The sequence below is a fragment of the Cucumis melo genome, chromosome 3 (genome assembly GCF_025177605.1).
Source record: "Cucumis melo cultivar AY chromosome 3, USDA_Cmelo_AY_1.0, whole genome shotgun sequence".
NCBI classification, from domain to species: Eukaryota; Viridiplantae; Streptophyta; class Magnoliopsida; order Cucurbitales; family Cucurbitaceae; genus Cucumis; species Cucumis melo.
The window spans coordinates 17,236,636-17,380,814 of record NC_066859.1 but is presented as its reverse complement, the minus strand read 5'-3'; the positions used below and the strand labels follow the sequence as shown (position 1 = coordinate 17,380,814).

General features: G+C 33.2%; 3 protein-coding genes and 1 long non-coding RNA gene across 10 annotated transcripts; 2 read left to right on the top strand and 2 right to left on the bottom strand.

Moving 5' to 3' along the window:
* Window positions 1-29,534: 29,534 nt before the first annotated feature.
* On the top strand, window positions 29,535-30,998 carry LOC127148528 (uncharacterized). Its single transcript, XR_007819559.1, has 2 exons — window positions 29,535-29,571; window positions 30,743-30,998. It is a non-coding gene; the product is annotated as an uncharacterized LOC127148528 (long non-coding RNA).
* An 11,739-nt stretch (window positions 30,999-42,737) lies between these two features.
* On the top strand, window positions 42,738-45,806 carry LOC103502253 (uncharacterized). Its single transcript, XM_008466123.3, has 2 exons — window positions 42,738-43,199; window positions 44,931-45,806. The coding sequence occupies exons 1-2, from the start codon at window positions 42,848-42,850 to the stop codon at window positions 45,584-45,586; spliced, it is 1,008 nt and encodes a 335-aa protein (XP_008464345.2). The 5' UTR covers window positions 42,738-42,847; the 3' UTR covers window positions 45,587-45,806.
* Window positions 45,807-59,449: 13,643 nt separating this feature from the next.
* Window positions 59,450-99,687, bottom strand: LOC103502263 (uncharacterized). Its single transcript, XM_051082873.1, has 4 exons — window positions 99,332-99,687; window positions 99,071-99,220; window positions 98,904-98,974; window positions 59,450-59,668 (listed from the first exon to the last, which is right to left on the bottom strand). The coding sequence occupies exons 1-4, from the start codon at window positions 99,654-99,656 to the stop codon at window positions 59,450-59,452; spliced, it is 765 nt and encodes a 254-aa protein (XP_050938830.1). The 5' UTR covers window positions 99,657-99,687.
* A 14,079-nt stretch (window positions 99,688-113,766) lies between these two features.
* Window positions 113,767-117,144, bottom strand: LOC103502252 (ADP-ribosylation factor-like). Of its 7 annotated transcripts, none has more exons than XR_540499.3 (5): window positions 116,651-117,144; window positions 116,499-116,552; window positions 116,366-116,410; window positions 114,654-114,765; window positions 113,767-114,056 (listed from the first exon to the last, which is right to left on the bottom strand). XR_540499.3 is itself a non-coding variant. In XM_017047700.2 (5 exons), the coding sequence occupies exons 1-4, from the start codon at window positions 116,720-116,722 to the stop codon at window positions 114,706-114,708; spliced, it is 231 nt and encodes a 76-aa protein (XP_016903189.2). In that variant the 5' UTR covers window positions 116,723-117,114; the 3' UTR covers window positions 113,767-114,056; window positions 114,674-114,705. The 7 variants fall into 7 exon arrangements, 2 of the variants coding, with proteins under 2 accessions (XP_016903189.2, XP_050938541.1); XR_007819556.1 differs by having other exon boundaries at window positions 114,674-114,765; window positions 116,492-116,552; window positions 116,651-117,084; XR_540502.3 differs by having other exon boundaries at window positions 116,492-116,552; window positions 116,651-117,083.
* Between the last annotated feature and the right edge of the window lie 27,035 nt (window positions 117,145-144,179).

The following is a 144,179-nucleotide window of genomic DNA, read 5'->3' as shown; positions in this document are numbered from 1 at the left end:
TGAATTAAAAGAATTTTGTATGAAATATATTATTTTACTTTTTTCCTAAAATGATAAGTCAAATATGATATTAATAAAATAAAATACTTTGTTTTTTTCCTAAAATGATAAAGATGAATTAAAAGAATTTTGTATGAAATATATTATTTTACTTTTTCCTAAAATGATAAGTCAAATATTATATTAATAAAATAAAATACTTTGTTTTTTTTTCCTAAAATGATAAAGGTAACAAGAATTTGGTATGAAATGAATTATTTTACTTTTTTCATAAATCAAATATGATATTAATAAAATATTTTCTCTTTTCTAAAATGATAAACGTGATAAATTAATTTTTTTTAAAGATAGATACTTTCATTAATAAAATATTTTTTTAATTATTATAAGCTTTTATATTATTATAAAAATTTTACTTTTTTTTTAACGAAATAAATGAATAAGATATCTTAACCATTGCTACAAATAATATTTTAAAGAATAAAAAAATTGTAGGATAAAATTAGGTGGCTACAATAAGGAAGAAGATTTAATTAATTGCAAAAACGCCATTAAGGCATATTTAAGGTCATTTAAGAAATTGTAATAATTACCAAAATTATTAATAAATTGTTTAAAATATAACAAACCCCAAAATCTTGTAGACATATTTGGATTATTTTAGGGATAATATATAAAATTTTAATTCAAAATAACAATAACGTATTTGGGGATGAAAATGTTGTAAATGAAATTTGTTATTTTAGCATTATTTTAGGGATGATAATCTAACTCAAATTTAAGTTTAGTATGTTTAGTATAGTTTTAGGGATTCAAACTAACTATTTAAAATTAAAGTGTTAAAATTGGATTTAAGAATAAGGTTAAAAATTGAGATTAAAACTAACTATTTTTGGGTGAGATATATATTTCTAAACTCAAAAAGTTAATAAATATCAAATATGTATTATGTATTATTTATGTCTATTTTTTGACAAATAGTTTGAAGAATAAAAAATGCGAAATAGTTGAATTTATCTTTGTGTTATTTTAGGGATATTAGATAAAATTTGAATTCAAATTGACGATTTTAGGGGACGATATAAATTGTAGATTCAAATTGTAATTAAAATTATTTAATAAAATTTTGATAGATAATATGAAATATAAAAAATTGTGAATTAATTGATTTAAATCCTAATAATTAGGTGATGTTGAAACTAAAGTCATATCTTTAGGGATGGTGACAAGATAATATTTTTTGATTTAGTTAAAATTTACCAAAAGTGAATGTGTTTACAAATATATTGTCTTCGTACTCTGTGATATTTTGTTTAATTTTTTGACCTCTACAAACAAACTGTATTTGTATGCAGGGAATTGCCCTTTGTAAAGGGTATACTCGAGAAAAAAAATTGAAAAAAAAAATATCAAGGCGGTTTTGCCATAAATCAAAATATTTTTGTAATTTGCTATTTTTCTATTTGCAATCCAATATTTTGCTATTTTGATGGTTAATTTTGATGGAAATAGCAAATTGAAACTAATGACATATCTTTAGGGATTGTTGGAACAATATAATATTTTTTTGATTTAGTTAAAAATTATCATAAGTGAGTGTATTTACAAATACAATGTATTCATGATATGTGATATTTTATTTGATTTTTGATCTCAACAAATACACTGTATTTGTATATGGACAATTGTCATCCGTGGAGGGGTAAATTTAAGCCAAAAAAATGAAAAAGTTATTCTAACAGTTAGTTTTGTCATAAATCAAAATAATTTAACAGTTTGCTATTTTTTTTTTTCTATCCACAAATTTGCTATTTTCATGGTTTTCCCTTAATTTTTGTTGTGAACGCAGTCGTTATAGCCACATGAAAAGCCCATGAATCCATGTACCTTAACGATAAAATCGTCAAAATAGCAAAATATTGGATAGCAAATAAAGAAATAGAAAATCCTAAAAATAATTTGTTTTATAGCAAAATCGCATGCTGGATATTTTTTTGAAATTTTTTTGCCCGAGTATACCCCTTTACAAAAGACAATTCCTAGTATACATACATTGTATTTTTATATGTAAACAAACCAAACAAAATACCACGGAGCACGAATACAGTGTACTTGTAAACATATTCACTTTTGGTAAATCTTAAGTAAATAAAAAAATATTCTCTTATTGCAGAAGATTGCACCAACATCCCCTAAAGATATGACTTTAGTTTCAACGAGATTTCCAAATTATTAGGATTTAAATCAATTAATTCACAATTTTTTATATTTTATATTATTTATCAAAACTTTATTACATAATACATATTACATGTTTTTAATAACAATTTGACTCTACATTTTATAGCATCCCCTCAAATCCTCAATTTGAATTCAAACTTTACCTCGTATCCCTAAAATAATGCCAAAGATAAATTCAACTATTTTGTACTTTTTATTCTTCAAAATATTTATAAAAAATAGACATAAATAATACATAATACATATTTGATATTTATTAACATTTTGAGTTTAGAAATATATATCTCACCCTATAAAAATCGTTAGTTTTAATTCAAATTTTACATTTTAATTTTAAATCCAAATTTTACACCTTAATTTTAAATCGTTAATTTAAATCTCTAAAATTATGCTAAAGATACCAAACTTAAATTTGAGTTAGATTATCATCCTTAAAATAATGCTAAAGATAACAAACTTCATTTATAACATATTTATCCCTCAAATTCTAATGATATAACAATAATTTCATAAATAATACATAATATATAATTGTTTAGAATTCAAATTTTATACAATATCTTTAAAATGATACTACAAATAACGATTTGATTGGATGATTCAAATGCTAAAAATAACAATTTGAATTTATTAGTTTTAATTTGTTTTGATAATCTCCAAATTTATTTATTTATTAACAAAAATTAATAAATTCGATTTAATTTAAAATATTTCATTGAGCTCTTTAAAAATATTTTTATGGTTAGTAAATAAATATATTTCATTAACCTAGTTGAAAATATTTGTTTGGAAAATATAAGGGAATTATAAATTTGAATATATTTAATTTGTTCAATTTTTTTATTGCTTATTTCTTTTTTTCTTAATTTAACAACATAGATTTATTGGTTAAATCAACCAAGTTTGATTGCGTTGATTTTCTATAGAGTTACAATGTATTTATGCATGCTACATGACGATATTATTCTTTCCATATTAGATCTACAAAATTTTTGGCAGAATGTATAACATATGTAGCTGACACAATTATATTGTAATTTATACTTTTAAATAATGTGATAAACTATTGGTTCTATATCATGATCACATATTCAAATATTAATATTTATTTACTCATATAATCATATGCTTTTCAAATCCAAAAAACATAACATTAAGATGAATTTGTTACAAAACCAAGAATAAGAACGATTTTCTAAATAGTCATTGAATCATAATAACGGTTGTTTAACTAAACGAACTTTATAATAACCAATAGAATTAAGATTTCTCAAACATGGTATATGTTGAGTATGAATGATGTTATAAATAATAGATTTGAGACACAAGCAAAAAGATAAAAAATTTGGTCATCAAGATATAGTATCGTTCCCCTGAGTATAGGATAATTGATATATTCTAATACAATGTATTGAATAGCTAAAAAAATGAGACATAATATTAGAAATAGCATGAAGACAGTGTATTTTGCAAATAAAATTCAAATTTTGTAAATCTTAACTAAATCTGTCATTTTATTGGTTGACAAATATATAAACAAGATTTTCAATTTTTTTATACTTTAAACAATTTATTAAATAATACCAATAAATATTTTTAATAACAATTTGAATGTAAATTTTAGATCCTCCCCTAAAATAATGCCAAATATAAATACAAGATTTTCAGTTTTTTTATATTATAAATAATTTATTAAATAATAAATATTATATATTTTTATAACAATTTGAATTTAAATTTTAGAATTGTAATTATGCCTCAATGGAATTTTTGAAATTATTTGAATCTTCTTCTTTTAGGTTTTATTTGAGAAAAGAAAAGAAGAAGATTGAGAGAGAGGGGGTAGCCGACGCAAGAGACAAATTTTTGAGGGAGAAAGTTTTTCTTGCAAACAAGAGTGGAGAAAAGTGTAGTTGACTGAGAGGAAGATGTCGGAGTCTCAACGTAAGCGACGATGAACTTTTTCAAGTAGCATTTGATGGCGACCAACGTTGGTTGTGGGTTTGCAGCGGGTTTTACGGTGAATTTCGTCGTGGATGTTCTATTTTTAGTCATGGTTCTTTTTAAACAAATGTATATATAAATAAATTAAAAATAAATAAAATCCTAACTCGGGTCCTACCTAGTTTTAAAGGAAAAATAAAAAATATAAAAAATATAAAAAGTGCATCTGATTAAATGACATAAGGCGGAAGCAAAAATGATTCATATGGCTCGCTGCGATCACTTCTTGTCAATCGCCAGCTTCCCTTTGCCCTTACTTCTACCTCTACCTATAAAAATTAAACAAGAAAGAGTGAGTATAAAAATATACTCATTAAGGGACCCACTACTAGTCCTGCTAGGTGCCTTTTAACTTTCTATTAGAATTCTGTAAAGTGGTACCCCTAAGCTGGCATGTTCCCGAACACGTGTGATTTGTGATCCCGTAGGAACATCTCTGGTCTTCGGTGAACCTAAAGGAACATCTAGGACAAACTGGTCTTTAGTATACCCGGGGGAAATACTAAGACATTTGGGCTGTGAGTGATCAGGTCGAATCACTCATAATCATGTTTATGTCATACTGGACTGGTGATTCTGTCGGATTACATAGTCATAAAAAGGTGGTGATCCCGAGGGACATCGATATAGGTACGACTTTATAGATAAAGATAAAAGTATACCCTATCCATAGCATGAACACATCATTACATCATCATAAACATGACATAAGTATCAATCATAGCATTCGTATTCAAATATTATAATCATAAACATATCCCAATTGGATTAATCAGTCATCATAATCATGGAATAATCCTGACTACCAATCACCATACACATGATCACATTATGAATACCAACTACATCAAAGCATAATGGAAGAATTTCATGCAAGCTCTCACTTCAATACGAAGGTATAGTAAGAGAATCTCTTACCTAGAGATTAGTTAAAACTGAAATTATCCTAACTGTCACGGTCAAGCTTTCCAACAGTCAAGTCCTATTCAACAAGGGAACCCAATAACTAAAATTAATACGTTAATTAACAGTCGCTTAAGGATAGAAATCCAATTGATTCAACTTACCCAAAGTTGAGGTTGAATTTAATTTACCTTACTGGAAAAGTTCCACAGTTCAACTTCCAATTGATCTAACCAGCCCTTTAAGAAAATAATTCAATTTAATCCAAAATGAAATTATTTAAGTTCCAAAATTAATCTTTGATGGAAACTAACCAAAGCCCATCAAACTTACCAAAAATAGGTGAAAAGGACCAAAAATAGGCTAGGTGGCTCAAATAGCTTGGTCAAAGGGGGCTTAGCTCGGTTGGAGGCAGAAAACGGCTTACGAATGCAGAGACGGCTCGGGTAAGGATCGACTCGGCGACTGGGGAAGTGGCTTGCACACGCACGCACGACTGAGAGATGGTTCGATGCAAAGACACAGGTGGCTTGCGGCTGACGGATCGATGGCGTGCGTGACACGTGACTCGCAGCTCCACATGCGCGACTTGCAGAAATGGTCGGCTAACAACGGCTGCTGACGAATGACTGATGGACGAAGCTCAGTGGCACTTGGGTGTTCGACTTGGCCAACGATCGACGACTAAAGGAATGGCGCGACGGTCGACAGACAACTGAAGAGATGCGGCACACACACTCCCTCGACGCGGATGGCTCAGCTTGGATTACTTCGAACGAGCGGCTGACAGACAAAAAAAGTACGACAGCGGCAGCAAGGTGAGTGGCGACTAGGGTTTTGAAGGTGAAAACTTTAGGGTTTTCTTTATAGAAGAAGATGAATAGTTCCACACATCCCAATGCCCTATTTAAGAAAAATAATAATAACTTATTTTATTTTTATTTTTCCTTTTTCTCTTCTCCAAAAAAATCTTCACACACTCTCTCTTCATTTAAAACCCACCAAATCTTCTTTTTAATTCAAACCTTTCTCTCTCTCCAATCAAATCACCTTTAAGTAACCAAATAAAATATTTATCCTTACAAAATTATATCATTTACACAATATCATTATTCCAACTTCAAAATCAATTAATTATATAATCATATATATAATTAACCAAATTTCTCCCAAATACCAAATCACTTAACACAACCAACTCAATCATAAATTCCAAACATTAAAACAATTAGATATTTTTCAAAATATCTAATAAATTCCAATCTCCATAAATCAAATAATTCAACCATTGAACCAAATAACACCCAAATATTACAAAATTTTCAAAATTAAACTTAGAATACTTAAACTTAAAATTACTTACTTTGGGGCGTTACAATATGAAACGATTGAAGAAATTATGTAGAGCTTTGATGGTGATAGGTGTTAATTGTGTGTTGGGAGTTTTATTTAATTATAGGGTATTTGGGGTTTATTGGACAATTATATTTAGGATTCAAGTTTGTCACTTAGGTAGGGGCATTTAAAACATTGCTTCTGCAATTTTCTTTTCAATTTTTTTTTATTTTGCTATTTTATCAATTTAAAAATAAATTTGCCATTTATCCAAAGTGAACCTCCTATTTTTCCATTTCTCTTCTCATTTGTACTTTCATTTGCTATCTATAGCCCAAGTTATTCATAAATAATACGTGAGCAGATTAAATTATTCTTGAGAGCCCTAATATGGTATAAAATTAAAACTACCCTCTTAAGAGTTACGATCCTCTAAGCACCACTGTAACACCTCCAAAACTAAGATAATTTTGGAGTTAATTATCTTAGTTTTGTTTAATAAGATTTAATTTATTGGGTGCTATTTTGAATTCATTTAATGAGAATTTTTTGATTTTGTAGAAATTGAAATTAATTAAATATTTATTGGATGAATATTTAATTAATTGGAGGTTTTGGCTTATGGTGTTTGTTGAACGTTTGATTAAATTGTATGTTAAGAGGTTTAAGTAAAGTTGTGGATTTTTAGTGTTGTCGAAATTGAATTAAATTAAAGCAAAATTGTAATGAGTAGCACTATGAGAATAAATTTTAGCAATTATGGCACATACTTTTCAAATTTTGCAAATATGACAAATTTTAATCTCTAAAATATTTTGAAGATATTTTCTATTTTAAATTTTTGATTATTTCCAAACTGTCCCATATATTCTTCTCTCCATTGATCATCTCCTTTGATGCTTCATCTTCCACTTTCTCTTTTTCTTTTTTGTAAATCTCTATATCATATTTGTATTCATAATGAAAAATTAATCTAATAATAAAAAATGTTTGTTTTTCTCAAACACTGTATTCTAGTTGGTTTTCTATAGGTTCTCTAAAAAAAAAAAAAACTATCATTCGCCCAATCTCCGTTTTCGTCATCTTCATCTCCTTTTTTTTGTTTTACCATTTTTTTATCCAAATTTTCAATCATCATTTTTTTGTTAAATCTAATTTCTTTCTTCAAATTTCTTTCAATTTGTTGCTTTCAAATATGACAACAATCTCACTTTTTAAAATACATTTCATCTTAAATATTTTATTATTCTCAAACTACCATTCAGTAACTTATTTCTTCTCCCCTTTTTAATGTCCTAATCATCTCATATTTCTTCTCCCACTTTTTTAAGGCCACAATCATTATTTTTTCTCCCACTTTGTATTAGTTTTGTATATTAGTGTTGTGATGTATTTATATTGTACGTATTTATTGGTTGATATACTTACTACATGATTTCCATTTTTTTTTCAAATTTTATGCAATTCAATGTAGTATTATTAAGTATATCAATGATGTAACTAGTGTAGCAAACATATAGTATGTATCAAATTGTGCTAGTGAAGTATATTAAGTGTATCATCAGAACCTCGAGTGTAACAAGTGTATTTTAATCAATTGAGTGTATCAGTAGATATAGAAAATGTACCAACAACACATTAAGGGTATCAAACATATGAACTGCAACAAGTGTAATAAATCTATCAAGTGTATCGATGAAAGTATAAAATGTTTATCAGTAGTGTATTAAGTGTATCAAACTTATTAAGTGTATTAAACCTAATCAAGTGTATCGACAATGTAATGTATCGTGTTTTGCGTCCAGTGTCTTTGATTGATTAAGTGTATTTGCAAAGTTTAACAAATGTATCAACAACATATCAAGTGTATCAAATCAATGATGTGTATCAAGTGTTATTTAGTTCATCGAGTGTATTAGCAAAGCATAACAAGTGTATCAACAACACATGGAGTGTGTCAACAACACATCGAGTGTATAACAACACATCAAGTGATGCATGAAAATGTTGATAATTTTAGTGGGTAGTTTTGTAATTTTTCATTTTTCAAATGTGGACTGGATTTGAATTTTGCCATTTTTGCAAATTTAAAAGTGGTGTGCTATGGACCTAATTTATCAAACTAATTTTGTTAAATTTGCAAGAGCCCCTAAATTAAATAATTATGGATGTTATAAATTAAATAATTATGGATGTTATTTAATTAAATTGTAGAGTGGAAATTTTGTTGGAGATTTGATAATTATCTGTCTATGTGGATATATATACATAATTATTATGAGAAAGTAAAAGATAATTATATTTTTTGAAATATAATTATTTAAGGAAAAGATAATTGTATTTTGGAGAAAAGATATTTGTTAAGGGAGAAAAAGGAAAATAATTATATTTTGGAAAAATATAATTATTTGTAAAAGAACAATTATTTTGAAAAAATAATAAAGATTAATTATTGTAGAAGATATTTAATTATATTGGAAAAAGATAAATATTGATTGTGGAGAGAATTTGTTATGATTGGGTAAATAAGGAAAGAGAAGGAATTTTATTTATTTAAAAGAAAAATTGATAATTATATATTGAAATATAATTATTGGAAAAAAGGAATGTAGCATCCTAAATCTTTAAGGAGTTTTTATTAATTATATTAAATTATTTGGGTGTTATATTAAGGATTGGAGCTAAAATTTAATTGTTGGGTTAAGATAATTCATGTTGGAATTTATAACAGATTTATTGGAGAAGATTTGGTTGATTTAAAGAATTGAAGATTTATTGGAGAAGAGTCTCTATTTTAGTGGTCTTTCTTGAGAGGTTTCAATGTATAAATGAGTTCCATTCTCTACTTTGTTGTAGGCAATGAGTAGAGCTCGCAGAATTGGAGAACAGGAAGTAGTTAATATCTACAAATTTGTTACAAGCAATAGTGTTGAGGAAGATATCTTGGAGCGAACAAAGAAAAATATGGTACTAAACTACTAATAAAAAATTTATTTATTAAGAATGATTTCGACGTTTATATTTGCATTCAATCTACGTGTGTATCTATTGTGTGTGTGACTTCTTTATTCCCCTAACTTTTCAATTTACGTGTATATCTATTGTACGTGTACATCTATTGGGTCTTGTAGAAAGGTTCCTCATGTGTATTGCGATTCAAGGGTATAAATTGTTTGTGCTGATGTTATGAACCTTCCTAAAAACAAATTAAGGTTCCTCATGTAGGGTATAAAGATGCCACATTTTTTTCAAAGTTGTCTTGTTAAAATTCTAAAGATTAAATGGTTTATTTGGATATTATTTGTAGAATAATTGAAGTTATATCGGGTTGAAAGCTAAGTGATTGTGTAGATGGCTAGGAGATCGTTGAAGGTTGAAGATTGAGAAGGCGTTTGGGATTTCTAATTATTTAGGTCTTGTATTAGGATCTTTTTTCATGAACTATTGTAGAATGTATATATAAACATAATATTAAGATTTCATTTTGTGTATACAAATGTAAAAGAAAAATATTATAATTTCTAAAATAATATTAATTTCATTGGTTTGTTGGGGTGAGAAAAAAATATTTATCTACACGGACCCAATGTCGATCTATAAAAAATGGACAATAATGCAACGATTAAATAAAAATAAATTTGTAAAAATAGACCAAAAAACTAGGCTTTATTGTCGATTTTAAATTGACATTATTCGGGATCTATAATGTCAGTTATAAACCGACATTGTTGCCCTCTTTAATGTCGGGTTTAAATCAACATCAAAGCCCAACCGTCATTAAAAGGCTTCAATAACACTATTGAAGATGTCAGTTTTAAACTGACATTAAAGTGGCATTTATTGTTGTTTTATAACCGACATTAAAGCCCAACCAACATTAAAGGCATTTAATAACACTAGCAAAGATGTCGGTTGTCAATCGACATTAAAGGCCTTTAATGTCGATTTTAAACTGATATTAAAGGTTAGATTTCTTCTAGTGTTAGGGGTACTTCCTTACGGGACCTTAATGGGAAGTTAACAGACACCTAGCGGGACTAGTAGTAGATCCCTTACTGAGTATATGTTTATACTCACCCTTTCCAATGTTTAATATTTTAGGTAGAGGTAAAGGTAGAGAAAAGTCGGCAAGCGACAAAAAAGGCCCGAGATATGTCATATGGGGATTCAGTTTTGTTTCTGTGTCTATGTATCAGTGTTTCAGTATTATGTATTTATTGAAAATTTAGTCTTCATCTTTTCAAGAAAGTGTCTTTTGTTATTGATCTTTTAAGTAATGACCTCAACTTAGTATAAAGAGTTGGGTCATTACAACCACCCCCATGGCAGAACGTATAAATTCCTCTTCATCCACAGCGAATTGGTCCACAATCGAGTAATATTCCAACCTCTATTTCCTACACCACTAAGACAACACAAGCATCATTTTTGTATCCAATCTTCTCAACCTACCAATTATACCTCTTGGAGCCAAGTTAAGAAAATTGGTTTAACCGCGAAGAACAAACTTGGCCTCATTAACGACAACATCACTGATCCCATTGATAAATCTCTCTAGTCATGGGTCGTCTGCAATAGTGTAGTCACGACTTGGATATTGAATTCATTGTCGAAGGAGATTTTTACTAGCATCAATTTCTCTAATTTAACATGCAAAATTGGATTGATCTTCAAGAAAAATATTAATACAGGAACAAACCTCGAGTTTATCAGATTCGTATGGAACCATCAACCCTAACCCAACAACAAGACATAGTCACAATCTACTATGCCAAACTAAAGACACTATGGAATGAACTAACCTCCTATCGACCTTTTTGCTCATATGGACTCTACATCTGTGGAAGTAGGTAAAGACCTCAACACCTACTTTCAAATTGAATTCATGATGAAATTTCTTATGAGGCTGAATGAAACTTTCAATCTAATTCGCACCCATCTACTCCTTATAGATCCAGAACCAGAAATCTTTACGACATTTTCCTATGTAGTCCAAGACATTGAAAAAAAAAATGATTCTTATATTCTAAAGCTTAAATGATAACTCTTTACAAGCAACTGCACTTTTGACCAAAAACCCAGTAAAATCCTCTGCTAATCCAAAAAAGATGGACAAACCAATTTGTAGCCGTTGAAATATTCTCGATAACACCATGGACTATTGCTACAAGATCCACGACTATCCCCCAGACCATCATTCTCACCAGAAAAATCCACAAAAGAGTGAACCTTCCATCTCAACCAATAACTCATCTGAAAATCTCCTTGGCAGTTTCTCAAACTAATAGTCTCAAAACCTCCTCTCAATGTTGCAGTCTCATCTTAGTAAGGCAAAAACTGATGCATAGTCATCCTCCAACTCATAGGTAGCAGGTATATGTTTCAAAACCAAACTTATACCTCCCTTGTACTCTCAAGATATCTCCAACATTATTTCTGAAAAATGTAATGTTTTTACATGAATTTTGCTTTAACTTGCTATCAATCAGTGCTCTAACTTCATCTTTACCTACATTGGTTAAGTTTTGAGATAATTGTTGCATTATTCATACTAAGTACTCTTTGAAGACAGTTGACAAGGCTAATTTGTGGTTGTAGGGCAGTGGATGAATGAATGTGTCATCCTCTTTATGTCGCTCTGATTCTATTCTATATTCTATATGAGATTCATGAGAAGAAGTGGAAGCATTCCAAACTAACTAATTGGAAAGTCAAGACTGAGGAACTCTCCCATGAGGCCCTCGACCCAACCCAAGACGTGCGGAGGCAGAAGTCAATAAAGAGGATGAAAGTACAAGAAGGTACACCCAACAACATATTGGATGATGAAGGAGAAGGGAAGACTCGCACTTGACCCCGCCCTTTATGCATACAATGAACGTAAACAAGCCGTACAAAATAGAGACACGAGTTGTGGCTGATGATCCACTCGCCAAGGGAAAACAAACTATTCTCAGTGTAGTTGGCAAGACAAGCTTGTCTCTGCCTAAGGAACCAGCTTCAGAAGAGTCCTTGATACGAATCAAGAAATCATAATTGAACTAAATGAAGATGTTTGAAGAGTGCAATACTTGGAAGTTGAAAAGTTATTTGGACAACCCAAAAGTCATAAAATTACATATTTAACGAATTATGTGTTTATTTAATGTAACATGTTTTCATTTATTATAGTAGTTGAAAGGACATAAAATTAAATGTTGTGACCTTTCATTTGATATTTTAATTAGTATAAATAGAGTTGTAATTTTCATATTTAAAAGAAAAATTGCAATGAATGATATTTAAAAATTCTAAAATGTAGAATTTTGTTCTTGTGTGTACTTGTGATAGAATGCATGAATATTTGGAACATGCAAGTAAGAATTGATTTGTCTTGCTCGTGGAGTGCTTTGAAGATCGAGGATTGATGGGAGTTTCAAACTTTGTCCTATCCTTGGTTTCTAGCCTATCATAATGGTTGAAATCAAATCGATTTTGGGCTATAGGGGTCGAGTTCTTTGGGTCTTGTTGTGTAACATGGTTCTTAGATCCAATGCCTAGGGGTCTCATATCATTTGGTATCAGAGCTTTGACTCTAGATCAGGTATATCTTACCATTATTGTAATGCGTTCTCTTATTTTCCTGATTTCCATTTTTTTTAGTTATCATCTTGAAGGGATGAAAATCCTTTCCAGCGAAACAATTACAGAGACTTAATTTTAATTGGAACCTTAAAATTACCAATACATTGGCAAAAAAAAAAAAAAACTATTTTTATGGTTAAAAATGCTTTGAAGAAAAAAAGAAAACTTACACTCGTTGACGACTCTGAATCTACCAATCACCATTTTGGGCACCACCACTTAGAAACCTTCATATTCTCTGATTGAGATGGTTTTTGGGAACCAAAAATGGAATAAAGGAATTTTTCTTTATAGAGAAAATTTGTTCAATGAGAACGGGAGAGCAATTCAAACTTCGTAGAACTCACTGCCTCTGATTTTCATTACGCAAAAAATTCCCTCTTCTTTAGTCGGAAGAAGAGGGAATTTAGAGAGAATAAATGGGAACGTGGGAAAACCACCCACGTTCCTTATTAATTTAATAATTAAATATTAAATTAATTAATTAATTAATTAATTAAATCATATTTAATTGATATTTCATTTAAATCATGTTTAAATGAATATCTCTCACATAACCTATAGTTTTAATTTAATTAAATCAAATTTAATTCAACGAAATTAAACTAAACTATTAATTAATTCTCCAATTAATTAACTTCTAAATTAAATACCTTATATTTAATTTAATCCAAAATTTGAATCATATTCAAATATAAATTTCTCTCAAAACCTATAGTTTTAATATGTATCACATATACATTAAATTTTAACCTATAGTTTTAATATGAATCTAATTCACATTAAATTGATATTTGAACTCATTCAAATATTTTATTCTCTCTAATTTAATTTTGAACCATATCCAAAATTAAATTTATATAATAAAGTCTAATTAAAATATAAACTTTATATTATAATGTATCAATATATATTATATTAATTCCCAAAGTAAATTTGAACATTTCAAATTACAACCAATATAAATAGATCTCATTACTTTTTATGAGCTAGGAAGGGGACCTAATGGACCTACAGATCAGAAGCTACAACGATATGAGATTAATTAGCTAAACTCATTAACCACATTAATCAATATTCGTTAACTATGTGTACACTCCACTAAAGACTCACAGCTGAACTCTTCTCACTGTAAATATATTTCTGTGTCTATGGATATATACCAATACTAGTAAGTTAGTCATTCACAAGTGTTCGTAACACTAGCTGGGTCAAATTACCGTTGTACCCCGGGGTTACTTCTAGTCCTTAAATACCAGTGCTCCTTTAATGGACAACCTGTTTATGGTCCAACCACTAAACAGAAACCCCTCTCGTGCCATAGAGAGGGTAGGGCCCTTTGTTCAAGTCCCAGAGACACCATTTAAGGGAACACTTATCTACTTACCCTAAAGGTGAGAATGAGTGAATTCCATCTTGTGTGATTATGTTCCCTGCTCCCTACTCGGTCTTGTCCCCAAAATGATAAGCATATTGAGTCGGCAATTTGGTCACTCTCACCCGTACAAATCAAAGGATAATCCCTCGCAAACGGGAGTTCATAATACATTCAGGATTAAGACTAAGTCACCTAGGTCATCCTAATGAAATAGAAATCCAACTAGTTAACGAAGTTACATCTAGTGATTACTATTTCGTGGTACAGTCTTATGCAAACTCATTGCATAGGATACTCTCACTCGCATGTCGCATACATGGACACATTGGATCAATGTGTTTGTATCAAATATAAAGTGAGTCGTATCCATAGTGTTAACAGGATAAGGTACCCAACCTTAACCCTATATTATAGACCCTTTAAGCTGATCTTAAACATTAATCCCCCTATGTCTCTACATACTCTTCAAGACTCATCAAACAGCTTAGGATGTTAGTTTATTAGATTTAGGTTATTAAGACAAAACTAATAATATAATCAATAACACATATTGAAATTATGATAATAGAACACTTTATTAATGACGATCAATTGATTATATTTACTATCTACGAGTTTTAGGACATAAAACCCAAGAAACTCCCACTTGGACTAAAACTCTAGTCCTTATGGGATGTACATAATAAAGCAATCCTCAAACATTGGAAATGGTAAAATGTAAAAGTATATTAATGTAAAAGTATATTACATAAAACGTATATATACAAATACAATAAACTAGGGCATCATCATACCCATTACACATCTCCCATTTGCCCTAGGTTACCTAATGTACATATCTCGTAGACCTAGACTTTCTAGATGACCCTCGAACACTTTAGCCGTGAGATTCTTCGTAAATGGATCAACAATGTTGTGATCCGAAGTGATCTTGGTGTCACATCCCCTCGTTGCACAATCTCCCGTATCAGGTGGTACTTCCTCTCTATGTGTTTCACTCGTTTGTGGCTACGAGGTTCTTTAGAATTGGCTATTGCCTCATTGTTATCACAATATAGAGTGAAGGGCAAGTTCATGCTTGGAACAACTTCCAAATGATGTAGGAACTTCCTAAGTCAAACTGCTTCTTTTGCTGCTTCACAAGCAGCGACGTATTCAGCCTCCATTGTAGAGTCTGCAATGCATCCTTGCTTGATGCTACGCCATACTACAGCTCTCCCATTTAGGTGAACACTTATCGCGACGTAGATTTTCTAGAATCCTTATTGGTTTGGAAATCAGAGTCAGTGTATCCTTTAAGGATCAAATCCTTAGCTCCATATACAAGCATGTAGTCTCTCGTTCTCTTAAGATACTTGAGAATAATTTTAACCGCCGTCCAGTGGTCTAACACTGGGTTGGACTGATACCTACTGACTATTCCCACTGCATAACAAATGTCTGGCCTAGTGCAGAGCATAGCATACATTAAGCTGCCCACAGTTGAGGCATAGGAAATACGTCTCATATCCTCAACCTCTTGGGTGTCTTAGGACACTTTTCCTTAGACAAGTGAACCCCATGCCTGAAAGATAATAAATCCTTCTTAGTTCTGCATCAAATATCGAACCAACATTTTGTCAATATAGGTTGCTTAAGACAGTGCTAGCATTTTGTTCTTACGATCCCTTATGATTTGGACCCAAGAACATATTGTGCCTCTCCTAAATCTTTCATTTGGAATTGGGCTACTAGTCAAACTTTAACGTCAGTAAGATATCCCACATCATTCCCAATGAAGAGGATATCGTCCACATAAAGTACTAAGAAAGCTACTTTTCCTTTGTTGATTTTCTTATATACACAAGGTTCATCAACGTTTTGGTCAAAATCGTAGGATTTGATCGCAATATCAAACCTAATGTTCCAAAATCTAGATGCTTGTTTCAACCCATAAATGGATCGATTCAGCTTGCAAACTTTTTGCTATTGACCTTGGGTTATGAATCCCCCGGACTGAGACATAAAGATACTCTCTTCAAGATTTCCATTCAGAGAAGCAGTCTTGACATCTATTTGCCATATTCCATAATCATAAAATGTGGCGATGGACAAGAGAATCCTTATAGACTTTAACATAGCAACAGGGGAAAAAGTTTTCTCATCTCAACCCCTTCCCTTTGGGTATACCCTTTTGCTACAAGTCTAGCTTTTAAGGTCTGTACCTTCCCAACTGAATCTCTCTTTCTCTTATAGATCCATTTACACCCTGTAGGTTTTACCCCTTCAGGTAGATCTACAAGCTCCCACACTGAATTGAAGTACATAGACTCCATTTCAAGGTCCATGGCTTTGACCTATTGGTCCTTATCTACATCATTCATTGCCTGTTTATAGGACTATGGATCCTCAACACCATCATCTGGTATGACAACCTGATATTTAGTTAAACCCAAATAACAGTTAGGTTGTGATACAATCCTTCCACTGCGTCGAGGCATTCTCAACGATTGAGAAGGATGAGATTGACTTGATGTGGTGGTTTCATCAACTCTTGATGAGGGACCAACTTCATCAACAACCCTTGTTGATTCATCAATAGCTTCATTTAATACTAATTTGCTTCGTGGTTTATGATCTCTCATGTGGTCTTCTTCCAAGAAAGTAGCATTTGTCGATACAAACACTCTATTTTCTTGTGGATCGAAGAATAGACCACCTCTCGTCTCTTTAAGGTAACCAACAAATTGGCATAACCTTGAACGAGGTTCCAACTTCTTAGGATTTTTCACTAACACGTGTGCTGGACAAACCCAAATTCTGAAATGACTTAAACTAGGTTTACGTCCTCTCCATAACTTGAAAGGTGTTCAGAAACACTCTTCGAGAGAACAATGTTCAAGATATGAACTGCAGTCTCTACTGCATACCCTCAAAACAAGCTAGGCAATTGAGCATAACTCATCATTGAACGAACCATGTCTAACAAGGTTCTATTTCTCCTTTCTGATACACCATTTTGTTGAGGTGGACCAGGTGCTGAGAGTTGGAATTGGATTCCATGTTTTATCATATAGTCCTGGAATCTCAAATCCATGTACTCTCCACCTCGATCAGATCGAAGTATTTTAATCTTTTTACTTAATACATTTTCAACTTTAGCCTTATACTCTTTGAACTTTTTAAGAGATTCAGATTTATGCTCTATTAAGTATAAATAACCATACCTTGAATAATCATCTATAAAAGAGATAAAGTATTCAAAACCCCCTCTAGCTTTTACATTCATCGGACCACAGAGGTCTGAATGTATAAGTTCTAAAGACTATTTGGCTCTATAACCTTTTTCCAGTAAAAGGTCTCTTTGTCATTTTTCCTTCAAGACAAGATTCACATGGAGGTAATGAATCATCTTCTAACTCGTTTAGAAGTCCATTCTTTACCAATCTTCCGATCCGATCTAGATTTATGTGACCTAATCTTAAATACCAAAGATAGGTATTGTTATTTGGAGAAATTTTTTGCCTTTTATTTTGAGTATTAGCAGTTCTAAACATCTCATGATTTAAAACTGCTTTTGCTTCATTAGGTCTTAATACATAGAAGTTGTTTTCAAGCTTAGCCGAACAAATATGTACACCATTCTTAGAAATGAACGCTTCATTCATAGAAAAATTAATTGAGTACATATGTTCAATAAGACAAGAAACGAAAACTAAGTTCCTTTTAATTTTAGGAACTATGTACAAGTTTTCAAAAAACATGAATTTATTTCCGAAAAACAACTTAACATCTTCTACTGCACGAGCTGAAATGACATCTCCCGTTCCAACCTTGAGTGTCATCTCACTCTCCTCAAGCTGCTTGAAGGAACTAGTTTCTTGTAAAGAAGAACAAACATGGTTAGTAGCCCCTGAATCAAGTATCCAAGCATTTTGGTCATTTTTCACTAAACATGTTTCCAAGACAAGTAAATCATATTTACCTTCCTTTTCTTTTTTCTTAACAAGGTACTTTAGGCAATTTTTTTCCAATACTCATCAACATTGCAGTGGAAACATTTCCCCTTGATGGCTACCTTAGCCTTCCCTTTGCCCTCAGCAACAATAGTAGGACCTTTCCCCTTCCCTTCTTTCCTCTTCTGAATTTTCTTAGATCCAGAAGATGAAGGTGCAAACATCCTAGAATAGGCAACATTTACCTCGTGTTTGATCTGAATGGACGGTTGCCCAAATATCTCTCTAAGAGAGTCTATGATCTGACGTACAGTGACCATGATCTCATGTTTCTTGCTCAGTATGTCAGACATACTAGCCAAGATGTGGAGGCGAGCCTTGTCATTGGCCTTTGTCCAGAGGTCATATGCATCACTAACACTTTGAGATGCATATTTAGTTGTAATATGAGGACATTCATCCATTAAAACGAAGCGTAGATCAGTGATAACTAATCATATTCAGTTTTGATTTCCACGTCGCATAATTTTCATCGGTTAATTGATCTTTATTAAGCAATGCAATAATTGAAGAAGACATCTTGAAATAGTAAACAATTGACCGTATTAGTTATCTTAAAACAATCCAATCAATTTCAGGAAAAACAAACAATCAAAGAACCCTAATAAAACTAATGATTTAGTTTTTGCAACGATACTTCAGAAGTTTAGAGCAACAGTCACCGAAGTGTGATCAGTTACTCCTCTTCTGAATTGAGACAATCTCAACTAATTACTAATATCAGAATAACTCTTATTCCTATAGTTCTTAGCTATCGTTGTTCGGTCAAGGATTCATTAACTAACTTAATTCATCCCGTAAGTGTGACCTTACCATTTTCAGATCCCAGAGGTACGCTTCAACAGGCTACCATTAGGAAAGACAACTGTTGAAGATTAACCTAAGAAATCCTATCCATTTCTGGAGTTTGCGATGTTCTGACTTATATGATCAAGCCCTCCGAAGGGATGGTCGCTCCAGGACGACACGCAGGCGGATCATAGAAATCTCACGGTGCGACCTAATGGAGGAGACCGTAGGATATGTTGACACGCGTCCTTCTCTCACTTACTATGAACATTTTCCCTATTCACCTTGTTGTTGACCTATACAAATACTTTCCGAAGAGAGGCCGCACCCAGGGCAACATGAAGCCGAGTGTGGATCTCACGTGTGAACTCTTAGGGACGTGAGAGGAAAAATTGATATATCATATATACCATTTTTCTCCCACTAAAATGTTCTATAAATTTAGAGTTTAGTTGCACTTAGCTAAATTCCGGCTAAATGAATATAGCTAAGTCTATTCTTATTATAACACTTATAATAAAACTTTACACTAAAGTTTCTAGGTGTATTAAACCATTTAATTTACCTAGTGACATCTTATGCTAATAGAAATAAGGTTAATTCAACACCGATTCTGGGTCAGTTCCCAGGTAGGAGGTGTTCCATAAACCGTCAACTTAAGTACCCCCAACCTTAGACAAAACTTTACCGGTGGAGTTCTCTTATAACCTTAAATCTTATTTGTCCTATTTAGTTTCATTAAACTAAAAATAAGACTTAATTGTAATCCTATTAGAATTAATGTGATCTTAGGTCTATTTAATTTTAAATAATTTTAAATTAAACCAAATTAATCCTAAGATCCTATGTTTGCATGCAACTCTTTATTATAGGTTGATGGTTTCTAATAATCAAATTTTATAACTATTATAAAATTAGTTAATTAGCCCTATAATCATGCATACTATGGTTTAAATAATAAAGATCAAATTATAATTAAATAAAACCATATTACATGCATACATTATATTAATATAACAATTATATTAAACTATGGATGTAATATGCACAATGCAAATTAATTTTCATCTTTATTAATATAACAATTATATTAAATAAAATATGAAAATCAATCAAGCATACACAAGACATTAATTTAAATATAACAAATTATATTTAACTAAGTAATGTCATGCATCATGCTAATTCAATTTCATATATTTAAAATATCAACATATTCAATTTCATATGCATTAAAACCATACATTATAACATTCATAATATATAAAAATGCATGAACATGCTTAATCTAAGGTGGGATTTATCTAAATGACATCCATAAAACATTTCAATAACAATTGAATTTGTAAAATTGTCCCCTAGGATAAAATAAAGCAGAAATTACAATAATAAAGCCTTAAATTTATCCTAAAAGTGCTTCCAAGCTCCAAAATCGATCTCACCCCTTCAAAAAGTTACAAATCGGGCCCAAACACCTTGAACCAGTCAAAAACCGCTTCAAACCGGCTAAAAAATGCTTAAAACGACCCAAAATATGAAGAACCGACCCAAAACTAGCATGAACCGGCCCCAGATGAAGAACCAGAGCCGAACTGGAGCCTTCCGTACAGACCAAGCCGAGCCGTCCGTATAGATCCAAGCCGAGTCGTCCGTACAATGTCGAGCTGAGCCATCCGTACAAGCTGATGACGTCATGCTGACGTCATCCCTTCTTCAACCTCTAGCCGCGGAATTTTTTTTCCGCTTCGGTTTCCATACAGAATCGAAAAACTCTCTGTTGATGGCTTTCCGGTTGTCCGTTTTGGACAAATTTATTGTGGAAAAACTCAGAAAAACACCCCGAATCCAAAAATTGGACTCTTAATTACAGATTTACAAATTAAAATGTCCAAAAAACGCAGAGGCCATTGCATTTTGATCTTATCAAAACAGTAAATCTATGGCCAAAATTACAGAAACATTCAATTGTAAATCCCACATTCATAATGCAGAGATCCCACCTAACCAATTCAAATTTTTAAAATTTTCAATTAAAATTGAAATGGCTCTGATACCAATTAGGGATGAAAACCCTTTCCAGCAGAAGAATTACAGAGACTCAATTTTAATTGGAACCTTAAAAATACCAATACATTGGCAAAAAAAAAAAAAAAAAAACAAAACTATTTTTACGGTTAAACATACTTTGAAGGAAAAAAAGAAAACTTACGCTCGTTGACGACTCTGAATCTACCAATCACCAATTTGAGCACCACCACTTGGAAACCTTCTTATTCTCTGATTGAGATGGTTTGAGGGAACCAAAAAAAGGAATAAGGGAATTTTTCTTTAGAGAGAAAATTTGTTCAGAGAGAACGGGAGAGCAATTCACACTTCGCAGAACTCACCCCCTTTTTGTTACGCAAAAAATTCTCTCTTCTTCAGTCGGAAGAAGAGGGAAGTTAGAGAGAATAAATGGGAACGTGTGAAAACCACCCACGTTCCTTATTAATTTAATAAATAAATATTAAATTAATTAATTAATTAATTAAATCATATTTTATTAATATTTTATTTAAATAATATTTAAATGAATATCTCTCACATAACTAGTTTTAATTTAATTAAATCAAATTTAATTAAACGAAATTAAACTAAACTATTAATTAATTCTCCAATTAATTAATTTCTAAATTAAATATCTTATATTTAATTTAATCAAAAATTTGAATCATATTCAAATATAAATTTCTCTCATAACCTAGAGTTTTAATATGTATCACATATACATTAAATTTTAACCTATAGTTTTAATATGAATCTAATTCACATTAAACTAATATTTGAACTCATTCAAATATTTTATTCTCTGGTAATTTAATTTTGAATCATATCCAAAATTAAATTTATATAATAAAGTCTAATTAAAATATAAACTTTATATTATAATGTATCAATATACATTATATTAATGCTCAAAGTAAATTTGAACATTTCAAATTACAACCAATATAAATAAATCTCATTACTTTTTATGAGCTACGAATGGTACCTAATGGACCTACAGATCAGAAGCTACAATGATATGAGATTAATTAGCTAAACTCATTAATCACATTAATCAATATTCAATAACTGTGTGTACACTCCACTAAAGACTCACAACTGAACTCTTCTCACTGTAGATATATTTCTATGTCCACGGATATAGACCAATACTAGTAAGTTAGTCTTTCACAAGTGTTCGTAACACCAGTTGGGTCAAATTACCGTTTTACCTCTAGGTTACTTCTAATCCTTAAATACCAGTGCTCCTCTAGTGAACAACCTGTTTATGGTCCAACCATTAAACAAAAACCCCTCTCGTGCCATAAAGAGGGTAGGGCCTTTTGTTCAAGTTCCAGAGACACCATTTAAGGGAACACTTATGTACTTACCCTAAATGTTGGAAGGAGTGAATTTCATCTTGTGTGATTATGTTTTCAGCTCCCCTCTCGGTCTTGTCTCCAAAATGATAAGCATATTGAGTCGAAAATTTGGCCACTCTCACCTATACAAATCAAAGGACAATCTCTCACAAACAGAAGTCCATAATACACCCAGGATTAAGACTCAGTCACCTAGGTCATTCTAATGAAATAGAAATCCAACTAGTTAACGGAGTTACATCTAGTGATTACTATTTCGTGGTCCAGTCTTATGAAAACTCATTGCATAGGATACTCTCACTCGTATGTCGCATACATGGACGCATTGGATCAATGTGTTTATATCAAATACAAAGTGAGTCGTACCCATAGTGTTAAGAGGATAAGGTACCCAACCTTAACCCTATACTATAGACCCTTTAAGCTTATCTTAAACATTAATCCCCGTATGTCTCTACATACTGTTCAAGACTCATCAAACAGCTTAGGATGTTAGTTTATTGAATTTAGGTTATTAAGACAAAACTAATAATATAATGAATAACACTTATTGAAATTATAATAATAAAATACTTTATTAATGACCAACTCCCCCACATTCACTACATCTGAAAGACCTTCCTTCTCCCTCCTTTTTCTTCCTATAGTTTTCGTCCCTCTTGTTTGAGGCTTCATTATACCTTCTTGTAGTGTTCTCATCATCTTTTCTTCGATAGTGATTCTAATTCTAATAGTTGGATCCTGTAGTATTCACATTTTTGAATTTTCTAACCACCTTAGAGAATTGTTCCCTCAGAAGAGCTATTGACTCATTCATGTTAGCTTCGTTATCAGACTAATTTACTGTTGTCTCTTCTTCATATATAGATTTAAGAGTGACTCCTTTACCTTTCTTGTTCTGTCTGTCAGATATGGTCATCTCGAACGTAAGAAGAGACTCAATTAACTCATCTAGTTTTAATATAGTTATATCGTGTGCTTCCTCTATGGTAGTGACCTTCATGTCAAAATTTCTTGGTAGTGATCGTAGTACCTTGCGCACTATCTTAGAATCAGGAATTTTTTTACCATAACTAGTCACAAGAGCTCTCTATGCTCTCCCATCTAATATTTTAATAAAAAATATCATGTGAGGCTTCCAATAAGAGTAATTTTTACCATCCAGCACAAGAGAACGTAAAGCTGAAGGTCCCTCTCTGATTATCTCCATGATCTAATAACCCGCTCTAATACCAATTGAAAAAGCAATGTGAGATAATCAATTAAACCTTCAGTTAATACTAAAGCTATAGACTGTTGTAATAGCTAGAGGGACAGCAGAAGAGATAAACACAAGAAACTTTGTTAACCCAGTTCAGCCAAGGATGCCTACGTCTTGGGAGCTACGCACAACCTTGATGAGTAATTTTATTAAGATTCACACTTCGTCAAAATACATTGATACAGCAAAAGACTCTGTTCAACTATATGACTATTTGATATGACAAACAACTGCAGGCTCCAGGCTCTCCCTAATATGTGAGTAACCATTCTCAACGTTGTCTGACTTCAGGCTCCCTCTGTCTTCATCCATGAATCTCCTTAACGATTCCTTCATACTCTTCTGATGAATTCGGTGATCACGCAAATCACCATCTCGTCCTTATCATTACTCATCAATAATATCAGCCTAGATCAACATGTTGATCTTATAGACATAAGATCTACTGCCTTTTCGTTTCTGCAGCTTCTGCAATCAATTCTTCGTTAACCTTAACCGTGAATGATCTTTTTAATATTTTTCCGCACACGAACACTGTATTCGAAAACCCTATTTATACATATAAGATTTATATGTGTAAATCTTATTTCTTCAAAGATAATTAGCAAGATTCCTAAAATAAAGGAGAATCTTTTATCTTTTTGGAACTAAATAACTCATTAATAAAAGATAATCTTATAAAATAAGATAAAGGAGAATCTTTTATCTTTTTGGAATTAAATAAAAGATAATCTCATAAAATCTTTTTGACAAAATCCCAACAATATCTAAAAACAACATTGAATCTCAATTCAAGATCCACACATCCGTTGCTTAGCTCTAAATGAAAACTGAACAATATAAATGGATATTTCAAGCTACACAAAAAATGGAGTCAAGAACAAAGGTTCTTTAATCAAAGGACAGTTGGAACCTCATTAAGAAAACAAACCCAATTGTCTCAAACATCACATAACATGATTGTAAAACCTATTCGACATAGTAATGTTATCTAAACTAGGATGCTCAAAGACATTATGGTAGTAAATTTACTTACCTTGAAACTGAACCCAAAAAGCAAGCAAATTTATTCCCTTCTTGTCTAATGAAACATTGAATCAAGCCTTAAAGTATAAAGCAAGTTTAATTCTAACCATAAAGGAATAACTCAATCTCAATTCAACTCAAACACAACCAAGTCAATTACCCCCAACCTTTGCCATATCCAAAATTTCACCAAAATTACGAATGCAGAAACGAACCTAAGTATAAATTACATTTAAGGGTTCAACACCAAATTATAGCAATATAACTAAGTCCCAAAGATTTTTGAAACTTTACCATCTCACTAAAATATAGATGAGTCTTCCTATTTCAGATTGAGAAACCGAGTAGGTGGGTTACCGTTGACAAGAATCAAGTAGTTTGCTAGTCAGCTTCGTGTGTCATCGTCATATTAAGAAACATTAATTCAAGTAGGTGGTTGAACGAAACATCTTGGGTGATCGTCGTTAGCTCCATTGGTCACTATCAGATTGAGAAACATTTAAAGTAGGTGGTTGGCCGAAGGTCTTGGATTGCCGTCAATTAGAAACGTTCGAGTAGGTGGCCGAGACATGCTTTGTTTCGGGGCTCCGTGGTTCGCCATCGATGAGAAGTTTAGTTGATCGATGAAGGTGAAGATGGAGAGGATTTTCAGGTTGGGGGGTTTTTGGGACTTTGCGGAATGGTAGCGGAAAAGAGGAAATAAAAAAAAATATAATCAATAAATTATTGAATGAAAAAGTTGGAGGAAAATTAAAATAGGGGGAAAATTTTGGTAAAGTTTTAGCAATATTTATGTTTGTTGCTACATTTATTTAATTTTTAGTGACAATATTGTTGTGTTACTAATTCATTTAGTGATGCAGATTAAAAACGTGTTGCTAATAATAATCTTTTATAACACATTTTTTTACATCACTATAAACAAACTTTTACTAAAAAATTAGTTGTGTCATTAAAACTTTGTCACTGAATAATGAATTTCTTGTAGTGTCCAAGCAAGGGGAGAACCCCAGGTCCCATCAATGAGAAATAATTGCACGATGATGTGAATCAGTTAGAATCCTTTATGATGTGTATGGTTGTGTTTGATGTGATAGGAGCCTGTGATTGTGAATAGATGAGATCGTGTATACATGTATATATATATGTTTGCCCCTTGGCTTTGATATTACTTATATCTGATTTTTTATATTCCCCAAAAAGGTGCTTTCTAAACCCATCCCTCACTAAGTATCCAACTTACGTTTTAAGTTTTTCCCTGCCCAGGTTGTTAAGTGTTGAAGCCAAGTAAGGAATGAGAGTTAGGTGTAGAAGCCAAGTAAGTGAGCAGAAAGAGAGTGGTTGTGTAGAATTGTGCAGCGTGCAAGCCGTGTCATTCTATCTTGCGTTTAAGGAGCCGGTTGGTAAGTGCATCACTCATTAACAATTAGGGATCACTTAAGAAGGAAGGGAGTGCTACACCTAGGTTGGTAAGGCCAAAGCCAAAAATGATGAATGTAAAGCAGCTAAAGCTAAGAAAAGGAAGCCTTGAAACTTGTCCTTGAGTTGGATTGCTAGGTGAGACCAAGGTGAAGGATGAAAGGAGGTCCTTACACCTCTAAGTATCCCATCTCAAGAAGCAGCATTAGGTGGTGGACGAGAAAAGGTTGGAAGTCAGCTTTAATTTTATGTTTTGCGAGAAAATGAATGTACTTTGTAATGTGTGAACCTTGTAAAAGTGTTAAGTTAATTAAAAGAAATAGTTATGTTATTCTGTTATTTTATTGATATTTCTTTGAGCTTGTTGCCTAGGAGTTAAAGTTAAGTTGTGTTATGTACTAGGCGATAGGGCGAAGTCCAAAAGTTGTAAATTTTTGCTGCAATAAGAAAGTCTAAGTTGAGGCAAATGCTTCCTAAAAAGACAAGTTGCGTAAGATGTTCCAGTTACAAGGCGTTCAACATGTCATCTCGCAGAGAGGTGCGCGATGAGTGTCTAGGCGACACGACCCCATTTGGTTGCAAAGAGAGGCATTTGGGGCGGGGCGTGACAAAAATCCAGTTCGTGTGTGGATACCATCACAGAATTCTAATGATTTTGTAATGTTTTGGTGATACAAATTTAGAGGATCGTTCTCAGAGGCAATTCAACTGCACCCACATGTACAATTTATTATACTGTACTTTGACACGGTCTAAAATTTGTTTCTGTTAATAAATTTTGCCAATTTCTTCATGCTCCTACCTTTGACCATTGGAATGCTGTTAAGTAGATACTTCACTATTTAAAATCTATTCCCGCTTGTGGACTGCACTTTACTCCCTCTGCTCATACTTCGTTGACTTGTTATTCGGATGTAGATTAGGTTAATTGTCCTGATGACAAGCGGAGTACAAGTGGTTACTGTGTGTTTTTAGATAACAACCACTTATTTCTTAGTGTTATGCAAAATAAAAGCTAGTCTCTCGCTCTAGTATTGAGTCAAATACAGGAGTATGTCCAATGCCACTGCTGAATTAATATGGATACAGTTCATGCTGATTAAAATTAGTTCTCCACCTTCAACGAACCCTTTACTATTGTGTGACAACATTAGTGCCACCTACTTAGCCGCAAATCTGATTCATCGCTAACAAATAGAACATATTGAGATTCTTGATTTTATACGGGAGTGTGTCTTACAAAAGCAATTAATTGTCTGTTTTGTTTCTTTCGAAGACCAGCCTGCTGATATAATGACAAAGCCCTTGCCTTCTTGTTTTTCTTGTCTTCCTTCCAAGTTCACAGTGGCTTAGGGATGAAAGAATGTTACTTTTTCTGTATTTTCTTATGGGTTATTTTTCTAATTTTTCATTAGTGATTTTCTGTAATTTTTCCGTCCAATATAGGCTTTACACAGATATCTTTTTTAGGCTAAATATTTGAGACTCTTCTTCATCATTAGTATAGAAGAGAATATTTTTTCATCTTCTTCGTCTGCTTATTCCTTTATTTGTTGTTCAACACTTTAAAAAACAACTCATCTATTTATCAGGTGAGAAGGAAGGAATTCACAATCTTGTGTAGCCACGTTTTTCCAGCTTTCCACTCGATTTGATGACAATTCGAATCACTCTCATCCATACAAATCATTAGGCCAAAATACACCCTAACAAGTTTTATATTTTATAGTTATATATTTAGACTTTAAATTTAGGAAAATTGCATAAGATGACAAAAACATGTCCAAAGCACTTTATTTTTACCTATTATAAATATGACAAATATAACGATTAATTAGATATATCATAGAGTTATCAAAAGACTATCAAATTGTTATTATAGGACGACTACCAAAGAACTGTCTATTTTTAAATTTGTTACTTTTGCAATTGAGAAAATAGAGTGACATAGATCTATTATCATAAATTTTTTTTGTTATTTTTGGATATGCCCTAAAATTTTATTAATTCTGAATTTCCAAAAAATTTGTTAGGTAAATAACTGGGCTTATAATTTTATCATTGGTGGAGGAAATAATTTAAGCTTGAATAAATTTGAATAGACAACTAAAAAAAAGTAAATAAATAATTGAAAAGACAAGGGAGAGATGAGGGCCGTAGTGGAACTTGAGTGTACATTGAGTGGAGACAAAACATTAGAAAGACAGCCACGAATCCTCAAAATCAAATTATAATCATTCTAATACTTGAGTGCTACTCATCCTTCTTATATTACTTTTCAAGTAATCTAAATCTATATAAAGTTGTATGAATTAAAATATTATTAGATCAACTTCAAATTTGAACAACGTATTAATTAAAATACTCATCATTCTCTTAAGATTTAATTTGTCCAAAATGATCTAAAATTTATAAGTTTGAATTAGTTATAAGCTCTTAATTTATTAGACTATGCATCACGACTCTTGATTGAGTTGGAAAATCGTAATGAATTAATTCTAAGCTGCATGTAGACTTTGTTAAATGTTGATTTTACAAATAAACTATTAGAGTAACAATGCATGCACAATCGTAAAAAATAAAATACGTTAATTAATAAAACAAAAGATTTCACCCGATATGTTCTTCTAATAAAATATAATTGAGGAAATAAATTGATACACCTACAAAAGTTTATAATTTTTACTCCAACTTAAATTCTATTTTAAGTGAGAAACTATAGTTCAATTACTAATTACTAATGATTGAATTTTACAAAAATGAGGGGAGTCGGAGATATATCCCACTATTTTTCTATTTCCATAACTCGGATTTTAAAGAACTATTTGGTTCATAATCAATGGATTGAAGAGTCAAGAAGATTCCTTTTATTGTTGGTAGAGCGAAGGAGAATAGATCCAATATCTAAACCGAAAAAAGTGAAATAAAAAATTAAATATATATGGAGATTCAAGTGAAAAGAATAGGAAACGAGAGATGATTCCGAAGAGGGTTGCTTTGTATTTGCCTATCATCTTCAAGTCTCTCCTACAAATTCCGATGAGCATCTCAAGATTTTTGAGGTTTCAACTTTTTAGAGAGCAACCACATGTGTCTTCCTCCGCTTCCACCGTCGCACCGGACCCCAAAATTCCCATGGCGTCGAATATCCAAGCACCTCCTCAAACTTCAAGGGGTATCGTCACATTAGTATGTATCTCTTCCACTCTCTTCTGATTTTTATTTATTTTAAGTACAATAATCACTCTCTACGCTTTGGACCCAAAGAAAACATTTCAACATTGAATTACTCAATTTCAAATTCTAACTTTTCTTTTTTTGGACATTTATAGAGATACTTAATAACTCCCAATATAGAACACTTTCAAATTCCAACACATATATATTGAATCCACCATTCCAAAGTCAACAAAACACTCTCTTTTGTTTATATTTTAGGGGTAATTATAGGAATGACAATAAATATTTTAAGATTTTTTTAATTTAGCAAGATTTTTTTTTTTAATTTTCAAATATAGCAATTTAAGTTTGATTTTGTGTTTTTATTACGCTAAATTTACTCTATTTAGTGTATTAGTTTTATATTAATTATACATCCCATATACTTTTTAAGTTTGATTTTGTGTTTGGATTGCTTAGATAGATGCCAAATAAAACTTTTACATATGAAATATGTTTCTCTTTTTTTTTTCAACACAAAAATTTGAATTGGTTTTATTTTGATTTTACTATGCAACAAAAATACTGTAAGAGATGGGTCCATTTAAAAATTAAATAAAATTAATTAAGCTAAATTTGAAAGTTGAGATCATATGATTGATATACGGAATAAAAGAGTAAGGATGATTATCTAAAGTCATCCAATTGAATATTGAAAAAGTAGACACTAGTAGCTAAATCTCCTCGCATCTATATGATTCTATAGACTTAAATTAACTATTGAAAGTTATTATACATAGTTAATAGAACTATCTCTATCGACAATCAATTTTTTCTGATTCTGTTATACACGTTCATTTTGTCTGTCTTTCTGTCTCTCTTTCTCTGTTTTTTTTTTTTTTTTTTTTTAGACTTGGTAGGAAATTCAAATGAATTGGTTGGATAAGTTAGCAGATTTAATATAAGTTCAGATAGTTGGAGTTGTCTACAATTTGACGTTGTTTATATGATATATATATATAAAAAAGTTGAAATAATTACAAATAATTATAAGAGGAGGTAGTTTAGTCACATACCTGTCGTTCAATCTTCTTGGACTCAAGTTCAAGCCTCGGTATTTTCCTTTTTTTTTTTTTCGGATTAATTTTGATGAATTATAAAGTGCATTCGCCTCACTGATCCAATATGTGCTGTTTTGTAGAGGAAGGATAGAAGGAAAAGGAATTCGCACATAAAACCATGCAGGAGTAATGGAGGAGGTGGCCAAACCAACTCACTCAAATGCGACCGTATTGATCCTCCTCGCTTCCTCCTCTAAATGACCATCATAACAATGCTCCTCAAAATCCCACGTCACATAAGTTACTATTTCTGTTGTATGCATTTGGACATTTTCTCTCTCTCTTTTTTTATATGTTTTATAAATAACCTTTAAATTGAATGACTATTTTGAAGTACTGATTCTGTGCCGTGACGTGTATTAAGAAACTACTTGTGTTATATGTGTACATTTTGGTTATGTTAGGTTAGGCTATGATGTGATTTTGAGATAACTATAGCTCGAATAAAGATGGATTACGATGTCAATAATGTGTGGTCAGATAACCAAGGGCTACAACAATTTTGTCGGTGTAACTGAATATATACACTTAATTGGAGTTTTTCAATATATCCAAGGATGAAAATATTTGATTACTCAAATTTAGGGTTATATTGATCAATATTTTAAAAAATGGGGTCTTTTAAAAAATTAAAAAAAAGCGGCAAAATATTCATACTTTATAGAACAATTCAAAAAACGGAAAAAGTCCAGAGGCCCATGGTATAAAATACCAAAAATGTCCCGTCAACCACGTTGTCAATAACGCGCGTGTAATATATACACGATCGTTTAGATATGATTCAATATATACGCGATCGTTTAGATATGACTATAATTTATATGCGATCGTTTAGATATGGCTACAAGGCGATCGTTTAGTTATGGTTCAATACATACACGATCGTTTAGATATAGCTACAAGGCGATCGTTTAGATATGGTTCAATATATACATGATCGTTTAGATATGGCTACAAGGCGATCGTTTAGATATGGTTCAATATATACGCGATCGTTTAGATATGACTATAATTTATACGCGATCGTTTATATATGGCTATAATTTATAAGCGATCGTTTAGATATGACTACAATTTATACATAATCGTTTAGATATGGCTACAATTTATCTTTTCGATTCCATCGTTTAATTTTGTTGCACGATTATTTAGATTTGGGAACCCAAATCTAAATGATTTTTTTTTAAAAAAAAATTTGATACACGATCTTTTTAATTTTTTTTGTTATGCGATCATTTACTTTTTTTACATGATCGTTTACTTTTTTTTACACAATCGTTTACATTTGGCTACTACAATTTCAAATGAATTTTTTTCAAGTTTTTTTTCAAGATTTTTATACACACGATCGTTTACTTTTTATAAACGATTGTTTACATTTGGCTATTCCAATCTAAATGATTTTTTTTTTCAAGATTCTTTATACACAATTTTTTATTTTTTTTTACACAATCGTTTACCTTTTTTTTACATGATCGTTTACATTTGGCTTCTCCAATCTAAATGATTTTTTTTAAGATTTTTTATACACGATCTTTTAGATTTTGCTATTTTTTTTACACAGTCTTATACACATTAGATTTTGCTATTTCTTTTATACACAGACTTATACAAAGTTGTTTAGATTTAGTTGCCAAAATGTAAACGCGTAAAAAAGAAAAGAAAAAAGATGATGGAAAAAAATCGCAGCGAAAAAAGGAAAAGTAGAAAGACGATGGAAAGAAATCGAAGCGAAAAAAAAAAAAGGAAAAGATGAAAGACAATGGAAAGATTAAACAAAGTAAATAAAGAATTGAAAAATAAGAAACATGATGGAAAGAAATTGCAGAAAAGAAAAAGAGGAAAGAAGAAATACGAAATCGCAAGGGAAGAACGAAGCAGACGAAATAGAGGAGGAAGACGAATCGCAAAGAAGAAAGAAAGATGGAAGGACAAATCTAGAATATTTAAAAAATAACTAACTTTATGAGTTTTGTTACACGGACCGTAAATAGTTTGATGTTTTGTTATATTTACAATAGTTTTCCTTAAAAAAATCGTACATATTACGAGAATTTATAAAAAGTGATATTTATTTAAGTTTATTGTTCCTATATCATTTTTATTTTTTTTGTTTTTAAAGCTGAATGTTGATTTGAACTTTATAAAAATTTAATACCATATAATCCAAACCAATTGAAAACGAAGAGAGTAAATTAAACATCAATAAAATATTTAGTTAAAATTTTGCTCCAACCTCATCAATTAAAGCAGTATTTGTTCACTTTTTGTTTTTCTTTTTTAAAAGAGATTCACTTTATTATTTTGTTTCGTTAGATAGACATTTTTTATCTAGTTCGCTTTTTTATCTTGTTTCTTTAGATTTGATAAGCTACGCGGCGTTTAATTAAATTTTATTGGGTGTTACAATTCTGCCATTTAGAAGAAAAGATCTCATCTAAGTTCAAATTAACTCACAAAATAGATATTTAACAAAGTAATTTCGCTCAATGGCATCTTCTGCCTTGATTATACTCTCAATTTATAATTTGGATTATCGCGAGATTAGTGAGTTTTGGTAAATTTTTAATTTATACATTGTTTTCATTTTGGAGGCCTTAATTTGAGTAACATACTCTACTTATTTTGGAATATATTTTTATAAAGAATTTTTTTTAGTACAATAATTGTGAGTCAGAAATTAAATCATAACATTTGAAAATGAAGGTCATATTAATACCACTAAATTAAGCTACTTTGAATTAAAAAAAAAATAATAATGGAAATGAGTTGTTCACAAGGTATGTTTTTTTTTTTTTTTTTTTTTCTTCTTCCACCAATCTCTCTTCAACATACTAAACATTGTTTCCCAATGTCTGGGGCAAGGTATGCGAAGAAGTGTATGAGTGACTTGTCCCAGTCTCACAGATGTCCAAACAAAAAGCATTAACAACAACTAAAGTAAAACACCAACAAAAAAAAAAGGTAAAAGAGGTATGGAAGTTTGTAACCCATTTTGGTGATACATTACTTGCGCTTGGGGCAATGTGCTCAAGAAAAACAATCCACAAATATTGAAAGATAAGTAGTTTACAACCTAGTACTTATCTACAATACTCCTACTATGGTGATTTTCGTAGAGCTTCACTTGTTGATCACTTAGCTAGGCTTCCACTACAAGAAATTATGGATCTCTAGTCGCCCATTTACACTTTTGGGAGATAAGGCATTAGGAGATAAGCATCACTCGACACAACAATTGGCAAGTCGAGGAGATAGAAGAGAACTTTTCACACCATTAGTAATGCATCAAGAATGGAGGGGGAACTTCCGATGCATTACGACATAAGAAGTTTTGGGATAACTCCTAATGTCAAGTCAAGATTCATTGAGAGTTGGTCTTCAAAAACCCTCCAGATCTGTATTTCACAGATCTAGGAAGAAGGGGAATGGGAAACGAGAGACTCAATCGAAAACTACCACCGCCCTACTGCCATCCTCGTCGCCTGCCTTGTCTCTTTTGGTGCCAACTCTGTCCTCCAGTGTCGTCGTTGCGGCCACAACCCCAATCTCTTTCAGTATGAATTTATTTGAGTGAGATTTACATTTTACCCTAAAATCCTAATTTGTTCCCTCAAAATCTTTTGTGTCATAAGATTTCTTGTTTTTCACGTGTTTCTTATCATACCCTATTTAACTTTTAGGTCGTGATTTTGTTTATGTGGATAATCATTCTTTGTTTTGAGCATTTGATGAAGAAGTTCAATATTTGTTATGTGAAAATTTGAAAAAGTTGAATTAGTTTATGTGGAAATGTGTAAGTATATATAAAGAAGGATGTGATAGGACAAAGGATGATGCAAAGAAAAGTAATAAGTGCCATCACATTAAAGTAAGAGACGCGATGAGATTAGCTGGCGAGGAAGAAGCATGAGACAGATGCTAAGAACTAGGCGTTGGATGTGGTGACGCGAGGGCAAGTGCCTGCACCTAAGTATGGTCGTAATGAGGTAGGTGTTCTATTGAAAAGTTGGATGTGTGTATGAGGTGATTGGACAACCACTGTAATGACCCAACTCTTTATACTAAGTTGGGGACATTACTAAAAAGAAATAATAATAATAATAGACGCTTTCTTAAAAAGAGGGAAACTAAATTTTCATTAAAAACAGAATACTAAAACACTGATACATAAATGCAGAAGCAAAACTGAGTCCCCATATGGCATGTCATGAATCCTTTTATGTCGCTCCCGGCTTTCCTCTACCTTTACCTTTGTCTGAAATATTAAACATAGAAAGATTGAGTATAAACATATTAAGTAAGGGATCCACTACTAGTCCCGCTAGGTGTCTGTTAACTTCCCATTAGAGTTCTGTAAAGAAGTACCCCTGAACTGGCACGTTCCCAAACACGTGCAATCTGTGATCCCATACAAACATATCTGGTTTTCGGTGAACCCAAAGGAACACCTAGGACATTGGTCTTTAGTGTACCCAAAGGAAACACTAAGACAATCGGGCTGTGATTGACCTCATCGAATCACTCGTAGTCATGTCTATGTCATATTGGACAGATGATCTTGTCGAACTACACAATCATAAAAAAGTGGTGATCCTGAGGAACACCCATGTGGGTACAACTCTAATAGACAAAGTTAACAGGACGCCCATCCATATCATGTAGCATATCATAAACATCATAAACATCACAAACAAGACATGAATATTAATCTTAACGTCTTTAATCATGTGATTAATATATCATGCATTAACATCAATATCAACAGTCATCATCATCAACATACTACTAGTCAATAACATAGTATCAGTCACCATCATCAATCATCCATATAATGACAGTCATTATCAATAGCATCAAGTTATGCATTTTAGCTACCATCAATGCATAATCAAAATTACATGTGGTCTCTTAAATTCAATTTGAATGTCTACTCTTATCTTGAGATTTTAGCCAAACAAAGTATCCCATAGCTGATAGTAAAAATTCTCCAATTAATTTGATCCATATCTTACCAAGGTTACTCAAACGGAAGTTGATAAATTCTCTTATCCTTGATGGGAAAATTCATCATTTTAAATCTTCAAGCTTTGCCAAAGGGACCAATCATAACTAAAATTGGTAAGGCGGCGATAGCAAAGGGTTATCTTAGTGAAGGAGATAAAGAACCTTTTTCTTTTTCGTTTTCTTTCTAACTTAAGCATTCAAATGCTATTTATAGACCAAAATAATAACAATAATATTTATTATTATTATTATTTCCTTTTCCTTTTAGGATATAGGGTAATTATAATAGGTAGCAATTTTTAGAATAATTATTAAGTATGTAGCAATATTTTAAAAAAATTGTAAATATAGCAAAATCTATCAGTGATACACTTCTATCGTTGATAGACTCTTATGGTTTATCAGTGATAGACCAACATTTGCTACATGGTCTATCGATGATAGACTTTTATCATTGATAGATTTTGACAGATTTTGCTATATTTGCAATTTTTTTAAAATGTTGCTATATACTTAATTATTTTGAATATAATTGCTAAATTTGCAACTATCCCTAGGATATATATATAATACAAAATTATACATATATCTTTATTCCCATTATCTTTTCTCAATAAATTTCTTAAATGCACAATATCTTAGACATTTATAACCATTAATAATAACAATAATACTTCTTTAATATTATTATTATTCTCTCAACAGAATCTATAATAAACATATATATTTATTTAAACCATTATTCTCTTTTCTAAATAAATATATATCTTTTCACGTCCAATCAAATCAATCATCTCTCTCCTCATGAATTATCTTCTTTTCAATTATATTTAATCATATAATTAACTTCAGTTTTCCATATTAATTATTTAGACAAAACCAAATAATTAATATTATATTCCACCAAAAAATTTAAATTATTAATTAAATATATATATCCATATATATATATATATACTCAATTAAATCCAATTTCACCAAAACCAACTTTTTCCTCCAAAATCTCAAATCTATAGTATATATAAAAGCTTGGATGAGGAGAAAAATTTTATGACATTTTTGCCCTTCCACTATATCATTTTCTATTATTGCATTGGTAACGATTTTGTCTTTTCACTTTTCTATTTTTATGGTAATTGTAGAATAAATGAGAGGATACTATAAATACCTTATGTATTTATTAGATTAATTGTAACTCATAAACAACATATAGTTCAAGAAAACCCAAAGGCCATCCAACTTCTAAAATGAAAATAATCAATAATTCATTTTCCTCTTGTAAATTTTTAAGTGATGAATAGTTTTATAGCATAAGGAAACTGGAAAATTTATCCTAACTATTAAATGCAAAGAATTATTAACTAAATCGGTTAACTAATATAATTAATAAAACTTTAGAAATTCTTAAATGACATAAATTAGTTGAGGTTTGGATCGCTATAAGAATCTCTTTCTACATCCCAAGTGTTTGGATAGTATTCAACTAATCTTAGAGTTTCAAGGTAAGCCTTTTCTTTTCTTTCTCTCTTTTTATTTTATTTATTTATTTATTTTAGTTGTTTTAAGCTTTTTTTAGATGTGTTTGTTTTAAAATTATATCTCTAGAAAATCGTTTAAATTTCTTCAATGTTTCAAGTTGATATTGATATATAAATATTGCACTTTAGAACATCTTCATTATTTGTCGAGTGTCTAATCAATCTATTCACCCAAGACTAAGCTAATTAGATCGAGAGGTTTCTGGATTTGGTCTAATATGTAAATTCATAAGTATCAGTAGAAGTGTGAAAGCGCATTCAAATGTCTATATAAACAACAATAGAAAATGACAATACATTCTTAATTGATAGGTTATTTGATAGTGATTTATGAAATCTTCTCAATTGTCATCCATTTAAGAATACCTATATATACATGTATAACAAAATTATTTATTTAATTTAACTTAATTTAATATTATTAAATTAATTAATTAAATCATATTTAATTAATGTTTTATTTAAATCATATTTAAATGAATCTCTCTTACCTAACCTGGTTTTAATTTAATTTATTTAATTAAATGAAACTTATTTAAATAGAATTAACTTTAACAATTAATTAATTCTCCAACTAAGTAATTGCTAAATTAAATATCTTATATTTAATTTAATCCAAACTTGAATCATATTCATATTTAAATTTATCGCATAACCTGTAGCTTTAATGTGTATCATATACGTATTAAATTTTTGTTAACATTTATGTCCTAAAACTCGTAGTTTGTAGTTTAAAATTATATTCTATTCAATAAAGTGGTTATTAAGGACTTATTAGTGAAAGTAGAAGACTATAATATTGAGTCTAATAAACTAAGGTCTCGAGGCTATCTAGTGTAGACTTCAAGTTTATGTAGAGACAAAAACGTGGATCAAGTTTGAGTTTATAGCCAAACGATCTATCATGTATGAATAAGGTTGGGTGCCTTATTTCGGAAATACTATGGATGCGGCTCGCTCTGTAGTTAGTACAAACGATGTGATCATGAATCATTCATGTAGAGACGTGGGAGTGAAGGCATCCTATGTAAAGAGTTTACATAAGATTGACATCATAAAATATTCACTTTTAAGTTATAACACCATTGACTATATAAACTGACTATTTTGATTATGATGACCTGGTAACTTAAACTTAATTCTAGGATAACTATGAACTTCTGTTCAAATAGAATTATCCTTAAATCTGCATATGTGAGGGAAGCTCAATGGCGCTGGCCCAATAAACCTCCCATTTTAGAGGTAAGACCGGGTGGATGGCTAAGGACATAGGATGCAAGACGAAATTCACTCTACCAATTTTAGGGTTAGTAGATAGGTTATTCCCTTAAAGACTGGTTCCAAGTCTTGAATAAGGGATCCCACCCTCTCAGTAGCCCGAGAGAAAATTGGTTTATGGTTGGACCTTAAACCAATTGTTCAATAGTTGATCAGTGAGACTTAAGGAACAAAATGTAGTCTCGGGGGTGAAATGGTATTTTGACCCAATTGAGGTTACGAACAACCTATGAGGGATTAACTTACTGATCATAGTTATATCAAATGGACACAAATATATCTATAGTGAGGGGAGTGCAACTATGGGACTTTAGTGGAATGACCCATTAGTTAACAAATGTTGATTAACTCGGTCTAAAAGGGTTTAGCCAGTTAATCTCGGATCATTGAAGCCCATGATCTATAGGTCCATTAGGTTCCCCTGCTAGCTCATGTGGAATTAACTTACAATATGTTGGAACAATTCGAACTCGAATTGTTCGAATTAGGTAGAGAGAGACGAATATATGTGATAGGGGTGTAAGAATAACCCGAGTAACTTGACAACCCGAACTACCCAACTTATATTATATGGGTTAGGTTGGGTTGAGTTGGGTTGAAAATTTTGATTTTTTTTCGAGTTGGTTTGGGTCTCGAGTTGAAGAGTTGAAAAATTTGGGTCAACCCAATCCAACCCGAATTAATATAATATATAAGATTTTTTTTTTGTTTAACTTGATGCGAAACATATTTGATTTATGTTTGATGATTTCCATTTACAAACATTAAAATTTAGAAACGGAAAAAGAAAAAACAATACTACAACTTGATAATCCAACCTAACCGAACCCATATTTTGCAGGTTAGGTTAGAAACACAATTCGGGTTATTCGGGCTGGCAAACCAACCAACCCGTAAATATGGGTTGGGTTGAGAATGTCTTCCAACCCAACCCACCTCGTTTAAACTCCTAATATGCGATATAGTTGTAGGCATAGAGTTTTATGTTTAAATGTTATTTAAATATTCAAAATATAAATACGGATTCATATTCGAAAGTTCAGAATTGATAGAAATGGTCAAAGCTATAAAAAGTCAAAGTATTGACTTTTGACTTTGAAAAGTCAAACTTTGATCAGCTTTATATTCAAATGTGATTTGAATTTTTAAAATATGAATATAGATTCGTGATCGGGAGGTCGAAATTAGTCAAGATAGACAAAATGGTCAAAAGTCAAAATGTTGACTTTTGATTTGAAAAAGTCAAAGTTTGACTTTGACTTCATTTATCAAATTACCATATTGCCCTTGGACAAAAGTTAGTGGGAAAATCGAATATTTAGTTAAATAATCCTACTAACACTTAGTTAGACAAGTATTTACATGTGATGAACAAGCCCACTAAGATTGAATGGAGGATGAGGTGTTAATCTTTAGTAAAATATTTTCATGCATTTTGCATGTAAATCTATTATAAAAATATGTTTTGAAAAATCTTTTGAGACTTTTGATAATTTTTTAGAAATTGTTCAAATTTTCTTACCTCTCTCACTTAACCAAGTTGTTGGTTTCTTCCTACATTTTCCATCACTCTCTCCATATTCCTCCACTTCACGAGTCCTACAACCCAGTTCTAAGTCCAGAGTATAGCGGTTTCACACTAGTGGTGGTCTCGAGTTCGAGATCATGAGGAGATTTTAGGAATGAGAAGTTACGAATGCGGGTAAGAATTTCTCTTAACCATAATTAATATAATTAGGGTAGTTATTTAACATGTTAACTTCTAAATTAGTCTAGATGCATCTAGAGTAATTTTCGTTTCGTTCTTTCGCTCCACATGTCTTGTTTTTCCATTAATTTCAACCTATAGTTTTAATATGAATCTAAATCATATCAAATGAATAATTAAACTCATTTAAGTATTTTATTCTCTCGTAAATTTATTTTGAATCATATCCAAAATTAAATCTATGTAATAAAGTTTAATTAAAATATTAAGCTTATGTTATAAAATATATCTCGATACATTATATTAATTCCCAAAGTAAATTTAAACATTTCAAATTAAACTCAATATATTTTAACTTCCTTACCTTTTACAAGCTAGGAAAGGGACCACCTAATGGACCTACATATCAAAAGTTACAACTATAGGAGATTAATTGGCTAAACTGATCATTAACTACATTAATCAATATTCTTTAACTGTGTATGTATTCCAATAAAGATTCATAGTTGAACTCTTCTCACTTAGATATATTTTTGTGTCCATGGATATAGACCAATAACAGGAAGTTAATCATTCACAAGTGTACATAACACCAACTAGGTCAAATTACCGTTTTACCTCGGGCCACTTTTAGTCGTTAAGTACCAATGCTCCTTTAATGAAAAACCTATTTATGGTCCAACCAATAAACATGAACCCCTCTTTTGTCATAGAGAGAGGTAGGACCATTTGTGTTCAAGTCTCGAAGACACCATTTAAGGGATCAAAACCCTCATCTACTTATCCTAAAGTTGGGAAGGAGTGAATTTTATCTCTTGTGTGATTATGTTCCGAGCTCCCCACTTTGTTTTATCCTCAAAATGATAAGTATATTGAGTTGGCAATCTGATCACTCTCACCCATACAAATCAAGAGTCAATTCCTCACAAATAAAAGTTCATAATATACTTAGGATAAAGACTAAGTTACCTAGGTTATTCTAATGAAATAGAAACCTAACTAGTTAAAGGAATTACATCTAGTAGTTACTATTTCGCGGTTTGGTCTTATGTAATCTCATTGCATAGGATACCCTTACTCACATAACATACACGAATATGTTGGATCATTGTGCATTTGTATCAAATATAAAGCAAGTCATATCCATAATGTTACCAAATAAGGTACTCAACCTTATTCGTATACATAGACCCTTTAAGTTGTATCTCGAACATTGTTTTCTATATGTCTTTACATACAATTCAAGACTTATCAGATACTTAGGACGTTGGTTTATAGAATTTAGGTTATTAAAATAAAATTAATAATTGCTAACACTTTATTGAAATAATAAAAATATCGCTTTATTAACAGTGACGATCCATAAAATTTATTAACAGAGGGGACTTTATAGTTCGGTTAAAATAATTTATAAGTGAATGGTTTTAAAAATTAATAAATTTACTGACATTCTTACATCACAATTGTCTTCTACGAAATTTCATATTTCAAAATCAGTAATAATAACTTCATTATCTATCTTATTAAATTAATAAATCTCTCTCAATATATGTTACAAGACAATGATTCATCCATTGGTCTCCCATTCGATTGTGCAACTGAGTCTTTATAATGCTCATAAAAAAATGTCCTCTCCATGGTAGCCGTTGTAATTGGTAAGATCAATACTAAGATATGAACCGATAGACTAATGAGTAGACTTTATCTTCAGCTGTTATCACAATTTTTTTGAGATAGATCACCAATACTTGTTAACTCAACATATATATATATTATCTGAATGCACATCAATGATGTAATTTTGAAGCTGATGTTCAAGAATACCAAGCTCTGTAGTTGAAAAATCTCTAGGATAAAACTGTGCAAGGAAAATGAATTTTTGTCTGTCAAAAGCAGTAAATTGGTTGCTCGGATTGAGACATGTCATGCAAAGAAGCAACTCGATACTTTTTCCAGTGAAACGATTATTTAACTCTTGAAGTTGCATGGTCAATAACTGCATAAAAAATTTCAACACGATAATGATGTAAAACAATAAAATACAAACAAAGTAATCACTAAGCTATATTCAAGTATTTCAAATTAATAGTTATCTTTGTATATATTATATAAACACGATAAAGTTGAGGGAGGGTTTGAGTCCTTAGGCTTATACTAAATCCGTCAGTGTTTATTAATAATGGTTAACCTATTACATTTGCTATCTACAAGTTTTACTACATAAAATTTCAAAAAACAATGGCATCTATTCTTGAAAATTAAAGGATCAAAAAGATATTTTTTTTTCCAAAAATAATAATAATAAAAGCCACCTAGATCAATTAATCCTTCTGTGTAGTTAACGGGCTTTTTGTCTTGCTAATTCAACCTTCTGACAACTTTCAATATAAAAAAGATTACCACTTTTGTTTATTCCTACTTCAAACTTATCGATTGTTCCACTTTAATTTCTTACTAATTCAACGCATAAAATTTCTTTCATTTTGACAAGTTCTTTCTTTTCTTTCCTTTCTTTTAATATATATATATATATATATTTTTTTTTGAGGTAGACCTTGACAAGTTCATTACTCTCAACTCTTTATTATAAACCTTCTGGTACTCTTTCTTCTTCTCTATCTTCTCATCTATCCTTAGAAAAAAAAAAAAAAACCATGGTGTTGCTCGAAATCGTAGATATCTTTCAAGAAACCTACGAAATCATCCTCACATGGAAAAAAATTTTCAGCCAAATTGCTCTTTCATTAATTCTGCCTCTTACCTTCATCTTCTTGGCTCATATGGAGATTTCAAATCTTCTTTTTGGCAATTTCTTCTACCACGTATCTTTTCTACACAAAAACAACCAAGATCAAGATGCTCGCAAATACAATGAACTATCTGATCTCATCACCCCCAAATTGACCTTGTTTTGGCTCTTCAACATCTCTTACATCGTCTTCCTCTTTGTTTTCTCTCTCCTTTCGACCTCCGCCGTCGTTTATACGGTCGCTTGCATACACACGGGTAAGAGCGAAAAAGCTACTCCACTCTCTAATTTAGCTTTGTCATGAAGTTTTCAAGATTAATAATATGTTTGTGATTCTTTTCGAAGAAATTTTAATTCTAATCACCTGTTTTAACGTTTTTCAACTGTACCATTTCCCTTTGTGAAACCATTTTAAGGAGATGATGTTTCATCAAAGGTAATATCGATATTGCTGAAAATATCGAAGCTTAGATTCTATAGGAATATCGATAGAAATTTTAAATTTTTTTTATAAAAATGAATAATGGAAATTCTTATAATTAGTTATTTATTGGAACTCTGATTGCGACTTAATAATTTCTAATATAATCATCTTTTCTGCATAGTAAGACAGCAGTTAGATGTATATATATTGTAAATATGTGTAAATGTGGATATGAACGCAGAAATCTAAAAATAAAAGAATGAAAAAATAATTGCAAATAATGTCAAATATTAACCAATTACAAATTTAGAGAGATGAAATAATTGTATTATTGTAAATTGTTTATTCTAAATTGTGCATGTCTAATTTACCAAAAGCATTCCAAGCTTAGACATCAAATTGAGAATCTTCATGGTTCTAATAGAAACGGACATCTTATATTGTAGTTAGCTGAATGAAAATAATAAGACTTGTACGACCAATATATAGACCCCAATTGTAAATATATCTTGGTCATCTTCCTCCTTCGTTCGGATGGATAATTTAGTGAAATGTAATATTTTGGTTTCAATGAAGTAAAAAACAAAAAATAATAATAATAAAAAAATAATCTGACTACTTGAAAATGGAATTTTTGGATGGTAGAAGAAACCAAAACTCATATCTCAATTCAATCATAGGTGAAACTATACAAAGAATGCCATAATATAAAAGTAAATACTTCCTAAACTGAAATTTACCACTAGATATGGTTTCATCACGTAATATTTGGTGACTTGAAACTAAAACAAAATAACAATTAGATAAAGGAAAACGTACGGTGGAAAGTTTTGCCGTAATAACATGAGATTTGTGAAAATCGAATAAGTTACCAAATGTTTAGAGGAAAAATTAGGTCAACGAAAAAGAGGAAAGTTTCCAACTAATCTTCTGAATTTTATATATCATTGTTCGTAGAAGTCTTGTGTTGTTCTCTTTAAGTTGACTTTAGAAATACACAAACACTTCATTGAGATAAAATTCAATATATGGGAGGAAAGTCGGCCAGTTTAAGAGAAATGGTAGAAACAAAAGGATAATATGTTAAAAAAAGAAACAAGAAATGAGAAACATAAATTGTACTTCCTAGACTAATTTTTTGTAATCTTACAAATAATTGTTATTAAGTTTATCAACGACCAACTACTAGGTTACTCGAATTGTTTTAATTTGTTCAAAGTGTCTTGGAACTTCTTATCATTAAGTTGACTCCTACTCCTTTAGGCATATTTTGTTGAGTTGTGTGAACTCTTTTTGTGCGGTGTTCGTTTCTTTGTCTTCGTTTCTTTCATCTTTTCTGATTATATGTAGCTTGTGTCTTCACCCGACGCTGTAAAAAAATAAATACCGTTTTTAACATTTTCTAAAATAACTATTATATGAAGAAAAGGCGTTGATAACGATTTTCATTCAAAATTCTTAAACAGTAGGACTAGAACATATTCTTTTGAGTGTACACAACAAGTTACAATAAGTCGACCTTTTTGCTTGTCTATGAATTTTCTGACTCCGCCTATGAACGCAGGTCGAGAGATATCTTTCAAGCAAATCATTAGCATTGTGCCCAAAGTTTGGAAACGACTTGTAGTCACGTTTTTCTGCGTTTTCGCCTCATTCTTTGCCTATAATCTGCTTGCGGTATTCGCTTTCATTTTACTTCTTTTCATTCTCCTACTACAATACGGGCCATTCGGCGATGTCAATGGTTCAATCTTCGTCGTCTTCTTCATTATCTACTTCATTGGCTTATTATATTTAAGTGTCGTAGTTCAACTTTCGAGCGTTGTAACGGTTTTAGAAGAATCATATGGATTTAAAGCAATGGCAAAGAGTAAGGCGCTCTTGAAGGGGAAGATGTTAGTAGCCACACTCATGTTGTTGCTTATCAATATCTCTTTGGTGATCATTCAACAGGCTTTTGTGAAGCTTGTGGTCCATGGAGTTTGGTTTGGAATAGTTGGGAGGGGTATTTTGGGAATAGTGTGCTTGTTCTTGCTTTTGAATTTCTTCTTATGGCAGCTTGTTTTGGAGACAGTATTGTACTTTGTCTGCAAAGAACACCACCAAGAGAATATTGACAAGTCGGCCCTATCGAATCATCTTCAAGTTTATTTGTTGAATGGATATATCCCTTTGACGCCCACCAAAAATGTTGAGCTTGAGAAGCTTGAAGAAGTTTGATTCGTTCAAACGTTTGCCTTGTGGGTTTTGTCTTTTAGGTTTGATTTTCATGTGTGTTTTGTTAATTACTCTTGTTTGGTACAAGGAATTAAGGAAAAGAGTCTTAGAGGGGGAGAATTGGCCATGAAGGCATTTGTTTCTAAATTTCCTCACAAGAACGTCTATGGATACTAAGAATTTTTTATTATATTTTTGTTTCATTAATTATAGGTTTTTCTCGTATGCCCTTGGAATTCACATTGTGAAATTTAGGGTATAAGCATCGTTCCTAAATCGTTGTATTGATCTTTAATGTTAATGCTTTCCCGTTTAGAAGAATTATAATTGAAGCCCACATCTTGAACCCTCCACCCCGCTCCAAGGAGTTGTCAATGGAAATTTAGTAAAATAATTACTTTTGATTCTACAAGAAATTTGGTCTTTAATGTCAGTTGACAACCGACATCTTTGCGAGTGTTATTAAAGACTTTCAATGTTGGTTTTAAACCGACATCTTTGATGGTGTTATTGAAGACCTTTAATGTCAGTTTAGAACCGACATTAAAGGTGTCTTTAATGTCGTTTTAAACCGACATTAAAGGCCTCTTTAATGTCAATTTAAAACGACATCTTTGTCTTGTTCTGGACCCATTTTTCAAATTTATTTTTATTAAATCTTTTCATTATTGTCTATTTTTTTTATAAACCGACGTTGGGTCCATGTAGATAAATATTTTTTTCTCACGCCAACAATTCAATGAAATTAATATTATTTTAGAAACTATAATATTTGTCTTTTACATTTGTATACACAAAATGAAATCTTAATGTTGTGCTTATATATACATTCTACAATAGTACAGAAAAAATCCTAATACAAGACTTAAATAATTAAAAATCTTAAACGCCTTCTCAGCCTTCAACTTTCAACGGTCGTTCGGCCATGTACACAATCGCTTGGCTTTCAACTTGATATGACTTCAATCATTCTACAAACAATATCCAAATAAACCATTTAATATTTAAAATTCTACCAAGGCAGCTTTGAAAAAAATGTGGCATCTTTGTACGCTTGAATCGCAATGCACATGAGGAACCTTTCTGCAAAACCCACATTTTCTTTCACAAATTAAAACTTTCTGATAAATAAGATTCAACATAATCATGTAACCTAAAAGAAGATAAAGAGTTCACCTTCATATCAATACCCGAAACAGAGCCTCCATTTCTGGGAGGCCCCAAACTCTGGCAAGCTACCAACAACCAACAAAACTTTATACGTGAAATGAAACGTTAGCAAGGGAGTGGAAGGTGAGGAGTGGAGAAATGAGACCTGAAGCTAGGCACATAGAGCACAACCAAAGGCCAAGATGGAGGAGCCTGAAGTAATCAGTTTGAAGTCAGTAAGCAATTCCCTAATGTCTTGTGCACCAAATTTTGACTTGTTAAAAGAAAAAGAATAATGTACCTAAAAGTAGTATCGCAAAAAACATAATGGAAAGAACCTAATGTTATAACTTGAAGTTAATTAGTAAGCAGGAGAAGAACTTGTTTAAGAAAAAAAAAACACCCACAACTGACAAACTATTAACTCTTTGACCCAGACTTGAGTAATACACAGTTGTATTGGACACTTTCTACAAATCATGTGGTAGTAACAATTTGAGTATGGATCCAAAATTATATTGCCTAATTTACAAATACGACTCAACAAAGGATAGCATTTTTCAAGTGCCACAGTTGAGAAGTCAAATATCCTCTACTCTAAATCCAACCATTGAAAAAAATGAAAATTTGCAATGCAAAAATTAGAGAATTGCTGGTTAATCCTCACTTATGAGCATCAATGACAAATCTAATTTTGAATCACAAATCTAATTTTAAATCAATAATCTTCCCCAACTCAAGATAGTGTGTGCTTCAGTCAAATATTGCTTGATACAAGCATGGAAGGTTTAGAACGTGAAAAATCAACACCCCAAGCTCGTTTTTCATGTTCTTCGTACTCCATAACACTCTAAAATTAATTAACAAGCACCTTTTGTTGAATGAATTAAATACATCCTTACCTCAAGCCAGCAACATCATGTCCTGATCCATTATTTGTAACAATAAATCTAAAAGAAATTCGAAAAATTATGTTAGGTTCAAGAAAAGTACAACAATACCAACTATGAAGCCAGCAAAGCAAGATTAAAAAGCATTTTCAAAGAGGAAGCTTCCATAGATTGAATGCAAATATAAGCATCAGAATCATTCTTAACAAATAAATTTTTTATCAGTACTATCTTTTTCTTTGCTAGCTCCAAGATATCTTCCTCAACATTATTGGTTGTAATAAATTTGTAGATATTAACTACTTCATGTTGTCCAATTCTTTGAGCTCTACGCATTGCCTACAACAAAGTAGAGAATGGAACTAATCTATAAATTGAAACCTCCTCTCAAGAAAGACCACTAAAAAACATACTCTAAAATCAACGTGTATGTCATTTTGTGCATTCTAGTCTAAATCAAATATGATAATTGTATCTGCTATTGCAAGGTTTATACCTAAGCCACCAGCTCGACAAACAAAATAAATCATGCTACCTTATTCCCACGAACTCCTTTGTTTAGGTCATGAAAGTTGCGCTCTAAAATCCACTTTTAATGTCTAAAAACAGAAAACAAAGTACCAAACATTGTACATCAATTTCTATACTTGAAAATATTGTAGTAACCACAACTTCTTGTAATTTTATTAAATTGATTTTTTGTTTTCTTTTAGTGTTTGTGTGCAATACTTACTGTTTCTGAAGCGGAGACATAATACACTCAATTTTAGGAGGCAAAGACTTCTCGACATCCTTGATAACACGACACAGGATGTGAGGCTTCAGTTCCATGTGAACATTAGCGAGCTACAAAAAGATCAAAATCGCAAAGGATAATGTGAAAGCAACATTCTCAAAGTGAAACAAAGTAGTCCTAGAATAAAAAACCTCAATCTCATCAAACAAACTAAGATTCTTGTAATTATGAATAAAATCATCCTTACTCTTGGAATTATCAGGATCAAGAAAGTGAAGCAAAGCTCTAAGAGAGAAAAATGGATAAACAATCTTTCAATTGAATACGACAGAGGAGCTGAAATTAACATTTATAAGCATTACAAAAATGGCATTACATGGATAAGGGAAACACGCCACCTAGATAATAAATTCCTGAAAAACACCCAGCAAGGATTGCTTGGCTATCAACAGAAATTTAGAAATTGTTCGTTGCAGCTCAGTTATCATAATCCACACCTTAAGTTCACTCTCATGATATAGATCCTCAGTTATAGTAACTTCATTATCTGTTGATACTTGAAGATGAATAAAAACGGAAACAAATACCTTATGATTCAAAAGAATGAGGAGGAAACCTTTACATACCTTTAGCTCTTCTTCTTATACATTTCTAATGGTAAAAATGCTGATTGAAGCCAAGAAGATTAATACTGATATGCTTGTCACAACTACTAGAACTATTATACTTTTGCTTTCACTTTGTTCTACAATTGCAAACACATTAAAAAAAGACAGATTTTCATTTGAATTTAGATGAAAAATGAAGAGAAGCAGCTAAACTAGTACCTAATTCTCAAGAAACCTCTCTAAAAAACAAATTATCTCGAGATCCAACATCACAAGCAAATCTAATATCAAGCAAGTTTATAAGGGAACACAAATTTGATTTTGCAAGTTTACGAGGGAACTCAAATCACAAAAGAGTAAACTATACATAAACAAACTTGTAATTTAAGTCTGCAAACTTGGGTTTTTATAACAATTATGGAAACAACTTTTTCTGCTATTGCAGCAAGCATTCTTGCATTATTTGATTGAAACCTCAACTTTGTCACACCACCCTAATTTAGTTGTTAAACATATTAGTACATTGCGATGCAGCGGTGATGTTTTATAAATAATACCAGGTGCAGTATATGAAGAAATCAGAATTAAAGCATGAGTTTAAGTTTATACCTTAAAAATGCCAACACAACTACCACTTTTAATGCTTCAATACCTGATCTCGCTACTAATATAAGAAGAGCACAAATGAGGTCATCTTTACTAGGGTGAAAGTCTGAAGTGATTGGTCATGTTGTAAAATATCTCAGAGCCAAGTAGAAAGAGTCGTTATTCTTAAAAGCTTAACAAAGAAAATTCTTGTTCTCTAGAATATTGCAGGCAATTGTCAGACTATAAGAATACAAGATATAATGGATTCAGGCCATTTAATAAAAAAAATTGGCTCGCTTACATTATCAACATCCCAAACCTTGACAGTCCTATCACTTAAAGTGTTGCGATCCTTTAATGTCCTTGGACTAAAGCGAATATCAGTTATCATAAAATTGTTTAAAAGACTTTGTGCACTACAGTGTAGCCTGCACCATAAAATTGTTAAGAAATGTTCTAGAAACTAAACATATTGCATACATACTTCAATTAATCAACATGGCACCATACTTGATAAATCATCAAGAACATTAAAAGTTTGACTTGTAAGAGATTTAATAATTTTGATAACCCACTTAATATGAATATATTTAACCTTTTTATTACTCCCACCACCAACAAGTAATTTTCCATCAGATGAGTAGCAGCAACATTCAACCTTTTTTGTACTTGCAGGAATTACACAAATTTCCTTTAGGGTGGAATAGCTAATTTACTTGCAAAAAAACAATAATACTTACAAAGAAAAAAATACCTCACGTTTAAAAAGAATAATACTTACCTAATGTTTGGTTTATAGTTTTCATGAAGTTTTTTTTTTAATTTTTTCAAAAGTAAAGCATAAAAGAGAGTTTTCTGAACAATGAAAAGCTTGTGATTGAACCTTCAAGTCATTTAGCAACAAATGTTTTCCAATTTAGAGCTTTGTGTAAAGAACCCATTTGAAATCCATATTCATTTGCCAAATAAAGTCACAAATTAGCCAACATCACTCAATCCCCATCTACCTACTAATTCACCTGAAGCAATTATCTACTAATTAAATGGTGAATAGATTTTGGCATCTAACCCTTAAATCAATGAGCCCAATTTTGTATCTATTAATTAAAGTATGGTAGAATTTCTACAATCTAAGAAATCTTCTTTTATCATGAAATAGGTAGAATTTCATTAAAATTAAGCCCAATTAATTACCTCTTATTGAGATCTTAGGTACTGTCACTTGTACGGAATTTAAATGGGTTCTTTAAACTTTGAAGTGAGTGGTCTATATTTCCTACAAACATAACAAAAGCCACATTACAGAGAATATGAGGAGGTGATTGTTGAAGGTGAAAAGGAAATTAAATCATCATCAACATTTTATTTTAGGTTAGAAAGAAAGAAGAAGCCAAAACAAAGCCAAAAAATGAAAGAAAGTAGTGAGCTACCAGATCTGCAACCATACACAACGCCACAAGATCTGCTACCACACCGACGTTACCTATCGGATCTGCATGACCACAGACGTACCATCAATTTTCTGGTAATGGCGACAATAACAAATGGTGGAGCACAACGATGGCGATTTTAAAGTTTAGTGGACGACAGATCTTTAAAGGTCTGGGACGGTGCGACACTAGAGACGACTGGACATGAAGAGAGGTATGAGGGACAACTGGGCACAAAGAGTCGGCGGTGGTGGACGGTGGATGGAGAAACAATGGAAGAGTGACTAATTGAGAAAGAGGGCTTGGGTGGAGAGTTTATGTAAGATGAAGATGAGAGGGAAAAGAGTGAGAGTAAAGGGAGGGATAATACTTAATTTTACAAAATTTAAAAAATGAAAAAATTTAACCATAGGCTTTTATTTCGGTTTTAAACCGACATTAATCTTCCCTCTTTGATGTCAGTTTAAAACCGACATTAAACATCCACATTTTAAAAAGCGACATTAAAGATCAATTTTCATTTCTACCAACCGACATCAAAGGTCATATTTCTTCTAGTGTTATAACAATAGTTTCCATGGGTTATTTTATAGCTTAGTGGATTTGGGGTTTTCAATTTCAACTTGGAGAGCATATATAATAGTTAGAGAAGGAATCCAATTTGCAATCTCCACAAACTTGTTTCCCAAAACTACATTGATAGAAACAAAATCATATACATATTTATGTCATACATATATAAACCTATTTCAAAGACCAACAATTAACACCCTGAACTTGTTAAAGGAATTTGATCTTGATTACATGAGATAGTCGATTTTGAAAAAACAATGTGAGAGATATTCAATTAAACCTTCAGTTAATACTAAAACTAATAACATTTGTAACAGCTTGATGGTCAGCAGAAGAGAATAACACACGAAACTTTGGTAACCCAGTTCGACCAATGTTGCCTACGTCTGGGGGGTTGCGCACAACCCTGATGAGTAATTTTCATTAATATTCACTTAAGTCAAGATACATCAATACAACATATAAACTCTGTTCAATTATATGATTTAGTAGCATGTGTCTCGGCTTCAGACTCCAGGGTCCCACTGAATGCATGAATCACTTTTCTTCATGATGTATGACTTTAGGCTCCCCCAGAATGCATGAGTGAATATCTTCGACGATATTTTTATACTCTACTAAACATTGCAGTAACCACACATACCACTGTCTCGTCTTTTACGTTACTCATCGATGGACACAACTTAGATTAACATATTGATCTTATAGTCATAAGATCATAATACCTTTTTTAGTTTCAGTAGCTTCTGTGAATCGTTCAAAAACCTTCAGCTGTAGATTATTCACTTCTACGCTTTTTCCATATAGAATAATGTATATCAACGGCCTATTTATACATATAATATTCGTATGTATGAATCCCCCTTTTTATTAAAGATAATTAGAAGATTCCTAAGATAATGGGAAATCTTTTATCCTCTAAATATCTTTATCTTTTTTTTTTAAAAAATAATTAATCCATTAATTTAAAAGATATTCTTTTAGACAAAATCTCCAACAAACTCCCTCTTTTGTTTAAAAGAACTTTCTTTTCTGGTTTAACACAAAACTTCTAGAAACACAACTGTTGAGATTAACAGATGATAGCAGGACATATCCACCTTCTCATATTCAAAATTTCGCACACCACAAATGATTAACTAAACTGATTCATCATTTCAAAAGAAAAATAGCTTCTATATAACAAGAGACAGATGTTTTAGTAGGAACTACTTCTGCCTCAAAACAACAAGAAGAACTTTAAAGTAATCAGCAAAAGACCAATGCAATGAATACATTCAAAAGAAGTACAAGCAACCAAAACAACCAACCAACCCACATTATCCACCAAAACATTTCAACTTGCACCCCACTGCTGCTGCCACAGCCACTGTGCTCCCCCTTTTAACCAGAAAAAATAACATCATTCGGACCCATTTTCCCATCGACTGGTAGATGAGGCAAAAGTCTTTAAATGTCAAATGAGAGCATCCACCTTTAAGCATCGTTCGGTCAACAGATTCATAGAAGTAGACAAAGCATGAGATTCAACAGTAAGAAAATTAACAATACGAGAAGCCAACTCTCTATCAATAAAGAAGCCTTCAGCAGACTTATCCCAGTCACTTGTATCGAAAATGCGTGGGTCGCGAGATGGATGCACATCATGATCAATATCAGACACATGACTTCTCTGAAAAAGTCTGTAAATGAGTGATAACGTTTTAGGGTCAAGTCTAGGAGCATCTGATGCAGCTAACACGACACCATTTAAGTGAAGTAGCAGACTCGAGAAAAGTCGCGGGAGAGCAATAGGAACCTTTACCCCAAACGAACCAACATGCCTTAACAACTTATTATATATAAAAGCACCTGTATCCACCTTATTGTCATTGCAAATTTTATACAAAAAGGTTCCTAAAGCTGCAGAAACACTGGAGGCATGAGAGGAGGGGAATCAATTAGCAATACCAATCTTATGTAGAATGACATATTTGATGCTAAGAGCGACTACAGGGATTCCATTTACAGGCCACGTAGACAGAGTCGCACCAGATAATATAGAAGCCAGAATACCAATGGAGGGAGACGAAGAAGAACAATCAATGTCAACAACATTACCCAAAAATCCGTTAATCACAACAGGAGAAATTTCAAATTTGAAACCCCTAACATGAGCAGTCTGATAATCTGGGCTACTGGGATCATTAAATTCATCAGGAAAATTGACTATAAACTCTCTAATAAGCTGAGGATAAAACGGGCCTACATTAAAAATAGTTTTTGCTAAGCCTGCCCTTTCAATGAGGTCCATGATACTCATGCAGGATTGATGTTTGTTGGAAACATTTACCTCATCAGCTAACCGCCGCTGAACCACAAACTTCCAACACTGAACATTCTCCTTATCATGAAATGAGATTCCATCAATAGGAACAGATGGAATATTAGGAGGAATCTTCTTTCTTCTTGTTTTGGTGGTTTTATTGCACCGATTTTGTTGTGATTTTCTCTTGACTAGCTTCGATGCAACTGAGACTTCAGAAGAACTGGGTGGAACAACAGGACTATCATCAGCATTTCTAGGAACTTCGTCAGCGCACACATCAGGGTTTGAAGGGTCCACCTTATTCTTATTACTTTGAACGTCAGTTTGCCCTTCAGGTGCAGCAGAAACATTACTAGGAACTTTATGAGGAACAGATGCATTGGCATCATCTGGTGCAAAGGGAAGTGACACAAAAGGAGGGGAATGCACTGACGATCCAGGTTGAACATTAGAAGTTGGAGCAATACAAGAAGTAGGAACAAATACTCCCTCAGTTGACGAGCTCTCTTGAGAATGAGCAGACACGAAAGAAACCGCTGGTATTTCATGTGTAACCTTTGGGACATTGGTCTTCTTCAACAGATGAGCTAAAGGGACGTTATCCAGATCACCTGAGTCCATGTCAGATAGAGGAGTCGTAGAGATATTTGGTGCATGTGAACCTAAAGCAGCGGAAAGAGAGGAATCGACCGTCTGCGTAGGTAGCTTTCTTGAAACCTCTCCCTGAGATTTTTCAGATGGAAGACGATACAACCTTCAGGGAGGAGTACTTTTGAACCGTCGGCCCCTCACCTTTTATATAGAGGGCAATGCAATTTGAGCTGCAGGTTCATCTTCGGTCAATTTCACCATATACGAGCCCTTTCGAGTATTCACCATAATGTCGGTTATGCCAAAACTCAGAGCTTAAAACTTTCGAAAATGAAGAGTGAGGAATATGAAATGAATCCAACAGAGCTACCTTAAATAGTTAATAATGAAAAAAAACTCTTCGGATGCCAAAAAGATAGCCATTAAAATCGAAAACGGTGCTGACAACATTAAAGATTCTAAACGTGTAAGCATGAGCCTTCCTTTTAGCTAGTCATGGAGTTAATAGCAACAAAGTCCTAAGCCAGTATCTAAATGGTCAAATGAATTTGCATCTAGTGGCTTAGTGAAGATATCTGCTAATTGAACATTCGACGAATATGATCAAGTTTAATAATTTTATTTTCAACAAGTTCTCGGATAAAATGATGCCTAATATTAATATGTTTGGTTTGACTATATTGAACAAGATTTTTTGATATATCAATGGCACTTATATTAGCACAATATAAAGTCATGATATCTTGTGTGAACCCATACTCATGCAACATATTCTTCATCCAGATCAACTGTGTACAAGCACTCCCTGTTGCTATGTATTCAGCTTCAGTTGTAGACAAAGAAACAAAAGTTTGTTTCTTACTGAACCAAGAGATAAGATTGTTCCCTAGAAAGAAACAACCTCTAGAGGTGCTCTTCCTATCATCAGAAGAACCTGCCCAATCAGCATCACAATATCGAACCAAAGTAGAAGTCCTGTCATAGGAATACATAATTCCAAAGTCACTTGTCCCATGAACATACTTGAGAATCTGTTTAACAGCCTCTAAATTTGATGTTCGAGGATCAGCCTGATAACGGGCACATATTCCAATGACATAAGTTATGTCAGTCAATTGGCAGTTAAATACAATAAGTTACCGATTATACTTCTGTAAAGTTTGTGATTTGCTCTTGCACCCTCAATATCTTTAGTAATTTTAACATGTGTCACAGCTGGAGTCCTCTTGTGACGAGACTGCTCTAATCCAAACTTTTTAATTATATTATTTGCTTACTTTTCTTGTGACGTGAATATACCTTCACTCTTTTGCTTGATTTGAAGCCCTAGAAAACATGAGAGTTCTCCAACCATGCTCATCTCAAATTCTAGTTTCATGATATCTATGAAGTTAGTAACAAGATCTTGAGGAAAACCTCCAAATATGATATCATTAACATAGATTTGAGCAACTATGAGTTGATTAGTTGTTCTGTGAATAAATAGAGTTTTGTTAGCTTCGCCTCTAGAGTACCCTTTACAACTTAAATAAATCATCAATCGTTCATACCAAGCTCTAGGAGCTTGCTTAAGCCCATATAGAGCTTTATTAAGCTTATACACATGTTGAGGATGTTCAGAATCAACAAAACCCTTGGGTTGAGTAACATAGACTTCTTCATTTAAGTATCAATTCAAGAAGTCACTTTTTACATCCATTTGAATACAAGATATTCCGAGTAACAAGCGAATAGCTTCAAGCCTAGCAACAGGTGCAAATGTTTCATCAAAGTCAACCCCCTCGACCTGAGCATAACCTTGAGCCACTAAACAAGCTTTGTTCTTGGTCACACATTCGGCTTCATCAGTTTTATTTTTGAAGATCCATTTAGTACCTATAATATTTGCTTTTTCAGGTTTAGGAACCAATGTTCAGACATTGTTTCGCCTGAATCGGAGTAGTTCTTCTTGCATTGCGTTAATCCAATTTTCATCTTTAAAAGCAATGTCAACAGTTGAGGGTTCAATGGTAGATGTATAACATAAGTTAGCAATCATCTTCAAGTAATCTACTTCCTCTTTCTTTTGAGTGATAATTCTAGCTGAAGGATCACCTATTATAGATATTCATGGATGATTCTTCCTCACATGTGCAGAAGGAACAAACTTAGGGTTATCAGCTATAACTTCCTTAGATATCTTTTATGAGTTTATACCAGCACCATCTATTAAAGCATCAGCTTTAGGTACCTCTACAGGACATAGCGAATTATCCACAGGTATATTTACAGTCTCATCATCCTCATCATTAATTTGATTTTCAGTTGATTCAAAATCATTTACCACAACATTGATCATTTCCATAACTGTACCAGATTTAATATTAAAGATTCTATAAGCACGACTATTCTGAGAACATCCAAGAAAGATTCCTTGTTTTGATTTCACATCCCACTTTCGATGATATTCTCTATCAGCTAGAATATAACAAGTACTTGCAACATGAAAATACTTTACATTCGGCTTTCTTCCCTTTCAAAGTTCATATAACGTGAATGTCGTTCCAGATCGAGTAGCAATCCTGTTGTGAATGTGACACGCTGTGTTAATAGCTTTTGCCCAAAAATGCAGAGATAAATTTTTTGCATGTATCATAACTCGAGCCATTTCTTGAAGCGTTCTGTTTTTCGTTCAACGGCTCCATTTTACGGAGGAGTTATGGGAGCAGAAAACTCATGATGTATTCCTTCTATTTGACAGAAATTATTAAGATCTTAATTATCAAACTCCTTACCATGATCACTATGGATCCTGATTATCTTTTTTCCTTTTTCTCTCTGCAAATTTAAGCATAGACTGATACATATTTGAATAGTATCTGACTTTCCTTTCAAGAACCAAACCCAAGTAAATCTGGAATAATCATCCACAACAACTAAGACATACTTCTTTCCACCAAAATTTTAAGTTTGCATAGGACCCATCAGATCCAGATGAAAGATTTTAAGAACTCTATTTGTGTAACATTCCTTTAGACTTTTGTGAGAAGTTTTAGTTTGCTTTCCAACTTGACAGCCACCATAAAAGAATTTACCATTGATGTCTATAGAAGGAATATCTACACCAGTTTCATTTCTTATAACTTTACCTAAGCTCCTCAAGTTAATGTGCCCCAACTTTCTATGCCACAACCAAGTTTGATTTGCTTTTGTTAAGTGGCATATGTTTGAGTTATTAGAGCTCCAATGATAACAGTTACCTGCCTGTCGTCTGCCACTCATGAAAACTTGATTGTTTTTGTCTGTAACAGTACAATTAGTATTGTTAAAATTTACACTGTACCTTGATCGCATAACTGACTTACACTAATCAAGTTTGCTTTTAATCTATCTACATATCTAACTTCGCTTAGACAGGGTAGACTATTTTTATCAATATTTCCTTTTGCAATAATTCTTCCTTTGGCACCATCACCAAAAGTAACATGTCCTGAGGCACATTCCTTTAATTTAGAAAATAATGACCTATTACCAGTCATATGTCTTGAACATCCACTATCAAAATACCAAACATCATTCGTGGTTTGAACAGTTGTAAATGCCACCTTGCAATTCTCAGATGTTTTAACTCTCAAACCATGTGAGTTTTTCTTTATACTTCTATTGTGTTTAGAAAAACTAGACTTATTCTTATGACTTTCAAATTCTGCTTTCTGCTGATACCTCTTGTCCCTTTGTAACTTGTAGCAAAATGGTCTAATATGACCATTCCGACCACAGTAATAACAGGTCCATCAGAAAGATCTAGCAGATGGATTTGAAATAACAGTTGTACAAGTTGTGTTCAGTTTTTGCTTTTACTGCAGCAGGAACAAATTTTAGTTCATATGTAGACTTAACATTCCTTATGAAGCATCAACCCAAGATCATATTTACTTAAATTGTTCTGTCCTGAGTTTTGTATTGAGTCTAAGTTTTCTGTTCATGAGTTCAGCATCTTTACAGACTTAATTGTCTGATCATACTCACTCTGAACCTCTTTCAATTTTATTTTTCGCGATGGCATGACACCCATCAATCGTTCATTTTCTTTCATCAAATCTTGAATTCTTTCTTTTTGTATAGCTTTAGCTTTTGAGTCTTCTTTTCTTAACATCTTGAGTTCTTCAAACGTTAGATCCTCATCCTCATCTTTATCAGAACACTCACTATTATCAAGATTGATTTTTGTAATGCATGGTGTGAAGGCATTCAATCCATGATCAACTTTATTATCATCAGAGTCTTCATCTGACAAGGTAGCATAATAATTTTTCTTTTGTCTTCTTAGAAACGTAGGACATTTAACCTGATAATGACCGAACCCTTCACACTCTCTACATCTGAAAGACCTCATTACTTCCTCCTTCTTTCCATAGTTGCCATTTCTCCTGTTTAAGAGTTTATCTGCCTTTCTTGTAAAGTTCTCACCATCTTTTCTTCCAGGTTTAGTAGTTGGTCCAGCAGTATTCATACTTTTGAACTTCCTGATCATTTTAGAGAATTGTTTAGTCAAGAGAGCTATTGACTCATCCGGATTGACTCATTATCAGATTGATTTACTGGAGCCTACTATTCATATGCAAATTTAAAAGCGACCCCCTTGCCTTTCTTTCTTTCTCTATCAGATATAGCCATTTCAAATGTGATTAGTGACCCAAATAACTCATCAAGTTTCAAAGTGGTTATATCTCGAGCTTCTTCTATGGCAGTGACTTTCATATCAATTTTCCTTGGTAGAGAACGTAACACCTTGCAAACAATTTTAAAATCAGGTATCTTTTCACCAAGTAGTAGTGAATCATTAGCAATCTCCAGAACCCTTTCATTATACTCTGAAACTGATTCATCTTCAGTCATTTTTAAAGCTTCGAATTTTGAAGTTATCAACTGCAGTCTGGATATTTTAACTTTAGAAGTACCTTCATAGGCAACTTCCCGTATTTTCATGCTTCTTTAGTTGTAGTACAGGAGTTTATAAGTTTGTACATGTTAGATCAACACCTTTGAATATAGCATTTAGGGCTCTAGCATTCCCAACTGATGCCTGTTCTTCAGCTTCTATCAAGTTAACCTCGGGTTTTGGTACAGACACTCCATCTATAGTAACTATTGGGGGTTCATAACCAGCAACAAGGGCTCTCAACGCTTTTACATCTAATTTTTTAATAAAGAATATCATATGAGGCTTCCACTATGAGTAATTTTTTCCATCAAGTACAAGAGGATGTGAAGCTGATGGTCCCTCTCTAATTATCTCCTTGATCTTGCAACAAGACTCTGATACCAATTGAAAAAACAATGTGAGAGATAATCAATTAAACCTTCAGTTAATACTAAAGCTAATAACGTTTGTAACAGCTTGAGGGTCAGCAAAAGAGAATAACACACGAAACTTTGGTAACCAAGTTCGGCCAATGTTGCCTAGGTTTGGGGGGTTACGCACAGCCCTGATGAGTAATTTTCATTAATATTCACTTAAGTCAAGATACATCAATATAACATACAAACTCTGTTCAATTATATGATTTAGTAGCATGTGTCTCGACTTCAGACTCCAGGCTCCCACTGAACGCATGAATCAGGTTTCTTCATGATGTATGACTTTAGATAATGATTTATAGATGAAATAGAACATTGTCTCCAGCACGAGCCTTCATAATAGGTAAACTCAAATCTGTTATGATAAACTGCTCGAGACATGTTGAAAATTAAACATGTTTTAAATAAATAAGTTATATGTAAATTAAATTATATGAGAGTTAGAAAAGGATGTGAGTTAAAAATGTTAGAGTTAATTTAGAAAGAGTTTCACATTAGTTAAATGTAGGATTTAAACTATTGTGTTTAATTGTGGTATGAATTATGCTCATGAAAATCCTATAAATAGGATTGAAATGTTGTAATCTAATTCATCCAAGTGGGAGTAGAATACACACAAAAAGTCTTCTAATAAGTTCTTTTTATTTCCTCTAAAAAATGTATTTGGAGATTATTTATTTGGGGTGGTCATCTCACGGTTCCGACAAAGTGGTATCAGAGCTTGAGTTTGGAGTCCAAAAAATTGTTTTTGCACATGTCAAACAACAGTTTAGTTCTCTTCCAAGTACCTCGACTTACGAAAGAAAATTATGGCAATTAGTGTATTCCAATGAAAGCTCTACTTGGTTTATAAGATATTGGACATTATTAATAACAGTTATAAGGAACTAGAAAGTGATGCAGCTTTGAGTCAAGATCAATGAGAAGCTTTACAAAATACAAGAAAAAAAGATTAAAAAGCTCTTGTCATTATTCATCAAGCCATTGATCATTCAAATTTTAGAGTAAATTTCTAGAGCAACTACTGCACATCAAGCATTGCAAATTTTAGAGAATACGTATGAAGGAGTAAATCGAGTCAAGAAGGTTCACCTTAAAAAATTGAGAGGTGTTTATGAATCACTACATATGAAGGAGTCTGAATCAGTTTCAGTTTATACTTCATGATTGGTTGTAGTAGTAAATGAAATAAAAAGATATGGTGAGACAATAAGTGATGAGCTCGTAGTAGAAAAGATACGTTGCTCATTGGATAAAAAATTCAATTTCATCGTTGTAGCTACTGAAGAATCAAAAGATCTGAATACAATGTTTATTGATCAACTTATGGGTTCTTTACAAGCCCATGAAGAAAAGCATCTAAAGAAGAACAAGCAGACGATTGAGCAACTTTTTTCATTAAAGTTGAAATTAAAAAATAAGGAAGAAGACAACCTAGAAAAAGGCAATTAAGGTCGAGGACGTGGTAGGAATCATGGTCAAAGAAAATTTGATGAGAGTAATTTAAACTCAAATTGATGAAGAGGTCGTGGAGGACAACATTATTCAAGGTCAAATGGAGAAAAATCAAATAATGACGGGAGGTATGGCAAAAGACAGGTTGAATGTTATAATTATCATAAATTCGGCCATTATTCCAGAGCGTGCAGAAATAGAGTTGAAGAAAATGCAAATTATGCTAAGAAAAATGAAGAAAGCGGTGATTCATCATTGCTTCTAGCATGCAAAGGTGCGAGAACATGTGAAAATAGTGCATGGTATCTCGAAAGTGGTGTAAGCAATCACATCTATGGAAGTAAATCGATGTTCGTGGAGCTTGATGAATCTATTGGTGACATATCATATTTGGTAATGCCACAAAAATTCCAATGTAATGAAAAGGTAAAATTTTGATCAATTTAAAGAATAGGAAGCATGAGTTTATCTCTAATGTTTATTATGTGCCTGATATGAAGAACAACATTTTGAAATTGGGACAACTCTTAGAGAAATGCTATAATATTTTCATGAATGATTATAGTCTTGTGATAAGAGATAATCATGACAATATGATTACTAAAGTGCAAATGACGAAAAATTGAATGTTTTTATTAAACATTCAAACTCATGTTGCTAAATCTTTAAAGTCATGTATGAAAGAACCAAATTGGATTTGCCACTTGAGATTTGGGCATTTAAACTTCGATGGCTTGAGACTATTTCCAAGGAAGGACATGGTGAAATGGTTTCCATATGTGAAACATCCAGATCAATTTTGTGAAGGTTTCCTTTACAACAAACAATCAAGGAAGCTTTTTCCACAAGAATCATCTTTGAGATCAACAAGGAGACAACTAGAGTTAGTTCACACTGATCTTTGTGGATTGATCAAATCAAGTTCTTTCGGTAAGAATAATTATTTCTTATTATTTACTGATGATTTCAGTTGAAAAACTTGGGTTTATTTTGTCATGGAGAAATCAAAAGTATTTGGCATGTTAGATTTAAAGCCCTTGTTGAAAAAGAAAGTGGTTGTTTCATAAAATCTTTGAGATTAGACAGGGGAGGTCAATTCACTTCAAATGAATCCACAACTTTTTGCATAGAAAATAAAATTCATCGACCTATGACAGTTCCATTTACTCCACAACAAAATGGTGTTGTTGAGAGGAAGAATCGAGCAATACTAAGAACCTTTAGGCTCCCACTTAACATGGCTTGAAGCATGTTAAAGAGCAAGAAGATGCCAAAAAAATATTGGGCACAAGTTGTTGAATGGGTAGTGTACTTGTCAAATCGTTCCCTTGCTAGAAGCTTGTGGAACAAAACTCCTCAACAAGCATAGGAAAGAAGAAAACAATCCATTGCCCATTGGAGAGTATTTGGATGTATCGCTTATACACATATATCTAATCAAAAGCGTAGTAAGCTTGATCATAAAAGTAAGAAACATGTTTTTGTGGGCTATGATGCAAGCTCAAAAGGCTACAAACTTTATAATCCTGTTACAAAGAAGATGATTGTAAGTAGAGATGTCGTGTTTGATGAAGAAGCATCGTGAAATTGGAAAGAAGAACTAAAAGGCTAAATTTTTTTCCTTTTTCTCGATGATCATGATCAGCCTAGTGACAGTACTTCTCCATCAACACCACCAACATCGCCAATCACTCCACAACATAACACACCCTCATCATCTGCAAGTTGAAGCAAAAGGCCTCGTGGCATGAGAAGCTTACAAGGCGTATATGATGAAACTGAAGAGTTGAGTCAAAGTTTTAATAACCTTACTCTTTTTTGTTTATTTGGTGTGAGTGAACCTTTGAATTTTGAAGAAGCTTTGCAAAATAACAAATGAAAGATTGCGATGGATGAAGAGATATAAGCCATAAAAAAGAATGATTCATGAGAACTTTTTATTCTTCCAAATGGAAAGAAAGCAGTAGGTGTCAAATGGGTGTTCAAGATAAAAAGAAATGGAAAGGGAGAAGTAGAGAGATACAAACCAAGATTAGTTGCAAAGATTATTCTCAAAGAAAAGGCATTGATTACGAAGAAGTATTTGCTCCTATTGCTCGCTTGTAAACCATAAGGTTGTTAATTGCTCTTGCTACTCAAAATAATTGAAAGATCTTTCAAATGGATGTCAAATCAGCATTTTTGAATGGATATCCTAAAAAAGAAGTCTAGTTAGAATAAACTCCTAGTTATTTTGTGAAAGGCCAAGAGGATAAAGTTCTAAAATTGAAGAATACATGATACGGATTGAAACAAGGACCAAGAACGTGGAATAGCATAATCAACAAATATTTCCTTGATAAATGGGTATTTGAGGTGTCCTTATGAACGTTGTCTTTATATTAAGACTAATGATCATGGAGATGTTTTGGTGGTTTGTTTATACGTGGATGACTTAATTTTGACAAGAAATTGTGCAAGTATGTTTGAAGATCTCAAGAAGGCGATGACCCAAGAATTTGAAATTACAGATATATGGCTGATGTCATATTATCTTGGCATTGAGGTGAATCAGTTAGAGGAAGGTATTTTCATCTCTCGAGGATGATATACTAGAGAAATTCTAAAGAAGTTCGATATGATTAATTTTAAGCCAGTCACAACTCTGATTGAAACTGAGACCAAACTATCCAAATATGAAGAAGGAGACTATGTTGATCCTTCATATTTCAGAAGTTTGGTTAGGAGTTTGAGATATTTGGCTTGCACATGACCATATATTCTTTTTAGCGTTGGATTGGTGAGTTGATTTATGGAATCTCCTACAACTACTCATTTGAAAGTGGCAAAGAGAATTCTTTGTTACCTCAAAGGTACGCTTGACTATGGGTTATTTTATTCTTAATCTAAAGAATTCAAGCTTGATGGCTATTGCGATAGTGATTGGACTCAAGATACTAATGATCGAAAGAGCACTAGTGGATATCTTTTCTTCTTTGGTAATGCTGCATTTACTTGAAGTTCTAAGAAGCAACCTATTGTGACATTATCCACTTGTAAGGCAAAATATGTAACGCCCCAAAATTGTTTTGAAACTTTATTTATCTTAAGTGTGGTTTTGAAATTTTTGGATTTGTTGGAGGAACTTGAGTAATTATATGTGATTATGTAATTCATTAAGTTTTGAGGGCAATTTAAGTATTTTATTGGGATAATAAAAAGTTATTTGTTGAAGATTGAGAATATTGGGTTGAGGAGAGAGAACAAAATTTGATTAATTGGTTAAGATATTGGTATGTTTTATTTGGAAAGAAAATTTCTATTAAATAAATAGATAAATAATTTTGACCAAGTTGGTGTTTAAAAAGCCCTTGGAACCCGTGAAAACTATCATCTTCTTCTTTGGAATAAAAAAATAAGGGAGGCAGAAGAAACCCTAATCGCCGTCGCATACTCGCCGCCGCTACCGTCGACAACAGCCACGCCGTCGCACTCCGAGCCCCCATCTCCGCGTGAATCTGACAGTCGCGCCTCGCTCTCGACCCGCGCCTCTCCAGCCACCATTCCTCGCGGATCAGAAGTCGATCACCCCGTCGGCCGCTTCCAAACGAAATGCCTGCTAAACCGCGTCTCCTCCGCCTGCAAGCTGTCGTCGAGCGCTGCGTTTCGTCCTCGCCGTCGCCCAAGCTGGAAACACGACCCGCGCGCCCATCTCTGCGAGAATCAGACCGACCCACATCTCCCTTCTACGACCCGAGCCCCGCCGCACCTGTCCGCACCGTAGTCGAGCCGATCTGAGCTGCCTAGTTGAGCCGATTCCTGCTCCCTAGCCGAGCCGATTCCTGCTTTCTTGCCGAGTCGATTTGCCTGTTTTTGAGCCGTTAGTCTGCTCCGGTCCTTTGCAGCTATTTTGGTAGGTTGATTAGGTTTTTGGCACACCCAGCAAGGACTTAAGATTTTTTAACCTAAATAAATTATTTGGATTAAACTAATTTATTTCTCTTAAAAGGACAGCTTGGACCAATTGAATTGTAGAGTGTAAGATTTCTCCAGTTAAGGACCATCTCATTGTAACCCCGACCTCGGGTGAGTATTCCAACTGAATTCTTGCATCCTTGTCCATTTATTGCTTAAGTTATGAAGACTAGTGTTTTCTAACCATTTAGGACCCCGCGGCTTGGAAGACGTGTTTTCTTGCTGTTAGAACTCGTTGAGCAAATCTCCAAGTAAGAGATTTCTACTACTAGCTCTACGACTAGAATCACGAGATCGCATACATTCTTAGTTATGCACATTGAGGACTAGACTGTATTACGATATGTCAATTAATGAGGATATGATCGGACTAATGATGTGATTTGATATGATGACATGGTATAACGTGATGATGTGGCTTGTTATGACATTATGTTTTGACATTATGATGAGATGTGATATGATGATTAGACGTGATATGATTATGTGATGATGCTATGTTATATGCATGCTGTGGTTAAGGTGCATGTTAGCTTACCCTATTAGAGTCGTACCTGCATGGGTTTCCTTCGGGATCACCACCTATTTAGGACTGTGAGTCCGACGGGACCGTCGGTCTAGCATTGATACAGATATGATTCGAGTGATTCGACGGGATCCTCGCAGCCCGATTGTCTTAGCACTTCCTCTGGGTACGCTACAGACCAATTTGTCCTAGGTGTTCCTTTGGGTCACAGAAGACCAGATTTTGTTCCTACGGGATCACATGTTGCACGTGTTCGAAAACGTGCCAGTTCTTGGGTACCATTTTCAGGACTCTAATAGGAAGTTAATAAGCACCTAGTGGGACTAGTAATGGGTCCCTTACTGAGTATTTTATACTCACTCTTTCCATTTCATATTTTTCAGGTAGGGGCAGAGGTAAGGGCAAGGGCAAGCTGGCGAGTGACCAGAAGTGACCGTGGCGAGCCATAGGGATCTCTGCTTCCGCTTTACATTCGAGCTTATACCTTGAGTATTTGAATTTTAATTATTCTTTATTTGTTATTTCGTTTCTTTAAAATTAGATAGGGCCCGAGTTAGGATTTTAATATTTGTTTACATTTCGCACATTACTTTTGATTTGGTTTTTAAATAAATAAAATTTTGAGGTTTTGTTCGTTTTAGCCAAACTTTGTAACTTTATTTGTGTTATTTACATTTAGTAATGGCTTCGACTTAGTATAAGGAGTTGGGTCATTACAAAATATGTTGCTACAGCTTCTTGTGTTTGTTATGCAGTTTGGTTAAGAAAATTATTAAAGACAGTTGGAATTTTATAAGATGATCCAACTGTGATCCATGTAGACAATAAATCAACAATTGCTCTAGCAAAGAATCCTGTGTTCCATGAGCATAACAAACACATTGATACAAGATTTCACTTCATCAGCGATTGCATTTCAAAGAAGGAGGTTCAAGCGATTGCATTTCAAAGAAGGAGGTTCAAGTTGAATATCTGAAAATAGAAGATCAAATTGCAAATATTTTCACGAACCCACTCAAAGTTAATGTGTTTAACAAGTTAAGAATTTTGTTTGGAGTGTTTCAAAATACATGTTTAAGGGAGGATGTTGAAAATTAAACATGTATTAAATAAATAAGCTATATGTGAATTTATTTATATGAGAGTTAGAAAAGGATGTGAGTTAAAAATGTTAGAGTTAATTTAGTAAGAGTTTCACACTAGTTAAATGTAGGACTTAAATTGTTGTGTTTAATTGTGGTATGAGTTATGCTCATGACAATCCTATAAATAGGATTGAAATGTTGTAATCTAAATCATCTAAGTGTGAGTAGAATGCACACAAAAAGTCTTTTAACAAGTACTTTTTATTTCCTCTAAAAAAATTCTATTTGGAGGTTATTTATTTGGGGTGTTCATCACACGCTTCCAACAATACATTCATCCACATTAACGGCAAAAAAAGCCTCTTTGTAACAAAACCCTGTAACCATAGAAAAATCTCGAAACCCAAATAAATGTCAATGTGATAACTATCACCAATACCATCCTTTCCGTCAAGAACAACCTACTCTTCACCATGTATTTAAACCCACAAGACTTCCAAAAAAAAAACTACCAAATACAACAACCCAACAAAGTAAAAAACTAAAGCCACATGCACTGTAGTTCCATCAACTTTCATAAATGGCAAGACAATCAAGAATAATGCAAATCCAACAATAATATGATACACCAACAAAATAAAAATAAACACAAAGAAATGTGACGAGAGCTTGTTTCCAAACAATGGCTACGATGCTTGAGGTGTCCATAAAGGACGGTTCTTGGCTGGTGAAGATTTGAGACACACCGGTGGTTGAGAAGATAGAGTAACCAAAAATTAATATGAGAGATAAGATGTTGTCGTAAAGCCAAAAGACGAATTGGTTGCAGGAGAAGAGATGTGATGTATTCCCAAAATCATGGAGGTTTTTGAGGATGTAATTTAAAGGTCCACATGGAAGTTGAAAGAATGTAGTTTAAATGGTGGATGAAGATAAGTGCTGCCATGGCAAAGATCCGTTTGTTTTTGTTGATGATCTTGTTGGTTTCTTTGAAAATCTCAAAGGATCCAAAGAACTACATTTCTTTGTTTTTCATATCCATTGAACTTTTTATGAATCATCTATATTTTTTAAGTGAAGAAGAAGGAAGAAGAGCGGTTTATAAAGAGATAAGATAAACTGATGTTTGTATAATGAAAAGATAAAAGAGACATAAATGAAAGTTGTCTGCAATTGAAATATCAACCATTCAATTGCGCATGTGGTGGGTTACGCTTCATTGATTGAATGAAAGATTCAAAACAGGAAAAGAAAACACACAAAACATGTTTTTGGCTTATTTTTTAAAAGGAAATTATTTCAAATTTATGAATAAAAAAATTGGTAGACTTCTATCAAGTATCCATGAATAAACGTTAGAAATTAATAAGATAGGTACATTATGGATACACATCCATAGATACATTTCTAATTTCAAGACACATACATTTTTAGATACATGTAATTATTCAAGTATATGAATGGTATCTATGCATGTATTTCATTTATTTTATGTCTTTTAGGAAGTGTCTCTTAAGTACTATATAAAGATTTCATTTTTTTCATTTGTATGCAAGAGAAAAGAAAAAAATCAATGGCAGCAAATTGAAGTTTAGAAAGAAAGTGAGTTTCAAGAGAACAATATTCTTCTCTTGTGTGTTCTTGAGTTTTCTAAGAGAACAAATTTCTTCTCTTAAAAGTTTGTGAAATTCATAGTGAATTTAGATGGGGCTTGTCAACAGTTCCAACAAAGTGGTATCAGAGCAAAGGATTGAAAGATGTTATCTACCATGTTGTGGCCTCAACTTCCTCGCTTTGAGGGAAAAACTATAGGCGGTGGAGCCAACAAATGAAGGTTCTTTATGGATCTCATGATCTTTGGGATATTGTTGACAATGGATCTTTATAGCTAAAAACTGAAAATGGTCTTTCAGCACAACAACTCAATGAGTTGAGAGATGTTAGAAAAAAATAAAAAGGCATTATTTTTCATCTGCCAAGCTGTGGATGAAATTATTTTTAAAACAATATCAAGAGTCTCTATTGTTAAAGTAGCATGGGATGCATTACAAAATTTGTACGAAGGAGATGACAATGTAAAATTGGTCTGATTGCAAACACTTCGAGTTGAATTTGATTCCATTCAAATGAAAGATGCTGAATCTATTGAAGAATTTTTCAATCGTGTTATCTTAATTATTAATCAATTGAGATCAAATGGAGAAACAATTGAAGAACAAAGGGTGGTTGAGAAGATCCTTCGAAGCTTGACTAAAAGATATGAGCATAATGTTGTAGCAATTGAATAATCCAAAGATTTGTCAACTCTCTCCATCAATAGCTTAATGGGATCTCTTCAATCTCATGAGCTCAGATTGAAGTTGTTTGATTCTACTTCTTTAGAAGAAGCTTTTTATATGCAATCCTCCTATAGAGGGTCATCTGGTGGAAGAACCTCGTGGGCGTGGTGGTAGAGGCAACAGGAAATCCAACGTTATAACAAATATAGAGTTAGAGAGCAAAGACAATTAATCTTCTTCAAATAGAGCAAGGGGAAGAAGTTCAAATAGAGGAAGATGCAGAAGTGGTGGTTGTGGAGATTTTTCTCACATACAGTGTTTCAATTATAGATGTTATTGAGATTTTCAAGTAGACTGTTTGTCTAAGAAGGGTAATTCAAAACAGGATAATGATCAAGGTCTTCTCTTCCTCACACTTAACGTCCAAGAATCAAACATTGAAGAAATATGATAGATCTTGATAGTGGTTGTAGTAACCACATGATTGGATAAAAGGATATTTTTATATCTTTAGATGAATCCCATCAAAATGTAGTTATGACTGGTGACAACAAGAAGCTTGAAGTCAAAGGGAAATGAGATATTCTTGTCCAAACCAAAAAGGGAGAAAAAAGAATTATTGATGTGTATTATGTTTCAAGTCTCAAAAACAATCTTTTAGGTGTTGGACAACTTCTCCTAAGAGGACATGATGTTATCTTTAAATATAACATATGTGAGATTAGAACAAAGAATGGAGATCTTATAACGAAGGTCCGAATGACTCACAACAAAATGTTTCCAATTAAAATATGCGATGAGAAACTTATTTGCTTTGAGACTTTGGTAAATGACACCTAATGGTTATGTCATTATTGATTTAAGCACCTGAGTTTTGATACTTTCCCTCAGCCGTGTGAGCAACATATAGTTAGAGGAATGCCAAATATTAAAAAGAAATATCAACTTTGTGAAGCATGTGTTTTCGGAAAGCAACATTTAAATTCATTTTCGATGGGAGGTTTTTAGAGAGCATCAAAACCTATCGAGCTTGTCCATACAAACTTATGTGGACCCATGAGAACTACTACACATGGAGGTAACATTTATTTTTTAATATTTATTTATGACTATAGTCGCAAAACGTGGATTTATCTACTAAAAGAAATGAGTTCTACTTTCGAATGTTTCAAGACATTCAAAGCAATGGTGGAAAATAAAAATAACTTAAAATTGAAATCATTGCATTCGGATCATGGACGAGAATATATTGTTTTTACACATTTCTGGAAGAAAATGAGATCAAGCATCAAAAGACTGTTCGAAGAACTCCTCAACAAAGCGTAGTTGCTGAGAGGGAAAACAGAATAATAATGAAACTTGTAAAAAGTATGTTGAAGGAGAAGAAGCTTCCAGTTCAATTTTAGGAAAATTCAGTAACTTGTGTTGTTTATCTCCTAAATCGAGTTTGAATGGAAAGTGTGCAAGGTATTACTCCTTCAGAAGCATGGAGTGGATTGAAACCAACTGTTAGTCACCTAAGAGTGTTGGGTTGCATTGCTTACTCTCACATTTTAGATGAGAAAAGAAGTAAGCTAGATGATAAATAAGAAAAATGCATTTTTATTGAGTATAGTGAGAACTCTAAGGCCTACAGATTATACAAACATGTTAATTTCTTGATAAGAATATGCTCTCTACACCAAAGAAGACAAAACTGGTAATTTTCTTGATAATTTGTCTATATGTTCATTGTTTAATCTTTACAAAAAAATTCAAAAATAGTGATTAAAGAATTTGAAGAGAGCATGAAAAAAGAATTTGAGATAACTGATATGGCTTACTTCATTACTTTGTTATTGAAGTTAAACAAGGGGATAATGAGATTGATTTTCCAAAAGAAGTATTTGCAAAAGATTTGTTGAAAAAGTTCAAAAATGGAGAATGCTTATCTTGCCACTACTCCTACAGAACTGAGTTTAAAGTTAAACAAGCATGATGTTATTAAAGCTTTAGCTGCCACCATCTATAAAAGTCTTGTTGGAAGTTTAATGTATTTAACTACAACTAGACCTGATCTAATGTTCTCAGTAATTTTATTAAGTAGATTTATGGCATCACCACAGAGAAGTCATTCGGAAGATGGAAAAAGAATTCTTAGATATATTCTTGGAACTATTGATCATGGAATATTCCACTATAAAAAGAATGTGGATAATATATCTTCTTATTGGCTACAATGATAATAATTGGGTTAGGAAATATTGATGATTTCAAAAATATATCTAGGTATGTATTTAATATTGGTTATAGAGCAATTTCATAGGCACTAAAGAAGCATGATGTTGTAGCATTGTCAACAACGGAAGCTAAATACATTTCATTGTCTGCAGCTAGTTGTCAAACACTCTGGCTCAGAAATGTACCAAATGAATTGAAGTGTCCTCAAGAGAAAGGGATCATCATGTTCTGTGACCATCAATCATCTATTTTACTTTAAAAGAATCTAATTTTACATAGAAGAAGCAAACACATAAAGATCAAGTATCATTTTATCAGGGAATTGATCAAAGATGAAGAAGTATATATAAGTCTTGTAAGACACAAGATCAAGTTGCAGACATATTCATAAAAGCACATAGGCTTTGACTGGGTTAAAGAAAGTCATGTACCAGGTTCACGACCTCCTTCTCCATAAAAATCACTATATTTTTTACAATAGTTTGCCCTTCACCCTTATTTTTGACATATGTTTCAAATGAACCCTATTTTTGACAATTCTTTAAACAAAGTATTATTTTTAAAAATTGTCCCAGTTTGTTTTATATTTAAAAATATTTCCAACGGTTTTACCATCTAACAAAGCTAAATTTTATATGGAAAGTTGAATATAAATCTATGGCATATTAAGATAGGACCAAATAATCATTTGAGATTTATGAGATCTGATTTCATATTAGATGAATGTGAATTTTCATTTCAAATCAATTGATATACGAAGAAGAGTAGTCCAATGTACATTGAAAAGATGGTACATTGTAAAGATCATGAGGTCCTTCAATCTTCCAAATGACGAATATCCTCACTTAAACTAATTTTTTTATAAGAGGAACATATGTTTTTTGAGTCAACAAATGTGGAGATGGATGGTTGAACCTCTAGTTGTCATCTCCAAGATGGAAGATTATGTCAATTACTATTGAGTTAATCTCTTACTCTTCACTTCTCTCAATAACATAAATACCGTTGAATTTTTTAATACAATGTTTGTGTCTACAAATCACCCTAAAACTGTTCTTTTGAACATCTCTAACTAGCATGGAGTGAACTTATTCAACACAATCTTATTTGTCTTTGCAATTTAGACCAAATTTGTTGCTTGCCCATGAAATTGATCAACCATGGGTATTCTGAAACATTTTGATATCTTAAACCAAATCTGCATGTGACATATATAAAGATTCAATTTTTCATGCCATACCCCACAACGCATCTTTAATCCAGCGATGCGGCATGCGATGTGACTTAAGTAGCCCTAATGCCTCAAAATGAAACATCAGAAAACTCAAGTGAATTCCTTGAACTCTAGCTTAATCGCCTAGTCCAACTCAAGTAACTTAACAAACTTGAAACTTAAACATTAGGCCATAAGAATGATATTCACAATGTATAATAGAACAAACAACTTCTCTTTAATAACTTGACATCATGCATTCGATATACGTATTACACACTTCCTTAGAACATGAACTATAAATAAAGCATAAAACACCTTGCACAACCTCTCAACTTTAAATGCCTTGCTAAACGCTTCAATGCATAAGAACTCGTCTTACCATTCTTGCTTGACCTCAACACCTGATCACATAGGGAAGGAAAAGCCTTAAACCATACGTCAAATACTTAGTGAGTCATATTTTCGATAACATTTTGGCAAATAATACTTGAAATCAGTTTCATAAAACAAGCTTTAACACCTCATTCAATAAATCATAAATCACACATTAACCTTTCTTATTCCTTTCACCAAGAACATGAACCATTCCCACCCATAGATTACTGTGATGACCTTTTAATACATCACTTAGAGAATTTCTTGGTTCACTTTTAGTTGCTTGGACCACTAAACTCAATACAGTCCTTTTATGCATTGGCTAGCTTCATTCTGTCATGTAGTCCTTTTCTACATGGTTGTCTTTACTCTTTATGTGCACATAATAGCTAACTCATTGATAGGAATAAGACTAATTGTTTACTTGCAAACATAACATACATTCATCAAACATAAACTTACTTCAAACACAATACAAACTTCTTTAGAAATCACACCTTTCATAAACATTAACGTAAATTACAATATTATAAGTAATAAGAACTTTAGAAGAAGGCTTTAAAACAATTCATATTTAGAAAATCACTCACAAACTAATTCCTTTCTTCATAACACTAAATCTCCATAAAATCTTTTTCTTGCCTAGTAATTCTTCTTTTCAATTAAGTAGCTTTCAGTAATTTAGCATAAGATTCCTTTCTAATGACCTTTTCACTCCAATTTATACTACTCCAAAATCATATTAGTCATCCATCAATTTCCTTAAGCTTACCTGCTCGTACTTGAAGTATTACATGTGTAAGCTTATTAATTTTTCAAACTATGCTTAGCTTAAACCCTTACACGTGGCCCATTAATTAAGAACAACTAGGAAATTCATAGAATTTTTCTCACTTTTAATGTTTGGCTTCTTCTTGCCTTGCTCCAAAACACCTTCTTACTCTTGACTGCAACTTTCCTTCCTTGTGTCACCTTGCTTCAATGCCAACTACCACTCAGAATGCCTACTTCAAAAATACTTTTCTCAAAACACCTTCTCTAAAAACCTTCTAAGCAAACTTTTAATTCAAAATGATCTTTCTATTCTTGATAAAGGTCTCTCACAATCAATAATGGATTTTTCATGAAAAGAGAATCATTAGGAATATTTTGTTTCTTATCTCACTGGAATTACTCTCATTAGAAACTGTCTTGCCAATCTCGCTAGTCTCACCCTCTTTAAGTGTCTTGCTAGTCTTGTTTTACCTAAGTGTCTTTGTATGCTCTTTCATTAATGTCCCGCTAACTAGTTGTATGACCTGCAACTTGCCCTTTGCTGCTGCATTCTGTTAGGCTATGGATTATAGCAACAAAGATGGAAATGAATTCACTAGGCTTGCTCATAATTGTCTCTACTAAGCTCACTCATAAGTGTATCACTCTAGCCTATTATGCTCCCAACATCTCTCGGTCACATTCACGAACCCTCAACATTTCTTACCTCTTTTACTAGCTGTCTTCATAACCTTAATGCAACGAAACACAACGAAACGCAAAAAAAATTGGTAGATTATTTACTCAACCCTCAATGATATGAAGAAAAAACCTAAAATATAGTCATATACAAGTTAAGCTCACTTACCGATTAGATTTGATTTGTAGGACTCAGGGGGAAGGGAAATTTGAGGGATTGGGGGATTGATGGCTTTTGCTGGAACAAAAACATTAGAGATAGCATGCACAATATGAGAAAAGATCAAGCTTTACTCTATATGCATCTAAACGATTTAGAAATTAACATGCAACTACTACATGATAGACCTAAATGAAGAGTATAAAAGGTAAACGATGAACTTACCTTTGTAGTTCACAACTTCTTCTTCGTTCCAAAACACTTCTCTGCCTAAAGATCATGAGTAACGGACAACCACTAAGTTGACCTACTAATCTCAAGACCAAGAATCAAATTGTGGGGCTCGTTTTTGTAAAGGAAAAACTTTTGAGAGAAAGATGGAGGTAGGTGTATCGTATAGGTTGTTTTTATATGAATCATCATCATCATCTTCTCATTCTTAAATTAGAAGTTTATATAGAAAAATTGCATGCAATTTGCATGCAATTTATTTCATATAAACTCAACAGCTAATTAATCCATTGACTTTTTAATGGAATTAGTGACTTCTAATTCATATAATCTGCCACATTTCCCACTAACATTTAGTTAAACAAATTAGTCAAAGGGAACTTTGGTCTTTTAACCAATTTAAGTCAAAGTCAAACTTTGACTTTTCTTAGTAAAAAGTCAACCTTTTGACTTTTTGCTATTTTACCCGTCTTGACTAATTCTAACCTCCTGAGTATGAATCCGCATTCATTTTTCTAAAATTCAAATCATATTTGAATATAAATTCGGTCAAAGTTTTATTTTTCAAAGTCAAAAGTCAACATGTTGACTTTTACAACTTTGACCGTTTCAAAACTTTCCAAGGTTTTAAATATGAATCTACATTCATATTTATTTAAATCATATTTAAATACAAAACTTAAAGTTTATATCTACCGACTTATATATTATATACTTGTCGGTTTCTCTCTCTTTTTCCTAATTCAAACAATTTGAATTATTCCAAAATATTGTTCTTAGTTTAATCCATATGAGCTAGTAGGGAACCTAATGGACCTATAGATCATGGGCTCCAACGATTCGAGATTAATTGGTTAAACTCTTTTAAACCAAGCTTAATCAACATTCGTTAACTAATGAGTCATTCCACTAAATACTCATAGTTGCACTCCCCTCACTATAGATATATTTTTGTCCACCTGATATAACCATGATGAAAAAGTCGATCCTTCACAAGTTGTTTGTAATCTTGGCTAGGTCAAAATACCATTTTACCCCCGAGATTACATCTTGCTCCTTAAGACCCACTGATCCACTATTAAACAATTGGTTTAAGGTCCAACTTATAAACCTGAATCCTTCTCGAACCAATGAGAAGGTGGGGCCCCTTATTCAAGACTTGGATTCAGTCCTTAAGGGAACAACCTATCTACTATCTCAGAAGTGGGTAGGAGTGAGTTCATCTTGCACCCTATGTCCCTAGCTATCCACTTGGTCTTATCCCTAGCGATGATGAGTTGCCCTCACCTATGCAGATCTAAGGATACTACCGAATGAACAGAAGTTCATAGTTAACTCAGGATTAAGATCAAGTTACCTAGGTCATCATAATTGAAATAGTCAGTTTATAGTTTACGGTGTCATAACTAAAAGTGACTATTTCGTGGTTCCAGTCTTATTCAAACCATTTACATAGGATGCCCTCACTCCCATGTATTTACATGAACGATTAATGATTATATCATTTGTACTAATTACGGAGCGGGTCGCATCCAGTGTTTTTCCAGAAAAAGGCGCCCAAACTTATTCATACACTATAGATTATTTGGGCTATTAACTCGAACTTAATCCATGTTTATGTCTCTACATAAAGTTCAAGTATATTGACAAACTGAATAAAATAGCCTCGGGACCTTAGTACTTATTGGTTTTAAGATTATAGCATTCAATAATAAACTTTATTGAATCAAATAACAAAGTTCAATATGTTTTTCTCGTTTATGACTTCTAGATTCTCGTGAATTTGCAACTGCACCACTGTTGTCACAGTATAAGGTGATTGACATATGCATATTTGGAACGACTTCCAAATCTGTTAAGAACTTTTTAAGCCATACTGCTTCCTTTGCTGCTTCACAGGCTGCTACATATTCAGCTTCCAGTGTGGAGTCAACAATACAGGATTGTTTTATGCTTCTCCATACTACTGCTCCTCCATTCAGAGTGAAAACTGATCCCAATGTAGACTTTCTAGCATCTTTACCAGATTGAAAATCAGAGTAAGTGTATCCAGTAAGGATCAGATCCTTAGAATCATAAACAAGCAATTTGAAGTGCTTTCATTTTAGGTTAAGTTGAAGGGTATAAAGACAACATATGAGGACAATTTGACAATTTTGTGTTTTCATGATGTAAATAAAGAGTTAATTGACATTTATTTTTTTAAAATGGGTAACTTGGCATTTTGGGCTAGGCATTTAGGTCATTGGTATAAATTTTCCTTGTACATAGTAGTGTCACTAAACTTTCACTCATAAAAAATTAAAAGAAAAAAAAAACAAAGCTAATTTTTTAGGTAAAAATGTAACCCACCCTCCTCCCCTCTTATCTCAGCACACCTCACAACTTTAATTTCTCTTGACATGTTGATATTTTCATCAATATTTCCATATTTCCATGGATTTGAAATCGATGACAGGATGAATCGATATTTTTATCTTATATTATAATAAAATAATAATAAATAAACAAATAACAATAAATTCTGAATTGTGTATACAACAGTGAAATTTACATGCTTGATTCCGTTTATGGTATTTTAATCATATGTTTTACATGCTTGATTTCGAATTAGTGAACGATATATGATTTCTATGATTAGTTTCAAACATGAGTTTCAAACTTATATCTCTTAATAAAATTTATATGTGAGCACATGACTATTGAGTTTCAAAAAAGTAGTTAAAATGGTATCGTTTAAGCAAAGTATGTATTAGAAAGTATTGTTTTAAGATTTCTAGTTTTCCACGAACAAGCTGACTAAGCTGGAGTTTTACACAAAATAAAGATAAGAAGACATGTTTTAATATTTTCATATGATTTTCTATGATTTCTATCGACTACCTGACTGAGATATTAAGCTCAAGGTTATGATACCGTGTGCATGATAACTTGTAGAAATATAAGTTATTGTGGCATTTTATGTAAAATAATGAAGCCTTATCCCATAAGAATGAAATCAAACATGGGAAAAAGTAAAGAATTTGATTAACCTATGTATTGCATATTACAAAAAAACTTTATCCATGTTTTATCGCGTTTCACATGTCTTATCACACGGTATCATAACCTTTAGCTTAATATCTCAGTCATGTAAGAAGTGGAGCTTGGTAATAGATCATTATGTGAGGAGATGCACTCAACTAACATGACAACAATCATAACAAGCTAGGCGACTAATGCACTAGCAAACAAATTTGGTTGGCACAAATGTCAGAAAAAGGCCAAAAGGACGTTTACGAGGCATCAATGCAGCTTTACTAGAACCATTAATGAAACATGAAATGTCCTGTGAACATCACTTCTTGCCTATAAATAGAAGTCTCTACTTCCGAACAAAATCTGCAAGAATTTGGATCGGAGAGGAAGTTCACTATCTTCCATTATTTCTTTGAGTTTTAGGTGAGAGCTTAGAACAAAAAGAGAGAGAGTTCTTTCCTTATCATTTTCCCCTCAATAATCAAGTAAAATCAAAGCCAAAGAGTATGAGAAACCATACTCTGAGGCTTGACACGCTTCTTTGTATACCATTTTCTATTTTTTATTGTATTACTTTGTAATATGTACTCCATGGCCAAGAGGCCTTAAGTTATGTCTATAATAGTAATGCATTTCTTCTACCATTCTACCATCTCCATTGATATCTATTTTCAATCTGTTTAATTAGTTCATGAGCAATGCAAGGTGTTATTAATGTTAGAGAATCCAAATGTATGATTTATAAGTTTTGTTTAGCTAAATGTAGATGTCAAAGTAATATCTCTTCGAGAGAAAAGTCAATCGCATTGATGGCAATCACTTGACAAGTGAAAACACGTATTTAACTAAACAAGCAGTGAATAGAATGTAGTAATACATTCTTATCGTTAAATTCATCCTTCGCATGAGTTACAAAAATGTCAACGTAACGAAAGAATCGAAATGTCGCCCGCCTTAAATTAGGATAAATTTGTAATGTAAACAAACTAAGTAGATGCAAATTATAGCTTAACTTTAAGTATTTTGATCCCGAGAGGCGAGCAAGTATGGCAAAGGATTCGAAAGGACGCGTACCTTAATTCTAAAGTTAATAGATGCTTTGTATCGCCTCAAAATATTAATGCACTATACATTGTGATTAGTTAATTAAATGCAACTTTATACCATGCCTGTAATTTGAGTTCATCTTCCATCTCACCCCATCGCTATGGTCTTGCACCACCAATTACATCTTAGTGTATATACGTAGGATACAATATACTGTTCATATTCACATTATATATGAGATACTGCATAGGTTTAGTTTTGAGATAGATTAACTAGAAACATTAATTCCTTGTGTTCAACCCTGAATTTACTAGGAATCCTCTCCTAATTTACACTTAGGCGATAAAGAGGAAAGCTTGTATTACACACATATCATAAGAAGTTTAGCAATGCATGGATATGAAATGCATCTTTTAACGTATGACCCTATTCTAGCTGCCTAATAGGTTACTCAATTAGAGCCTTAACACGACATATCTACGAGTAAATGTATATGCATAAATTAAAACAAACAAGTTCTTGGTGCCATTGTCGGGAAATTAATGATTTTCCTTTTTGAATTTAATTTGTTCGCTAATCTTATGCTGATGTTTTGTTTCAATTGAATCACATACTCTAGCCGAAGACTGTGTGAATGAGTTTATAAGAGAGGAAAACAACTTGCATTCAGACTTCACCCTGAAATTGAACAAAATTTTAGGAGAAATAACAGACAAAGGTAGTGAAAGAGTTAACCAAAACATCAAGGAGCCCCTACCAACTAGCCTACCCAGGAACCCAACCTTTCTTACTTAGCCCAATATTTGGATAGGCTTATATGGTCTTATGCTTCACCCAATCTTTAGGCCTACCTACATTTGGCGAGAATTCACGCTTTGAAATCAAGTCAGTCATGCTTCAAATGTTTCAGAATGCAAGACAATTCAGCGGTCATCTACGCGAAGACCTACAGAAACACATCTGAAGTTTCTACTCTATCTATGCCTCATTCCACGTGCCAAGAACTTTACAGAATGAGCTACGATGCGCTCTCTTCCCATTTACATTAAGGGATGAGGCCAAGCGATAGGAAATATCTCTGAAACAAGGAGAGGTAACACATGGGACAATTTATAGAAAAGTTTGTGAATAAATTCTTCCCACCTATCGGGAAGGTAAGACTTAATGCTCTTCAAACAGAGAGATAGAGAGAACTTGAAAAACACGTGGAGCCGATTAAAATGTTTGGTGAAAGCATGCCCCCATTATGGCATACCTAAATGTATCTTAATGGATGGATTCTACTTCAAGCAGAGTGAGGATACTCAGCAGACTGCTGATGCTATGTTTGTAGGAAAAATGTTGAAGAGTTCCTACAACCAGGTAAAAGTAATGTTGGACGTTATGGTCAGAAATAGTCAAGAATGAAGGGATGATGACTTTAGCTCTTGACAAGAGAGTAGAAGAAGAACTAACAGAGGAATGAATACAAATGCAATGGTGATATTGCAAGGACAAGTTATCGAAATGAACAAATGGCGTTATCGCAAGTAAACGCTACGAGTAGCTTAGTTTAAGCGGTAAAATAGGTAAATGAGATTGGATGTGTGGGATGCAGCAGGCCTCACACCACCGATGCATGCTTACTCAATACGTTTTGAGTTTGAGTTAGGCATAAGATGTTTTATTTGTCTATGTTATTATTATTGTCGTTGTTGTTGTTGTTTGAAAAGAGAAAATGATTGTTTCTATATGCTGATTGTGTTGAATGCATACAAATCATTAGCCTTATTCCTATCAATTGAGCAATGCTTATGGCGACGTGCACATAATATGAATGGCGTCCTGTGGACGATCGACGCAACAAGAAAAGAAGTGAATCAAGAAACTTTCCAGATGCTATGGATAGAGTGAACATCACAATAGCTCAATCGTAAGGTACTGACGATAATGAATTGTAGTAGGTTTGGCAAAAAGGAAAGAATTCATATTCTTGGTGGAAAGGAATAAGAGAATCTAATGTGAGATTTTCTGTGATTTATGAAATAAACCGTTGGAAGACACGGTTGAGAAATGAAAATGAATTTGTGCTTGACTTATATTCCCAACAAGGTTTTCTAAAATCCTCACTCACTAAGTATTTGACTTACATGTTTAAGTTTTCCTCTCCCAGGTAACTAGGCATGAGGTTAAGTAAAAGAAGCTAAGATGGGTTGTAATGTGGGAAAGCTCATCAGTTATCAATCTTTGGATTGTTAAATGTTACTACGTCCAAGGAGGGTTGCGGCTCAGTTTAGTGTGTGGTTTGAGTCATTTCCTTGAGATGGGTTGCTAGGCAATCAAGGAGAAGGATAAGAAAGGGGTTCTTATACTCCTAAACACCATGACGCAAAGATGAAGGAAGGAACGTCTGGAGCTTAGAACTTAGGTTTTCTTTAAGTGGCTTTCGAGGAAGAAAATGTATTTGTAAAGTGTTGAAGCAAGTAATAAAATCAGAGCTGCATTTTATGATCTTCCCGCTGTATTATGGTTGAATCCTTATAGTGCTTAGCGCTTAGTAGTTCAAGTTTAATTGTTCAAAGCTAAGCGATTAAGCCAAGTTGGATGTTTTAGTGTTTTTTGCTTCATTGAGTTGTAAAGATCTCCTGAGTTCAAAGTTGGAACTCTGCGTTGGTTGGAAAAGTTCTGCTTACTAGGCGTTCAACTTATTATCTCGTGGAGACGTATACGTTGGGAGTCTAAGTAGCACACCTCCTTCTAGAATCATGAAGCGAACAAAGCGCAGGGCATGATAGGTTTGTTGCCTTACAGATATGAAATTCATTTGTTAATGGAACAATGTCTTAAGACACCTCAAGAAGTTAAGGATATGAGACATATTCCCTATGCTTTCACGATTGGGAGTTTGATGTATGCAATGTTATGTACTAGACCTTACATATGCTACTCAGTAGGGATTGTTAGTAGGTATCACTCTAATCCCAAACGTGACCTACTACCATTAAGAATATTCTAAAATATCTTAGGAGAATAAAAGACTACATGCTCGTGTATGGTAATAAGAATCTGATCCTTATTGGATACACTTATTCTAATTTCTAAACTAATAAAGATGCTAGAAAGTCTACATCGAGATAAATATTCACTCTAAAAGATGGAGCAGTAGTGTGGAAAAGCATAGCTGCTTACAAAGCGGCGAATAAAGCAGTGTGGCTAAGGAAGTTCTTGACAGGTATTCCTAATATGCATCTGTCCACACTTTGTATTGTGACAACAGTGGTGCAATTGCAAATTCAACAGAAATTAGAAGCTATAAACGAGAAAAGCATATAAAGCGCAAGTACCATTTTATCTGAAAATTGTACATCGTGGTGACATTGTAGTAGCTCAGATGCCTTTTGAGTACAATATTACGGATCCTTTTACAAAGGCCAGAACGACTAAAGTGTTTGAGGGTAACTTAAAGAGTTTACATCTACAATGTTTGTAAACTAGGACAAGTGGGAGATTTATTAGGTATATGCCCTAGTTTATTGAATTCATATGTTTATTGTAATAATATGGATTATTCTCTCATGGTTAAATTCAACTTTGTTCTACCCGACTAATACTGTATATTGAACTCATATGTTTATTGTAATAACATGGATTATTCTCTCATGGTTAAATTCAACTTTGTTTTAGTCCAAGTGGGAGTTTGTTAGAATTTATGTCCTAAACCTCGTTTGTAAATTAGATTCATTAATCTGATTACTGAATTAGTATTAGTGAAATAGAATACTATATTCTTGAATCCAATAAACTAAGGTCCCAAGGCTATCTTATAGACTTGAACTTTATTTAGAGACATAATTGTGGATCAAGTTCGAGTTCATAGTCTAAACGGTATATAGTATATGAATAAGGTTGGGTGCCTTATTGTGTAACACTATGGATGTGGCCAACTTCATAGTTAGTACAAATGATGTGTTTTTGAATCATTCATGTAAAGACATGAAAGTAGATCAAGTTCAAGTTCATAACCTAAATGGTCTATAGTATATGAATAAGGTTAGGTGCCTAATTCTGTAACACTATGGATGTGGCTAACTTTATAGTTAGTATAAACAATGTGTTTTTTAATCATTCATGTATAGACATGAAAGTGGAGGAAACCTGGTACTTGGTTGTTTGTTGAGGATTTGTTATTTTTGTTTTCTTAACTTCATTCGTAAATATGTAATGATAGGTTCTAATGATGCGACTCAGCCAGGGTTTAAGTTAGGTTCATGCAATAAAAGGTGCATGTCCTACCTATGCATTGCTAAATGCATAATGATCAATGTTTAATATAAGTTTTCCTCATGATTACCCAAGTGTAAGCGAAGCGACCAAGTGTAAGCGAAGCGAGAGGTTTCTTAAGTAAGCGAGGGTCGAACACATAAAATTTCTATTAAACTTAGTTATAAAGTCTACTCCTAATTTCATGTGTTATAAGTTCTATACAGTATTAGTATAAAGCTATAGTAATCTAATTATTTACACAGAGGATTTTGTAGAGAGAAATGGAATAGGATGATTATTGAATACGAACTAACTTGTATTGAGAATGATGAAAGAATGTTTTTGTATTCTAGTCTATCTAAGCTATGTGATATGTTCTTGATGTAATATAAATCACTTCACCATCTTCTATTTAAGGCAAGCAACCTCTCGGCACCTAAACACCACACTTGTTCTCTTTTTGGGACACAAGTGATTAGAGGTAAAATGCCAAAATGAAGTTTGTTTCCAAACTTCCTTCTGTGCGTGTTTAGCGATGTCTTTGCTACTTACTGTCTAGAGTAGTTGTGACCAAGCAATTTAGTCGAGCTTAGCTAAACACGATGAGACTTATAACCAAAGAATCCTTATCAAGCACATAACATACACTTAAAATACTATACACTAAAAATACTTAGAACGCTTCAACAAAATGAACAATCAAGAGATGGAAGAGAAATGATGGATATAACATTCATTGTATTGATAAAGTAGGCCTCTTGCCCATAAAAATGAAAATGTTCATACAATACATTACAAAGTACAAAAATGAAAAGTAAAGAGATGTGTCAAGTCGCAGAATGTATTCTCATGCATTCCTTGGCTCTTTTACAAGTTAGAGGGAATAGATGGTGAGCTTCTCTCTCTAATCTCTCTCTAAGCTCTCATTCTGACATTGATCGAAGAATAGGTGCAAAAGAACTACTCCTATCGATGGTGAAGGACTCTAAAACTCATCCTTTCACTGGCATCCATAAGGGATGGCCTCCTTTGTTTTTTGTCATGGTGAAGTTGGCTTCTTTTATAGGTATACTTTATGCGAGAAATTAATTATGCCATGTTGCACATCCGTCCTTGCCTATGTTGCACATTCATCTTTGCCTAGAAATATCAGCACAGAAACTAACCGTTTCTTATCATACCAGCCCTAACTGCCATTCTTATCTTCTAGTGAATCATCTCGCATTATGATGTGTTGGCATCTAGCATTACGACTTGCCATGCAGCTTCGTATCGTTGAGTTCATGAGTGCGATCTTCACTTCATTTCTTCTTTTTGCCATCCAACATGGAAACACACTTGAAAGCATAGTTCATCATGCATGATTACTTATGTAAGGTGCATTATTTTGATATTATAAAGTTGCACTAAAAGCTATGCGTTTTAAACCTTTATATCGTGTTTTACCTCCATTGTTTTATCTAAAAGGCCACAATAACTTGCATTTTTACAAACTATCACGACTTATCATATCCTATGTAAAGAGTTTGCATAAGGTCGGACCATTAAATAGTCACCTTTACATTATAAAACTGTTGACGTTTTAAAACTAACTATTTCTTTTAATTTGATGACTTAGATAACTTAACTTTAATCTTGAGCTAACTATGAACTCCTATTCATGTGATTCTCCTTAGATCTACATGGGTGATGACAACTCATTAGCACTGGCTCAATATGCCTTCCAATTTAGGGGTAAGACCGGGGAATAGATGAGGATATAAGGTGCAAGACATAATTCACTCCTCCCTACTTTAGGGTTAGTAAATAGGTTGTTCTCTTAAGGACTAAATCCAAGTCTTGAACAAGAGGCCCTACACTCCCATTAGCCTGAGGAGGATTTGATTTATCTATTGGACCTTAAACAGATTATTCAATAGTGAATCAGTGTGACTTAAGGAGCAAAATGTAGTCTCAGAGGTAAAATGGTACTTTGGCCAGTGAGATTATGAACAACCTATGAAGAGTTAACTTACTAACCGTGGTTATATTAGGTGAACATAAATATGTCTATAGTGTGAGGAGTGCAACTAAGGGACTTTAGTGAAATTTCTCATTAGTTAAATGTTGATTAGCTTGGTCTATAAGAGTTTGGTCGGTTAATCTTGGATCATTGGAGCCCATGATCTATAGATCCACTAGGTCCCTCTACTAGCTCATTGCGGTAAAAATTTAAAATAGGGTGATCGAACATTTGAAATAGTTTGAATTAATCTTGTTGAAAATATTTGATTTTATCAATGAATTTTTTAGAAACAAATGATAATTTAAATATACAAATATTTATGTCCTTGCTACTTACTGTCTTGAGTAGTTCACAACTAAACGATTGTTTATATTTGGCATATGATCTTAACAATGAAAAAAATTGTCGAGATATTAGATAGCCAAATCTAAACGATTGTGTATCAAAAATAGCAAAATCTTAACAATCGTGTACCAAAAAATCTTAAAAAGATCGTGAAAAAAAATGTTGGGATATTGGATAGCCAAATCAAAATGAATGTATAATAAAAAAAAACGGGAAAATCTAAACAATCGTGTATCAAAGAATCTTTAAAAAATCGTTTAGATTTGGGTAGAAAAATTTAAATGATCAAATCTAAACGATTATGTACCAAATATAAACGATAATGTATCAAATCTAAATGATCGTGTACTAAATCTAAATGATTGTGTACCAAAAAACTTGAAAAAAAATCGTTGGGATTTGGCTACCCAAATTTAAATGATCAAATCTAAACAATCGTGTACCCAATATAAATGATCATGTACCAATTGTTTTTTTTAAAAAAAAAATCGTTTCGATTTGACTACCCAAATTTAAACGATCGTGTACCAAAATATCTTGAAAAAAAATTGTTTAAATTTAGGTTGATCAGATACCAAAGAATAGCCAAATCTAAACGATCGTGTACCACCAAAGAATCTTTAAAAAAAATCGTTTAGATTTGGGTAGCCAAATATAAACGATAAAATCTAAGCGATCGTGTGCAGAAAAGAATAACCAAATCTAAACGATTTACAAAATATGTTACGCATGCTCGATGCCAATTAACCACCGAGCTCTTTTGGTATTTTTCATTGTGGGCCTGTGGGCTTTTTCAGTTTTCGAAGTTGTTCTATATAGCGTAAATATTTTGTTGCTTTGTTATACTTTTTTAAAAGACCCCTAATTTAAAATTGAAATGGAGTGAAATTTTTTCAAAGTTTCCACCACTTCCACCTCTTCCAACAAAAATCAAGCTATTAAGTGTCAATCTCTTGCAAAATTAGTTTTGCATGTGGATGGAGTATACTCATTTAGTTGACCAGCTAATAAAGAAGATGTAACGCCAAAAAATTTAGGTAATTTTTAATTTAACTATCTTAGTTTTATTTACTTAATTTTGAGTTTATTGGGTGTTAGTTTGAGTTATTTGAATGAGAGTTATTTGATTTTTGGCTGAAGTTGAAATTAATTAAATATTTGTTTTTGTTAATATTTAATTAATTATAATTAAATATTTGGGTGTTGTTAGAATTATGGTTAATTATATATATTTATATTAAATATGTATAATTATTATGAAAAAGGGTAAAGATAATTCTATTTATGAAAATTTAATTATTGTTGAAGATAATTAATTATTTTGAAAAAAGATAAATATTGATTGAAGAGAGAGGTTGATATGATTAGGTAAATGAGAAAAAAGAAGGAATAAGAACTATTTAAAAGGAAAATTGATAATTCTATATTGAAATATAATTATTTGGAAAAGAAACATATCCCAAATTTTTAAAAAGTTCTTATGTTTTTTGTTAAATTATTTGAGTGTTATCTTGAGAATTTGAGTTAAAATTGAATTATTTGAGTAAGATAATTCACATTAGAATTTGTGAAATTTTAAAATAAGTGATTTATTGGAGAAGATTTAGTTAATTTAAGAGAATTGAGGATTTAAGTTGATTTCGATCTTGAAAGAAAAAGTTGGTTTTGATGAAATTGATAATTAATTAAATATACATATATATAGTATATAGGTACGTATATTTAATTAAGAATTTCGATTCTTGGTGAAACATGACATTAATTATTTGTTTTTGTATAAATAATTAATATGGAAAAGTAAAGTTAATTATATGATGAAATACAATTATAATTGTTGGAAAATAAGTTAATTAATGAGGAGAGCGAAGACTGATTTGATTGGACAAGAAAAAATGATCTATTTAATTAGGAGAGAGAAGAACAGTTTAAATAAATCTATATGTTTATTATGGACATCTTCTGAAACCATCCTTCAAGAAAAATTGTCGATGCGGTTGTACTAGGCTTTTGGTTTTTGCTTTAGACCATACAATGCTTTCTTCAATCAACACACCTTATTTTCTTCTCTAATCTTTGCATAACCAGGGAGCTGTTGAACGTATATTTCATCCTCTAAATACCCATTTAGGAATGCTAACTTTATATCCATTGATGAACTTTCTAGTCATTTTTTCCTGAAAGGTCTAACAACAAATGAACAAACTCCAAGCAAGTTACCGACACAAAAACTTTTTCATAATCTACTCCAAACTTTTTTTTGTAGCCTTTTACGACGAGTCTAGCCTTGTATTTCTTCACTTCTCTATTTTGCTTCTCCTTTGTTCTATAGATCCATTTGACTCCAAAGGCTTTTTTATTTTCTTGTACTTTGACTAACTCCCCCGTCTCCTTTCTCTTGATTGCATCAATCTCTTAATCCATTGCATTTTTCCATTTTTCATTTTAAATTGCTTCTTCAAAGTATATAAGATGAATATCTACAAACAAAGCAAAACCAACATGATCATCATCTAGTATTCTTCTGAAGTATTATATATCTTTTGAATATTTCTTGTCTTCCTTGGAGTTGTTTCTTCATCACTTGTGGAGTGTGATGAAGAAGGTGAAGTCAATGGTTGAGTCTATTCAAGCTCGAAGTCTCGGGCATCTTCTTTCCCATCCATGTCAACAAGTAATGGATTATTGCCTTCATTTGCTGCATCTCATTGTTAGAATTTTGCTTCATCAAACTTGACATCTCGACTAATAATAACTTTCTTACTTATAAGGTTGTATAATCTATAAACCTTGGAGTTCTCACTGTACCCAATAAAAATGCATTTTTCTGATTTATCATCTACCTTACCTCTTTTCTCATATGAAATATGAGAGTAAGAAATGTACCCTAACTATCTTAGGTGACTAACCATTGGTTTCAATCCTCTCCATGCTTCTTGGGGAGTAATATACCTTGCACACTTTTTGTTGAAGCTCGATTTAAGAGATAAACAACATAAGTTATTGTATCCCTCTAAAAATAATCTAGAAGCTTCTTCGCCTTCAACACACTTCTTACAAGTTCCACCAATATTATGTTTTTCCTCTCTACAACTTTATTTTGTTGAGGAGTTTTTCGAATAGTCTTTTGATGCTTGATTCCATTTTCCTTTAAGAAATCTACAAAAACAATATATTCTCCTCCACGATCCGAACATAATGATTTCAATTTCAAGTTACTTTTATTTTCCACAATTGCTTTGAATGTCTTAAAACATTTGAAAGTAGAGTTGTTTTCTTTTAGTAGATAAATCCACGTTTTGCGACTGTAGTCATCACTAAAAGTAAGAAAATAATGGTTACCTCCATGTGTAGTAGTTCTCATGGGTCCACATAAGTTTGTATGGACAAGCTTGTGAGGTTTTGATGCTCTCCAAGAACCTCCAGTCGAAAATGAATTTTGATGATGCTTTCCGAAAACACATGCTTCACAATGTTGATCTTCCTTTTTAATATTTGGCATTCCTCCCACCATATGTTGTTCACACATGTGAGATAAAGTGTCAAAACTCAGGTGCCCAAATCGACAATGTCACAACCATGAAGTGCCATTTACAAAAGTTTCAAAACAAACAAGCTTCTCATAGCATATTTTAATTGGAAACATTTTGTTATTAGTAATGCGAACCCTCGTTATGAGATCTTCATTCTTGGTTCTAATTTCACATATTTTATCTTTAATGATAACATCTCTCCTCTTAGGAGAAGTTGTCCAACACTTAAAAGATTATGTTTGAAACCTGAAACATAATACACATCAGTAATCTTTTTTGCTCCCTTTTTTGTCTTGACAAGAATATCTCATTTTCCTCTTACTTCAAGCTTCTTGTTGTCACCAGTCTTCACTACATTTTTTTGAGATATATTCATCTAAAGATATAAAAATATCATTTCTTCCTTGCCATGTGGTTACTACAACCACTATCAAGATACCATATTTCTTCAGTGCTTGATTTTTGGACGTTGAGTGTGAGGAAGAGAAGACCTTGATCATTATCCTATTGCTCATGCATTAGAGAGGTTTCTGCTTGATTAGAATTAGCCTTCTTATACTAATAGTTTGCTTTAAGATGTCCATAATGTCTACAATTGAAATATTGTATGTGAGAAAAATCTCCACGACCACCACTTCTATCTCTTCCTCTATTTGAACTTCTTCCTCTTCATCTATTTAAAGAAGATTGATCCGCCTCTGCTCTCTGACTTTGTATTTGTTACGACATTGGATCGTCCATTGCCTCTACTGCCACGTCCACCTCTTCTTCCATCATATCACCCTCTATAGGAGGATTACATATGAAGAGCTTCTTCTGAAGGAGTGTAATCAAACAACGTCAATCTAAGCTCATAACGTTGAAGAGATCCCATTATGCTATTGATGGAGAGAGTTGACAAATCATTGGATCCTTCAATTGCTACAAAAATATGCTTATATCTTCTAGTCATGCTTCTAAGGAACTTTTCAACCACCCTTTGGTTGTTTCTCCATTTGATCTTAATTGATTAGCAATTAAGAGAGCATAGTTGAAAAGTTCTTCAATAGATGCAACATCTTTCATTCGAATGGTATCAAATTTAGCTTGAAGTGTTTGCAATCCGACCAACTTTACCTTTTATTCTCCTTCGTACAAATTCTATAATGCATCCCATGTTGCTTTAGCAGTAGAGACTCCAGATTTCTTTCAAAACTATTTTCATCTACAGCTTAGTAGACGAAAAATAATGTCTTCTTATCTTTTTTTTTTTCTAGCATCTCTCAACTCATTGAGTTATTGTGCTGAAAGACCATTCTCACTTTATAACTCTAAATATCCTTTGGCAACAATATCCCAAAAATCTTAAGATCCATAAAGAACCTTCATTTGATAGCTCCACCGCCTATAATTTTATCCCTCAAAGCAAGGAAGTTGAGGCTGCAACATGTTAGATGACATCTTTCAATCCTTTGCTCTTATACCACTTAGTTTAAAGCGTTAATGAGTCCACTCTAAATTTACTCTAAATCTCACAAACTTTTAAGAGAAGAAACTTGTTCTCTTAGAAAACTCAAGAACACACAAGGGAAGAATATTGTTCTCTAGAAACTCACTTTCTTTCTAAACTTCATTTTATTTTCATTGATTTGATTCTTTTCTCTTGCATACAAATGAAGGAAATGTACTCTTTATGTAGTACTCAAGAGACATTACTAAAAGATACAAAATAAATGAAGTACATGCATACATACAATTCATATACTTGAATAATTACATGTATCTAGAAATGCATGTATGAATGTGTTATCCATAATGTATCTAGCATACTAATTTCTAACTGAGTTCACTCATTAATCTTGAAGAGAAAATGGGTATGAAATCTAGTAATTCACTACTTTAACATATGGAAAAGGTTAATGATCTCACTTTATAATGAATTTGTGTCCGAAATCTTTTATGTGGAAATATGATCACCACACGCACACATCCATCTCAATGTAACTCACTGACTCAATATCAAACAAAGTGCAAGGAGCACATGGTTAAAACGATCGAGAGAGAACCAACCATGGAGAGAGATGACGAGATCTTACCTCAACATCTGGTGACTAGAGCGCAATAAACGATCGTGATTGGCAGCGAGTGAACAGCAATGCAAGAAAGGATCGCATGATCAGTGACAGGTTGAAGGAGAACTGCTCTACGGCTCGGTCTTCGTGTGAAGGAGAGAGTGAGAGCGTGGGGGACTGCATATAGAGGGAGAAGAAGAAGTTCACATGAAACTGTGAGTGAGAGAGGGGTGGGGGTTCTGTTAAGAGGGAGAAGGAATAAGAAAAATTAAAGGCTTTTGGCTTTTTTGTTTTTCATTTCTTTTTTTCGTTTACACTTTCAATTCTTTTAATAGATGGGAGATGCAAATGAGAGGGAGAAGTTCAATTTTTTTTGTAGTGTCAATTTATAGTGTGAATAAGTTACATGTGTGGGATTGGGCTAATAATTCAATCATTGGATTTGGCTAACCTCCCCTGTTTATAATCGATTAAACAACTTTAATGAAAAAAATTTGTTTTAGTAATTTACTCTAACTTCAGTTGTTAAATAAATTATTTCATTTATACACTCTTTGTTCAATTGGTCAAATAAATTATTTTATTTATGGGTTGATTAATTACATAGATTTAATGTTTGTGGTCATTTTTATTATAACTTTTAATGTTTTCTTTAGTGGAAATGGTTTTTTTTTTTAACTTTTAATCTCCTTATTATACCTTTTTTCAAAATTTAAAAATTTTATCTTCAAATAATTATGTCATTTAAATTAATCCAAATCGATTCATATTTCTCTCTTCCTTAATCTTCTCTCCCAACTATTCACATTTTCTTATCTCATATTAACTTTTTTTTGTATCTTTTTCAACCTTTCAAATTCTTCCTATTTAAATCTTTGGGTATAAATATATATCTCACTTTTTTTCATTCATGTTCACAAGTTACAACAAAATGCTAAGGGTGAAAAAGAAATCAAATCATGTTTTTCTATTCTCTTTTAATTTTTTTCTTTTTCTTTTTTTTATTGTCCATTTTTTAATATAGAAGTATGCTTGTGTACATTTCTTCATTCATAGGTTTCTTTTTAGTACACAACAAAAGTTGAAAAAACTTAAACCACCAACTTTTGACTTATATATATATATATATATGTATGCTTCTTATGTTTAAATCATGTAATATTGAGAATCTTTCTTTTTAATGTAACAATGGGAATCTTGCTCATGATTTTTTCTTCATTAATTTTTTTTATTAAAGCTATTTTATCGATAAAATGGTTGAGAGACTTATAATTTGATTTTGTTCAAACAATGTAGATATTGTTCGAATTTATTAAGTATATATAAAGGTAATAAAATTTGTAAAACAAGAAATATTTAAATCTTTCCTTTAATATTTTACCTACAAAATCATTAAAAAAATGATATAATAAGAATTAAGTTGTTCAAGTACTAATTAACGATTTAACTAAGGACATTTTTTAGTAAAAAAATATAATATAATTATGATATTTATTTTATTGAATCGTTTGTTTTTATAGTAACAATGCATGTCTACATGGTTGAAATATTCAATTGCACATTTGCATTACAAAAGTACAATTTTATTTTAAATTATAATTAAAAATAAAAAATATATATTTTAAGATAGTATATTATGATATTTCTAAATTTCCTATTCATTTCCAACACATTATGGTATAAAAATAAAAATATTGAAATGATTGTTACAATTTTATAAAGTTAAGTAAAAACTATAATTTTTCCATGTATGATTTTCACGCGTCGTTTACTAGTTTCTTAAAAATGAGTTATTTATAAAAATGACCACTGACCAACGTTGGCTACCACCACGAATAAACTTTTATAATAGTTTAAGATTAATAAAAATAGGGGTCTTTTAAAAAAATATAACAAAGCGGCAAAATATTTACACTGTATAAAAGAATTCCAAAACGGAAAAAGCCTACAGGTCTCAATGGAAAATACCAAAAATGTTGCGTCAACCACGCCATCAACAATAATGCACGTAGTATATTTTGTACACGATCGTTTAGATTTGGCTACCATTTGGTACATGATAATTTAGATTTTGTCATTTATATTTGGATAGTCAAATGTAAACGATTTATTTTTTCAATTTCATCGTTTAATTTGGTTACACAATCATTTAGATTTGTTCATTTAGATTTGGCTATACGATCGTTTAGATTGGCTACCTCAAATCTAAATGTTTTTTTCAAAATTGGGTACCACTACAAGAAGCGGGGAGACTCCCGATTGAAAAAAACGTTGATGGAAGTGGTAAGCATGTTGGGAAAGGAATTCTTGATGCAAAAAGTGACGTCAAGAAGGTTGTCGAAAGAAATGAGTCAGGAGAACGATTCTCAATGCATCACCAACAAGGCGTCAAGAATAACCTTCTCCCGATGTCGTCTTTACCGACTCCTTCTATGCGTTGGCAATACGTAATTCCCGACGTCCTCAGTTCCAATGTCACCCATGCGTTGGAAATAACTATCATCGATGTATCGTTTGCAACATATTTCCGACGTTTTATTGCATCAATTGTTTTTACATTTAATTTTTATATTTTAAATATGTACTTTTTATTTTTTTTTTCCTAAAATATTTTCCTACAATGTTTTTCAATCGAATCTCTATTTTCTGAAATATTCACATTCGTTTTGGATTAAATTAAAAGAAATTAAAAATAAATTAGTAAACTACGAAATACAAACACAAATTCAACAAAAAAATTTAATGTTGATAATATAAAGAAGTTCAAAAAATGTAATAGCGTTCATAATACAAAAAATTTAATGTTCATAATACAAAAAGGTGCAAAGAAAGTTGTACGTCTCCTAACGAGCCTCGTACGCCATTCTACATTGCAGGTCCTACAATGATACAAAAGTGGCTAAGATTAGTACATATATATTCATACCCATCACTGTACACTCTCATTTAAAAAACTTAAGAATAATGGAAACATATATATGTACTGCAAAGCTAGGAATCATGTGGTGGTCCTTGGTGTGCCCTAGTCATGTCTTCATCAGCTTTCGCAATTGTTCTACTTCTGAAACTAATGCTTGGTGATTTCTTATCTGCTCTTCAATCCATTCCAAAACTTGATCAAGTTTAGCCTATAATTGAAACTCTCTTTTTGTGGATTGCGGACATAAAATCGTGGAACTACTCACACTCGTCGTCTTGCGAGCCTTCGGCTTGGGTCCCCAACTAAAGTCTTTTGAGTAGCCTGGTCGTCTACCCAACACCTGATCGCATATGTCATCCCCATATATTGTTGACTACTCTCTATGGTAGGTTGGGACTGAATTTCTAGCATTTGATTTTGTAACAAATTTAAAAACTAAGTTAGAAAGTAAAAAATATATTATCAAAGAGGACAAATAAGGGCATAAGTGTTGCTTAGATAACTTACATGTGCATCCTCTGCAGCCTGCAACACGAACGTTTTAGCTCGAACCTGTGTTTATCATAACAACTCCACACAATCAACCGACTCCTCTCTTTGCTAAGCGAGCTCGTGTCGTCGTTGTAGAAACTACTTCGACCCGCTGCTATGATTATAAGGCTACTGTCTAGCAGCCTTGTTCCTCCATGATTGCTCTTGCATGAAAACAGTTATATTGTTTATTTCTTATATATATTAAAATTTGAAATCATAATTAACCATGACAAATGGTTCGATTGTTTACCTAGAATGCACGGCTCATGTAGTGGTCACAGAGGAAGTGTCAATCCTCATTACATCCCACCTTATGTTTGGTGGGTTGGCACAAGCCTTCTTGGGGTCGCTGTACTTTTTAAAGTGCTCGTGATAATCACCCCGAAATTCTTTAAAGGTGTTGAGCATCTCATGCTCAATGAAGAACCTATTCATTGCTTGATCATTGAAATCAAGCATAGAAAATCGCTACACATTACAAAAACCACACTTTAGCTTGGTTAACTTAAATATGTTTCAAATGAATCATAAATGTGTAGTGAACTTATCTGATGGTCAGCCTTGACAACCTCAATGTATTCTCTGTCTACGTCCACCTACTTAAGGCAGCGGACGAAAAATGTCTTTCGCACACACATGCCTATCGCTTGACTGAAGCGAATGGCACGAGAGAAAATAAACTTCTTCGGCCAGGGGCGATCGTCATCAGAATGCGCTCATTGACTACAACGTAGCGCTTTAACTTTAAGAATCGAGACTACACACGTTTCCTAGAAGTCGGGGTCGCAAATGGTTGAGAAGACGACCCTGCTCAATAAATTATAAGAACATATAATGTTAGAAAAAAAAACTTGAAATAATCATAAGTTAAAATGTATATCATTATTAGACTCACCCGAATTGTCGTCCACCGACGATGACCCTCTCGCAAGGTTATCTAAATCGTCTGCAAACTCGAGGAACATAGCATTCGTTTCGAGGAAATTATTGCATGGAAATGACGATATAGTGCCTATGGACATAGAAAATAAACATTCAATAAAGAAATACGAACACATAGCTAGAATCAAAATATACAAACTACATAAATATGTGGGTATGTGGTTAGAAACATATTCCTCTCCTCTCACATCTTAAACTTACTCCCCTAAATATACAATCTCTTAAAATCTTCACTAAAACTAACTTCAAACTACAGAGGCTACCATAACTGCAAGATAGCCAACACAACCTAATTATTAACCACAAAATACTTCAATCTTCGCATCCTACCCATCCCTTCAAACCTTCAGAAATACAAAAAAAATATTCAAAACATAAAAGGCTACCATAACTATAGGATAGTCATCCCAAATCAACAACAAAGTTATTCAAAACTACTAAAAACATAAACTATTAGAATTGAATTAAAGGCTATCATAACTGCAGGATAGCCAAACGAACCTTAACACATATTACAGAATTTTTAACACAAACAAATTCCATTACCACCCCCCCTCCCCCTCAAATTTTCAACCCTAATCCCTCAAATTTTAAATTCAAACCCCCCACCCCCTTCAAAATTTCAATTCAACCCCCCCCCCCCCACTTCAAATTTTTAATACAACCCTCCCTTCAAAATTTCAATTCAACCCCTCCCCCACTTCAAATTTTCAATTCAACTCCCCTCAAAATTTCAATTCAACCTCTCTACCCTCTAATTTTCAACCCACCCCATTCAAATATTCAATTAAATCTCACTCCCCCTCTTCAAATTCAACCCACACATTCAAAATTTCAATTCTCCAAATTAATTTCTTAAATACGGCCCTTTCAACCCACATTAAAAATTTCCATTTCAAAAACCAAAATCTATTCCTAAGCAATATCCTTAACCTAATTCATCATTAAAATCCTAAAACTAATTTTAAAAAACAAAACCTTAAACTATCTAAATAAACCTAACCTAAACTAAAATTAACGATTTTAAACTTACCTTAACTAGGAATGTGCGGCATCAGAGATAATAGCAGGCTCACGGCGGCGAGGGTAACGTTTGGACTTCTCTTCTCTTCGATCGTCGAGGGAATCTCTCTCCTCTAATTTTTTTTCTTTCGTTTCGGTTCTGTGTTTCACAGAACTGAAACATCAATTTTATAGGGAAACTCTCGACGTAGCATGAAAACGTTAGGAGATTCCCTTACTCCTAATGCTGTCCCCGATGAATAACTAATGGCGTCGGGGATCTCGCATTTCTCCCAACGCACCAAAATAGCATCGGAGATCCTCTTACTCCCAACGCAATCCTCGACGCCATGCAGCTTGCGTTGGGAATATATGACTAACAAAATTAATATTAGATAATTTTCGACTGATAGTTTCCGACACGGCACACATGCGTCGAGATAAGTTGTTATTCCCGACGTGTGAAAGTGTAAGTCGGGATATGGTATCTTTCCCGACGATTTGTCTTCCAACGCCTTTTTATGCGTAAAGAGAACCTCGATTTCTTGTACTGTACACGATTGTTTGGTTTTTCAAGATTCTTTAGTACACGATCGTTTAGATTTGGCTAAACAATTTTTTTTTTCTTTTAGTGCACAATTGTTTATTATTTTACATAATCGTTTAGCCAAATCTAAACGTGCCCATTTCCGACGTCGTGTGTGTGTGTGTGTGTGTGCGTGCGTGCGTGCGTGCGTGCGTGCGTGCGTGCGTGCGTGCGTGCGTGCGTGCGTGCGTGCGTGCGTGCGTGCGTGCGTGCGTGCGTGCGTGCGTGCGTGCGTGCGTGCGTGCGTGCGTGCGTGCGTGCGTGCGTGCGTGCGTGCGTGCGTGCGTGCGTGCGTGCGTGCGTGCGTGCGTGCGTGCGTGCGTGCGTGCGTGCGTGCGTGCGTGTGTGTGTGTGTGTGTGTCACTTATATATATTTCCTATTTTTTCAATGATATTTTGAAAGATTCCTAAAATAAAAGGAAATGTTTTTATCTTTTGATTATCTTATAGTTAAAAATAATCTCATATTTTCTTTTAGACAAAATCTTCGACAAAATAAAATGATAGAATTGGAAAAACAAATCTAAACGATCATGTACCAAATATATTACACACATTGTTGACTGAGCATATTTGGTATTTTCCATTGCAGGCTGTAAGCTTTTTCCGTTTTTATAATTATTCTATACAGTGTAAATATTTTGCCATTTTGTTATATTTTTTAAAAGACTCATTTAGAAAATCCAACCGTGAAAGAATATATGAAAAGTCGAATCTGTTTGAATATGGTATATACATGAATATTTAGAATAAAATAAATATATAAATTAATGTTGCGAACCTTATCATTAATTTGGAAGGTAAAAAATGAAATGATATAAAAATTTCAATAATTGAATAGAGATGACAAAATTGTATAAAACAATTGGACAAGAAACTGAGAAAATGATATGGAAGTCTACTATTATTGAACCTAATTATTATAGTTGGGAAAAAGGATTACATATTGAGCAAAAAATCCAAAAGCTGGGACAACCATGGCACCATGAGAAGTGGTTGTCTTATAAAACCATATTCTAAGTGCATCATGTGTGAAATTAAGAAAAAACAACATTGGATTTAGATTTATTCGGAATTTAGTTTCTTCTTCTCCCTCGTAACCTACAATCATACATTCTTCATTCTGCACAACACATCTAACTTTATGTCAACTTTTTACTCCTAAACAAAAATATTATAAAACTTTCAAATCTTCCATAGCAAAAATTGTTAGATCCTCCTTTAGTCGTTATTTTCTTTTTTGGTTTTTTTCTTGAAATAAACCTACAAACACGTTTTTTTTTTTTTTTAATCTTCAATTAAGATTTTTATTTTCCATCTTCTTTATACCAATGGTTTTTGAAATCCCATTACGGTTTTCAAAACTAAAGAAAAAAAGAAAGATTTTAATAACTTTGTCTTAGATTTTGAAGAATAAGCCGCAACCATCTCTTCTTTTGTTATATACTTTTCTATTGATGTACTTGAAGTCAATTTATGTTTTGACAATTAAAAAGGTTGCTTTGAGAAACTGTCTTTTTTTTTCTAATTAACTAACCATTCAACTATTTACTTGACAAAAGTGAAAAATATTGCAATAAACTCAAAGAAAATTTATTTCATTTTTAAAATAAAAAATAAAAAACCAAATTATCTAGGTCCAAATGATTAGGAAAAGGGTCTAAATATTTATTTTAGTTTTTAGATACAAAGACTACTCAGTAATGATGGATTTATATCCAACAAACCGTTATACATTTCATGCAAAAGTTTAAATAAATAAATAAATAACAATATGAAAATGAAACAAGAAGCATAGCTTAAACCCAAGATTTAAAATAAAGAACACGAATTTGAAATTAAAGATTCGTACAAGAACAAAGTTATCATCATATAGTTCACCATATAGATAATGAATATATAGTTAAAAATGTGGTATGGTGAGAACCATACCTCTTTAGTAAGAACAATCTCTTTAGAAGCAATAGAGAATTTGACTTGTGACCCCGTTGCAGTAACACATACTATGACAAACAAACAAATAATAATTATTTAAAAAAAAAAAAAAAAAACTTTATAATGGAATATATGTAAAACAAAAAGAAGAACCCAATATTTACTTGAGTCCCCGTGGAATATAGGTAAATTTCTTATAACACGCCTTAAATCCTTCGAATCAATTGAGAAAAATTTTGCATAATCAACTTCTCCTAGATCTTCTTCTTGCGACGGTGTCAATGACAATTCATGATGCACTTTCGGGGCATGGCCTAAAAAATAACAAATCAAGTGTTTTCTTGAAAAAAAAAAAGAATAAATTTAACTAATTAACAAGATACTAATCTGGGATAGCCAAGATTGATTCACAGTATTATACTAACTCGAAGATTCAAATCTAAGGATCAATTGCTTAATGTTTGCGAGAAGATGAATAGTCATTGAAGGAGAAGCGCCGCCGTCCAAGAGAGCGTCATGGAAAGATTCGAGGGAAATTCTTGAGGTATGATCATTATCGACTTTGTAATTGATGAAGCAATGGTGAGTCATTTGAAGATATGCAACAAAACGAGGGGATCGATTGGAAGCAATTATTGAAAAGAATAATGGTGTGAATTTGATATCGGCTTCTCTAGCAATTTGAGCAAGACGAGAAGTTGCATCAAAAAGAGGATCAAAGTCTTTAAGCCTCACTAAGAACATGGCCATGGTGTGATTTTTGTTTGTAGATTTCCAATGGGGTTTCAATTATTCTATATATGTTACATTCTTTTTATATTAGTCTAGTTTGTGGGATGTGGAATTGAATTCAATAATTTTCATGTTATTTTTTTCTCTCTTTCTTTTCTTTTTAGCGATCACCAAGTTAATAAATAGATTTCTTATTGGATCTATCATGATCTTACAATTTTTTTATATTTATAAATATTTAAAATATCTATTTTCGAAAACAAACCTTTAGATATACTAAAAATAAGAATAATAGAATAAAATAGACAAATAGTTATTGGCTCCATAAAATGGAAGAGTATATTGATCAGTAGGTCCAAATATTACTCTTTACATTGAAATATTTTTCTCTGTTAATATAGGATTGAAATGCCAAAATTCCAGTTTGTTATCGCTCAGAGTTAACATGATAGATAGCAAATTTTAAAAGTAATATGAAAATTACTGATTGTCTTGTATACAATCATTTCAATCCTATTTTGAGATAAAAATATTATAATGTAAAAAGTAATATTTTGACCAATATGTCTTTTTTTAGAAGGAAACAACAAAGTTTAAAGTTCAAACCAGGAAACTTCGAGGAGAGACTAGTACACAAAGAACTCCAAATATATTAATTAGATATGTGACATACAGAAGCAGTTGGAGGGCTAGAGAAAAGCCCTAAAACAAACAGATTAACAAATGAAAACTTGAAGGTTCAAAGAGATTGAAATTGGTTTGTAGTTTCTGAATAGCTTATTTCTGCCAGACCACAAAACGATATTACAAATATATATCTTCCCATATGTTAAAATGGTTGTATTTTTTTCTCTATGAAGATTCTACTGTTTCTTTCCTTCCATGCTTATTAGAGAAGAGTGGCATCTACACTAAGTTTGATGACATTTTCCTCACTTGTTTGCTTGAGTGAGCACAAAGTTGTACCCAAGAGATTGGATATTACTTTTCTTCGCAAACTCGCCAATGTTTTAGTGTAATTTATTCCCGAGAGAATTTGTTATCTTACACTTGAGCAATAGATGATCTATATCCTCACTATTCTCCTTATATAAGACACAGAAATTTGGATTCAAGCAACAATTGCGAAACTTCTTTTGTATGACATCTTTCGTATTGATTTTCCCATGATGTAATGCCCAGAGGAAGAACTTACATTTCATTGGCAGAGAAGATTTCCACAGGATTGGGAATACTTGCCCCTCGTTATGTAAAGCCTCTGAAGCTATGGCGCATTTGATAGAGGTTGTTGTGAAAGCATGGTTACTATTATTGAGAATCCATTTTGGCTTGCTACAACCTTTGTCAGGGGCAGGGATTTAGAGCTCACTTTTGATTTGGTTCCAAGTATTTGATTCCCTTTCATTATGGGGTCTTCTTGTGGCCAACGTCCATCCCTAAAGAATCGTCCCATTTAACTTTGTTTGTTGCATTTTGATCAATGACTAAAGCAAACAATCTAAGAAAAGCATTTAATAGGAGACCATTGTTTATCCAGTTAGCATGTCAGAATGATAAACTTTCACAATTGTTAACATCCCATTTGTAATTTCTCTCAAACCAATTCAATCCTTTGGTGATGGAAAAGAGAAAAATTTGGTTACGTCTATGATAGGCGAGATGGGGCTTAGTAGGCGGCCAAATTGAAGGAAAATAACCTCTAAAGTAATGCTAGCCAGCCAAGGCTTGTTGGGTGTGGCATTAGGCGAGCAAGCCTCCAAAAGAGTGTCATATACGGACATGGTGCAACTAAGCGAGAAAGACCTTGTAATTTAGAGGTTAGTGAGGCTGAGATGGGCTAAGCAAGATTGCTAGGCGAGCTGATAATTAGATGAGGAGTCTTGCACGTGAGAAAGAACTTTCGACCATGTAAGATGTTAACAAGGCATTTTGGACTCTTAGGCATTTTGTTTATGTTTGGACGTTCTACTTGATGTTTAGGCATGGAAGTAAGAGACGAAGCCAACCTAAGCAAGTCGATGGGTGCTTTACAAGTGACCTTGGCATGCTTAAGTTAAATTTTAGTAAGCAAGTGGTGTCAATAATGGTTCATGCAAGGTTCATTATAAATAGGTAACTTCATAGGAAGATTTCTCACAATCTACTCGTGTATTTTGCCTCAAACCACTTGAAAAACTTCAAAAATTGAGTCTAGTTTCTAAACTAGGGCTGCCGATTAAATTTAAGGCAAGGAAGGTTAAGTCTAAGCTAAAGAAAAGTAGAAAGGTTATTTTTCAAAGAAAATTGACCATGGTGCACTTTTCAAAAGGCACAGAACTCATCTCTTAGAATATTGAGTAGAATTTTTTAGTAAGAATGTTACATCAATTTCAAGTAACTTTGTAGAAGGAAGTATTCCAAAAAAAGTAATAGATTTTTAGTTATGAGTTTTCAAAGTGAAGTTAAGTTTGTGGGCAAAAAATCAATTTCTAGGCAGTGTTGTGCAAGACAAGGCAAGACAAGCTATGCGTGAGATCGCGATTAAAAGAGGTTAGTGGCACGCGTTTAACAAAGTAAGCAACGCACAAGGCGTGCATGGCCAAGAAGGCGCGCGATAACCCTTGTGCACGCAGTGCGGGAGGTTAGCATGCGTCCAGGCTAGGCAAGCCCTACACGTACAACCAAGCCCTATCGCCCATGTATGGGCACCAACCTATGTCAAATGGTGTTTTTGGGCCATTTTGGTGGCTTTTAGAATTTCTAGGTCAATCTTTTATATTTTCATGACCAAAAGGAATTAAATAATTTATTTACCATTATTTAAACCAAGAAGAGAACAAACATATTCATAGACCAAGGACCTAAAGCTAAAATGTTTGAGTTATCTAACTTATGAATGATTTCCAAAGCATGTGATTTCATTAAAGTACTTATTTAAGCATGATTTCCAATAAATGTTAAGACTAGTAAGAAAATAAGTTTATCAAGGCATGGTTATGTTTAAGGTTTTCTTGATGCAAAAGGGTTTCTTAAAAGGTTTGAAGCATTGTTTTCAAAGCATAATGATTTTATTCATGTTTTATCTGATCCAAGATATCTTAAATAACTCTTTGGGGTAGGTTAATGGGTGCCAAGGAATTTGAAGTAAGGACAGTTATCTCCAGGATTAGAGTTAGGGATGGTTACCTCTCAGAATTTGAGATTGGGGATGCCCGTCTCTAAAGATTGGAATTGGTTTTATCTGATCCAAGGATTTGATTTACTGTTTTTCTAAATAATTAACAAAGTTAAAATTATTCATGTTACTGTTTAAAAGGTTTATGAAATATTGTTTAAAACCTATCACTCACTATGCTCGTTTAGCTTAGACTCTCCAAAATGTTTTCACTTTCCAGGTAGATGTTGTGTTCTCGAAGCCTGATTCGTCACCATCTGTCTGCTTAAGGATTTTGTCTTTCAATCGTATGTATCTTATTATTTTTAAAGCTATATATTTTTTGTCTCTTAGTAGTGCAAGACTTAGATTAGGGTTAGATGAAGTTAAAGTTTAATTTATTTCTATGTAAATATGGGTTAATATGTGTTTGTATAAAACTTATGTAAAGTTTGTTTAATAAAAAGGGTTGCACTACAGTTTGTGTTCAAGTTATGTCTTTAGCTCGTTCTTGTGTAACATTTAAAGGTTCAAGTTTAAGGGTGAATTGTTGTCATTCAGAAGGAAAACGATGTAGGCAGTAAGTGAATGAATTTTGTCTTAATCTGAAAATTACCTGTCATCTTGGGAGAGGTAATGTAGAGTGACTACTGTGTCAGGCCAAAAGTTGCAAGGTCTTTTAAAGTATGCTCAGGCTCAGCCATGTTCTTAACTTCTTCTTCTAAATCTCTCTTCAAATGTTTCTTCTACACGAATTTCCTCTCCTGAAGCTCTTCCATTTGTCATCTTCTTTCTCTCATTGAAGCTCTAGAATATACAAGAATTTTAATCGTGGGAGGATTGTATCATACAAAAAAAGAAAAACAAATAACAATAAAAAACTAAAAACTCTTTAGAAGAGAAATCGACACGCTTCCTTCTATGGATTTCATTGCACTATAAGAAATAAGGCTTTTAATAGCCTTGTAAGATAGCCCATTTCAAATTAGGCTATTTAAAAGATAAGAAAAAGAAAGAGAAAAATAAAAAAAGGAAAAACCGTGGAAATAGAAAATTTATAGATAGAAAAAAGAAAATAGCAAACTGTTAAATTATTTTGATTTATGGCAAAACATTGCCACAATAATTTTTTCATTTTTTTGGCCCAAAATTACCTCTACCTCCTGCTCCACACACATTGTCGAAGTCCGAGAAAAAATTATTTTGTTCAAGATTGTACAAACTGAAGTTGCCTGACGGATACAATTCAAACATTTCAAAGTGTGTATTATTATATGAATGCAAAGTGATGGGGTTGAAGTCTCATGATTATCATGTGTTGATGCAACAACTTTTATCAGTGGTGCTTAGGGCTTGCTTCCAAAAGGTCAATGACATGCAATATACCAGCTATACTCATCTTTCAATAGACTTTGCCGACATATAATTGATTTGAAGGTTATGTTGGATCTTCAAAAATAAGTGGTGGACATTTTATGTCTTTTTGAAAGGTACTTTACTCCATCATTTTTTGACATAATGACACATTTGGCAATTCATTTAGGTCGTAAAGCCTGCATATATGGACTAGCTCAATTTCGTTGGATGTACCCATTTGAAAGGTACATGCCTTTAGTTTATTGATCATTATGGTTTTCCGTGTACTAATGACATTTATTTTAAATACATGAAGGTATTGAGAGGTTATGTACGAAACAAAGCATGACCAGAAGGGTGCATTGTAGCATGTTACTTAGTCGATGAATATGTTGACTTTTCAAAACAAGTATTTTAGACAATCAATTAAGGTAGTGAATAGTCAACAACGTAATGAAGAGTACCAAAATGATGTTATCTTAGACGGTCATTCTATATCTTCTAGAACTTCAATTGAACTATTTGATGATGTACTTGAAAATGTACATCGATATTTCTTATTCAACACATCGAAGGTGAAACCATTTGTAGAGTGAGATATAATTCTAAACAATATTACTTAATATTGTAATTTAAGTCTATTATTTAATGATAGTTTATTTAGACAGAATGCATATGAATGAACTCATGGTCTTAGATAGGAGTCTAGAAAAAGATTCCAATATACTTTGGAATATTCATACAGAACAATTTCCATTGTGGTTGAAGTCTAAAGTGATACTAACTAATTTATAAGCATCCTATCAAACACTAGATATATAAAACTATAAGATACTTTAACTAATAGGTAGATATGCTTATTCTTATCATATTGAATTAGAATCATCTGTTGAAGGTTACTCTAACTTGTTAAAATGGCTTGGGAATGAACCAAGAAAGAATGCAATGTCTTACATTGGATACATCATAAATAGGAAAAGATGTCACACAAAGAGTGTTGAAAAATCAACTTAGAACAGTGGTGTTGCTGTAGATGCTACAACATTATGCAGATCTAGTGCCAAAGATAAATCTCAAGTTACGGATGTAGTTGCTTATTACAAAGTGTTACAAGAAATCATCTTGTTAGACTATTATGTCTACCAGCTTCCAACCTTCAAATGTGATTGGGAAAATGTTCGCAATGGAGTAAAATTTGAGGGAGGATTCACTCTTGTTAACTTACATCAAAGTTAAAGCAAGTTTGTATGAGAGCCTTTCATACTCGCCTCCCAAGCCAAACAAGTGTTTTACCCTTGAGAAAACGATACTTCAAATTGGTATGTAATATTAAAAGCACCACCGAGAGGGTTTCACGACTTGGAAATGTACGATGAGAATTACGATGATACTTCAGTTAGTAATGAAAACATACGTAACGCGGTTGAAGAGGTTGATGAAAGTGACGAGCTTACTTATGCAAGACAAGATTGTGAATGTGTTTTCATTTGAGAAGTAGTTTGATGCACTGTATAAGTGTTTGTCTATATGATTGTTTTATACTATAAACTTTTATTTTGTAAATGATTGCCCTTCATATCATACACACGAGTCACCACCTTTATTCTTCTCTCACACTCATACAACATCTTTTATATGCTATTTTTGAAGTTGTTCAGCTATGCTAAAGATAAATACTAACCCAAATGCTAACTATTCAACTTCTTCTAAGAAGTAGTGGGCTCCTTAGTTGGTTGCTATGTTCATTGTGTGGCTAATATTACTATGTTCATTGTGTGGCTAATATTACTCCCTCTCCTCTAAATTCCATTTCGTTTCCTTCAAACTCCCTTTCCTCTAGACATATAAAACTTATTCATTTTGTAGAGTTAATAAACTTAGATGTCAAAGAAAAGGGGAATGAAATGGTGCACCCTAGCTTCCTAAACCCTAAGCTACATAACTTAAAATCCGTACTACAATTTAACTGGTAGGAAAGGGAGCAAAAAAGAAGCCAACGAGATCAAGTTTTGGGAATTGGGATTTAGACTTCACATTCACATTCACATTATTATTCTTCCATTTTCTTTACAAAATTAGAATCCTATAACAATGAGAGAGGCATTGGATGCATAGCTGGACTCCATTTCATTTTCATCTTTGTTAGATTTTGATAAACCGTAGAAGAGGCGCAATGAAAATTGTTTGAAATGATATATTTATTTATATTTATCTTATAAAGCAAGTGCAACAATTTTATAAAATTATATTATAAAATGTTTCTTATTGATTATTTGTTAATATTGATGCTTTTAGGTTGAAATGGAGAGAGGTTTACAAGATACCATGAAACTAAAAGTAAAAGAAAAGAGAAGGTCTACACGAAACAAGCTTATTACCGATAGTTCGCTTCTTCCAAATGAGTAGAACATAGAAAGTTCTACCATTGGTGCCCACCCAAAATGTTTATCACCAAAGATTTAATGAGAAGATAGTTGAAGGTAATCTTACATTAGACTTACCAGCTACTCAAACAAGATTAGCAATTCGTAGGCAAGCAACAACTTCTAACATGAATGGATTTGAAGAACCTCCATCTGAAACAACGACTTTGTCTAATGCAAGACGATTGAAGATGATCATGTTGTCAATGATTTGAAACGATGACTTTGCCAAAAAAAAAAAGAGGACCTACAAAAATGAAGAAAATAGTCGTTGAACAACAATCAAGAGTGAACCTTGTTTTCAATTAATATGGACAACTCATTGATGATGAATTGGTAGGATTGACTTCTTTTCTTGGCCACTAATGAGAGAGGTTGTACCAGTGGATCTTGAGAATTGGCTAAAACTACCAACAAGATTGAAAGTAGTGTTATGGAAATCTATCTAGGTATTAAGTTACTTTATTTCACTTACATAGCTTAGATAGAAGACTATTTCTTTTTCTCTAATAAGTTCATTACTTTTGATTTCTAACTATTTTATACCTTAGTCAAGGTACAATGTGGAAGATTGGCAAAAAAAAATTTTCTTCCAAAAGATGGGTAGATTATTGAGGGCTAGAAAATCTCGTTTAGTAAAACAGATTCGAGATGCCCTAACAAAAGATGAAATTTTCAAGCTGATGCCTGATAAATTATAGTATGTAGATGATTGGACGGACTTTGTGAGTGAGAAGTCTAATGAAACCTTCAAGGTATGTAAACTTATTATTAAATTTTGTGAACATTGAATGTCTTTTATTTGAGTAGTTGAAAAGTGAGAAGTACAAAGCCATGAAGAAAAAACAACTCCCACATACATGTGGTAAAAAAGGGTATGCTCGTTTGGCCAAAGAGATGCTAAAGTTTGTTAGTGTACTTCAACTTCCATATCATATATGTGGTTTAATTGTATAAATCTCGTTTTGTAGAGAAAAAGTAGTTCAGATCCAACTTCGGTCACAAGGGTTCCATTATAAACTAAAGCTCACAAAAGGAAGGATGGACAACTGATGAATGCATAAGTTCTCGAGACACTCGTATGTTTTCTTTACTAATAGCATAATGATTAGAGACCACACCAACCAAAGCATGAGTTATGTTCTCCATCCAAGAATTTGTTATTTTCAGTTTGTGTTCTTGTTCTTAGATAACATTATCGTCATAACCTTGTTGAATCTTGTTGTTATCTTTGATTATATATGTTGTACAGAGGGCATTTGCCTCTGTTTCTTAGATTGTTGGGTCTTTCTGGGTGCAGGAATATTTAGGTTTGTGATATTTAAAATAAAAAGAAGCCAGTATGAGTTCAATAATGCTATACATAACCAAGTTTCTCCTTTACATTCCTTTGATCACTATCAATGTTATACTCTCACTAAGAAAAATATATTGAACTCGTTAAAATGTCATAATAAAATAAATTAGTATAACATGTTGTTGACCTTAGACACTTATTTAAGGTAAACTATGGTATAGATGAAATGTACTAAAATAGTGAGGGAAAAAATGAAAAGAAAATTGTACAACATGACAGAAAAAAAAACTGAACTCGTAGTTTGAATCTAGTACAAAAATCTAATTTCATAAACATTGCAAAAATTTGGTGCTCTTTTGACAACACTGCTTGGAATATCTGTTGACAGGAAAAAATCTTGTTTGATAACTATAGAGGATAGAAATGAGGGGAATTTAATTAATGAGGAGAGTGAAAAGGTAGGGGAGAAACTGGTAGGAATGGTTGAGAATGTCTGTAAAAATGGCAAAATGGTGGAGGGTGAAATTAAGGCTTTATGCCTTGGATGTTTCTTGTTGCTCTTGTTGAATATTTTTAATTACATATGTGTAGAGTATGTGAAAGTTAGACTTTATAATCTTCTATCTCTTTTAAAGTGGTTGACAATATTGCACTTTGTTTGTACTTTGTTGGAGTAGTTTCGTAGAAGGGCAGAGTACTAAGTTAGAGATGGGGGAGAGGGTCGGGTTGAGATTAAGGCCTTACACTTTACAATCTTCTTTCTTTTTTAAATTGGTTGGGATATTGCTCTTTGTTGGTTTGCTTGTTGGATTTTTGTTGTTGCTCTGGAAAAGTGTGTTTATATATTACTTGTTGCTAGTAGTGCATTGAACAAACTAAGGCTGAGGCGAGAGTTTCAACAACAAACGCGGTTGATGATGCTTTGAGTAAAATTCTTGATCTTGATCGTGGTCATGTAAGAGGACTTGGGTTTGGTGTGACTCGTTCAAAACTATCTCTTTTGTCTCAACAAGATCACAAGTATAAGATTCTTGAAAAAGAATATTTGAAGATGAAGGAAGAAATGATAGAAATGAAAGCAATGAAAGACGAAATGATAGAAACGAAAGTACTTATGTCATCTTATTTATAGAAACAGGTATTTCTTTTTTTTCTTTTATAAACTTAGATTCTTTTTTTTCCTCGTAGTAGTTAACTATATTTTGGTTTCACATGAGATTATCATAGGCTAAACCAAGTGAAGAACTTTCAAAAGCTACTGCAAGTGTGCTTAAGTGACTAAATATTCCTCCAACTTGTCCATTGTCTTCTGCATTCAATAAATTTATTTGTAATAAGAAGAAAATTGTTTATGACATATTTGTATCTCATATTCTAGTATCTCGTATTTGTCTTTTGATAGAGTATCGATAACATCAATCAAATTAAGTGCAAGTTATTAGATTGGTATGGCTCGGGAGAGATTGTTGTTGAAGGAAGATGGTCTTCTAATGATCCAACTGCTCTGGTTCATCATGTTCCTATTGGTCCACATGCGATTAGAGTATGGGTTGATGTAGCAAAGAAACCGAACGCATATTTGTGTAGGCCAACATCAGAAATGACATGTATTGAAGAAGCCTTGAGAAGTACAGTTGCATGACCATCTGATAAAGTGATCATTGGTATGTTATCTAATTCTAATCTTTTTTGTCTACATTTGTTAAAGATTTTCTATACTTGGTGTAATTAATATCCACTATTGTTGGTATATACATAATCATAAATTTATGTAGATGAATAAAATGGAGTCTTAACCCGAGGACTAAAGAACCAATGATGATAGCTTATAAAGTAAATGTGATTGATAGATTTTTTAACAATCAATCATATTTACCTAATATGCAAGTGAGGAACTTTCTATACCTGCTCGATTCTCGATCTTGTCATTTTCTGCTCCTCTCTTTTGGATCAATTTTCTGAACCACTAGAGTAAGGGTTCTTTCTGTTTAAAGTAAGCTTGTATTTTTCTCGATGCAGCTCGTAATATAATGTTTAACTGCCCATGTCTTTATGATCATACTAGCTAAAATAATGTTTAACTTCCCTCTTTCTATTTAAGTTCCTCCATTATACATAATTCTAAAATTCACAACAAGTTTGATATAAAAAATACATATAAAATACATTCAGAAGCATCAAAATAGAACAAGCATAAAAAATACATTCAAAAGCATCAATATACATACAACAGAACAACCATAAAACCTCTGGCTTTTGAAGAAGCACTATACAGAACAAACATAAAAAAAAAAAAGCATAAAAAATACATTTAAAAGCGTCAATATACATACAACAACACAACCATCAAACCTTTGGCTTTTGAAGATGTACTAAACAGAACAAGCATAAAAAAAACACTAAACAAAATAATCATAAAAAAAAGCACTAAACAGAACAAGCATAAGATAACCCCCCTTCAAATTTTCAACTAATCTAACCTAAACTAACTTTAAAACTAACAAACAACGGTTTGAAACTTACCATAAAATGGAAGAAGGGCGGCAAGGCGATGAGGCAAACGACGGCGAGGGCAAAGCACGATGGGCGCGACAAAGTCTTCTCCTCCTTTTCTTCTTCTTCTTTCTTTCTTTTCAAAATTTCAGTTCTGTCTTTTACAGAACTAAAATGAAATATATAGAAAAACTCCCGACGTACCATGAAGACGTCAAGAGTTACTCTTTTTTCGACGCCATTAGTGATTCGTTGCGAGTAGTTAGAAACTTTTTTGACGCATCACTAATGGCGTCGAGAATAGGTTAACCATTCCTGACACCATGCATAACGCATCGGAAATCTTGCTCTGACACATAATTAATGTTCAGTTTATCCCAACGTCCCGTGCAAGCCTTCAGAAACTATATTACCTATCTTTTACGCTGGTTGAAAACCATCGAGAACAAGTGTGCCCATTTCCGACGTCGTGTATGGGACATCAAGAATCTTGCTCTGACACATAATTAATGTTCAAGTTTATCTCGACACTCTGTATAAGTCATCGAGAACTATATTACCTATTTTTAATGCTGGTGGAAAATCGTCAGGAACAAGTGTCCCCATTCCCAACGTCGTGCATAAGGCATCGAGAAACATTATATATTTATTTTAATTGTGAACTATTCCCGGTGCCTTAGACCCATACATCGAGAATGACTTATTTTTTTCTAATGCCCTTCATGAAATGTTGGGACAAGGTAATATTAAAATAATATTTTTATCGTGTCCTGACATATGCAACACGACATCAAAAATAATCATCTGTCCTTACATATGCAACACGACATCGGGAATAGTCGTTTGTCCCCACGTTCCTTCTCCCGACGTCGTTTTGTGTATCGAGAACTCCCGATTTCTTGTAGTGATATTATTCATAAAAGTGTAACAATGTTGCAACTCTTTGAGGTTATTGTCCACATGCAAGAAATATCTATTTACAAGAGTGATAAGTTCAAGAAGTTCAGATCTAAGCTCACTTACCTCTTATAAATATCTGGTGGACAGGGGGACTTGATCTTTGGTCTCGAATTGCTGGCCATTGACATCCATGGTGGATATCAACGATTTAGGCTCTTTAAGGGTCTTATTAACAAAGACTCCTTCTGCAATTGCGCCAATCGTACTCTCATATAAATGGACATAAGCCCTTCATATAAGTACCAAATCAGGAGCGCATCGAATATCTGATGGTGCAGAAAGTTATTGCAAATGCATTTGTATCGCTTCCAATACTCGTCAGTATCTTGTCATTCGTCTGTGTGATACCATAAATTTCTTTTCTAATGCGAGCGCGCAAGAGGCAAGGAAAAATTATTCCAAGAAAAGCTTTTTCGATCTAGGGAGCACGAACAATCTTGTAGGGAGAATGTACAACTAACCCTTGTCATCATCCTTTGGGGCGAATGAGAAGGTTTTGAAGTTCAGCTGCTCCTCAATCACTCTATATGGTCTAATGTCATAGCACACCACATGGAATTCTTTCATAAATTTATGTAGGTCCTCACTTGCAAAACCATGAAAAATGTGTAGTAAGCGAATTAACCCTGTTTTAAGTTTAAAATTACCTATAGTTTCCGAATAGGTAATGTAGAGGGGTTGTTATGTAAAGTCAAGAACAACAAGGTCCCTCAAAGTTCGCTTTAGTACAGAATTCATGATATCATAAATTTCTTTTATAATTCGGGCAACGCGAGAGGAAAGGAAAAACTTTTCGAAGAAAAGTTTTTTCTATCTAGGCCAAGGTGGTTAAAGAACGATCTTGTAGGGAGAATGTACAGACCATCCTTGACATCATCCTTCAAGGGGAATGGGAAGGCTCTAAAGTTCCACTGCTCCTCAGTCACTTTATGTGGTCTAATGTCACAACTCACACTACTACAAAAACAGACTCTCTTGATGATTTTAAACAGTCAAGAATGATTATTCTTAACGGTTTTAAAATCGTCATTGAATCCAGTGTCAAGAAAGACAAAGTTCTTGACAGTTGGTAAAACCGCCAAGAATAGTGAACGTTGACAGTTTATAACCGTCAAGTATTCAATTTTTCATGACAATTTAAAACCGTCAAAAGTATAAGTGTTAATCACAGTTTAGAACCGTCAAGAATGTGAGTATGCATGACAGAAACCATCAAAAGTACGAATATTTATGACATTTTAAAGTCGTCAAGAATGTCATTGTTATGACATTTTAAAATCGTCAAGAATGTCATTGTTATGACATTTTAAAACCATCAAGAAAGCTATTGTTCATGACATTTTAAAATTGTTAAGCATTTTTCTTTCTTATTTAATTGTAATTTATTTACATTTTTGTTCCTGTATTATGCTTCCATTGGTCCTGTATGGTGGTCGAACAATTGTTCCATTTTAAATATATATAAACGACAATATTCATCAAATGGCAACTCAACATCATCTATTCATATCATTTCCAAAACTTTGCATCATATTCATATCATTTACAAAACCAATATAAACAATTCCATCAAATTTTCAAGAATTCAACTCAACATCATCTAATTAACTAACTTAGCCCAAAAGTATATCATCTCCATACATAAATTTTCATAATGACAACCCCTACATATGAACAATTCACCTATCAACAATCCACCTAAACCCTAAACCACAACAAAGTCTCAAAAGTATATCAATCAACCCCCTCATCTAACTCGGCCTGTGAGTATGGTTTTTCGTATCAATCTGTAAACATGCAAAATAAGGGAATTAGTATTTAACAACAAAAAAGAATGCAGATGTTTGAAGTACTAATCGGATCGAAAGAGGACACAGAGCGAGAAGAGTTGATGGTGAGGAGGGAGATCTCATCAACCTTAGGTCTAAACACAGAGATAAGAGAATTTCCAGTCATTTCTATACAAAGTAAAAGAAGAAGCAAAAACAACAAATATAAAATATCGATAGTAATTTTAAGCATATCAATAACACAAGTCTAATAACCTCATCAATTTCCAAATTTCATTTCAAACTGAATTAACTCCCAACAAAAATGGGTTTATTTGACGCTTTTTAGCTGTCAAGTATTGGTTTACTTGATGCTTTTCAATGGGTCAACTAATCAAGTGTCAAGAATAAGAGGGGTTTACTTGTCAGTTTATAAGTGTCAAATATAATTATACTTGACATTGAAAAAGCGTCAAGTATATAATTATACTTGACAGTTTTTATGCGTCAACTAATCCAGTGTCAAGAATAAGAGAATTTCATTTTTGACAGGTTTTACACGTCATGTGAAATTATAATTGACAGTTTATAGGTATCAAGTATATAAGGTTTTTTCAAATAAAAAATTTATATTTTAAAATATCCATATATTTATCGTTCACCTATTTTGAAGTCCAACAATATTAATACACATCAATTGAAAAAACTCAAACTTTCCATCAAAGAAATTGCATATATATATATCAATGAACCATATACATGTCTAAGCTACAATATAAACCTTTTCTTGTTTAATATAAACAAAATATACATGTCTAAGCTACAATATGAACCTTTTCTTCTTGCAATATCCTTGTTTCTTCTCAAACGATTGAGCCCTTGCATTTGCGGTTTCCAACCTCTCATTTAACTGTTTTATTTCATGCCTCAAAGAAGATACTTCCACATCATAACTCCCAATTTAGTGGTTTCGACTTGTAAAGGACACTGTAATACATAAATTACCAAAATACTTAATGTTGCAAATAGCCCATATACGTATACTTTTAATAAACAAATAAATATAAGCCTAACAACGAACCATCCCAAACTAAAATATGATCATGGTGGAAGTAGAGCAGTATTCATTTACTATCACCATCTCCCAAAAAGAAACGCACACATGCAGAAGAGAAAATTTTAATTTGTCAAAAGTGTTTCCAACGGTCCAAATCCTCAAGAGAAGATAAGTTGGGAAGATATTGCTCAAGAGGCCAAGATTGAAAAAATATATACAGTTAATACAATCATTCCTAGGTTGTCATTACATAACATAATGATAGTCTTTTAGCAGATGAAATATTGTCCTTCATCACGATTTAGTATCAAATAGTTTAATATCAATTTAATTAACCTATGCATTGTACTATAACAAAAAAAAATCAAACTTCAACATTCATTAGAAGCACTTCCTTAGATCAAACAAAGACAATAAAGTAGTGTCAAAATGAAAACTAGCTAGAACACACCCATTGAATTTTATTTTTAGGAAATAAAGAAATGTAAAAAATAAGCTAGGGACAAAAAAGGTAACGTAGAACTCACTAAGTGATATAGTCCACAACCTTTGCCAGTTGAAACGCTAGAACAAAATTTTTTAGTCTTTCGTGACCATGGCTAGCAAATCCTTTTCAGGGTTCCACTTGGCAATTTTAACCTTGCATTAGCAAATCATCAAATATTCAGAGCATCACACATAATAATATACTAATATATGTGCAACTCTAAGTAGGAGGCCAATGGTGAATAGTGAAAATTAAAACTTGAGAGGCAATAGGCTTTTCGAATTAGAGCTGAAAAGGAAGCACATGCTAGGAATATGGACTACATTACGACAAATGACATTAAGAATAACAAATATACTAAACATTGAAAAGTGAGGCAGAAAATGATATTGTACAACAAGTAATCCAGCTTTTTACTGATACAATATGATAGAGCAAGAAAATTATAAATAGAATTACAATATACTCATGATTTAAAGTTGATTCTTACCATTATAACAAACACTCGACTTTTTTCTATATGCTCATTAGACAGCAGCAACATATAGCTGCAAGGCTACAAACACCAAATTAAAGCTCCCAACACAGCTTTTAATTTCTTTTAGGCTATATGTTACACATTATATGGTTTAACGCTTATTTTAGGGAATCCTTTATGAACCAAAACCCACTCTCACACTACTTAAGAAAAAATTCGAAGGTTTATATCGACCGATAGATTTAAACATTACTAAACTAACTATAGTAAGTTAGGTAGAGGTTTGGTCTAAAATTGGATTTCGATCATTAATGCTCACCCGTGTTGGAGAGAATAGGTATGAAAGAAAAAATTCTAATAAATATCTAACAGATGATTAATATAAGATCACTAAACTTATCTTTTTCACTTGACTTATAATGGTCACTCATTAGTGTCCACTAATTAATACTTCATCACACTATTTTTTGTTCAAATTTGAATTAAAAAAAAAAAGTCCTTTTCGCAAAGAGCAACCCGACAAAATTCCCTAAAAAAGCCTTCAACTCTCCTCTATTTTCTCATATTTTCCATTGTTATACTTCAAAAGTACTTCATATAAAACAAACTAAAACTCACTCTCTCTCTTCACAAATTACTTCATAAATATTTCTTAGATAGAACCACAAAGTTCAAAAGAAGTGCAAAAACACCGAAATCTCCTACTCCTAGTCCTAAAATACTGTTAGAAACCACAAAATTTCACATGATCTGAAGTTTTTGTCATCAAGATTCCAAAATTTATTGGGTATGTTTAAGATTCAAGAAAATTGCTGAAACCAAGCTAAAGCATAACTAGTTGCGATAGGTGTACTTACAAATGACTTCATTACTGTTTTATTTTAAGAGATAGGGAGTTCAGAACAAGCACAAAACCAACACTAAACCTATGCATGTGGTATAACAGTATAGGTATATATTGACCTCAGTACAAAAAAATGTTCCCATACCAAATTCTAAACCATATGGAGTTTGATAAAAGTGATTTCAAATGTTCCCAGTCCATCCTAAATCACCATTGATCAAAAAGCTTAAGCTAATATTAACTTTGGGATGAAATAACATGGAAGAGGTTTTAACGAAAAGAAATCCTTCGAACCACATACCACGATAAATTTAATATTATATTATCTACAGACCATAATGCAGTGACAGCGCCGAGTAATAGTTAAGAGGCAACGTAATTGCTTAAATCAAGCCAAAGGCAGAACAAAGGGGGAAAACAACTGACTTACCACAGATGCACCACTCCCTACAGCAAATAGCTTGCCCCCATTACGCTACAAATAAACAAAAGAAATCACGTTTAAATTAAGTAAACATTCAAATTAGTGAAGAGAAATCCAGCTCCAAACACACACCACATACCACCACAGCACCAACTCTCTGAAGAAACGAAAAGGAGGTACCCGCCAATGCCACCTGAAGAAGGAATTTCATAAATGAATAACAATAATACAAATTAAGCAATCAAAACTCGAGATTTCATGAAAAAAAGGGTTAGTAATCAAAGAACACACCCATTGTAGGAATAGTTGTGACAATTTCTCCGAGCTTGAGCTTGTACAAGATCGTGGTCTTTTCAGCAGCATCAAGACCAACCATCAAAATCTGCATCTCCTTCTTTGCAAAAAGCCTATTGAAAAGGTTGGTGAAGGTCAATCCCATTTCTCCTTTTCCTTAGCCGGGTATTTTCAATTTGTCTAAGAACCTGATACGTAAAAAAAAGAAACCAACAAAAGTAATCAAATCAAGCAGCCTAACAAACAACAAAGACAGCAAAAGAGACGGGGAGCGGCGTTCGCGTTCGCGTTAGGCGTTCGCGTTAGGCGTTCGACGTTCGAATGGAAGTTAGCGTTTGGCGTTCGACGTTCGGTGACGTTTGGGATGGGTGAGCACGAGAGGCGTCGGCGGCGTTCTGGATGGATGCGTTTGGGATCGTGTGGGTTGTCAGAAAGGAAGAGGAAAATTGGGGTTTTTTGTGGAGGAAAAGGAAAAAAGTAAAAAGAAAGGGAAAAATTAGGTTTTAAAAAAAAATTAAGTTTTTATTTTTTAAATTATTTAATAATTCTTGACGTTTTAAAAACGTCGAGATAAAGTATCATACTTGACATTTAAAAACTGTCAAGAAATTTGAAAAATTACTCTCCTCCGCTTTTTCATAAAATTTTTTGATGTTTTAAAACATCAAGAATTTAGTCGATATTATTTGACGTTTTTAAAACGTCAAGGATAAATACATATCATTTGACGTTTAAAAAACGTCAAGAATGTCGAATTTATAAAAATTCTTGACGTTTTAAAAACGTCAAGAATTTAATAGATAATACTTGACGGTTTTAAAATGTCAAAAAAAAATGCATATTACTTGACATTTCAAAACCGTCAAGAAAGCTGAAAATTGGCTACCCTCCACCTTTTCATTAAAATTCTTGACGGTTTTTGTTTTAAATCACCCCTTTCTTGACGTTTTTTTCAAAAACCGTCAGAGAAATTAAAATTGCAACTTTTAAGAAAGACTATTTTTCTAGTAGTGTCACCACATGGAATTCCTTCATGAATTTTTGTGGGTCCTCACTACAAGGCCATGAAAAATGGTTAGTAAGTGAATTAACCCCGTTTTAAGTTTAAAATTACCTTTAGGTTCTAAATAAGTAATATAGAGGGCCTACTATGTAAAGTCAAGAGTAGCAAGGTCCCTCAAAGTCGCTCTAGCACATAATTTGCCATGCTATCAACTTCCTGTTCTAGAAGCTCTTCCTCAAACGTGCCTTCAGCATAGATGTCCTCTTGAAAAGCTCTTTGCTCTTTAGCTTCTCTTCTTCTTTGCCTCTCTTATCGTCCAAGCTCTACAAAATATAATAACGAGTTCTGATCCTTGGAGGATTAAGTCATACAAAGGAAGAGAAAAAATAAAAAACAATAAAAAGGTAGTAAACTCTTTGACAAGGGAAATCTAGGCGCTCGCTAGCAATGATGTTAATTTAATTGATGGATCTAACCGCCTATATGTGGATCAAATATTAACCAAATTGACATATCAAGAACTAGTTCTAGTGGCAAATTTGGGTCGAACTTAGGGAGCACACTAGTTTCTCAAACCAAATTAGTTTCTACCCTAGATAACCACGGCGTTCTCTTGTTTTGAATTTCAATGAAAATAAATTGTAGGAAAAAAATATAAAAGTATAAATCAATTTGAGAAATCTTAACTTGGGTTTGGTAGATCTCCCTAATATTACATTTGATTACTGAATTCTCATTATTGAATTTAACAATTGACTCTCGTAACCAATTCAAATTAGAAAAACTAACCAAATTGTCTTAAGTATTGAATTAGTGCAAATTAAACCGACTAAAAGCATACGAAATCCAATTTATATCAATTGCACATAATAGAAAAACATCCTTTTATAAAGTTTCCATGCGTCCAACAATATGAACATGAACAATAAAACATAATTTAAACAATAAACAATATATTTAAACTCAATTTAAATCGTACAAATGCGTGAATTAAAGGGAGATACGATAATCCCAAGCCAAGATAGATCACCTTAACCTCTCATTCACATGTCAGGCGATGATGAATTTTTTGCGAACCTAAACCATGGAAATAATTTAGGAAATAGAGGGAACACTTGTAGAGATCGGCTGGAATAAAAAATGACAATACCTAGGCAACATAAATTTTCCATTATAAAATTGATGTGGTGCCAAGACACTGAGTGCTTTTCACGAATTCATACGCTACTGCCTTACAGCACTACGACCCAGTAAGGCAGAGACCAAAATGGCCATTTTCTTCAGGTTTCGCCTTGCATGATGCTTCTATTTTATTTTTTTCCAATTAAGCTCTAAATCCACATCAGACCCAAATTTCTACTCTTGAATTACTCAAAACCTATAAAATGTACAACATAAAATTAAGAAACGAATTTGAACTAAGCAAAGCCGGTTAGCACATTTTCGGTGCTATCAATATCAATCAATTCTTTACCTCGAACATTTAAAATTTGGCACCGAATATATTTAAATAAATAAATTATAAAGTATCTAAAAAAATTAGTATGTCACCTTGAGAAATTATAAATTATATAAATTCGAAATTAAATTGTGAAACAAACATAGTTAAGAAATTCTCATGGATAGATAGTGATGAAAAATGTTTTGTTTAAAAAAAAAAAAGTTAACATGTTCTAATTTTTTATTTTTTATTCATTCAGTCGTAAACAACTTTTATAATCTATTAAAGGTTAAAATTAAATTTTTGGGAAATATTTTTAGAAGGAGTCTTTTCAAAAAATATAACAAAGCGTCAAAATATTTATATTAGGAAAAAATCTACATGCTCAAAATAGAAAATACAAAAAATACTACCATCAACAACTCACGTAATATATTTGGTACACAATCATTTAGATATGACTATTTGATCGTTTAGATTTGGATCAAATCTAAATGATTTTTTTTCAACAATCTTTGTACAAGATCGTTTAGATTTGATCTTTTTTCTTTCAAGATTCTTTGGTACATGATCATTTATATTTCGCCAAACGATCATTTATTTTCTATACATGATTGTTTAGTTGGCTTCCCAAATCTAAGCGATTTTTTTTAAGATTCTTTGATACACGTTTTGATTTGGCTATTATATTTTTTGTACACGTTCATTTGGATTTGTCTACCGAAATCTAAATGAAGATTTTTTCAAGATATTTTATATGTAGTACATGATTTTGAACAACCAAATAATAATTTGAAAAAACTAAAAAAAATAAAAAACATATCTTTTATATTTAGTACACGATCTTGAACCAAATTACTATTTGAAAAAAAAAAAAAAAGAGGACAACTAAGTTAAGGTCATAAGAAGAAGATGTAATGACCCAAATTACACTAAGTTAAGGTCATAAGAAGAAGATGGAAAGAAAAAAATCGTATAAGAAGAAGATGTAATGACCCAAACTTTGAAACTAAGTTAAGGTCATTACTGTAACGACCCAACTTTCCAGACTAAGTTGAGGTCACTACGTAGTACTAAGACTCGACAATAAAACACACAAGCTCATAAAAGACTGGTTACGATTCATTAAAAACGTTTAAAAATATCACAAAAGCAGTTTTGGGCCCTATTTTAAATCACATTCTCGAGAGTTCCAAAATATAGTGCTCAAATCGTCAATAAACAAAACCACAAACCAAATGTTCTAACCGTGACTCGACTTGACAATGAAAATAACGAGTAACAAAATACATCAGTGGAAACATAAAGAAAACCAGACGCGTCCATATGGCCTTCACGCATCCTTCTTGCCCCTCGTTGGTCTGCCCCTCGCTGTACCCTTACCTGAAAAGTTAAAGAGAAAAAGGGTGAGTATAAGATATACTTAGTAAGGGACCCACTATTGGGCCCGTTAGGGTGATAACAGTTAGCTTCCTATTAAAGGGTACCCTACGTAAACAGTCTAGTGGTCCCGTAGAACGCACACATCAATCAGTCTAGTGATCCCATCGGATGCACATATCAATCAAATGATCCCGAAGGATGCACATATCAGTCTCGTGATCCCGAAGGATACACATAGCAGTCTCGTGATCCCGAAGGATGCACATATCAGTCTCGTGATCCCGAAGGATGCACATATCAGTCTCGTGATCCCGAAGGATGCACATATCTGTCTAATGATCCCGAAGGATGCACATATCAGTCTCGTGATCCCGAAGGATACCGTGCCTATAAGGTATGCTACCTCATAGATAAAGCTAACTGTTACCCCTCAGTCCATATTAAACCGTCTACAACAGTCACATCACAATAACATTCAAGTTGCGTTTCAGTTTATAAGCTTAACCAAACCGACAGTTTAAGTTTAATCAACAGTCTCCTCGGTCACTACATGTATGTCCAACCCACACTTCATCGTGACATTCCCTAAATTCAGTCTAATAGTCAAATCACCACTTTGTAAATCCCCCTGAAGGTACTTCGTCTCAAACCAAACCCTAGCTCATCTACAGGTAATCTATTTTATGCATAACGTCCATATTAGGCATAACAGTCGTATTCAGTTTACAGCACTGCTCAACTGCGTATACACAATCTACCCAAGAGATTTCCAAACCCTTAGTACCTCCACGACATAATTCATAACCAGTATCTTGATAACAGACTTCAACTTTATATAACATTAAGATTTTCATAATCCTTCGGCATTACTATTCCAATTAACAGCACAACCCATCAACATAACCACAATACATAGAACATCAGGCCATCAGTACCCATCAACAAAACAACTCATTACATATATAATAGTACATAGGCTACAACTAACGGTCACGTTACCTTTAATCAGTCAAGAGCATATAAGTGATATGTACTAGTGAAACATGCATCAATCAATTCAATACAGTTACTATTGTATAATTCCCATGTGAGTTACTACGTTTCCAGTCTCGGTCCGAGGTCCAGTAGTAAGAAATCCCTTACCTGAGATGTAGCTAAAATCTCGTTCAAGTTCGCGTCCAAACGAATCCAACTAAACGAAATCACAAGGATTTAATCGATGACACTAGAAGAAGTTACTTTTAAGTCGTTCTAAACATCATCCGTCGACTTACCCGAGTAAAAGAGAGCTATCTCCAAATAAGCCTGTCGTGGAACCCGAGAACTTGAGCGTCAACTCTCTAATACCTTCAAGGGACGAAAGGTAGGACTATGTCTTAATTCAATATATAAACTCGAATCGGTTATAGCAACATTAGGAAACTCACTAAATGAATCTTACCGAAGGCTCACCGTGACCCGAAGTGGAGGGAAGAAGGCTTAGGTGGCTCGGTGAACAGGGAGCTCGACTTGATTTGGAGGTGCTCGACTCAGCTCGGCTCGCGGCTTGGCTTGGTCAGTTTGCGGCTCGGCTCGGCTTGGATCGCTGCTCGGCTCAGCTTGCGGCTTGCGGCTCGACTCGACTCAACTTGCGGCTCGGCTCGGCTCAGCTCGCGGCTCGGCTCGACTTGGATTCGTGGCTTAGGTACAGCTCGGTTTGTGGCTTGGTTTGGCTCGGCTTGGATTCACGACTCGGCTTGGCTTCACATAGGCGCTTGCAAGACCGGAGATCCACGACCGTTGGAGGCTCGCCGACGGCTGCTTGGCGAACGATGCGGCCCTGCTTCAACGCGGCGGACGGCCAAATGAAGGGGGACACACGACGATTCTGGGACGAAGGAGATGAAGGCGGAGGAGTTGACGGACGACCGACTGCGGGAGAGACGGCCGACTCCCTTGCGTTCGTCCGAAGCTACTGGTGTAGAAAGGTCGCCGCCTGTGCGGACAATGGCGGCGGAGAAGAAATGCTGAAATGTATAGAAGAGGACGGCGGTGCTGTCGGCTGAACGAAGAAGAAGGTCGGGACGGAAGGGCGTGCGTGTTGGCGCTGTCGAGAAAGAAGGAGAAAATTGGGGCGGCGGGGTGAAGGAGCTGAAGAAGGAGAAGAAGAAGAAGAAGAAGAAGAAGAAGCCTGGGGGGGGCACGGGTAGCTAGGGTTCTCTTTTTTTAAATATATATATATATATATATATTAAATAATAATAATAATAATATAATTAGTAATAATAATATAATAATTTATATTATATAATTATTATATTAATTTATACCATATTATATTATTAAAAATTCATACCTTTCATTTTCTTTTTCTTTTCTCTTCAAGACTAAACAAAAATTAACACCAAAAAAAATTTTAAAACCCGAACATTAACCTAAAATGATAAATTTACCTCGAAATTTTGGGGCGTTACAATTACTAAAAAAGACGAATAACAAATTACACTTTCTTGAAAAGACAGACAACTAAAATTCTTATAAAATCAAGATTTTCAAGAATTAAGATTATCAAAACCAACAAAAATAGGTTGAAAACATGACCCGCGAGTTCTAATAATTTTAAAGAAAATAAAAAACCAAGTAAATAGGACAAAATCTTAAGTAAAATGTCTAAAATTTAAAATACTGACAAACATATAAATAGATGCGGAAGCTGAACTATGACCCCATATGACATGTCATGAATCCCTTTCTGTCGCTCGCCAGCTTCTCAAGTTCTCTACCTTAACCTGAAATATTAAACATAGAAAAGAGTGAGCATATAAATATACTTAGTAAGGGACTCACTACTGGTCCTGCTAGGATGATCTGTTAACTTCCCGTTAGAAGATAATCATCACATTGTGTTTACAATGGAGCACACCTGGGTGAGTGAGACATACGAACACTCCTAAATCGTGTGAGTGATTCCTTGGGAACACCCTTAGTCGTGCGAGTGATCGTAGGTACACACTCTATAGACATATTTGTAATATGTAGGTACACCCCTAATTGTGCGAGTGATCCCGTCAGAACACCCGTAGTCGTGCGAATGACCCCGTATACATAATATAACTATCCCCTAATTGTACATGTCATCCGTGGGTACACCCCTAATCGTGTGAGTGGTCTCGTAGGAGCACCCCTAGTCGTGCGAGTGACCCCACAGATAGGATCACAATACAGGTGGGGTAAGAAATTTAACAGATAAAGATAACAGGCACACCACAATTCAAAGCATGTAACATCATCGTAAACATCATAACTTAACATGAATATTAACCATAACGTCCTCAAGCATGTGTAACGCCCCAGCAAATTAGAGTTTCATTTGTTCATCTCAAGAGTATTTTTTTTTTATTCAAATTGTTATGGAATTGGATTATTGTGGACCTTATACTTAATTTAAGGGTAAAGTTTTCCTTGATTGATTATTTTAATTATTGAAGTTTAAGGATGAAATAAACTAATTAATTGTGAAGTAACAAATTAATTAATTGCTTTGAAAAGGGTGAAATGTGGCTTTAATGAAGAGAGAGAGAGGAGGGTTGCCATGGGATTAAAATAGAAAAGAAAATAATAATAAAAGAAGAAAAGAAAGTTTTTTTTGTGTGGGTTTTATTTAATTTTTATTTATTTTTAATTCTTTTAAAAAGGGGGCATTGGGAGGCGTGAAACTCATCACCTTCCCAAGAAAAAAAAACCCTAGCCCCACTTTGCTCCCACCATAGCCGCCGCCACTCTCCACGCCGCCGCCGCCGATCGACCAACGCGCGCCACCGAGCCGACGCCACCCTCCCAGCCGCGCCGGAGATCTTTAAACCGAGTCAAGCCACCGCACGCCTAGGATCAGCTACACACGCCGCGCCGTGTCTGCCAGCCGAAACTCGTCGCGCCGCTTCGATCCGAGGCAGAGCAGCCGAGCCGCGTCGCATCGCTCCAATCAAGCGCTGAGGAGCCGCAGCCGATCCGTCAGCCAGCCGCGTCTGCATCGCCGACGTTCACACGCCCAGCTACGTCGCGCCGCTTTGAGCCGACGCAGCGCAGTCGGAACGTCCGTCTGAAGCCATCGCGCCGTCGCGTCGTCCGAAACCCAGAAGCCAGCGCCTCGCGCGCAAAGATCCGACCCGACCGAAACCCCGCTCCGCGACCCGATCCGACGCTTGCCTCTGACCTGAAGCCCGGCCCGCGCCGCGTGCACCCGTGAGCCGAGCAGCGCCCGCGTGCGAGCCGCGCGTGCGTAGCCTCTGCACTGAGCCGAGCCGAGCCGCGCCTGTCCGCACCACGAGCCGCGCCTGTCTGCGCCGCGAGCCGAGCCGGTCTTCAACCTCCAAGCTGAGCCGGTCCCTGTCCTTTCTCCAGCCGAGCCGCGAAGACTAATTTGGCTCTTTCCATCCAATTTGTGGTAATTAATTTAATTATTTTGGCATTACCCAGTAAGACTCAATGTATTTGGACACTAAATAATTTAATTTGGAATTAAATTAAATTATTTTCCTTAAGGGACGTCTTGGACCAAGTAACCGCTGCAGCGTGGGATTTCTTCAGTAGGGGCTTAGCGTTGCAACCTCTTCCTAGGGTAAGTCATTTCAACTGAATTTTGAACCGTTAGTCATGGGTGACTTAATTATGAATTTTGGCGTATTAAACAGTTAGGACCTCGTTGCTTGGAAAGCACACCTTTTCTTACTTTTAGGATTCGACAACCAAATCTCCAGGTAAGAGATTCTACTACTAGCTCCATGTTTAGAATTATGAGATCACGTATACCTTCAATTGTGCATGTTGAGGACTAGACTGCACGATGCATGAAATAAATGATAGTATGATGCAAATTATGATATGGTTATATTATAGCATGTTGTTGTGATAACGAGAACTGTTATGGTTGTACGACGGGTGTCGAGATGGAGAGTGTAATGATGATTTATCTGTAATGTTATATGATGACGCCATGTGTATGTATACTGCGATTAGGGTACCTGTTAGCTTAACCTGTTAGAGTCGTACCTGCATGGGTGTCCTTCAGGATCACCACCTATTTAGGACTGTGCGGTCCGATGGGACACCAGTCTAGCATGGATATAGATATGACTCGAGTGACTCGACGGGGTCCTCGCATCCCGATTGTCCTAGGTGTCCCCCGGGGCACCGAAAACCAGAGTTACGTTCCTACGGGAGCGCATGTTGCACGTGTTCGGGAACGTGCCAGAGATTGGGTACCAGTTACAGGACTCTGACAGGAAGTTAACAGGCACCTAGTGGGACTAGTAGTGGGTCCCTTACTGAGTATTTTATACTCACTCTCTTCATGTCATGTTTTCAGGTAGAGGACGAGGCAAGGGCAAAGGCAAGCTGGCGAGCGACCCGAAGTGACCGTGGCGAGCCATAGGGACTTCTACTTCCGCTTATTCTTGTCTTTGACTTTAGTACCTGAGTTTGAGTATTCTTCATTATTTACCATCTTTTATGTAGATAGGGCCCGAGTAGGACTTTAGAACGCATTTCATTTTTGCATAAATACCTTGTTTGGATTTCCATAAATAAAATTTCTCAAACCTTATGCGTTTTACTAAATTTTATGACTTAAACCACTTGTTCTATATTTAGTAATGACTTCGATTCAGTATAAGGAGTTGGGTCGTTACAGCATGTGATCAATATATCATGTATCATAATAATTACAAACATATCAGTCATCGTTATCAACATAACATCAGTCGTCGTCATCAACATAACAGTAGTCATCATCATCAACATAATACCAATTATCATCAATAACATTGCATTATGCATTTTAGCTAGCATCAATGCATAATTGTACATACATTCAGTCACTCTTAAATTTAGTTCGAAGGTCCAGTAGTAGAATCTCTTACCTGAAGAATAGCTTAATTCAAAAAATATAATTCTGACAGCAAGGCCAAGCTTCCCAAGAAAAGTTCTAAACAGTAAGGGTAAAATACTAAGTTCAATAACTTAATTAAGAGTTGATTAAGGATCCAAAATCCAGATAATTCAACTTACCTAGAGTTGAGGTTGAATCCAATTTATTCTTGGTTAGGCAAAATTTCACAACTCAAAACTTCCAAATAAAATCTAACCAAATTAATCCAAAATTAAATATTTAAGGTCCAAAATTATTATCTCATGAGTATTACCCAAAACCCATTAAATACTTACCAGAAATAAGGGAAAAGACCAAAATATAGGATTGCGGCTCAAAATAGCTTGGATAGAGAGGAAAATCAGCTCGGTTAAGGCAGGAATGGTTGGGCGCTCAGGGCTGAAGGGAGTGGCGGTTCGGGTCGACGGCTTGTGCTGCGTGCAAGGAAGGATCGGCTCGCATGGGGCTTGCGTGAGGACGGCTCGAGATGCACGACTTGTACACAGCGTGGGGTTTACGTGCAGCTCGATTGGGACGCGTAGATGATCGACAACTGAAGGGAGTCAGCTTGGTTGTTAGCTTGGGTTCACGTTATCGACCGGAGAAGACGGAAACGAAAGGCTCGTCAAGGAAGCGATGGAACGACACTACAGCGAGCGACGACGTAGCAGAGGCTTTGACAGTGATGGTGTGTTGCGAAAATCGACAAAAAACTAGAAGCGACGATGAAGGAGACGTGGCGGAGGGCGGACGACTGACGAAACGAGCGGTGAAGAGCAAGAAGACGGTGCGGTCGTGAGCGATGTGCGACGATCGGCTACTGACCGATGCATGAGATGAAGTCGGACGAAGAACGCTGGCGGAGCAATTTTCGGAGCAAGTCGGCGGCTAGGGTTAAGGTTTGTGAAGAAAAAGATGAATGAATAGTAACCTCACGCATAACAAGGTCCTATTTAAAAAAATATTATTATTATTATTATTATTACTTTTACTTCTACTTTTTCCTTCTTTTCTCAATCTTTCCGACTAAACCAAATAAATCTTCTCTTTCTTCGTTTAAATATGCATCCAATCAACTTTCTATTTCTTATCATAGTTATCTTTTATTAAATAATAATTATATTTTTCATTATATAATTATTAATTTAAATATATTTTTCTCTCTCCACAAATACCATATCTTTTCCTTAACAAATTATATTTTAACAAATATAATTATCCTTTTCATTTTCCATGATAGATATATGTATATGAATCCATATATACATAAAATTTCCAAATCTCTATAAAATCCACTTCTCCAATTTAATTAAATAAGCTCCCAAAATTATTTAATTAACTTTAATTTCTAAGGAAGAACTAATAAATCTTTAAAATAACGTCCATTATTTTGAACCTAATAAAACAAAGCTAAGATAATTAATTCAAAAAATATCTAAATTTTTGGGGTGTTACAAAAGAGAAGAAAGACAATAAAACAAAAGGACAAACCTGGAATATTTGAAAAAAAAAAGGCCACCTTCATGGGTTTTTTTAATTTTGTTACACGGACCATAAATATTTTGTCAGATTTTATATTTATTATAATTTCCTTTTTCGAATATAGTAAAATGGGTTAAAATATTTACAAGTAAATTTTTTTTTCGAATATAGTAAAATGAATTAAAATATTTACAAGTAAAACAAAATTTCTTTCTTATTAGTGATAGTCATTGATAGAAATTTATATTTGGTGACAGACACAAATAAATGTCTATCAATGTCTATCATTGTTTATCACTGATAGATAGTGATATTTTGCTATATTTCTAAGTATTTTTTTTATAGTTTTGTCATTTAAAAAAAAACCCTAAACCCTAAACCCTAAAGTAATGATTTAGTCACAATAATTTTTTGAACAATTTATAGCAAATAACACAATTTAGAAAACCTACTAAAAATATGGCACAATGATAAAATATTTGCAAAAATAACAAATATTGACCAGTCAATGGGTAAAATCTTTTAAAATCTGAAGTCTGCCTTTTAGTAGCCATCGTTGATAGTTAATATCAATGATAGAAATTGTTAGCAAATTTTTCTAATCGAAAGTTTTCACAAATAGCATCAATTAGCATAGCAACTAATAGTAGCTATGATTTGCTATCACTAAAAGTTGCTATGAATGATAGCTTTCAATATGAGAAAATAAGAAAAAAGCATTTGCAATGGTGTCAAGTAGATAGTTACTACTAATAATAGTTATCAGTGATAGAAACTGATATCAGTGATCAATAATAGCTTTTAATTTGAGAATTTGGCAAGCGGGTTTCATCGATCAAATAAGTGCCAAATAAATTACCAAATCACACAGCAAAAACTAGTCTTAGTTTGCCAAGTTCAAGTTCATCACACAAAGTACACTGATTCTCAAACAAATTAATTCTCAACCAAAGGCTACAGACGAAGGGGGGTTTTGAGTAGAAATTGTAGAAAGAGAATAATTGCAAAAAAGGCAGAGTAAAACTTTTGAAAATTCTATGTTAAAACAGTCTAGCTTGAGTTGTTACGATTTCTCCCTTATCCTAAGAATTCATTCATCGAACAATCATTACTTAAGCCATATGTGATCTTAACCGAACCACTTTAATTAGAACTGCCAATTAAATTGTTCCTAAGCTTCTAATTGTTCCAACCCAATAACATGCAATATCAAATTTTCCAATTAGCATTTAGTTGCATTAAGTTCCCTTAGGTGGAATGCCTTATTTCCCAATGTCTAATTGACATTGAATAAGCTAAACTCTAGGTTGGTTAGAATCAACGCGCATCAAAATAGATTTACAAGCATAACCTACCCTAATATGATAAATCAAAAGAGATTTTGTATGGTATTAAAGTGATAAAGATAAATCAAATATGGTATTAAAAGAATTTTTTATAAAATAAATTATTTTACTTTTCCTAATATGATAAATCAAAAGAGATTTTGTATAAATAAATAAATTTGTTTTTTTTCTTAAAGTGATAAGTCAAAAATGATTTGAATTTTTTTAAATAATAGATATTCTCGTTAACGACTTTATTTCCCATTTTAATAAAAAGATTAAAAAAACATAAGATTTCAAATTATTACAAAAAGATTTTACCTTTTTCTTTTTTTAACAAAATAAATGAATAAAATATCTTAACCATTGCTATAATTAATATTTTAAAGAATAATAAAAAAATATAGGATAAAATTAGTCTTCTACAAATTTTTGTACTATAGATACAATTAATTTTGGAAATTCTTAGTAAGTTTTTCCTAAAAACAACGTTGTCGTTACTATCAACATCCCTTTCTTTTTCCTCTTATGGACAACTCATAGAGAATCTATGGAAGATAGAAAAGCACACAATGGTGAAATATTAGTTTGTTTGGTTTCAAGGCACTGAAATTTTGGCTCTTCTTGGTTCATTATTCGGGTTCAAGAACATAATATAAAAGTATGGTTTTGCTGTTGAGAATCTTACTTTTTAAAAAAAAGAAGAAAAAACTTTTATTTTGGTGTATTACATATTTGATACTACAAAATTAAGACTCAAAGTACATAAGATGAAAGGTTAGTAGAATTTTATATTGCTAAATGCTTTGATATGATACCTAAGAAGAATATTTTTATGAATGATGAACACTTTTAAAAGACTTGAAAGGTCATGTCATATAAACACATACTAAAAATACAAGATTTCACATGGGACGTACTTTTGGAAATGTTGAAAGTAACTTTTTAGAAATACCAAAAGTACCATTTCAAAAGTGCTTAAAACTTATTACTTGAAGTTTTGAAGTTGTATGGTCCTACCGATGAGCAAAAAGTCCAAATTTATTGTGTTTTATTTTACTATAATTAAAATTATGGGTAATTATAATAGGTAGCAATTCTTAAAATAATTATTAAGTATGTGGCAATATTTTAAAAAAATTGCAAATATAGCAGAGTCTATCAGTGATAGACTTCTATCGTTGTGATAGACTTCTATCGTTGATAGACTCTTATGGTTTATCAGTGATAAACCAACATTTGCTACATGGTCTATCAGTGATAGATTCCTATCATTTATAGATTTTGACAGATTTTGCTATATTTTCAATTTTTTTAATATATTGCTACATACTTAATTATTTTGAATATAATTATTATATTTGTCACTATTCCTAAACTTTTTGTATCGATGTTTCTAACATTTTTATTTACATGTTTTTAACCATTTTTCTTTCTTTAATATATATACCTATCATCTCCATCACTTTTAAAAAATTGAAAACCCAAAAAATAGTTATTATATGAGTTTGGTTTTTTAGTTTTTAAAATAGAAAATAGATATTAAACCTATTTAGTTTTTTTTAAAGAAAGGGTAATTATAATAGGTAGCAATTTTTAGAATAATTATTAAGTATGTAGCAATATTTTAAAAAATTGCAAATATAGCAAAGTCTATCAGTGATATACTCCTATCGTTGATAGACTCTTATGGTTTATCAGTGATAGACCAACATTTGCTACATGGTCTATCGGTGATAGACTCCTATCATTGATGGATTTTGACAGATTTTGCTATATTTGCAATTCTTTTAAAATATTGTTATATACTTAATTATTTTGAATATAATTGTCACATTTGCAACTATCAGTAGAAAACCAAAAATTAAAAATTAAAAATTGAAAAGCCAAAAACCAAAAAATTGAAATATGATCATCAAACAGAGCCTAAAATATTATATTAGTCAATAGGCTCCATTATATTGTTTAGTAATCGAACTTTTTTATTTTTAGATTTTGTAAATTAAAATATAAACACTTCTTTCTTTTCTATGAATGCTTTTAAAAACTAAACTTAAATTTTGAAAATTTAAATCTAATTTTTAAAATTTAGCTTCTATTCAAATGTATTGTTCTCGCTAGTTTCTGTATGTATATATAATAGGAAATAAGGAGATTCTAACAGAAGATCTTACGGTTAATATCATTTGTCATTTAATAATTGAGTTACACCTATTTTGACTATTTACTACATTTTTTATTTAAAAAAAATAAAAAATAATTTTTTCAAAAATTAATCGAGTGAAAATACGCTCCATTCTAAAACACACCAAATGATTTTTAAAAATTGACCTTTAGTTTTTAAGATTAAGCTCGTAAAATATTGCTTCCCCTCCAAAGTTCCCTTCTAATTTTGTTCGCCACTATAAGAAAACTATCACACCAACTCTAACTCTCATTCTCATGGTTTGATGTTATTGGCCTAAATATAAAATTCAATAGCTAGTTTGTATATATCGATAATCGTTGGATATAAGAAATAATAAAAAAATATTACATTTAACTACCTTTGTTTTTAATCTTTTTCATAGTAAACATATAGTAATTAAATCTTATAGGAAAAATACTACTTAACATTAAAATTAGTATATATTGAACGCATCACAATGTATTAAGAGCTGTTTATAAAAGAAAAGGCAAAGTCCTTCTCTCCTTCATTTTCACAGTTTGACATTTACTACGCATCACCATGTTCTTGGTGAAGCTTAAAAACTTCGATCCTCTTCTTGACGCAACCTCCTTTCTTGCTCAAATTTCCTTCGACAATGCTGACCTGAAATTCACGCCTTCGAAATTCTTCATAATTGCCTCGCACCGTTCCCCTCGCTTCATCGCAACGCTACAATTGTCCCCACAATGGTTTACTACTTTTTCCGTTGATAATGATCATAGTTCTAAGGTTTCCCTTGAATCCTTCCATGATGCTATATTGGATGGTGGAAGTTTTGCTTCAATGACAATCCATCTTTTGGACAAAACAAACCAAATGATCCTTCGATTTGATACTCCTTCAAGTAAGTATATTTTTCTTTTAAATCTTTTAATTTGCTTCCAAAATTACATGATGCTATATTCTTGTCATTTCTTGATCAACATTTTAGATTATTATTTTCTTATGTATATATTGTGAGAACAATTACCTTGTTACATAATAATTATCTTGATTGTTTTGTGGGAGATTTTTCTCTTAATCTTTAATTTCTTTATTATTTAGGGTTTAGTCTAATTAATTCGAATTATATGGTTTGTTTTTTTAGGCGAAATCCAAACTTTGCATCATGAATTGACATTGTCACCTCCGCAAGCAGAAGACAATCAAATTGGCCAACATGAACTTGACGAAAGAAAATATTTCATAGTTAAATCTAAGGCATTAAGACGAATTATCAAAGATTTACCTATCTTCCAAAATGATTCAAGTAATTGATAATCTTCTTCTTCTTCTTCTTCTTCTTCTTTTTTGATATATTTATTTAATTAATTCTTTTACAACTTGTTTATGTCATAGTCATTAGTGTTGATGTAACAAATTCTCGAGTCAAGTTCTCAATTGCATCCAAGGAGATTATTCTTACTGAGGTATTGTTCATTTTCTAACATCACAATGTTTAAGTGTTTTTCAAATATAATGAATTAGTGTAAGATCAATTTTCTTTTAATTATTTTTCCAAAATACTAATTTGATGATTCTTGACGTAAACTATTTTAACGTTATTTTAGATCTTTATAAACAACTTACCATATATCCAAACACTAAGGTTTTCTTTTACAAAATCATAGATTCTGTTTCCTCTAGTTTAAAAGTTAGCTTTAAATTCTAGTTTGATTCTTAAAACTTTTAATTAATTTTTATATTATTTTGATTCTTAAACTACCACACGTAGTGTTGAAGCCTGTAAAGTAAAATTAATTGCGTCAAGTTTCGACAAGATAGACTTTGTAGGGTAATGATTTAGTTTTTTTTTTTTTAGTAGAAAAATTAAACTTTTATCCAAATTCAAACACAAAGTTTTTAAAAACTATTATTATTGCTTTCCGAAACTTAGAATGATTTTTTTTTAAAATATTGGTAACAAGTATATCATTACAAAGCATGAAGTATAGAGTAAATTGACTGGTTGTTTATAAAGCTCGATTTAAAACACTAAAAAACAATAAACAAAGTAGGTATCGAACCCAAGATATATTGTTTAAATCGTCCTAAATCAGCTTATGATCTTTGAATTACTTTTTATTAAATCGTCCTAAATCAGCCTTTGATCTTTGAAGTATATTGTTTAAGAACTAAATCAAAATATTTAAAATTTTAGCAGTCAAAAGACTTTTAAACCTTGAAAAGAGTTATATGTTTGTGTGAAACCCAAGATCAAGATTTTATTGATTAATATAGTGTCGCTGTTTGTTGATGTTTAGGGTCGACACTGTAAAATCGAAGGTTTTGAAGAAGAAGTTGAAACTCAATTCCAAATCATTCTTTGTCCTATGATGTTTTTCCTCAATTTTACATATAAAGCAAATAGGGTTTGGTTTTATAAGACAAAAAACAATGCTTATACTCTAATGGTTGTCCCAGCTTATGGAATTTTTGGACAATATGTAATCTATTTCCCCTTCGTATGACATGTGGGCAAATAAAAATAGGTTATATTGACATTGTTTGTTGGTCATTGTTTGGCTGATCATTGTTTCTGCTTTTCATTTTTTTAACATTCAAACGACTGCATTGAATGTTGTTAGAATTAATTGGTGTGTCTTTGCAAACTGTTTGTGGATTTTTCTATCAAAGTGTCATTATTATCTTCGAAATTGAAACATTGATTCATATTATACATTTATGGGAAGTTCTTATAATGTATTTTTTCATTAAGTTTTAGGTTGAATTATATTTTTCTGAGGTTTTACATTTGGGGTGTAAATTTATTCCATGAACTTGTCTATTCTTTGAACAAGATAATAAGAAAAAGTGGGATTGGTACTAGATGTATTGAGATTTCTCCAAATTGGTTGATACATATTTCTAGTTATGGGGGATGGACAACTTTTAGAGGAATCCCGCTACACTTGTGGTACATGATGACTTTTCAACAAATTGGGAAAGCTTGTGGAGGATTGATTAAAGTGGCTGAGGAGACTAAAACAGCAAAAAACCTGATAGAAGCAAGATTAAAAATCAGATACAACTACTCAGGTTTCTTACCAGCAAATGTGAAGATTTTCGATCAAGAAGGAAACAAATTTATTGTTCAAGTAGTCACTCACTCAGAAGGCAAATGGTTAATGGAAAGAAATGTCAAATTACACGGTACCTTCAAGAGACAAGCCGCTGCATCCTTTGATGAATTCAACCCTGAATCAGAACAATTCTTTTTCGATGGAACGGAGGCCATATCGTCGACTTTCTTTCCACCAGCTCCGGCAGCCGTGAAAGCAGCACACCAGATCAGCCATCTGCATTAAAATCTGTTATCATTAAACCTAACAGAGCTGCCACTCGCCAACTCCTTTAAATGAAGAGGTAGTTAATGATAGTAATTTGCATGCAACGGCTAATAAATCCAGGTTAGAGATCTTATCTGGGATATCAAATGATGGCTTATTGGATAAAGGAAAACAGAAGGTTGACATTCCGACTCAACTCAATTCAGCATTTAATTTTGATAAGCCCAAAAGGAAAGTCTCTTTTAATTCTCCCAGTAATAAAACCAACTTCTTTAACCCGGATTCTGCTCCAGTCAATCATTCTCCATCATTGAGCTCCCCTGAGAAAAAACAGAAAATCAGTAGGGAGAGAAGTGTCAAGAAGAAATCGTCATCCATTCAACCTAAATCAAGAGCCAATCAAAACAAAGGTGATTTAATTACTCAACCAATTCAAGTTGTGGCACATGACCTGGAAGCATCCAAAAAACGTCTCTCTCTCACGGTTGATCTGGGAGATCTGCCAATAATGGATCCGAGTAAATCCTTTGAAGATCATCACAACTCTGACAACGTAGAAGTTATTGATATAACAAACACTGAAGTGGTTCCAGAGACACCTGAAATGAAGATGCCAGATAATGAGAAATCAAACTCCTCTTCTGAAGTCAACTATAGGAAGCCGAAACATGTTCACAGAAGAAGATATTACTACAGGAAAAAAGAAGAAAAGGAGAAGGATCCGGACTCAGAGTCCTTCAAAAAACAACTTGTTTCCTGGTTAAAGGAAAATGGGCTGAAACTCTCTACAGACACTGACTCTTCTGGTGCAACAACTTCAACAAATGTATTGTTAAATCAATTGGGTTCCAGGTTAGATTCAAAGGGAATGGGGCTCCGAGGACATCTATTGTAAAATGAAATTACTTATCTAGAATGCAAGAGGTTTAGGCTCCCCCTCTAAAAGAGCCATAATAAAAAATACAATAATTTCCTATTCCCCTGATTTTGTGATTTTAACTGAAACTAGGCTTAAGATCACAAACAAGAGAATCATAAAGTCCCTTTGGCCTTCAAATAGCATCAATTGGATTGTTAAAAATGCTACTGGTAACTCTGGAGGGATCTTAATTTTATGGGATGCCAAGAATCATTCTCTTTTAAGTCAAGAGGAAGGGATCTTCAGCTTATCAGCAAACTTTTTGCTCAACAATAACTCGTCCTGGTGGTTAACCGGTCTCTATGGTCCAGTCAAAAGAAGGGAAAGAATTCACTTTTGGGCAGATTTACACAATCTTCAACATCTTAACTCTTCCCCTTGGATTATAGGAGGAGACCTAAATGTCATCAGAATGAGAGAGGAAACAACTTCAGTTTCGTCCTCTTCTCACAGCTCCAAAATGCTGAATAATTTCATCTCCAACAATCTTCTGATAGATCCTCCTCTCACAAACAACAGATTCACCTGGTCAAATTTAAGAAATCCCCCTACTTTTTCCCGCATTGATAGATTCTTGTACAATTAAAGCTGGGAAAACCTTTTCAGTCCCCATATCACAAGGACCCTTCCTAGACTTACTTCAGATCACTTTCCTCTGGTTTGTGAAGACTCCAACTCCAACCTTAGATAGGGCCCTGCTCCGTTTAGATTAAATTCCATAGCTTTAAATGATCCAAAATTCAAAAGAAATATAGAAAGATGGTGGGAAAATTCGGTTCAAAATGGTCACCCCGGTTTTTCTTTCATCCAAAGGCTAAAGTCTTTAGCAAACCACATTAAACCGTGGCAAAAGGAGAAATTTCATTCACTCAATTCTGCTAAAGAAAGCATTATAAGGGAAGTGGATTCCATTGACAAAAAGGAGTTGAATACTCCTTTGTCGCACGAGGAGAGTAACCGTAGACTAGCTCTAAAAATTAAGCTCAGTGATTTATCTCTCAAGGAATCCAAATTCTGGTACCAAAGGGCTAAAAAGCTTTGGCTTAGGGAGGGAGATGAAAATTCTTCCTTTTTTCACAGAATTTGTTCATCGAGACAAAAGAGAAATTTCATTCACGAAATTCAGGATGAAGAAGGCTCGACCCAGAACACAAACAACAATATATCAACTGCCTTTATAAAATACTTTTCAAGTATTTACAGAAGTTCCACCGAAAGAGATCCTCTATTCATTGAAAATCTTGATTGGAATCCGATTGAATATTCAGAGTGGTCTCACCTTTGTGCCCCCTTCTTGGAAGAAGAGATTAAAGGGGTTATCAACTCTTTTGATGGAAAAAAGGCTCCTGGTCCAGACGGCTTTCCTATCTCCTTCTTTAAATCTTTCTGGCATCTTCTAAAAGAAGACTTCCTGGATATCTTTAAGGACTTCTTTGAGAAAGGTGTTATCAACAAGAATATGAACAACACATACATTGCGTTGATTGCAAAAAAGAAGGATTATTCTCAGCCAAAAGATTTCAGACCAATCAGCCTAACAACGTCCATCTACAAGATTATTGCTAAAACTCTTTCCAACAGGTTAAAGCTCACCCTTCTAGGCACTATCTCAGGAAACCAATTAGCTTTTATCAAGAATCGCCAAATAACAGATGCTATCCTAATGGCGAATGAAGTTTTGGACTATTGGAAGGTAAAGAAGATAAAAGGCTTTATTTTGAAGCTTGACATCGAAAAGGCTTTTGATAATCTGAATTGGGATTTCATTGATTACGTCCTGGAGATAAAGAATTTCCCAAATTCTTGGAGGAAGTGGATAAGAGGATGCATAAGCAATGTAACTTATTCTGTCATTATCAATGGAAGACCCCAAGGTCGAATCAAAGCCAACAGAGGCCTCAGACAAGGTGATCCCCTTTCCCCCTTCCTTTTTGTTATTGCAATGGATTACCTTACCCGGCTTTTAACTCATCTGAAAGTCTCTGGCGCCATTAAAGGGGTTTCTCTCAACAATAATTGCAACATTTCCCACATCCTCTTCGCCGATGACATTCTCCTTTTCGTGGAAGATAATGATTGCTTTCTGAATAACCTTAGAATGACTTTATCTCTGTTTGAAAAGGCCTCGGGTCTCAAAATAAATTTGTCGAAATCAGCTCTGGTGCCAGTCAATGTTTCCTTGAATAGAGCTAAAGAGTGTGCTTCTTCTTGGGGTATTTCGTGTCATTCTCTTCCTCTTACCTACTTGGGAGTCCCTCTTGGTGGTAACCCAAAATCCAGCCTATTTTGGCGAAATATTGAAGATAAGATCCAAAAAAAGCTTAATAATTGGAAATACGCCCAGATTTCAAAAGGTGGAAGACTCACTTTAATCAAGTCTACCCTTAGCAGCCTTCCCATATACCAACTCTCTGTTTTCCAAGCTCCTTCTTCCACGTGCACAACATCGAAAAATCCTGGAGAAATTTCCTTTGGAAAGGTAGCAATGGCTCTAAAGGGTCTCACTTAATCAACTGGACAAAAGTGACTAAACCTAAAGAGGAGGCTGACCTGGGTATCTCAAGGCTTCAAGTGACAAACAAAGCTCTCTTAACTAAATGGCTTTGGCGTTACTACTCGGAGCCTAATGCCCTTTGGAGGAGGTTAATTCAATCCAAATACAAAGGCAAACATCCAGGGGACATTCCATCAAACAACTCCTCTAGTTCTTCTAAAGCCCCGTGGAGATCTATCATCGACAACATTGACTGGTTCAAAAGTAATCAAAGCTGAGATTTGAACAATGGAGACCAAATCTCCTTCTGGTATTCTAACTGGTCTCAAGAAGGCTGCCTAACAACTGCCTATCCTAGACTTTTCGCTTTTACCCTTGACAAAGAAATCTCAGTAAAAGATGCGTGGAACACAAACGACAATCAATGGGAAATAAATTTTAGAAGCGAGCTGAACGATAGAGAAAGATGCACCTGAGAGAAAATTTTAGAGATCCTTCCTATTCTGAGAACTAATAGAGGGTCAAGTAAGCCTACCTGGATTCCTGACAGCAACAAATCTTTCTCCATCGCCTCTGCCAAAAATTTCATCTCTCGTCAGTTCGACCAAACCCCTGGGGACCCTCGAGCAAAGCTTCTAGAAATCATATGGAAATCCAACATTCCAATGAAGATAAAATTCTTCATGTGGTGCCTGATACAAAGAAGAAAAAACACTATGGAGGTTATTCAGCAAATAATGCCCAACACTCTTCTTCAACCTAACTGGTGCGTTCTGTGCAACAAAGACAGTGAATTGGGAAATCACCTTTTCCTTCACTGTGAAGCTGTGAAGCCCTTGTGGTCCTCGCTCCTTCGATCCCTCAACTTTGCACTCGATACCGACAACTTTGAGGCTTTGTTCTCCTTCATACTCTCTCTAAACCGCTCCCTCCCGAAACACAAGGTCATTTTTTGTGGGCTTATAGCTATACTTTGGGGTACTTGGTCTGAAAGAAACAACCAAATTTTTGGCACCTTTAGTTATCAAAAAACAATTGCTAATATGTGGGAAGAATGCAAAATCCTCATAGGCAATTGGTGCAGTAGGGATCCTTATTTTAAAAACTATTCAGCTGCTAGAATTGCTCTAAATCTTAGCGTCTTTTGTAATTAGATCTTGGGCTTTTCTCTAGCCCTTCATCAATAAAATTTCGTGTCTAGTTTGGTCTTAGGCACAGTCCTAAGTCCCAACTAGCTGTTTCCTTTTAAAAAAACAGTTACCGTTAAAATATTGAAGTCAACAAATCCCTTTCTCAACTCTAGTTAGCTACTTGGTTATAATGTGTCACGCGGTAGTTAAATTAAATGTTGAGTGATATAAAAGAGAAGTCTTTGAGTGTCTTTTATTCATTCGGTATTCTTCTTCAAATTTACATAATAAAATTCTTGAAGCCCTCTCCTGCATAAGGTGGATGTAGACTTATCAGTTGAACCACACTAAAATCTTGTGTTTTACTTCTCTCTCTCTCTCTTAATAATAACCTTACAACACTATTCTCATTATTTGCTTTGTTTTAAGAATCAATTTCTTTTGAATCTCTTCCTGAAGTGTTTCCTTGGAAAATAATTTTTGGTTAATCTTCTTCTTTGTTGGAAGACAGTGAGTGTTGTTAGTGACAGATCCAAAATTTTTGTATAGGAGTACTACATAATATCACTCCATATCATATTTATATGCTAACTCTATAAAATTAGTAATAAATTATATAAGTATTATGATTTATCACATAGATTGAAAAAGTGTTAAAACTAAAAATATACTTTGTGCAATTTAAAAACAAATTTGATATTTAGAAAACAAAATTATTAATATTTGGAATAAAAATTATTTTATAAAAATAATTACAATACATAAGATTTCAACGTATGACTTGTTGGTTAGAAAATGAGGGTGCATTATTTAATATATATTGAAATCTGACACTTTAAAATTAATATTAAAATACGAAAATCGAAAATGTAAGGGGACATGTGCCCCACTGGCCCCTTAATAAATCCACCCTAGGGTTCTCCTTCGGTCATCACCTATGCAATTCATTACAGTACATAATTTGTAGCACCTCATCATATAAGTCCAGTGTAATATAAAGAAGATGAGAGGATTAAGAGGCACAGCACACAGTTTGTTACACTCCACAACAAAATGTTGTAACTGATCAGAGGCTAAACAGTACTATCATGAAAAGAGTAAGAAGTCAATTATCCGATGCGTTATTAACTGAGAAAATTTAGGTAGAGGTTGTGGTAAATACTTTTTATACTCTAAAGTGATGTCCTCATACCTCAATTAGTTTTCAAAGTCTAGAAAAACAATGATTTGGCAACCCTCCAAAATTAGAACATCTTAATTAGAGTGTTTGGTTGTCTGGGATATATGCATCATAATCAAGGAAAATTAAAGTCCGAGGCAGTGAGATATATGTTTCTCGGGTTTACAAAGGGAGTTAAAAGGATACAGATTTTGGCATTCTATTGAAAATCAATGCTTGAAAAGTAGAGGTGATTTTAAGGGAATACATATCTCTTTGATGCTACTCCAATTGAGGTGGAGTCCAGTCCTAACTCAAAATCTAACATTCCAAATGAATAAATTGAAAGCCCAGATGTTGAAAATCAGCAAGAAAGTAATAGTAGAAGAACAATCAGAATTTAGAAGTTATTCATCAGCAAGAGATAGACAAAAGAAGAGTCATAACTTCTCCTACCAGGCATGTTGAAGTTGATTTTGTTTCTCTTGTTCTGAGTGCAGAAGAGTACATAAATGAAAAAAAAAAATCCATCAGAAAAACCATTGAGCTGATTTTGGTGTTTAGTAGGATTCAAAGACATCAAAGAGAATAATTATATTTTTTCTGCAATCTAATTTTTTTGTGAAAAGCATGCTTAATACTTAATGTCGTAGGTTTTTTGTATTTTTCCAATGTATAGGATTTCTAGATCTCAATTCAAATTTGAGTTAGGCCGGTCTTTTTATTCTTCCGCTGCGTAAGCTCTTGTCCCATCGTGATGGATTTAAAAGAGAGATGACAAAGGAATTTGAAAAGACATTGGTCTCATGAGTTATTATCCTGGGATCAAGGTAAAAACATTTTTATATCTCAAGAGTACTATGCTAAGTAAATGTTCAAAAGGTTTAATATGGATGAGACAAATCCAGTTGGAACACCGATGGAATGTGGAATCAAAATTAGCCAAAAATTTGAAGAGAGTAGATAGATTCTACGATATTTCAAAAGCTTGGTTGGAAGTTTGAGATATTTGACATGCACAAGACCAGATATTCTTTATTCGGTTGGAATTGTTAGTCAATTTATGGAGACATCTTCCATAACACATTGCAAAATGGAAAAGAGGATACTTTGTTACATCAAATGGACAATTGGGTGTATGTCTTTCTTATGTGTCTTCTACCAATTTTGATATTGTTGGTTATTGTGATAGTAATTGAAGTAGTGACTTTCATGGTTGAAAGAACACTATGGGGTTTGTATTTTTTATTGGTGAAATATGGCATTCACATGGATGTAAAAAAAGCAACTCATAGTCACATTATCAACATGTGAAGGGGAGTACGTAGCAGTAAGTTTCTGTGTATGTCATGCAATTTGGCTATAAAAACTTAATGGAGGATCCAAAACCAAATTTTTTGTTGACAAAAAATCAGTCATTGTCTTAGCAAAAAATCTAGCATTTCAAAGAATGAGCAAGCACATTGATGCCCGATTTCATTTCATTGGGGATTGTGTGACAAATAAAAAATGAAACTTAACATGTCAAATCATAAGACCAAATGGCAGACATTTTCACAAAGCCCCTCAAGTTGAAGAGTTCTATCAAAATAAGAAGATTTCTAGGTGTAACAAATCAAGTTTAAGGGGTGTTGAGAATATGATATGTTTCATATTATTAATGAAATTTGAAGGTTTTAGAATTAAATTGATTTGTAATGTTGGTTTCTATAACCAAATTGTGTCTGTCGAGTTTTTTTAAGATTTTTTAGAAGGTATGAAGATTAAGTAATATTTATATGATTTCTTAACCATTGAAATTCTATTGTTACGTTTTCTAAATCTATATAAAGGCATGTTTAGTTAGATCAAATACAACACTTTCTTCACATTTGTGTCATCCAGATACCCTTTCTCTAATAACAATTATCATTGGTTATGAACTCAGTTGAAATCCAAAGATTTGTCACTAGCCTTTGCAAAGAATTGGCCTTAAAAGACCTTGGTCCTCTCCATTACTTCCATGGAATAGAAGTAGTTAGAACTCACCAACGTTTATTTCTATGCCAAAACAAATATGCCAAAGAAATAGTCATTAAAAGTTATATGTTGGACTCCAAAGTTAGTACTTTATGGTTGTTACCACCTTTACTCATTCTTCTGATAGTAGTCATACTGATGCTCAAACTTACCATAGCTTAGTTGGGCTCACCGCAATATTTGACATTCACACGTCTGGACCTCTCACAGTCTGTGAATATCATGTTTGTCAACATCTTTAAACTCCTACTAAGAAAGATATACGAGCTGTCAAAAGAATTCTGTAGATACATACAAGGAACCATGAATTATGGTCTCCCCATTTTTTATGTCTTCTGTGATGCAAAGATTGAATTGGATGCACCAAACAAGGTACAACAGTCCAAGCTTTTGTGTCTATTTTGGCTCAAACTGCATTTTATGGTCCTCCAAGAAACAATCAACCTTCGCAAGATCAAGAGCAGAGCCCGAGTATCATGCCATGGCGAGCACATTTGCTAAACTCACATGGATACACTACAAGAAATCGGGATTTTTTCAACGCCAAAAAACGTCGGGGGAAGTGAAAAATACGTAGGGAACGGATCTCCCGACGCAATCCTCGGCGTCGGGACAAACGTCGGGGGAAGTGAGTCGGGATAGGCTTTCCTGACGCTGTGTTGGTCACGCGTCAAGAAAGCCTCTCCCGACAGGCTTTACCGTGCAGCTTTGTTAAGGAACCGTTTTGCCGACACTATACTGAAATCTCGAGAAAAGCACTTGAAAAGGTTCGTTAAACTTGAGATTTTTCTTGTTTGTCCAATGTTAGGCCAACCCTATGATGTACAGACGCACACATATTCATTCAATGAAAGTTGTTTCAATAAAAAAGAATATTCATTTAACATATATTTGTTTTGAAAGTCATTGACTGACTTAGCTACAAGGTGACAAACGGGATCCTGAAAAAGTGAGAATGGAGAGAGAAGAACTTGAAAGACAGCAAAGAGAAGGTTGGCGGCGAGCTACGGACGGAGGAAGGTTGAAGCTGAAGTTGCAGTCACGGCGACAGACGGCGGCGATTGACAGCAACGACGATGGAAGGGACGGCGGCGAGCTACGGACAGCGACAAATGTTTCTCTCTTCTCAGAACCCTTTCCCTTTCATTTTCAGTTCTGTGTAAAACAGAAACAAAATAAATAATCAGGGGATCTCCCGACGCACTACTTGCCTTTCCCAACGCACACTTACGGCGTCGGAAAAACCTTAGCCTTGGGAATACCCCTTATTTTCCCACGTGAGGCTTTTCCCGACGCATTACTTATGGCGTCGGGAATACCCCTTATTTCCCGACCTCTTTTGCCCGACGCATGAATTGTGCGTCGGGAAAATCTTTTATTCCCGATGTCTTACTTTATGCGTCGGGAAAACCTCTTATTCTCGACGTCTTTTATGCCGACGTCTTTTTTGACGTCCGGAAAAGTCCGATTTCTTGTAGTGATTACCATTTTATTTCGAGACCTTGACATACCCTCCACCACGCACCATAACTCTTATGTGACAATCTCAACACTCTACATATCTCTGCCTGTTAATAAAACTACTTTCCTCCTTAATCATGATCAATGCGGTAGATAATACATTATTAGTTAAAAGCACGTAAATCTAGTATCAATCTTTATAGCTTAGACATTCCCAATTTCTTCATTTTATGATTTTATATATACTACTCAAAGTGAAGGCCACTTCAAGCATGATTCTTCAATCACCTCCAATTATAGCCATCCCATGTCAAATACTTCACTGTA

Coding starts and splice junctions, on each gene's coding strand:
- LOC103502263 (XM_051082873.1), bottom strand. CDS start 99,656: ATGGCCATGTTCTTAGTGAGGCTTAAAGACTTTGATCCTCTTTTTGAT. Junction 99,221..99,331: donor CCTTAGATTTGAATCTTCGA/GTTAGTATAATA, acceptor GTTATTTTTTAG/GCCATGCCCCGAAAGTGCAT. Junction 98,975..99,070: donor TATATTCCACGGGGACTCAA/GTAAATATTGGG, acceptor TGTTTGTCATAG/TATGTGTTACTGCAACGGGG.
- LOC103502253 (XM_008466123.3), top strand. CDS start 42,848: ATGGTGTTGCTCGAAATCGTAGATATCTTTCAAGAAACCTACGAAATC. Junction 43,200..44,930: donor GGTCGCTTGCATACACACGG/GTAAGAGCGAAA, acceptor CTATGAACGCAG/GTCGAGAGATATCTTTCAAG.
- LOC103502252 (XM_051082584.1), bottom strand. CDS start 116,798: ATGGGATTGACCTTCACCAACCTTTTCAATAGGCTTTTTGCAAAGAAG. Junction 116,553..116,650: donor CACAACTATTCCTACAATGG/GTGTGTTCTTTG, acceptor TTCCTTCTTCAG/GTGGCATTGGCGGGTACCTC. Junction 116,411..116,491: donor TGGTGCTGTGGTGGTATGTG/GTGTGTGTTTGG, acceptor GTTTATTTGTAG/CGTAATGGGGGCAAGCTATT.